General features: G+C 50.1%; 4 protein-coding genes across 11 annotated transcripts; all 4 read left to right on the top strand.

Annotated features, from left to right (window-relative positions):
• Positions 1–30,639: 30,639 nt before the first annotated feature.
• GRINA (glutamate ionotropic receptor NMDA type subunit associated protein 1) lies at positions 30,640–47,019 on the top strand. 2 transcript variants are annotated; one of them, XM_032974558.2, is made up of 8 exons: positions 30,640–31,314; positions 34,116–34,162; positions 34,607–35,073; positions 35,661–35,761; positions 36,269–36,469; positions 37,965–38,093; positions 44,344–44,487; positions 44,941–47,019. In XM_032974558.2, the coding sequence occupies exons 3-8, from the start codon at positions 34,617–34,619 to the stop codon at positions 45,085–45,087; spliced, it is 1,179 nt and encodes a 392-aa protein (XP_032830449.2). In that variant the 5' UTR covers positions 30,640–31,314; positions 34,116–34,162; positions 34,607–34,616; the 3' UTR covers positions 45,088–47,019. The 2 variants fall into 2 exon arrangements, with proteins under 2 accessions (XP_032830449.2, XP_032830450.2); XM_032974559.2 differs by having other exon boundaries at positions 30,640–31,343.
• Positions 47,020–54,275: 7,256 nt separating this feature from the next.
• LOC116954121 (uncharacterized) lies at positions 54,276–65,339 on the top strand. 2 transcript variants are annotated; one of them, XM_076052082.1, is made up of 6 exons: positions 54,276–54,514; positions 57,765–58,708; positions 59,892–60,104; positions 61,122–61,268; positions 62,343–62,552; positions 63,065–65,339. In XM_076052082.1, the coding sequence occupies exons 2-6, from the start codon at positions 57,830–57,832 to the stop codon at positions 63,401–63,403; spliced, it is 1,788 nt and encodes a 595-aa protein (XP_075908197.1). In that variant the 5' UTR covers positions 54,276–54,514; positions 57,765–57,829; the 3' UTR covers positions 63,404–65,339. The 2 variants fall into 2 exon arrangements, with proteins under 2 accessions (XP_075908197.1, XP_075908198.1); XM_076052083.1 differs by having other exon boundaries at positions 54,276–54,868.
• A 175-nt stretch (positions 65,340–65,514) lies between these two features.
• On the top strand, positions 65,515–72,795 carry LOC116954126 (dynein light chain Tctex-type protein 2-like). Of its 5 annotated transcripts, none has more exons than XM_076052080.1 (5): positions 65,515–65,646; positions 66,259–66,400; positions 68,434–68,622; positions 69,406–69,564; positions 72,006–72,795. In XM_076052080.1, the coding sequence occupies exons 2-5, from the start codon at positions 66,320–66,322 to the stop codon at positions 72,114–72,116; spliced, it is 540 nt and encodes a 179-aa protein (XP_075908195.1). In that variant the 5' UTR covers positions 65,515–65,646; positions 66,259–66,319; the 3' UTR covers positions 72,117–72,795. The 5 variants fall into 5 exon arrangements, with proteins under 5 accessions (XP_075908195.1, XP_075908192.1, XP_075908196.1 ...); XM_076052077.1 differs by having other exon boundaries at positions 65,517–65,646; positions 66,292–66,400; XM_076052081.1 differs by lacking the exon at positions 65,515–65,646 and adding an exon at positions 65,918–66,129 and having other exon boundaries at positions 66,292–66,400.
• A 2,533-nt stretch (positions 72,796–75,328) lies between these two features.
• CPSF1 (cleavage and polyadenylation specific factor 1) lies at positions 75,329–138,606 on the top strand. Of its 2 annotated transcripts, XM_032974509.2 has the most exons (39): positions 75,329–75,521; positions 76,821–76,987; positions 77,663–77,690; positions 77,947–78,080; positions 78,977–79,057; positions 79,253–79,404; positions 79,907–80,053; positions 80,517–80,656; positions 81,344–81,454; positions 82,487–82,580; positions 83,478–83,565; positions 84,205–84,324; positions 86,759–86,807; positions 87,804–87,898; positions 88,031–88,105; positions 89,940–90,020; positions 90,316–90,417; positions 91,019–91,030; positions 91,233–91,349; positions 92,269–92,410; positions 96,246–96,421; positions 97,989–98,128; positions 99,203–99,395; positions 100,635–100,844; positions 101,253–101,342; positions 101,921–102,085; positions 102,930–103,082; positions 104,796–104,912; positions 105,709–105,799; positions 106,688–106,772; positions 107,527–107,668; positions 108,517–108,669; positions 111,349–111,525; positions 112,168–112,234; positions 117,278–117,325; positions 120,815–120,973; positions 124,385–124,514; positions 125,094–125,232; positions 136,409–138,606. In XM_032974509.2, the coding sequence occupies exons 2-39, from the start codon at positions 76,844–76,846 to the stop codon at positions 136,454–136,456; spliced, it is 4,395 nt and encodes a 1,464-aa protein (XP_032830400.1). In that variant the 5' UTR covers positions 75,329–75,521; positions 76,821–76,843; the 3' UTR covers positions 136,457–138,606. The 2 variants fall into 2 exon arrangements, with proteins under 2 accessions (XP_032830400.1, XP_032830401.1); XM_032974510.2 differs by lacking the exon at positions 91,019–91,030.
• The last annotated feature ends 4,494 nt before the right edge of the window (positions 138,607–143,100 follow it).

Below are 143,100 nucleotides of genomic sequence, written 5' to 3'. Positions count from 1 at the left end.
GTTTACCATGGAAGTCCAATTTACCATGGGGGTCCAGTTTACCATGGAAGTCCAGTTTACCATGAGAGTCCAGTTTACCATGGAAGTCCAGTTTACCATGAGTGTCCAGTTTACCATGGAAGTCCAGTTTACCATGGGAGTCCAGTTTACCATGAGAGTCCAGTTCACCATGAGTGTCCAGTTTACCATGCAAGTCCAGTTTACCATGGAAGTCCAGTTTACCATTAGAGTCCAGTTTACCATTTGAGTCCAGTTTTCCATTAGAGTCCAGTTTGCCATGAGGGTCCAGTTCTCCATGAGAGTCCAGTTTACCTTGAGAGTCCAGTTTACCATGAAATTCCAGTTCACCATGATGGTCCAGTTCACCATGAGAGTCCAGTTTACCATGGGAGTCCAGTTTACCATAGAAGTCCAGTTTACCATGAGAGTCCAGTTTACCATGACAGTCCAGTTTACCATGAGAGTCCAGTTTACCATAGAAGTCCAGTTTACCATGAAAGTCCAGTTTACCATGGGAGTCCAGTTTACCATGAGAGTCCAGTTCACCATGAGAGTCCAGTGCCCCATGGGAGACCAGTTTACCATGAGAGTCCAGTTTACCATGGAAGTCCAGTTTGCAATGGGAGTCCAGTTTACCATGAGAGTCCAGTTTACCATGGAAGTCCAGTTTACCATAGAAGTCCAGTTTACCATTAGAGTCCAGTTTACTATTAGAGTCCAGTTTACCATGAGGGTCCAGTTCACCATGAGAGTCTAGTTTACCATGAGAGTCCAGTTTACCATGAAAGTCCAGTTCACCATGATGGTCCAGTTCACCATGAGAGTCCAGTTTACCATGGGAGTCCAGTTTACCATAGAAGTCCAGTTTACCATGGGAGTCCAGTTTACCATGGAAGTCCAGTTTACCATTGGAGTCCAGTTTACCATGGAAGTCCAGTTCACCATGAGAGTCCAGTTTACCATGGGAGTCCAGTTTACCATGGGAGTCCAGTTCACCATGAGAGTCCAGTTCACCATGAGAGTCCAGTTTACCATGGAAGACCAGTTTACCATGGAAGTCCAGTTTACCATAAGGGTCCAGTTCACCATGAGAGTCCAGTTTACCATGAGAGTCCAGTTTACCATGAGAGTCAATTTACCATGGAAGTCCAGTTCACCATGGAAGTCCAGTTTACCATGAGAGTCCAGTTTCCCATGAGGGTCCAGTTCACATTGAGAGTCCAGTTTACCATGGGAGTCCAGTTTACCATGGGAGTCCAGTTTACTATGGAAGTCCAATTTACCATGGGGGTCCAGTTTACCATGGAAGTCCAGTTTACCATGAGAGTCCAGTTTACCATGGAAGTCCAGTTTACCATGAGTGTCCAGTTTACCATGGAAGTCCAGTTTACCATGGGAGTCCAGTTTACCATGGGAGTCCAGTTTACCAAGGAAGTCCAGTTTACCATGGGAGTCCAGTTTACCATGACAGTCCAGTTCACCATGAGAGTCCAGTTCACCATGAGAGTCCAGTTCACCATGAGAGTCCAGTTTACCATGGGAGTCCAGTTTACCATGTAAGTCCTGTTTACCATAGAAGTCCAGTTTACCATGAGAGTCCAGTTTACCATGAGAGTCCAGTTTACCATTGGAGTCCAGTTTACCATGGAAGTCCAGTTTACCATGAAAGTCCAGTTCACCATGAGGGTCCAGTTCACCATGAGAGTCCAGTTTACCATAGAAGTCCAGTTTACCATGAAAGTCCAGTTTACCATGGGAGTCCAGTTTACCATAGAAGTCCAGTTTATCATGGGGGTCCAGTTTACCATGACAGTCCAGTTCACCATGAGAGTCCAGTTCACCATGAGAGTCCAGTTTACCATGGAAGTCCAGTTTACCATGGAAGTCCAGTTTACCATAGAAGTCCAGTTTACCATGGAAGTCCAGTTTACCATGGGAGTCCAGATGACCATGACAGTCCAGTTCACCATGAGAGTCCAGTTTACCATGGAAGTCCAGTTTACCATGGAAGTCCAGTTTACCATAGAAGTCCAGTTTACCATGGGAGTCCAGTTTACCATGAAAGTCCAGTTTACCGTCGAAGTCCAGTTTACAATGGAAGTTCAGTTTACCATGGGAGTTCAGTTTACCATGGAATTCCAGTTTACCATGAGAGTCCAGTTTACCATGGAAGTCCAGTTTGCCATGAGAGTCCAGTTTACCATGGAAGTCCAATTTACCATGGAAGTCCAGTTTACCATGGGAGTCCAGTTCACCATGAGAGTCCAGTTTACTATTAGAGTCCAGTTTACCATGAGGGTCCAGTTCACCATGAGAGTCTAGTTTACCATGAGAGTCCAGTTTACCATAGAAGTCCAGTTTACCATGGGAGTTCAGTTTACCATGGAATTCCAGTTTACCATGAGAGTCCAGTTTACCATGGAAGTCCAGTTTGCCATGAGAGTCCAGTTTACCATGGAAGTCCAATTTACCATGGAAGTCCAGTTTGCCATGAGAGTCCAGTTTACCATGAGGGTCCAGTTCACCATGAGAGTCTAGTTTACCATGAGAGTCCAGTTTACCATGAAAGTCCAGTTCACCATGATGGTCCAGTTCACCATGAGAGTCCAGTTTACCATGGGAGTCCAGTTTACCATAGAAGTCCAGTTTACCATGGGAGTCCAGTTTACCATGGAAGTCCAGTTTACCATTGGAGTCCAGTTTACCATGGAAGTCCAGTTCACCATGAGAGTCCAGTTTACCATGGGAGTCCAGTTTACCATGGGAGTCCAGTTCACCATGAGAGTCCAGTTCACCATGAGAGTCCAGTTTACCATGGAAGACCAGTTTACCATGGAAGTCCAGTTTACCATAAGGGTCCAGTTCACCATGAGAGTCCAGTTTACCATGAGAGTCCAGTTTACCATGAGAGTCAATTTACCATGGAAGTCCAGTTCACCATGGAAGTCCAGTTTACCATGAGAGTCCAGTTTCCCATGAGGGTCCAGTTCACATTGAGAGTCCAGTTTACCATGGGAGTCCAGTTTACCATGGGAGTCCAGTTTACTATGGAAGTCCAATTTACCATGGGGGTCCAGTTTACCATGGAAGTCCAGTTTACCATGAGAGTCCAGTTTACCATGGAAGTCCAGTTTACCATGAGTGTCCAGTTTACCATGGAAGTCCAGTTTACCATGGGAGTCCAGTTTACCATGGGAGTCCAGTTTACCAAGGAAGTCCAGTTTACCATGGGAGTCCAGTTTACCATGACAGTCCAGTTCACCATGAGAGTCCAGTTCACCATGAGAGTCCAGTTCACCATGAGAGTCCAGTTTACCATGGGAGTCCAGTTTACCATGTAAGTCCTGTTTACCATAGAAGTCCAGTTTACCATGAGAGTCCAGTTTACCATGAGAGTCCAGTTTACCATTGGAGTCCAGTTTACCATGGAAGTCCAGTTTACCATGAAAGTCCAGTTCACCATGAGGGTCCAGTTCACCATGAGAGTCCAGTTTACCATAGAAGTCCAGTTTACCATGAAAGTCCAGTTTACCATGGGAGTCCAGTTTACCATAGAAGTCCAGTTTATCATGGGGGTCCAGTTTACCATGACAGTCCAGTTCACCATGAGAGTCCAGTTCACCATGAGAGTCCAGTTTACCATGGAAGTCCAGTTTACCATGGAAGTCCAGTTTACCATAGAAGTCCAGTTTACCATGGAAGTCCAGTTTACCATGGGAGTCCAGATTACCATGACAGTCCAGTTCACCATGAGAGTCCAGTTTACCATGGAAGTCCAGTTTACCATGGAAGTCCAGTTTACCATAGAAGTCCAGTTTACCATGGGAGTCCAGTTTACCATGAAAGTCCAGTTTACCGTCGAAGTCCAGTTTACAATGGAAGTTCAGTTTACCATGGGAGTTCAGTTTACCATGGAATTCCAGTTTACCATGAGAGTCCAGTTTACCATGGAAGTCCAGTTTGCCATGAGAGTCCAGTTTACCATGGAAGTCCAATTTACCATGGAAGTCCAGTTTACCATGGGAGTCCAGTTCACCATGAGAGTCCAGTTTACTATTAGAGTCCAGTTTACCATGAGGGTCCAGTTCACCATGAGAGTCTAGTTTACCATGAGAGTCCAGTTTACCATAGAAGTCCAGTTTACCATGGGAGTTCAGTTTACCATGGAATTCCAGTTTACCATGAGAGTCCAGTTTACCATGGAAGTCCAGTTTGCCATGAGAGTCCAGTTTACCATGGAAGTCCAATTTACCATGGAAGTCCAGTTTACCATGGGAGTCCAGTTCACCATGAGAGTCCAGTTCACCATGACAGTCCAGTTTACCATGGGAGTTCAGTTTACCATGGAATTCCAGTTTACCATGAGAGTCCAGTTTACCATGGAAGTCCAGTTTGCCATGAGAGTCCAGTTTACCATGGAAGTCCAATTTACCATGGAAGTCCAGTTTACCATGGGAGTCCAGTTCACCATGAGAGTCCAGTTCACCATGAGAGTCCAGTTTACCATGGAAGTCCAGTTTACCATAGAAGTCCAGTTTACCATGGAAGTCCAGTTTACCATGGAAGTCCATTTTACCAGAGAAGTCCAGTTTACCATTGGAGTCCAGTTTACCATGACAGTCCAGTTCACCATGAGAGTCCAGTTTACTATGGCAGTCCAGTTTAACACGGGAGTCCAGTTTACCATGGAAGTCCAGTTCACCATAGAAGTCCAGTTTACCATGAGAGTCCATTTAACCATGGGAGAACAGTTTACCATGGAAGTCCAGTTTACCATAGAAGTCCAGTTTAACATGGGAGTCCAGTTTACCATGAAAGTCCAGTTCACCATGATGGTCCAGTTCACCATGAGAGTCCAGTTTACCATGGGAGTCCAGTTTACCATAGAAGTCCAGTTTACCATGAGAGTCCAGTTTACCATGACAGTCCAGTTTACCATGAGAGTCCAGTTTACCATAGAAGTCCAGTTTACCATGAAAGTCCAGTTTACCATGGAGTCCAGTTTACCATGAGAGTCCAGTTCAACATGAGAGTCCAGTTCCCCATGGGAGACCAGTTTACCATGAGAGTCCAGTTTACCATGGAAGTCCAGTTTGCAATGGGAGTCCAGTTTACCATGAGAGTCCAGTTTACCATGGAAGTCCAGTTTACCATAGAAGTCCAGTTTACCATTAGAGTCCAGTTTACTATTAGAGTCCAGTTTACCATGAGGGTCCAGTTCACCATGAGAGTCTAGTTTACCATGAGAGTCCAGTTTACCATGAAAGTCCAGTTCACCATGATGGTCCAGTTCACCATGAGAGTCCAGTTTACCATGGGAGTCCAGTTTACCATAGAAGTCCAGTTTACCATGGGAGTCCAGTTTACCATGGAAGTCCAGTTTACCATTGGAGTCCAGTTTACCATGGAAGTCCAGTTCACCATGAGAGTCCAGTTTACCATGGAAATCCAGTTCACCATGAGAGTCCAGTTTACCATGGGAGTCCAGTTTACCATGGGAGTCCAGTTCACCATGAGAGTCCAGTTCACCATGAGAGTCCAGTTTACCATGGAAGACCAGTTTACCATGGAAGTCCAGTTTACCATAAGGGTCCAGTTCACCATGAGAGTCCAGTTTACCATGAGAGTCCAGTTTACCATGAGAGTCAATTTACCATGGAAGTCCAGTTCACCATGGAAGTCCAGTTTACCATGAGAGTCCAGTTTCCCATGAGGGTCCAGTTCACATTGAGAGTCCAGTTTACCATGGGAGTCCAGTTTACCATGGGAGTCCAGTTTACCATGGAAGTCCAATTTACCATGGGGGTCCAGTTTACCATGGAAGTCCAGTTTACCATGAGAATCCAGTTTACCATGGAAGTCCAGTTTACCATGAGTGTCCAGTTTACCATGGAAGTCCAGTTTACCATGGGAGTCCAGTTTACCATGAGAGTCCAGTTCACCATGAGTGTCCAGTTTACCATGCAAGTCCAGTTTACCATGGAAGTCCAGTTTACCATTAGAGTCCAGTTTACCATTTGAGTCCAGTTTTCCATTAGAGTCCAGTTTGCCATGAGGGTCCAGTTCTCCATGAGAGTCCAGTTTACCTTGAGAGTCCAGTTTACCATGAAATTCCAGTTCACCATGATGGTCCAGTTCACCATGAGAGTCCAGTTTACCATGGGAGTCCAGTTTACCATAGAAGTCCAGTTTACCATGAGAGTCCAGTTTACCATGACAGTCCAGTTTACCATGAGAGTCCAGTTTACCATAGAAGTCCAGTTTACCATGAAAGTCCAGTTTACCATGGGAGTCCAGTTTACCATGAGAGTCCAGTTCACCATGAGAGTCCAGTTCCCCATGGGAGACCAGTTTACCATGAGAGTCCAGTTTACCATGGAAGTCCAGTTTGCAATGGGAGTCCAGTTTACCATGAGAGTCCAGTTTACCATGGAAGTCCAGTTTACCATAGAAGTCCAGTTTACCATTAGAGTCCAGTTTACTATTAGAGTCCAGTTTACCATGAGGGTCCAGTTCACCATGAGAGTCCAGTTTACCATGGGAGTCCAGTTTACCATAGAAGTCCAGTTTACCATGAGAGTCCAGTTTACCATGACAGTCCAGTTTACCATGAGAGTCCAGTTTACCTTAGAAGTCCAGTTTACCATGATAGTCCAGTTTACCATAGAAGTCCAGTTTACCATGAAAGTCCAGTTTTCCAATGGGAGTCCAGTTTACCATGAGAGTCCAGTTCAACTTGATAGTCCAGTTCCCCATGGGAGACCAGTTTACCATGAGAATCCAGTTTACCATGGAAGTCCAGTTTGCAATGGGAGTCCAGTTTACCATGAGAGTCCAGTTTACCATGGAAGTCCAGTTTACCATAGAAGTCCAGTTTACTATTAGAGTCCAGTTTACTATTAGAGTCCAGTTTACCATGAGGGTCCAGTTCACCATGAGAGTCTAGTTTACCATGAGAGTCCAGTTTACCATGAAAGTCCAGTTCACCATGATGGTCCAGTTCACCATGAGAGTCCAGTTTACCATGGGAGTCCAGTTTACCATAGAAGTCCAGTTTACCATGGGAGTCCAGTTTACCATGGAAGTCCAGTTTACCATTGGAGTCCAGTTTACCATGGAAGTCCAGTTCACCATGAGAGTCCAGTTTACCATGGAAATCCAGTTCACCATGAGAGTCCAGTTTACCATGGGAGTCCAGTTTACCATGGGAGTCCAGTTCACCATGAGAGTCCAGTTCACCATGAGAGTCCAGTTTACCATGGAAGACCAGTTTACCATGGAAGTCCAGTTTACCATAAGGGTCCAGTTCACCATGAGAGTCCAGTTTACCATGAGAGTCCAGTTTACCATGAGAGTCAATTTACCATGGAAGTCCAGTTCACCATGGAAGTCCAGTTTACCATGAGAGTCCAGTTTCCCATGAGGGTCCAGTTCACATTGAGAGTCCAGTTTACCATGGGAGTCCAGTTTACCATGGGAGTCCAGTTTACCATGGAAGTCCAATTTACCATGGGGGTCCAGTTTACCATGGAAGTCCAGTTTACCATGAGAGTCCAGTTTACCATGGAAGTCCAGTTTACCATGAGTGTCCAGTTTACCATGGAAGTCCAGTTTACCATGGGAGTCCAGTTTACCATGAGAGTCCAGTTCACCATGAGTGTCCAGTTTACCATGCAAGTCCAGTTTACCATGGAAATCCAGTTTACCATTAGAGTCCAGTTTACCATTTGAGTCCAGTTTACCATTAGAGTCCAGTTTGCTATGAGGGTCCAGTTCTCCATGAGAGTCCAGTTTACCTTGAGAGTCCAGTTTACCATGAAATTCCAGTTCACCATGATGGTCCAGTTCACCATGAGAGTCCAGTTTACCATGGGAGTCCAGTTTACCATAGAAGTCCAGTTTACCATGAGAGTCCAGTTTACCATGACAGTCCAGTTTACCATGAGAGTCCAGTTTACCATAGAAGTCCAGTTTACCATGAAAGTCCAGTTTACCATGGGAGTCCAGTTTACCATGAGAGTCCAGTTCACCATGAGAGTCCAGTTCCTCATGGGAGACCAGTTTACCATGAGAGTCCAGTTTACCATGGAAGTCCAGTTTGCAATGGGAGTCCAGATTACCATGAGAGTCCAGTTTACCATGGAAGTCCAGTTTACCATAGAAGTCCAGTTTACTATTAGAGTCCAGTTTACCATGAGGGTCCAGTTCACCATGAGAGTCCAGTTTACCATGGGAGTCCAGTTTACCGTAGAAGTCCAGTTTACCATGAGAGTCCAGTTTACCATGACAGTCCAGTTTACCATGAGAGTCCAGTTTACCATAGAAGTCCAGTTTACCATGAGAGTCCAGTTCACCATGGGAGACCAGTTTACCATGGAAGTCCAGTTTACCATGGAAGTCCAGTTTGCTATGGGAGTCCAGTTTACCATGAGAGTCCAGTTTACCATGATAGTCCAGTTTACCATAGAAGTCCAGTTTACCATGAGAGTCCAGTTTACCATGGGAGTCCAGTTTACAATAGAAGTCCAGTTTACCATGGAAGTCCAGTTTACCATGGAAGTCCAGTTTACCATGAGAGTCCAGTTTACCATGGAAGTCCAGTTCACTATGGAAGTCCAGTTTACCATGGAAGTCCAGTTTACCATGAGGGTCCAGTTCACCATGAGAGTCCAGTTTACCATGGAAGTCCAGTTTACCATGGAAGTCCAGTTCACCATGGAAGTCCAGTTTACCATGAGAGTCCAGTCTACCATGAGAGTCCAGTTTACCATTGAAGTCCAGTTTACCATGAGAGTCCAATTTACCATGGAAGTCCAGTTTACCATGGAAGTCCAGTTCACCATGAGAGTCCAGTTTACCATGAGAATCCAGTTTACCATGAAAGTGCAGTTCACCATGATGGTCCAGTTCACCATGAGAGTCCAGTTTACCATAGAAGTCCAGTTTACCATGAAAGTCCAGTTCACCATGAGGGTCCAGTTCACCATGAGAGTCCAGTTTACCATAGAAGTCCAGTTTACCATGAAAGTCCAGTTTACCATGGGAGTCCAGTTTACCATGAGAGTCCAGTTCACCATGAGAGTCCAGTTCACCATGGGAGTCCAGTTTACCATGGAAGTCCAGTTTACCATGGAAGTCCCGTTTGCTATGGGAGTCCAGTTTACCATGAGAATCCAGTTTACCATGGGAGTCCAGTTTACTATGAGAGTCTAGTTTACCATGGAAGTCCAGTTTACCATGGGAGTCCAGTTTACCATGGAAGTCCAGTTCACCATGGAAGTCCAGTTTACCATGCGAGTCCTGTTTACCATGGGAGTCCAGTTTACCATAGAAGTCCAGTTTACTATGAGAGTCCAGTTTACCATGGGAGTCCAGTTTACCATAGAAGTCCAGTTTACCATGGGAGTCCAGTTTACCATAGAAGTCCAGTTTACCATGGGAGTCCAGTTTACCATGAGGGTCCAGTTCACCATGAGAGTCCAGTTCACCATGAGAGTCCAGTTTACCATGAGAGTCCAGTTTACCATGGAAGTCCAGTTCACCATGGAAGTCCAGTTTACCATGAGAGTCCAGTCTACCATGAGAGTCCAGTTTACCATTGAAGTCCAGTTTACCATGAGAGTCCAATTTACCATGGAAGTCCAGTTTACCATGGAAGTCCAGTTCACCATGAGAGTCCAGTTTACCATGAGAATCCAGTTTACCATGAAAGTGCAGTTCACCATGATGGTCCAGTTCACCATGAGAGTCCAGTTTACCATGGGAGTCCAGTTTACAATGTAAGTCCTGTTTACCATAGAAGTCCAGTTTACCATGAGAGTCCAGTTTACCATGACAGTCCAGTTTACCATTGGAGTCCAGTTTACCATGGAAGTTCAGTTTACCATGAAAGTCCAGTTCACCATGAGGGTCCAGTTCACCATGAGAGTCCAGTTTACCATAGAAGTCCAGTTTACCATGAAAGTCCAGTTTACCATGGGAGTCCAGTTTACCATGAAAGTCCAGTTCACCATGAGAGTCCAGTTCACCATGGGAGTCCAGTTTACCATGGAAGTCCAGTTTACCATGGAAGTCCCGTTTGCTATGGGAGTCCAGTTTACCATGAGAATCCAGTTTACCATGGGAGTCCAGTTTACTATGAGAGTCTAGTTTACCATGGAAGTCCAGTTTACTATGAGAGTCCAGTTTACCATGGGAGTCCAGTTTACCATGGGAGTCCAGTTTACCATGAGGGTCCAGTTCACCATGAGAGTCCAGTTCACCATGAGAGTCCAGTTTACCATGAGAGTCCAGTTTACCATGGAAGTCCAGTTCACCATGGAAGTCCAGTTTACCATGAGAGTCCAGTCTACCATGAGAGTCCAGTTTACCATTGAAGTCCAGTTTACCATGAGAGTCCAATTTACCATGGAAGTCCAGTTTACCATGGAAGTCCAGTTCACCATGAGAGTCCAGTTTACCATGATAATCCAGTTTACCATGAAAGTGCAGTTCACCATGATGGTCCAGTTCACCATGAGAGTCCAGTTTACCATGGGAGTCCAGTTTACCATGTAAGTCCTGTTTACCATAGAAGTCCAGTTTACCATGAGAGTCCAGTTTACCATGACAGTCCAGTTTACCATTGGAGTCCAGTTTACCATGGAAGTCCAGTTTACCATAGAAGTCCAGTTTACCATGAAAGTCCAGTTCACCATGAGGGTCCAGTTCACCATGAGAGTCCAGTTTACCATAGAAGTCCAGTTTACCATGAAAGTCCAGTTTACCATGGGAGTCCAGTTTACCATGAAAGTCCAGTTCACCATGAGAGTCCAGTTCACCATGGGAGTCCAGTTTACCATGGAAGTCCAGTTTACCATGGAAGTCCCGTTTGCTATGGGAGTCCAGTTTACCATGAGAATCCAGTTTACCATGGGAGTCCAGTTTACTATGAGAGTCTAGTTTACCATGGAAGTCCAGTTTACCATGGGAGTCCAGTTTACCATGGAAGTCCAGTTCACCATGGAAGTCCAGTTTACCATGCGAGTCCTGTTTACCATGGGAGTCCAGTTTACCATAGAAGTCCAGTTTACTATGAGAGTCCAGTTTACCATGGGAGTCCAGTTTACCATAGAAGTCCAGTTTACCATGGGAGTCCAGTTTACCATAGAAGTCCAGTTTACCATGGGAGTCCAGTTTACCATGAGGGTCCAGTTCACCATGAGAGTCCAGTTCACCATGAGAGTCCAGTTTACCATGAGAGTCCAGTTCACCATGAGAGTCCAGTTTACCATGGAAGTCCAGTTTACCATGGAAGTCCAGTTCACCATGGAAGTCCAGTTCACCATGAGAGTCCAGTTTACCTTGAGAGTCCAGTTCACCATGAGAGTCCAGTTTACCATGGAAGTCCAGTTCACCATGAAAGTACAGTTCACCATGGACCGGGGCCAGCAACCTGCGGTTCTGTAGCCGCATGCGTCTCTTCAAGGACTGCTTCGTGACATTGTTCACGTGCATTGCGGCTCTTGAAATATCATTTTTTATTTGACCGAATTCGACAAACAAATCCCTTCTTTATATTTTGGTTACCGACCCCTAGTATATTCTAAGCCATTATCGGTCTCTTTACAGAGATAAAGATTCCCCGTATAGCCTTTTTACACTGTTGGGGCAAGTGATGTTAGCGATACCTATGAGGGCCGGGACGGCACACGAGGGGGATGGGCGGTCAACACCACGCCCGGCCGCCTTTGTCTCCCCAGTGGCGATGCTTACATACCGCACCAGTTACTTATTTGAGGCTGAGTCGACCTCGGACAGGCCCAAGGCCGGTGCGGATAATCGTCAGTGGTGTTGACCGTGAGCGGGAATCGAACCCGGGTTCGTAGCTTAGCGCGCTAACCACCCCACTACCGCTTCGCATGATTACCTCGGATCCTCCTTTACACACGCGCGCACATATACACACGCGCGCATACAAAGATAAAGACAAAGATCCCCCATATAGCCTTAACAGACTGTAGGGGCCAAGTGCTGTTAGCGAGCACCTATGAAGGCCGGAACGGTACACGAGGGGGTGGGTGGCCAGCACCACGCCCGACCGCCTTTGTCTCCCTAGTGGCAATGTTTACACACCGCACCAGGTACTCATTTGAGGCTGAGTCGACCTAGGGGAGGCCCGGGACCGGTTCAGATAATCGTCACTGGTGTTGGCCGTGAGCGGGAATCGAACCCGGGTCGCCAGGTTCATAGCGCAGCGCGCTAACCGCTACACACACGCACACATACACACACGCACACATACACACACGCGCACATACATACACACGCACATACATACACACGCGCGCATACGCGTACACGCACGCGCACATACGTCCGTGCGTGTGCGCGCGCTGTTTGTTTCTGACCTAGTTCTGCACAGTTTTATTTAGCCCAACAAACATCAACAACATTCCCCACAAGTGTTATCTGCAGGGCCCGTCCGCGGCGCTGCTGCTGCTAGCTATCACTCGGTCTCTTTCGCAGAGGCCAGGCGCGTTGTTTGTGGGTCACGCTGGTGGTGACAGGGCACAGACTGCGTCCGTCGATGGCTGTCGCGCCGCGGAAATTTCGCGGGGTCACGCAGGGCGAGAGAGCGCGCGGTAACTCCACGCGCCCGGCACAGTAAGTATGTGGCGTACCTTGAACTTCGTTCGCACCGTACGGAGTCAACCGTGCTCATCAGTAGCGGGGAGGGGGGCATGCTGCTATGTATAATCCCAAATTAATTATTTGCGGGTATTTTTTTTATTTAAACAATGGATTATTTGTCCAATACCATTTACAATGTGTGTTTGGTTTTTTCCCCCCATTGGAGGAAACCACCATGGCGAAACAGGGGGAGTGAACACAGAAACTCCACACAGAAAGCCGCCCAGGTTTGGGAGTTGAACCCAAGCCCCTTCAGTGCGTGAGGCACGAGTGCCACCTTGCCACCCTATGCGCTCACTCTCTGCGCCACAGCTCCAACCCCACCAGCTGTTGACTCACAACCACCTTCCCCATCCCCCACAAAGCGGTACCAGTATTTGTTTTATCGGCCCTTTGGGGACGGTAGGCCGAGTAGATGGCCGGTGTCACCTTCAATGCCACGCATGAGCTTGCAACCCCATCACGTCATTGTTGGAATATTTTGCACCAAAAAATACATGCTCAATGTGTATATGTCACTCCGCACTGTGACAAGGGGACACTTGATTTAAGAGGCCGGTGGGGGGTTATTTTGCGTGTTGCAAACGATTGTGCGGTGAGCAGATAAAATTGGCCGCACGTGCAATTGAATGAGCTCAGTCAAGTGTGGGTTCACGGCCGCTATTTTTTGCGTTTATTATCAAAGCGCGTGAGAGGTCTGAGAATGCGTGGAGCCATTAACCACCACACGCGGTTGGCGTTCGTTGTAAAAGCGGTGGGTCGTGTTTGCAGTGGCTTTGCCGCGATATGGATATTCCTACGATATGTCATTGGCACTGCCCGGGCACGGTTTGGTTATGAGATACCAGATTTCCATTCCTATTTTTTGGTTCCACCTTCTCAGAGATCCCTGAGTTTTGATCTTCGACGAAGCTCACGGCCCACCCTGAACGGCATCCACTGCACAAACCATGGCAGCAGATGTGTTGTTAAACCCGCCACCATCGGACACCAATTAGTAAGGTTTGTCACCTAAACAGAACGTGCCAATTCTTACTAGTACAGCACACCGGTGTGTTGGAGAGCAAATCCACAACATTTTAAATCTGAGTATATTTACACGATCTAACCCAAAACACCTATAACGTGTTAAACAGACGCGGATACCCTGATGCAAAATGGGAAATAAAAAAAAAACTCCAGTCGGGTGCGACTGTGGTCGTCCAGAACAGACGGTACAATATGGAACGAGGCAACGCTCGATCCACACTTGCAAAGGAGGCATCACGGCGATGACACACCACCACTCCGCTGCTCCTGACGCGATTGTCTGGGCTTCACCACCTGGATGTGAATTTTCAGCCGTTGCTCTGCATGGACATCAGCAGCCGTACAACAAGAAGAGGAAGAGGGAGGAGTGGAGTCCACGGAAAGCTGATGTGGTTCCATTTGTTCCCCCTGGTGGGGCAGTTATTGAAACAATGGGCCAAATTTCTGCAATCTCTCCCGCATCGCCTCTGTTACACCCAGCAGTATAAACAGTTGCGTGTGATGGGGTAAAGTGTGGGAAATTCCCGAATCTTCAAAGGTGTCTGGCCCACGTGGAAGAGTAGGCCAAATGCCCTCGAGAAGAAGTTTCTCTAAAGTTCCCTATAGCAATTGACCATACTTCACCTTCCCGGTCAGTGTCGGTTGGTGCAATGGGAAGACCCAGGACCAGTTCGGATATCACTCGTCATTGATGATAGCCGTGGTTGAGAATCGAACTCGGGTGGCAGGGGTTCACAGGGCAGTGCGCTAACCACTGCGTCACTGCTTCCTCGTGTTTCCCTGAGCCTGCTGTCCACTGTGGAAGTGTGTGTGAGCGCAGGCCTGACTCTTCCACTTAATATACCCACAAAGTTGCTCGACTGGCTTGCAGTAGGAATTATCGGTGTAAGGCACTACCACTAGATTACAAGGGAGACATACATAACGCTATGAATGTACCCCCCGTATGCCTATAAACATATCAGAAATTGTATCCGAATATATGGCACAACGAGGACAACTTTAGGCTACATGGATGCGGCATTCCAAAAATATCTAGGCTCAAATTAAGCGCTGTGTTAAGAGCCCCGACGCGCAGCAGTGGATTTTTCTGCACTGCCCTCTCCCTCGCTTGCCTGCATCGTAGCCCAGCAGCACAACTTGAGCTACGCCTGTGAACCTCAGCGGTCCACTCGTGCACGCAGCCAGAAAGCCCCTCGCATTTGAACTCCCAACCCCACGGTCCGCTTGCCCCGTTCGCCGGGCAGCGTAGCCTCCGTTGCACCCCTCCCCCCTGCCCCCCACACTACCGGGGGCTATTTTCTGCAAATAGAGGCTGCTATTAAAATTCCAGAAAGGGGCCAACCGCGGCTCACCCGTCCATTCCAACGGAGGGGGGGGGGGGGTGCGCCCCTTTGAAAATTTCACGGGCTGGGATGGCCGTGCCATGAACGCGCGCCGCTGCGTGAGCACGTGTCGACGGCGCGCGCGCGCGTGTGTGTGTGTGTGACACGCGCGTCTTTCCACACCACGCCAATTAACAGTGCCAATTATATCACCCAGGAAAGGCGAGCCTCGAGGTAAAGGCGCAGCCCTGCAATTGCTTGCTCAATAAAGGCCACTGCTGGTGGAAAGGGCTTCTTCCTCTGGAGAGAGCTCTTGGAAGGGCCCCACTCAGGCGGACTTGGAAGAGGTGGGGAGTAGCCACATTTTGCCATCCCACGCAACAATGAGATGAGTGTCAAGTGACTATGTGTGTTTGTTTATTTCCACATAGCCAACACTCAACAACTATATGCAGCCTGTCGTAGCACATTTTCTGAGTTTGCGTGAGATCACATCTCACGATACGATCCAACATAAATGTTTCACCATGTGAAGATCAACCCGGTATTGTTTCCTCACAGCTGTGTAATAGTATTTGTCGTTTTTATGTTGATTTTTGAGCTTTGCTCTACCCTCCGGTAAGAATGAGAATGACTGGAGTTAGATTTGAGTGTTTTCGCAGCCTTGATTCAAGTCAAGGAAGCAGCGCACGCAGTCAAACGAAGTTTAAACCTCAATGTTTATTTAACTTGAGTTGTTCGGCTGCAGTTCACCCAACGTAACGGAATACATTTCGCAAGGCATCCAGTGACTGTGCAATAGCTATTTAAAGCTATCGTGACTGCAAGGATTCATCTTCTTTAGTTCTTTCGGTAAAGTCACCTGAAGAAGGCCACTTGTGTTGTGGCCGAAACGTCGTGAGAATTTTATTGTGTTATTTTATTTTATTATTTTATTCTCATTCTACGTGACTTTACCGAAAGAACCAAAGAAAATGCGCAATAGCTATTTCTTTTTAACACTCAATATTGTACGCGCCATTTCATATTTTCCCAGGTAACAAAATACAGCAGATATAATAACTACGTTATTGTGGTGGGACCTTTTTTCCCAGTATACAAGCATGACAATAAAAATAGGGTTGTACCCTTTCTGGCAATACATCTGTTAAGATGTTCAAATACCAAAATAGATGCCTTTTGCAAGGAATGAAGTCTGCAATAACCACACACAATATTTGTGGTGAACATGCAAACAAACATTCTCTGATAATAATTTATGCACGGTCTTTGAAACTGATTGGCCTACACCAGAGACAGCCTGCTTCATGTCCTCGCCTCAGCAGTGTCAGGCCAGAGAACAACGCCACAAGTCGAACAGTACAAAGACAATGCCACACGTATCAGAGCATTCATAGCTCGGAGTGAACAGCGATATCATGGAATACCTTTTGGCCAGTTATTGTCAACAACCACTTGCGGACCCAGAATACATTTCTTCTTCATCAGACACCTTGGAAGACGCGCTCCGCGTTATAACGGCGCGCGTTCCACGTTGTGCGAGGAAACGTATTCCCGAATGTAAGAACCACCACATTATCGCGAAAACTCGTGATAGTTTGCACGCCGCGCGTTAAGCGAGGACTTACCTTGAACTGCATTGGGGGGGGAACAAACATTGAAAGAGCGGGGAGGGTGTGCACAGGTTGGAGGTAGGGGGGGTCACGTGCGAAGGTGGGGGGCACTCAGGTGGGGGGAGGTGAGGAGGCACTTATGTGGGGGGAGGTGGGGGGGCACTCAGGTGGGGGAGGTGGGGGGGGCGTCCAGGTGGGGGGAGGTGGGGGGCACCCAGGTGGGGGGAGGTGGGGGGCACCCAGGTGGGGGGAGGTGGGGGGGGCGTCCAGGTGGGGGGAGGTGGGGGGGGCACCCAGGTGGGGGGAGGTGGGGGGGGCACCCAGGTGGGGGGAGGTGGGGGGGCACTCAGGTGGGGGAGGTGGGGGGGCACCCAGGTGGGGGAGGTGGGGGGGGCACCCAGGTGGGGGGAGGTGGGGGGGGGGGCACCCAGGTGGGGATGCTGGGGGTGGGGCAGCGTCGCGTCCTCCACGGCTCCTTCCACTTGGCTCTGTGCTCTTTAACATTCACTGCAGCCTTGCACCCCTTTGGTTGTCAATAGTTAAAATATTTATAATGTTAATACATACATCGGGGTTTGATTAAACAAATTAGTTGTACCTCCATGCCCGCGCTTAACTTGTGTTTCTGATTATTCATACTTCTAACCGCACCCCCCAGAAAGGGCATCTCAGGTTAAGAACCACCGACTGAGTCCATATTTAAAACTACCGTATTACAATTATATTTTATTACAGTCCAATTACTTAATCCATTGCATGAACAAATAAAGTAATAAAAACGTGCCTACATTTAAGTTGGAAAATAAAAAAAACTAATCTAAAACTTGGGCCGAACAGTGCTAACATCCGATATCCATAACAATTGAATAAAAAAAGAAAATCGTGTTCTCCGTGGAATCCCTGTGGATTCACGAACCTCGCGTGGGCGAGCCGCATGTCCCGGCTTTCCCCGAATCGCCCTCTATTGAGATATCGGTGTCGGGAAGTCTTCCGAGGCTTTCAGGAGCATTAAAAGTCCCAGGTTTTATTGTTTTGTTGTCAGATGCGCTACAATAGACAATGAGGCTAATGGTTATTCGACTACACAATCCGCAAAGCTATCACTCCAACCATGAAGAATGACCCTCTTGAGGAGCCTTTCAAAACCATCACTTTACCCTACATTGCGGGGATCACAAAAAAGATCTCCAAAATCTTGAATAAACACAAGATCCAGGTCCGATTCAACACATTACATAAAATCCGTGATCTGGTGCCGTCTATAAAAGATGTGATTCCGGACATACAGTATCCTGGCGTCTACAAACTAAGTTGCCTCTGTGGTAGTATAGTTACATTGGAGAAACCAAACGACATATCTCAGACCGCATTCGTGAACACAAAGCAGACCTAAAACACGGTAGGACCAACACCTCGGCTGTGGCAGATCACTGTTATAATTCAGTAGGCTCACATGACATTGACTTCTCCAAGACAGAGGTTCTTTGCAAGCCATCTGGCTACCATGAGAGATTCTTTCATGAGGCTATCCACATATACAAACACAGAGACAATTTCAACCGAGAAGATGGATTCTGGCTTAGCAATCATTGGAAGGATTTGATAAACCATTTCGGGTCTTAATTGATTGTTCACGCTTACGGTGGCTTTCAGACCGCATCCATTATTTTCGTCTCCCCCCTCCTCTTTTCCGAACATAGATGGACTCGTCCACCTGAATAACTGCCAAATCGCTCTCCGTGGTGCTAACGTTAAAAAAACCGAAACTTTTTTCAAATTTACTTGCTGTGGTTTCACACCTGATGATGATTGCTTGTGTTGCAGTCGAAACGTCGTGAGAATTTTATTGTTTTACATTTTTATTATTTTATTGTTTCCCTTCTACGTGACTTTACCGAAAGATCCAAGAATATTAATCCCTGCAGTCACGAAAGCTTTAAATCAAAATAGACAATGAATTCACCTTTAGATATTGTCAGATATCCGTATTGCTGTGCCATGATACCTCCCGGTTTTTGCTTAAGGACCGTCCATAAATGACGTCACGCACCTAGGGGGGAGGGGGTCAGACATATAAATAAATATAGACAACACGTTCTACTTAATTAAATAGACTTTCTAATAAATGTTTTCTCCTACAACATCGGAGTGCAGCGCCGCATTAAATACGCACTACAATAACAATAGTTTAAAGCGATTTGAAGCATGTTTTATTTTTTCTGGGAGGGGGGGCATGGCTTTGTGACGTCATATTTTCGGGGGGGGGTCTCACTCTTTGTGACGCCGTGTGACGAGGGGGGGGGGGTAAAAAAATCGTCCAAAATCGCGTGACGTCATTTATGGACGGCCCCCTACCTTAGAGGTGGCCAATCGTAGACACAAGCGAGCTTGGCTGGATATTTGATTATTATTAACGCAAAAATGATAACAACATTTACAACAGAAATTATAACAAAAAAACAACGCGTTACATGCAGTGGTTGACGGATGATGTCAGGAGATGGCTCTGTCCTGTCCACACGAACAATACAACGAAAAAGTCAAAGTGGTTTCCTGCGCCGAATGAGGCCGCAAATGCTGCTCATATCCTGCTGACAGATGCCAGTCAGTGGCACAGAAGTTTGCACGTTCAGTACATTTCCTTTTGCCACAATAGATAATGATAATTAAGATTCCCTGTATCGCATTAACAGACTATAGGGGCAAGTTGCTATTCGCGAGCACCTGGAGAAAGCTGGAACGGCACACGAGGGGGTGGGTGGCCAGCACCACGCCCGGCCGCCTTTGTCTCCCCAGTGGCGATGTTTACACACCGCACCAGGTACTCATTTGAGGCTGAGTCGACCTAGGGGAGGCCCAGGACCGGTTCAGATAATCGTCACCGGTGTTGGCCGTGAGCGGGAATCGAACCCGGGTCGCAGGCGTTCGTAGCGAAGCGTAGCGCTAACCGCTGCGCCACCGCTCCCACACAAACACACACATGTACACACAAACAAACACACACAGACGCACTCTCACACACACACTCTCACACACTCACAGACACACTCTCACACACACACAAACACTCTCACACACTCACAGACACACTCTCACACAGACACTCTCACACAGACACTCTCACACACAACAACAACAACAACCGCCATTCGCCACTAAGTGGCGGTGACGTCACCACGACGCTTGTGCCAGGCTATGTGCACCCTGAGGCCACGTGAAGTGTCGAACGCCCGCTGGCAGGAGGTCACGGGGCAGACCCAGGTGCCACGGGTCGACTGACTGAGATGACTGGCTGATGCACCACCTGTGCCCCCTACTGTGCCAACCTGCTGTGCTTTAGCCACCCGGCGCTCCGCTCGCTGTTGTGAGCGTCGCTCCTCCGCCCTCTGTTGTTGTTGGAGGGCGACTGCCTCCAACTGCCCAGTAGCATCCTTCACGAGCCTCCTCCACAGAGGCCGATCTTGACACCGCTGGTACCAGTCATCGGCAAGTCCACTCAGCTCCACGTCCTCCTGTACCACATCACTCCATCTCCTCTCTAGCCCGTGCCGCGCCCGCTTAGCCCCCTCAAATCGGCCAAACAAAAGCTGTTTCGGCATGCGGTGGCTGGGCATGCGGGCTACATGACCCAGCCAACGCAGCCTTGCCCGCCGGAGGAGCTCACCGATGGGACCCTGCCCAGATCTTTCAAGGATTTGTGAGCTCCTCACACAATCCAGTCTGGTTAAACCCAGGATGGATCGTAGGCAGGCCAGCCTAAATGTTTCTAACCGGCGAAGATGTTCCATTAGGGGGGTCCACGTTTCGCAAGCGAAACACACACTCTCACACACACTCTCACACACACTCACACACACTCTCACACACAACAACAACAACCGCCATTCGCCACAAAGTGGCGGTGACGTCACCACGACGCTTGTGCCAGGCCATGTGCACCTTGAGGCTACGTGAAGTGTCGAACGCCCGCGGGCAGGAGGTCACGGGGCAGACCCAAATGCCACGGGTCGACTAACTAAGATGACTGAGATGACTGGCTGATGCACCACCTGTGCCCCATACTGTGCCAACCTGCTGTGCTTTAGCCACCCGGCCCTCCGCTCGTTGTTGTGAGCATCGCTTCTCCGCCCTCCGTTGTTGTTGCAGGGCGACAACCTCCAACTGCCCAGTAGCGTCCTTCACGAGCCTCCTCCACAGAGGCCGATCTTGACACCGCTGGTACCAGTCATCGGCAAGTCCACTCAGCTCCACGTCCTCCTGTACCACATCGCTCCATCTCTTCTCTAGCCCGTGCCGCGCCCATTTAGCCCCCTCGATCCGGGCGAACAAAAGCTGTTTCGGCATGCGGTGGCTGGGCATGCGGGCTACATGACCCAGCCAACGCAGCCTTGCCTGCCGGAGGAGCTCACCGATGGGACCTTGCCCAGATCTTTCAAAGATTTGTGAGATCCACACACAATCCAGCCTGGATAAACCCAGGATGGATCGTAGGCAGGCCAGCCTAAATGTTTCTAACCGGCGAAGATGTTCCATTAGGGAGGTCCACGTTTCGCAAGCGTAGAGAAGGGAGGAAATGACCGTGGCCGAGAAGACCTGAAGCTTAGTGTGGAGCGACAGACCAGTTAGCTTCCACACAGCGTTACGCAACCGATGAAAAGATAATGCCGCTCGACTGATTCGGAGTGAGACCTCTGCTGTTAAACTGGAGCCGGTCATAAGCACACTGCCCAGGTATGGGAAACTCTCCACTCTCTCCACAACTGCCCCATCACCGATTGGGAGTTGTGGGGGTGGAGTGTCCGATGGTACAAAATACCCAGGCAGGTGCTTAGTTTTGGTGGGGCTGATGGTAAGGCCCCACCTCTTAGTGGCACGCTCTAGTCTCAGCAGCAGCGTCTCCAACTCCTTCTCTGAATGAGCAGCTATTATCAAATCATCAGCATACATAACGTGGTTGAGCAATAAGGAGCCATCCCTTGACCGCACCCGGGCATCGATCAACCTCCCATTATATCTGTACAAAATGGAGATTCCCCCGGTACAGCTATTGAAGGCTTCACGAACTACGTGGTCAAAATAGATGGTAAATAATGTGGGAGCCAGAGGACATCCCTGTCGCACCCCAAGGTGTACAGGGAATGGCTCTGACTCCCGGCCACGTAGTTTTGCCCGGGCCCGCTCACCATCATGAAGGTCCTTAATGATCGTGAGCAGAGGGTCAGGTACTCCAAAAGCACGAAGAACAACCCAGAGCCCAGGCCTACTGATGGTATCATAGGCCTTGACCAGGTCAATAAAGCAGAGATGTAGGTCTTGCTGGAATTCCCTACACCTCTGCTGTATCAGATGGACAGAAAATATGGCATCTGTGCAGGACCGCCCTTTCCCGAAACCACATTAGGGCTCCGCAAGCCTCTCCTCAGCGTGCCTGGCAGGGCGATGTTGAATAATCCTTGCCAGGACCTTTCCCGGCACACTGAGGAGTGAGATGCCCCTGTAGTTGTTACAGTCTGTGCGGTCCCCCTTCTTAAAGAGGGGGACCACCAGGGTATCCTTCCAATCCTGCGGAACCCGTCCAGTGGTCCAGACTGTTGTTATGATGTCATATAGGGCAGGCTGTGCACAAACGCCACCCTCCCTTAGCATTTCGCTTGAGAGATCATCTCTGCCCGCTGCCTTTTCTGGTCTCAGACTCCGGATCGCCTTCAGTACTTTCTCAACAGATGGCACTTCAGCCAGCCACTCACAGGGGGTGACTTCTTCCAATATTTGAGGCACTGCAGCCTAAGCAGGGTCATCCTCACTTTGTGCCACTTTTTTTTCTGGCTGAGGGATTTTCCCTCCCCCAGGACCTCACAGAAATGCTCAGCAAATCTGCAAACCTGTTCCTGGGGGTCGGCGATTGGATCACCGTTTTTTCCCCTAATGATGGTAATAGGTGTGGCGCTGCAGGTTACTTTTTTGATGGAGTTAAATAGAGATTTGTGATCGCGGGCCACTGAGGCAGACTCCATCTCCTCAGCAACCCGCGACCACCACCCATCCTTGCAGCGCCTCACGGCTCTCCGAACCTCCGAGCGAAGGCTGCGGTAAGCCTCCTCATTCTCTGACGTGGGATTCTGTAGCCGATGACAGTGGGCCTGTCGCTTTTTATCAACCATCCTGAACACCTCATCTGTCAGCCAGGGTCTCTGGGGAGGTCTGGACCGCGTACCCAAAGCAGCCATTGCAGCTGCATGAGTCACAGTCCTAAACCTCGCCCGTTTACCCTCGACATCAGGAGGAGTCGGGGACGATGCCAATCCCAGCCGCAAGCGATGATGAAATTCTCGCTAGCAACTTTCATCAGATAACTGAGACCAGGCCACTTTAGGTTGGAATGGGGTCCTGGGTGGAAGAATGGTAGGCGCATCTTACAGATGACTAGTCAATGGTCAGAGGGCAGATCAGCTCCACGGTAGGTCCTGGTGTCAAGGACATGGGCTCGCATCCGCTGGTCCATCACTATGTAATCCAGCAGATGTTCTTGCTTGGACCCGGCATGCATCCATGATGTTGTGTGGATGCGCCGATGCCGGAACAGCGTATTGGTAATTACAAGCCCGTGGGCTGCACACAAATCTAGCAGCCTCCTCTCACACACAGACACTCTCACACACACACACACACTCTTACACACACAACAACAACAACAACCGCCATTCGCCACTAAGTGGCGGTGACATCACCACGATGCGTGTGCCAGGCTATGTGCACCCTGAGGCCACGTGAAGTGTCGAACGCCCGCTGGCAGGTCACGGGGCAGACCCAGGTGCCACGGGTCGACTGACTGAGATGACTGGCTGATGCACCACCTGTGCCCCCTACTGTGCCAACCTGCTGTGCTTTAGCCACCCGGCGCTCCGCTCGTTGTTGTGAGCGTCGCTCCTCCGCCCTCCGTTGTTGTTGGAGGGCGACTACCTCCAACTGCCCAGTAGCATCCTTCACGAGCCTCCTCCACAGAGGTCGATCTTGACACCGCTGGTACCAGTCATCGGCAAGTCCACTCAGCTCCACGTCCTCCCGTACCACATCACTCCATCTCTTCTCTAGCCCGTGCCGCGCCCGCTTAGCCCCCCCAATCCGGCCGAACAAAAGCTGTTTCGGCATGCGTTGGCTGGGCATGCGGGCTACATGACCCAGCCATCGCAGCCTTGCCCGCCGGAGGAGCTCACCGATGGGACCTTGCCCAGATCTTTCAAGGATTTGTGAGCTCCTCACACAATCCAGTCTGGTTAAACCCAGGATGGATCGTAGGCAGGCCAGCCTAAATGTTTCTAACCGGCGAAGATGTTCCATTAGGGGGGTCCACGTTTCGCAAGCGTAGAGAAGGGAGGGAATGACCGTGGCCGAGAAGACCTGAAGCTTAGTGCGGAGCGACAGACCAGGTAGCTTCCACACAGCGTTACGCAACCGATGAAAAGATATTGCCGCTCGACTGATTCGGAGTGAGACCTCTGCTGTTAAACTGGAGCCAGTCATAAGCACACTACCCAGGTATGGGAAACTCTCCACTCTCTCCACAACTGCCCCATCACCGATTGGGAGTTGTGGGGGTGGAGTGTCCGATGGTACAAAATACCCAGGCAGGTGCTTAGTTTTGATGGGGCTGATGGTAAGGCCCCACCTCTTAGTTGCACGCTCTAGTCTCAGCAGCAGCGTCTCCAACTCCTCCTCTGAATGAGCAGCTATTACCAAATCATCAGCATACATAACGTGGTTGACCAATAGGGAGCCATCCCTTGACCACACCCGGGCATCGATCAGCCTCCCATTATATCTGTACCATATGGAGATTCCCCCGGTACAGCGATTGAAGGCTTCACGAACTACGTGGTCAAAATAAATGTTAAATAATGTGGGAGCCAGAGGACATCCCTGTCGCACCCCAAGGTGTACAGGGAATGGCTCTGACTCCCGGCCACGTAGTTTTACCCGGGCCCGCTCACCATCATGAAGGTCCTTAATGATCGTGAGCAGAGGGTCAGGTACTCCAAAAGCACGAAGAACGACCCAGAGCCCAGGCCTACTGATGGTATCATAGGCCTTGACCAGGTCAATAAAGCAGAGATGTAGGTCTTGTTGGAATTCCCTACACCTCTGCTGTAGCAGACGGACAGAAAATATGGCATCTGTGCAGGACCACCCTTTCCTGAAACCGCATTGGGGCTCCGCAAGCCTCTCCTCAGCGTGCCTGGCAAGGCGATCCTGAATAATCCTTGCCAGGACCTTTCCCGGCACACTGAGGAGTGAGATGCCCCTGTAGTTGTTACAGTCTGTGCGGTCCCCCTTCTTAAAAAGGGGGACCACCAGGGCATCCTTCCAATCCTGCGGAACCCGTCCAGTGGTCCAGACTGTTGTTATGATGTCATATAGGGCAGTCTGTGCACAAACGCCACCCTCCCTCAGCATTTCGCTTGGGAGATCATCTCTGCCCGCTGCCTTTCCTGGTCTCAGACTCCGGATCGCCTTCAATACTTCCTCAGCAGATGGCACCTCAGCCAGCCACTCACAGGGGGTGACTTCATCCAATATTTGAGGCACCGCAGCCTCAGCAGGGTCATCCTCACTTTGTGCCACGATGTTTTCCTGGCTGAGGGATTTTCCCTCCCCCAGGACCTCACAGAAATGCTCAGCAAATCTGCGAACCTGTTCCTGGGGGTCGGAAATTGGATCACCGTTTTTTCCCCTAATGATGGTAATAGGTGTGGCGCTGCAGGTTACTTTTTTGATGGAGTTAAATAGAGATTTGTGATCACGGGCCACTGAGGCAGACTCCATCTCCTCAGCAACCCGCGACCACCACCCATCCTTGCAGCGCCTCACGGCTCTCCGAACCTCCGAGCGAAGGCTGCGGTAAGCCTCCTCATTCTCTGACGTGGGATTCTGTAGCCGATGACAGTGGGCCTGTCGCTTTTTCTCAACCATCCTGAACAACTCCTCTGTCATCCAGGGTGTCTGGGGAGGTCTGGACCGCGTACCCAAAGCAGCCATTGCGGCTGCATGAGTCACAGTCCTAAACCTCGCCCATTTACCCTCGACATCAGGAGGAGTCGGGGACGATGCCAATCCCAGCCGCAAGCGATGATGAAATTCTCGCTTGCAACTTTCATCAGATAACTGAGACCAGGCCACTTTAGGTTGGAATGGGGTCCTGGGTGTACACCCACCACCGGAGTGGAAGAATGGCAGGCGCATCTTACAGATGACTAGTCGATGGTCAGACGGCAGATCAGCTCCACGGTAGGTCCTGGTGTCAAGGACATGGGCTCGCATTCGCTGGTCCGTCACTATGTAGTCCAGCAGATGTTCTTGCTTGGACCCGGCATGCATCCATGATGTTGTGTGGATGCGCCGATGCCGGAACAGCGTGTTGGTAATTACAAGCCCATGGGCTGCACAAAAATCTAGCAGCCTCCTACCGTTGTTATGGAGCTGATCTGGCCCATGCCCTCCAATCACTCCAGACCAAGTGCCAGTATCATGACCAACTCGGGCATTGAAGTCACCCAACATGATGACTCTATCCCGAGGGGCCACTTTAGCCAGCACCTGTGACAGGAGGTCATAGAAGGCATCTGACTCATCGGCTTTGCCTGCATCCCTCCACGGATGTTCATCTTCGGTGGGGGCATAAGTAACCACGACCACCATTCCTCGTCTCCGGTTGATGGGAAGGCGAGCCCAAAGTAGCCTGGGGCTTACAGCTTCCCACACCTCACCGCCACGCTCCCACGCCCCCTTCATTCTTTTGTTCAAAAGAAGACCCACACCCTGTTGTTTGGCAGTCTGCTGCCCCGAGTAGAGGACTGTCCACCCCTCATGGTGGCAGGAGCCAGAGCCGGTCCACCGGACCTCCTGAATGCCGCATAGATCCAGGCGGTACCGGTCCAGCTCCCGACAGAGGAGTGGCAGCCTCTCCTCTGCAGTGAGCGTTCAAACATTCCACGTGGCCACCCGTAGTGGCTTTTCGTTGTTTCTGGAGTAGCCCCGAGGGTAGGTATTCAATCTCCTGGCTCCGCCAATTGGGGTTTGGCCAGGAGACGTCATAGACGCCTGGCCCCCCGGGGCCTCCGGCACAAGCTTAGTTGTTACATATTTCAGTTTAATTCGTGGTTTTGTGGTAATTAATTGAAGGTGGAGGGGTTACCAGCCCCTCGCACCCGTTCAGAGCCCCCGTTTAGCCCCTGTGGTGGACACATATGCCATGAGGGGAGGAGCCAATCAAAATTGGAACTCCCCCCACAGCGCTGTCCACGACAGAGTTGCCCGTCCGGCACCGCGAGGAGGTAGGGGGTTGTTTTGCCGGACTCTCACACAACAACAACCGCCATTCGCCACTAAGTGGCGGTGACGTCACCACGACGCTTGTGCCAGGCTATGTGCACCCTGAGGCCACGTGAAGTGTCGAACGCCCGCTGGCAGGAGGTCACGGGGCAGACCCAGGTGCCACGGGTCGACTGACTGAGATGACTGGCTGATGCACCACCTGTGCCCCCTACTGTGCCAACCTGCTGTGCTTTAGCCACCCGGCGCTCCGCTCGCTGTTGTGAGCGTCGCTCCTCCGCCCTCCGTTGTTGTTGGAGGGCGACTGCCTCCAACTGCCCAGTAGCATCCTTCACGAGCCTCCTCCACAGAGGCCGATCTTGACACCGCTGGTACCAGTCATCGGCAAGTCCACTCCGCTCCACGTCCTCCTGTACCACATCACTCCATCTCTTCTCTAGCCCGTGCCGCGCCCGCTTAGCCCCCTCAATCCGGCCAAACAAAAGCTGTTTCGGCATGCGGTGGCTGGGCATGCGGGCTACATGACCCAGCCATCGCAGCCTTGCCTGCCGGAGGAGCTCACCGATGGGACCCTGCCCAGATCTTTCAAGGATTTGTGAGCTCCTCACACAATCCAGTCTGGTTAAACCCAGGATGGATCGTAGGCAGGTCAGCCTAAATGTTTCTAACCGGCGAAGATGTTCCATTAGGGGGGTCCACGTTTCGCAAGCATAGAGAAGGGAGGGAATGACCGTGGCCGAGAAGACCTGAAGCTTAGTGCGGAGCGACAGACCAGGTAGCTTCCACACAGCGTTACGTAACCGATGAAAAGATATTGCCGCTCGACTGATTCGGAGTGAGACCTCTGCTGTTAAACTGGAGCCAGTCATAAGCACACTGCCCAGGTATGGGAAACTCTCCACTCTCTCCACAACTGCCCCATCACCGATTGGGAGTTGTGGGGGTGGAGTGTCCGATGGTACAAAATACCCAGGCAGGTGCTTAGTTTTGGTGGGGCTGATGGTAAGGCCCCACCTCTTAGTGGCACGCTCCAGTCTCATCAGCAGCGTTTCCAACTCCTCCTCTGACTGAGCAGCTATTACCAAGTCATCAGCATACATAACGTGGTTGAGCAATAGGGAGCCATCCCTTGACCGCACCCGGGCATCGATTAGCCTCCCATTATATCTGTACCATATGGAGATTCCCCCGGTACAGCTATTGAAGGCTTCACGAACTACGTGGTCAAAATAGATGTTAAATAATGTGGGAGCCAGAGGACATCCCTGTCGCACCCCAAGGTGTACAGGGAATGGCTCTGACTCCCGGCCACGTAGTTTTACCCGGGCCCGCTCACCATCATGAAGGTCCTTAATGATCGTGAGCAGAGGGTCAGGTACTCCAAAAGCACGAAGAACGACCCAGAGCCCAGGCCTACTGATGGTATCATAGGCCTTGACCAGGTCAATAAAGCAGAGATGTAGGTCTTGTTGGAATTCCCTACACCTCTGCTGTAGCAGACGGACAGAAAATATGGCATCTGTGCAGGACCGCCCTTTCCTGAAACCGCATTGGGGCTCCGCAAGCCTCTCCTCAGCGTGCCTGGCAAGGCGATGCTGAATAATCCTTGCCAGGACCTTTCCCGGCACACTGAGGAGTGAGATGCCCCTGTAGTTGTTACAGTCTGTGCGGTCCCCCTTCTTAAAAAGGGGGACCACCAGGGCATCCTTCCAATCCTGCGGAACCCGTCCAGTGGTCCAGACTGTTGTTATGATGTCATATAGGGCAGTCTGTGCACAAACGCCACCCTCCCTCAGCATTTCGCTCGGGAGATCATCTCTGCCCGCTGCCTTTCCTGGTCTCAGACTCCGTATCGCCTTCAATACTTCCTCAGCAGATGGCACCTCAGCCAGCCACTCACAGGGGGTGACTTCATCCAATATTTGAGGCACCGCAGCCTCAGCAGGGTCATCCTCACTTTGTGCTACGATGTTTTCCTGGCTGTGGGATTTTCCCTCCCCCAGGACCTCACAGAAATGCTCAGCAAATCTGCGAACCTGTTCCTGGGGGTCGGAAATTGGATCACCGTTTTTTCCCCTAATGATGGTAATAGGTGTGGCGCTGCAGGTTACTTTTTTGATGGAGTTAAATAGCGATTTGTGATCACGGGCCACTGAGGCAGACTCCATCTCCTCAGCAACCCGCGACCACCACCCATCCTTGCAGCGCCTCACGGCTCTCCGAACCTCCGAGCGAAGGCTGCGGTAAGCCTCCTCATTCTCTGACGTGGGATTCTGTAGCCGATGACAGTGGGCCTGTCGCTTTTTCTCAACCATCCTGAACAACTCCTCTGTCATCCAGGGTGTCTGGGGAGGTCTGGACCGCGTACCCAAAGCAGCCATTGCAGCTGCATGAGTCACAGTCCTAAACCTCGCCCATTTACCCTCGACATCAGGAGGAGTCGGGGACGATGCCAATCCCAGCCGCAAGCGATGATGAAATTCTCGCTTGCAACTTTCATCAGATAACTGAGACCAGGCCACTTTAGGTTGGAATGGGGTCCTGGGTGTACACCCACCACCGGAGTGGAAGAATGGCAGGCGCATCTTACAGATGACTAGTCGATGGTCAGAGGGCAGATCAGCTCCACGGTAGGTCCTGGTGTCAAGGACATGGGCTCGCATTCGCTGGTCCGTCACTATGTAGTCCAGCAGATGTTCTTGCTTGGACCCGGCATGCATCCATGATGTTGTGTGGATGCGCCGATGCCGGAACAGCGTGTTGGTAATTACAAGCCCATGGGCTGCACAAAAATCTAGCAGCCTCCTACCGTTGTTATTGAGCTGATCTGGCCCATGCCCTCCAATCACTCCAGACCAGGTGCCAGTATCATGACCAACTCGGGCATTGAAGTCACCCAACATGATGACTCTATCCCGAGGGGCCACTTTAGCCAGCACCTGTGACAGGAGGTCATAGAAGGCATCTGACTCATCGGCTTTGCCTGCATCCCTCCACGGATGTTCATCTTCGGTGGGGGCATAAGTAACCACGACCACCATTCCTCGCCTCCGGTTGATGGGAAGGCGAGCCCAAAGTAGCCTGGGGCTTACAGCTTCCCACACCTCACCGCCACGCTCCCACGCCCCCTTCATTCTTTTGTTCAAAAGAAGACCCACACCCTGTTGTTTGGCAGTCTGCTGCCCCGAGTAGAGGACTGTCCACCCCTCATGGTGGCAGGAGCCAGAGCCGGTCCACCGGACCTCCTGAATGCCGCATAGATCCAGGCGGTACCGGTCCAGCTCCCGACAGAGGAGTGGCAGCCTCTCCTCTGCAGTGAGCGTTCGAACATTCCACGTGGCCACCCGTAGTGGCTTTTCGTTGTTTCTGGAGTAGCCCCGAGGGTAGGTATTCAATCTCCTGGCTCCGCCAATTGGGGTTTGGCCAGGAGACGTCATAGACGCCTGGCCCCCCGGGGCCTCCGGCACAAGCTTAGTTGTTACATATTTCACTTTAATTCGTGGTTTTGTGGTAATTAATTGAAGGTGGAGGGGTTACCAGCCCCTCGCACCCGTCCAGAGCCCCCGTTTAGCCCCTGTGGTGGACACATATGCCATGAGGGGAGGAGCCAATCAAAATTGGAACTCCCCCCACAGCACTGTCCACGACAGAGTTGCCCGTCCGGCACCGCGAGGAGGTAGGGGGTTGTTTTGCCGGACTCTCACACACACACTCTCACACACACACACTCTCACACAGACACTCTCACACACACACTCTCACTCACTCTCTCACACACTCACACAGACACACTCTCACACAGACACTCTCACACACACACTCACACAGACACACTCTCACACAGACACTCTCACACACACACACTCTCACACAGACACTTTCACACACACACACTCTCACTCTCTCACACACTCTCACTCTCTCACACACACACTCTCACAGACACTCTCACACACACACTCTAACTCTCTCACACACTCTCACACACACGGACACACACACCCACACACAGACACTCTCACACACACACACAGACACACACAGATCCTGGAATTGACCCGGAGGCGATTTTTTTATTGCAAAATCTCAAGAATAAAAGCCACCACCACCACCACCGACCGTGACACACGCGATACATCCGGTAACACCCATCCCAGCTGGGTGGACTTAACCACCCCCCCTTGTCGACGACAGTGGCTGTAGCGATAACACACAAAAAAAATGTTTTTACCCGAGAATCATTAACACATAAAAGCCACAACAGCAGTAGTAGCGCCAGTGCCATCTTCGTCTCGTGTAAAGCGACGACTGCGCATTTGGACGTCGGCAGGAGGACGACTGCAGGACACGTGAGGGCAGACGCGGGAGACGCGTGCGGGTGTGTTAGTGTGTGTGTTAGTGTGTGTGTTAATGTGTGTTAGTGTGTGTTAGTGTGTGTGTTTGTTATTACGAGCAGTTACCTAAAGAGAAGTGACTAAAGAGTTGAGTTATACTAGAAGAGACGAAATGGTGTCGGAGTGAAGCGCACGGGCTTGGATAAGTAGGCCTTGTACTGTACGTGTGTGTGTGTGGGTGGTTGGGTGGGGGAGCGGTGGCGCAGCGGTTAGCGCGCTGCGCTACGAACCCGGGAACCCCGAGTTCGATTTTTTTTTAGCTCGGAGCCAACCAACACCGGCGATGATTTATCAGAAGCGATCCTTGCCCATCCCCCATCCCCACACACGCCTAGGTCGACTCGGCCTCAAATGTAGCCTGGTGCGGTTGTGTAAACAACGCCGCGAGAGAGACAAAGGGGGCCGTGGGTGTTTGCCGGCCACGCCAACCCGCAGCCCTCCACGTGCGCCTTGCCGTGCAACTTCACGGGCTGCTTCCACTCGCCAACGCCACTTGCCAAATATAATTACATTAAAGCTTACACCTTACACGTGGGGAGGGGGGGGAGAGAGTCCTTTGTAAGTGAAACTTTTATTTACCTCCGTCATTGAGACGCGTGGCCTCGTGGTGCGAAAGTAAAGTTACCTTCCGTCGTGCAATGTTTAAGTGACGTGTTTGTACCAGGCACTGTGCACCTGTACTGTAATTATTAGTGAGGCCCATTTGAGCTGCAGCTATTTTTTTTCGAGAAGGGACCTGGCCACAAATGATAGCTCAACGAAGCGGATCGTCGGCATCGTCCACGTGTGGAACATTTATGGGCGGCCAAATAACTCCAAAACGCGCGATGTTGATTCTAAATGTGGACGGGGAAAACCGGAGGACCCGGAGAAAAATCCACGCGACCACGGGCAGAGAGAGACACGCAAACTCCAAATATACAGCAGCAGGTGTCAGGGTCGTGATCGAACCCACGACCTCCTGTATACCAGGCGAGGTAGTTAACATCTCCTAGACACCGTGATGATGAGAGAGAGAGACACGCAAACTCCAAATATACAGCAGCAGTCATCAGGGTCGTGATCGAATCCACGACCTCCTGTAGACCAGGCGAGGTAGTTAACATCTCCTAGACACCGTGATAATGATGAGAGAGAGACACGCAAACTCCAAATATACAGCAGCAGCAGCAGGCGTCAGGGTCGTGATCGAACCCACGACCTCCTGCACACCAGGCGAGGTAGTTAACATCTCCTAGACACCGTGAAGATGAGAGAGAGACACGCAAACTCCAAATATACAGCAGCAGGTGTCAGGGTCGTGATCGAACCCACGACCTCCTGCACACCAGGCGAGGTAGTTAACATCTCCTAGACACCGTGATGATGAGAGAGAGAGACACGCAAACTCCAAATATACAGCAGCAGGTGTCAGGGTCGTGATCGAACCCACGACCTCCTGCACACCAGGCGAGGTAGTTAACATCTCTTAGACACCGTGATGATGATGAGAGAGAGAGACACGCAAACTCCAAATATACAGCAGCAGGTGTCAGGGTCGTGATCGAACCCACGACCTCCTGTACACCAGGCGAGGTAGTTAACATCTAGCCACCGTGATGATGATGAGAGAGACACGCAAACTCCAAATATACAGCAGCAGCAGGCGTCAGGGTCGTGATCGAACTCACGACCTCCTGTAGACCAGGCGATGGAGTTAACATCTCCTAGCCACCGTGATGATGATGAGAGAGAAACACGCAAACTCCAAATATACTGCAGCAGGTGTCAGGGTCGGGATCGAACCCACGACCTCCTGCACACCAGGCGAGGTAGTTAACATCTAGCCACCGTGATGATATAGCGAGGCAAGAATATTGTAGTGCAAGAATATTGTAGTGCAAGAATATTGTAGTGCTAAGCTGTGGGAAAAGACGAATTGCACGGCACATCATGGCCATGTCTCAAACGGACACCTTAGGGCAGTGTTCTCCACTAATTTTCAGAGGTTGGGGGGGGGTGCACTTTCGCCGATAATACCTCATTAGTGTGAGGGCCGCTGTGTTAGAAGCCACTGGGGCCATACATTCAAAGGCACTGGTTGGACTGCCTAAGATTAAACAGGTTCTCAAATGTAGCCTGGTCACCAATGACTGCAGGGGCATTGCCTAAAACGTCGCCTTATTGTTACATATACATACCTGTAAACCCCCTTACATTATTACAGACAAACTCAGACCTTATTGATCCACCCCGTGCCCTTATACATCGCAACGTTCATCCCACAAAGGGGAGTAACACAAACAAATAGACTTTTTTTTTAAACTTAATTTCCTTGTTCAAGAATACGGGTAAACCGTATGTGTTGACAGGTATGTATATATATATGTTACTAGGCCACAGTGTTAATGAAGAATGCGTTGAGTTTTTATTGCTGTTTGTTTCTGTACTTAATTCTTTATTATAAATTCGAGCTCTGGGAATTAAAATACAATTCCCCTTGTCGTTTTTTGACGAAGGAAGCTGCTCTTGGACACGCCAGAGCGGGTGGCAAAGTGCTGTCCCCTCTTCTTGTGTGTGGATCGGGGGACGCCTGAAACCGCTTTTCACTGGGAAGTGTTGCTGCCGGGAAATGTGTTTGTTTTACACGTCGGTTTGAGTTTTATAAGGTGTCTTCGTTGCATTCCACTGCCGCTTTGATGCATCGTTAAGACGTCGTTCTGTTGTGCCATTCCTGTACCCCCCCCCCCTTCCCATGTGACTCCTCCCCCTTAAAGAAAAGCCTGTGAACCCGATACACCTTTCCAAGGGATACCAACAACAGGTAAAGTTCAATTAATTATTTAACTGAAGGATTGAATCGCGTTAAGTCGGAATTTTTGAGCACTGGTATTTCGAAATTTTTGAGAGCATTTCTCAATGAAATACGGGAAATAAAACGCATACAAAGATATTCGCCAGCACAAACAAAGACAAAGATCCTCCCCACCCCCCCCCCCGGTATAGCTGTGCTGTTAGCGAGCACCGATGAAGTCTGCCCAGTGGCGATATCTACACGGCACCAGATACTAATTTGTGGCCGAGTCGACCTACGGAGAGGCCCAGAACTGATAATCATCACTGGTGTTGGCCGTGAGGTGGGAATCGAACTCTGGGTTTGTACGGCTCCCCACAAAAACAAACACACGTACCACCAACGCACACGTGCAAACAAATGCACCCACACAGGAAAGTTTCGCTTCCTCCTTCCCTCTGCTTTATATTTCAGGATTGGCAAGATGTCAACAGGCGATAAGTTAGAGCTGCTGCTGGAGGAGTATGAACCCAACGTAGATACCCCAACCTTTCCCCAAGTCGCCCACCTCTCCTTGAGCCACCATCAAACCCCACCTGAGTTTCAGCCCCGACGATCCGGAATGTCTACGACCGCAGCCGACGAGCAACGAGGCTCCCTCTTCAAGCAGGACTGCCCTCCCGGTGAATTCCTGCCTTACGCGGGCCCTCGGGAATTCGGCACCGGCGAGTCTGCTCCGCCGGGGACCTACGAGGTGGGGATCTTGTACCCCAAGACTCCCTGCAATATAGGACTGCTGCCCCCCGGGGTCCCGCAGCCAGCCGGCAAACCCGAACGGCCACCCCAGGGCGAGGGGGAGGAGGGGGAGGAGGACTTGCGGGGCTCTGGCCCCACCGTGCCTATGGGGCCACCGGCGTACCCGTGGCCGACCACTCAAGAAGGTGAGTTTACAACAACAAAAAAGACCCCCCCCCCCTCATTATCATTGTTGTCATCATCAGCATCAGTAGCGGTAGTTGGGCGGTGGTGGCGCACGCCCTGTAATCCAGCGCCTGTGGAAGCGAGGGGTTGGTGGATCACCCGCGCAGACATTGCGAGCCAGTGCCCGCACCCTGGCTCGCCGATGCAGTAAATGTGGATCGCCGCCTCTCCCATCTGTATGGGATCGAGCGTTGCCCCTTCGCACGCGTGGCTTTTCTCTGGCTTCTCCGGTTTTCTCCCACAGCCAATTGGTACGGTTTTTGTGTATATATGTTGAACTTATTTCGCAACCGTACGTAGCCAACCATGCTAATTGGAGGTGTGGGGGAAGGATAACAAACTGAACACAAAAAAGCAGTTCTAAAGAAATTAGTTTTCAATCACGTGACCGGAAAGTGCCAACTTATTACGACTTCAGCACCACAGAATTGTGCCTTCGGGAGCAAACCCGCAGCGTGTGACAATCTGGTACGCTGATGATTGCAAGCAGCAGCATTGTCATCATCACGGGGCGTTTTTTTTCTTCTTGTGTGAATGTGTTCAACAGTTGTGGAATGCGAAGACCGCCCTCCCGACTATGAAGCGGCTCCCGAGATGTTGGCGGTGTCCTCGTGGGAGAAGGCCATACGGAAGGCCTTCATCAGGAAGGTAGGAGAGGAGTCTCCGACTTTTCTGATGTGCCATGGGGTGAGAGTGGGGGTGACCAGGAAGAAGAAACTCTCTTTGTTTATTTTTGGTCACGGTTTCATATTCATGGTCGTGTCGTGGTCGTGTCATCGTGAGGCAGAGGATGCTTTCGGAACTCTTGCGTCCTCGGCATCGTATTCTCCACCACCATCACCATCGTCGTTATCGTCGTCATTTTACTTCCTCTGCTACCACCACCATCGTCGCTGCCACCACCACCACAATAATCATATTCACCCCTTTCACTATTATTGCCATTGTCATCATCATCATTTTTTACACAACCACCACTATCATTTTATTCACTACTACCACCACCACTATCATTACCACCATCATCAGATTATCACCGCCATCACCATCATCATCTCCTCCAGCACCTCCATTGCCACTACTACGACCACCGCCATCACCACCACCACCGCCATCCTGATCGACGCCTCTCCCTCTTCCGCCACCCCACATCAGGTCTTCCTGGTGCTCACGGCGCAAATGCTGGTGACCCTGACGGTGGTGGCCGTGTTCACCTTCGTGGAGCCGGTGATGCAGTTCGTGCAGGACTACCCCCTGCTCTACTACGCCTCCTTCGTGATCTATATTGTCAGCGCCGTGGCACTCATCTGCTGCGGCGATTTGAGGCGCACCTTCCCCTGCAACATCATAACTCTGGTGAGCTAGCAGTCGCTAGCAGCAGCGAATACAACGATGGTATGAAGGCCGCAGGCCCTGCGACCGCCCGGTCACGCCACCGCTGGCGTTTGAGGCGTCTGCGAGAGCGAACTCGAGGGGTCTTTTGGTTCAACCGTTCTTCGTTGACCGGACGTGCTAAAAACGATCTTGAAAATTTTAATAACCGAAATGTTTAAGGTTTCGATCTGAAACTCACCCATTGACGCATGACAACTTTCACCTATGTTTAAGCTCTTGAGTTTGGGAATTATTAAAACCACGATGTCCGCACCACCATGAGGTCCTGACTGTACTCCTCACAGTAAAAGCTAAAGGTGCAGCCGTGCAATGTCTTGTTCACACCACTGCCAGCGGAAGGGCCTTCACCACTACAGGGAGCTCGGATGAACTATTTCACCAGAGAGTATTCACACTTTAACCTACCACACGTGGCGGCTGATGATGAAGGACTGTGAGGTAGGCAGGTATGGAATGGCGGGACAATGCATGGGTTCATGAATGCATCTGTTCATATCCTAGAGTGCTGTTCCCTTTCCTCCCACATGAAACAAAACTCTCCCTCAGGAGAATTGACCAAACATCTGTAATGCAGGACCCTCCTGAAAAATGTTCCTGAGATTCATTGATGCCCTCCGTAAAATGACACCGTTCACATCATTTGTACAACCCACGGGCAAATCTGTAAAAACACAGGGTCATGACCATAGCACATACCACGGCGTGTGAAATTCCTCCACTTTCTCACCGCTTTATCTCAAAATGCATATGGTGTAAAAAAAAATGTGACTGTTATCTCCGGGGGTTTACGTAAGCCATGTGTTAAGATTGTACTTTGATATACTTTGTGCGGTTTGCAAATTACAGAATTCTCGTAGGAGTTTTGCTTCCGGCACCGTAGATTGGACTGATATTACTCGGTTCGTAAAGGTTGGGGCTACGGTAGATGCCGGGTGAGTTGCGTGGGTGAGTTGCCTATGGAATCCGTATGAAGGAAGCTGCGCACATTGCAGTTAAATATAACAAAACGAAAGCTGTCAGGTTGAAAGTATAAAAGTAGTAGCAATGGATTGTGAGTTCTCTCTCTGTTACAATGCATTTCCATCCAGCTACACGCCCACCTTCAACCACCCACGCCAACCCACCCACACACCTACCCCAGTCCACCCACCCACTTACGCCCACCCACTTACGCCCACCCACGCACCTACCCCAGTCCACCCACCTACGCCCACCCACGCAACTACCCCAGCCCACCTACCCCAGTCCACCCACCCACCTATGCTCACCCACGCACCTACCCCAGCCCACCCACCCACCTACGCCCACCCACGCACCTACCCCAGCCCACCTACGCCAGTCCACCTACCCCAGCCCACCTACCCCAGCCCACCCACCCACCTGCTACCACCGACCCACCCGTGCCTACCCACCCACCTTGTATGTGCAAATTGTAAATCCATATTGTCCCTCCCAGGGCATCATCACCTTGGCGGTCTCCTACATGGTGGGCAACATCGCCAGTCGCTACACCACCAGGTCTGTGTTCACGGCTGCGGGCATCACCCTGGCGGTCTGTTTCGTCATTGTCCTCTTCTCCATGCAGGTAAGCGACCACGTGCGTCGTCATTGCCGTTCGCCGTGTCCCCCGGCATCTCGTCACAGCTTGCAGCGTCCTCGCAATAGACATTTTTCCGAGATGCGATTGCGGGTTGCTGCCGCGGTGTTGTGTCGGTTGGCACGCGGGACCTGCAATCCAGGTCGCTGGGTTCGAACTCCCAAAGCGGTATCTGCAACGATGAGAGCAAACTTGATTCCATTCCAATTGCCCTCTTGTCTACCTTTTGTTATGGCTGTTGTGGATGCAGAGCAACAGCTACAATTGCATCACATTTCAGGTGGTCAAGCGAGATGACCGCGTCAGGAGGGGCGAGAGTGTATCATTGCCGTGACGTCTCCTTCCTATTTGTGGATGTCGGCATTGCGTCGCTACACGTTGCACGGTCTGTTCTGGATGACCATAGTTGCACACCCCTACGGTGTTACCCACTGTTCACGTGGCAGTGGATACACCACAGTTAGTTGATTGGCAGCTTGCATGTGGCGGGGGGGTATGAAGTGTGGGCGACTCCCACTGCTACCAAGGTATCTGGCTAGCATGGAGGAGGGCTCTCTGTATGTTTAGATTTTTGTGTTTAGTTTTATTGTCATTCCCCCCCGCACCTTCGGTAAGTGCGGTTGGCTACGTACCGTGCGAAAGAAGTTCAACATATGTACAGATATAGAGTTCCCTCTAGTGGAGGCCCTTACACCAGCAGTGGTGTGAGTGAGAGATTTTAGGGTAGCTCCTTTACCTTGAAATTTATAAAAATGTATCGGTTGTAAAAAAAATATTCTTGGATTCAAGGCTGTGAGCTGTTTAGGCTAAGGCCCCCGTGTCAAGGCCAGTGCAGGCCGATGCCTGGTGAGCCAAGTCCTGGGACCAAGCCCCTTCTAGGTATTAAAATATATCTTCTCCATAGGTGAACTTGGGCATTGTGATAAGTCGGCCCAAGTTTACGGGACCCTCACTCGAGCACGCTCGATGAGGTCTCTAATCGAAACCGCACCTTCCCGGGGTCGACAGCCCCTTTGGACCACAATGGCAGAAGTGGGAATCCTCCTCTTTACGGTGCCTTCGTAACCGCGTGTGCGCCGGATCGATGCCCATCGATGGCGACGGGCGCCGCATCGCCGCGTCGTTTGGCGTCTCCGTGGCTGCGCATAAAACACAACGGGCAGATGGGCCGCCCCGCCGCGGTTTTGCATTGCTGGAACGTCAACGCCGCCGTGGACGCAAAATGCCGACCCGATTTACGCGTGCTCCCCCCTTCCCCCCGGGGCAATCTGACGATGTCAACTGTGGCATTGTAATAATGATACTAACGATTTCAACTTGTGACGCATGACCGCCGCCGCTCGGTGTTCGCTCGCTCTCCACGGGAGAGAGAGAAGAGAGGCGTAAGGAGGAGCCATGGTCAGCTGGAATCAACAATTTACCAAGCTCTGTGGGCCTCTATATATGAAGGTGTTATCGGCCAAATGAAAGTGTTCTTCGCAGTAGGAGTCCACGTTTTGCTGTACCGCTTTCTCCTGGCGAGTCAGGGTATGGGCACCTCCTCAACGCCCACGTTATACTGGACACGTGTGATGAAGAGCTTCGTAGCTCATCAGATTCCTCCAGTCTAAAAATATAGATTCCGATTCTGATGGGAATTTTGCAACGTGTGTGCAGTGATCCGCCAACTCTCGCGCTCACAGGGCCGGATTACGGGTGGTGTACAAAGCCACCGCCCGGCTGGAAATGTTTCTGGAAGAGGTCTTGGTGCGAGTCCTTCGCTATGACCGTGAACACACCGTGACGCTGGGCACCCTGCCATAGTGTGTAAGTCCCTTGCCAAGCCACCGTGTAGCACAACGAATTTATTCGGCAGCAATGCCCAGAGGGGTATTGTTACAAGACGGGAGCAAATCTGACACTGCCGCCACAGTCGACATCTATAATTAATTTAATTGCTACTTAAGTTTCAGACTCGGACTTTATTATTTCACCTGGTAAGGCCCATTGAGTTTAGCTTTTTATTTACGTTGACAACCACAGCCGAAGGCTTTCGGCAGTGTTGGCAGTTGCAGGACATCGCGGTGACATGGAGTTATTGAGAGATCCGTAGAGTTACGCGGATATCTATAGAGCTACATGCAGCTTCGTAGAGTTACAAAGAGCTCTATGGAGCTACACGGAGATTAATAGATATAATAGAGGTTTTTTTGGGTTAGATCACGTAAATATATGAATGTCGTTACATCCGCCACCACCCGACAAAGCCAATCAGTAAGGTTTGTCATGTAAACGGAACATGCCAATTCGGCACTAGTACAGCACACCGGTGTGTCGGAGAGCAAAGCCGCAACATTTACTATCAGAGTACGACGTTTCGCCAGTAATTACAACTAGCTTCATCAGGCGACAGCCAGATTTCTGGAGAAATCTTCTGTTTCTTTCCTTAAATAGAGGGGTCGATGTGGTTGTCTGTGTGGGGTGGTGGCGGGTTTAACGACACATTTATATATTTACGCGATCTAACCCAAAAAAACCTGTACTATGGATGATATTGGTCGCGAAAGGCCTACGTGTTAAACTGACATTCATAGAGATCCATAGAGTTGCGCAGAGATAATAGAGTTACATAGAGACCGTCGGCAGTGGCGGCAGTTCCAGGAGAGGGTTGCACCGCTGTGCGAGAGATCTGAATGGATACCTCATCGCGTGACATGATGCCTATTTTGGAAAATGTCGATGAAATCCCACCGATATGAGATGAGGACACTGGACATCAGTCGGTCTGCAACCGACTTGCCATTGTGCACTTGTTGCCTCGGAAAGTGGGTGTCTTGCATAAACGTAACAGCAATAACAATCACGTATTTATCCAGGAAAGCTACGCTTGAGTCCGATGACTCATTTTCAGGAGGGTCCTGCCGCTGCTACATTGGCGTTTTTATTTCTGAAGACGTTTTCAGCCAGTTTGTGCGTTATATTCTTGGTTCTTTCGGTAAAGTCACGTAGAAGGGAAACCAAAAAATAATAAAAAATATAAAACAAGAAAATTCTCACGATGTTTTGACTGCAACACAAGCAATCATCATCAGGTGTGAAAAACAAAGAATTTTTTTTCAAATTGTTTTATATATATATTTTTTATATTATTTTATTGTATCCCTTCTACGTGATTTGCCGAAAGAACCAAGAATATAAATCCCTGCAGTCACGAAAGCTTTAAATCAAAAGTTTGTGCGTTGTTTATACATTTGTGGTTGGGGGGGGGAGGAAACCGGAGCACCCGGAGAAAACAAATGTGTGCGAGGGAGCAACGCTTTATCCCCGTACACAGATGGCGATCAATCCACTCGCTGTACTGCCGTCTGCTCACGAGCTCGGGGTATGGCGCCTTCCTCAACACCCACCCACGGGAAGGGAATTTGACAACATCTGCCTTTTGCGGTGATCCACCAACCCCAGCTGCTGCCTCCACAGCGCTAGATCACAGGCAACGCCACGACCAGCAGCGTAGCCACCACCACCGCCTGACTTTAATGATCGCGCTTGCAGAATGATCCACCCCGGCACGGTCGCTGTATATCAAGGACAAAATTTGGCCATCGCGCCCGACAGCCCGATTTGGATTTTATCTCTGCGGCATCTGCACCTTGACCCCGTTTGTTCAGTGTCGCCAACTTGAAGTGCGGGCACAATAGCAGAGGGACAAAGACGGCAGGGCCTCGTCGTATCATTTGCCCCGGACAATGGTTCACCTTCAGGACACACGCTCGGCAGAACTTTCTGGGTTTACAAATTCCCCCATTTAGGAGTGCGCCCCGCACGCGTATCTGTGCTAGGAGCTCATTACAACAACAAAAAAGATCTAACAATAACACTAGTGTTTACTAACCTTGGATTAAGGTGAGACAGTCAATGTGGAATCGTCAATGTGGGCGGCGGTGGGTGTTATGACTGAGGAGGGGCTAAAAGTAGCACGCAGCAAGCATTGCCGCCGGGTATGTGTTTGCATTATATATTTTTTCCCCGCCTTAACCAGTGAGGTCATATGTTACGGTCACCCCCCCCCCTCCACGCACTTATGAAAAGTGAACCGAGCCAGCCCACTTTGGTTCCAGGAATGGCCCGAGTGTCCGGTCCGTCCTGAAAGAGGGATCGCACCAAGACAACCCCGGCGCAACCATTGTTTTCATGAGAATAGAGTTTTCCCCTTAACCACAATACTTGTGGTCAGAATGCAAACAAAAAACACACACTGATAATATATGCATTGCCCTTGAAACTGATTGGTCCACACCAGAGACGGCTTTCTTTTGAGCCTCGTCTCATACGGTGTTAAACCAGAGGACGCCAAATGGCGTACATTGTTTTCATGTTGGGCAATACGACTCAAGTCCCCCACGGCCAATAGGCAATCGATGGTGGTTAGAGGGAGTAATGGGTCGGAGGCTGCAGTGTGTAAGATTAGCTAATCCGAACGTGTTTGAATGTTTTAAGTATATACATTTCAAAGAACACGCTGAACCGGTTGGGTCTCAGCCATGGGGTGGGGAACCTTTCCGGCACCGAGAAACGAATTTGACTTTCAAATATCCTGGGTGGGTCACGCTTTCGGGAAACCGACCGTTCGCTCGCGTATTGATTTTGGGACACGGTGGTATGACGCTCGTGCCTCCAGCAAGAAGGGTCCTGGGTTCGATTTGTGCCTCAACACCTTTCTGTCTGCTTTTGTGTGTTCTTCCCATGTTCCTGCCATGGGTTTTTTTATTTCTCTTTGGGCTCTTTGGCTTCCTTCCAGAGCAAAAAAAACCCCGAAATTCATACAATGTAACCGTTATTGGATAAAACCATCCCAATGCTGAGAAATTTAGCACCTGCAAGTCGCTCAACTGGGATGACACACAGCGGCAACATCCCTCCCTCCCTACTGCAAAAAACGTGGCATGAACCTCCTTAAAATAAATCTTGAGACTCAGCGGCGAAGTTTACCTGGGTAAAGAAGCAGAATGAAAAATAATAAAAACGTAATCTGACAATCTGTCATTGCCTCATTCTCTACTGCAGCTATTTAGGCTGAAAAGTGAAACCTGTTGTTCAAGATTCCCCCCCCCCCCAGATATAGGGTGAGGCACATGTTTGTTTTGGGAGTACAAGGGCACATTTGCAAGCAGTAGAGTGTCGACTCAGCTCATCATCCCTCCAGGATGAAATAATAAATTATCCACGGGTGTTGGCCAAACATCCCAATGCAAGACCCTCCCACGTGGCTTCCCTGGGGTAACATGTTACCGTTATTATCATTATTACTATCATGAAGGATGCTGGGCTGATGGCGAAGTGCACGTTTTGCCGACTTCTTCCCAAAGGTGGAGAGACATTGAACGGTCACTGTCGATGGATTGTATAAGCATCTCGCCGCTGCGCACCTGGCCTGTTTTTGTGTTTGCCTTAACAACATCCTGTTGCATCTGACGACCTCATAGCCACGCTTGAATACCCCGTGCGTGATGCTGCTTATTGGACTAAAGCCACGGGCAAAGGACATGTTGCAGAGCCTTGCTCAAGAATCGGCGAATAGAATAATTGGCTATTCCAATACCGGTTTCCCTCGCTCTACGCGGGCTAGGTTTGTGCGATTTCATGCTGTTAAATGCAGCTAACCGATTTCTACCTAGAATTCGCTTTACTATGCGGTTTGAATTAACTCTCTATGCAGCTACATGGTTGGACGTGGGAAAACGTTGTGTCCTGTGTATGTACTGTGTGTGTACTGTGTGTGTACTGTGTATGAAATGCTACTCTGCAGGAACCTGTCTCCTCGTGCGGTTTCGCTTTGTGTACCATTTTCATGGAATGCATCTACTACTACCGCATAAAGCGAGGGAAACCTGTATATATATTTTTTTGTCTTCCTAGATTATTCCAGAAGCCAGTTTTGACCGTAACACACAGCACGCTAAAATTAGAAACATTTTTTGCCACTGTTCCCCCTCTGGTAGCCGATGAGCATGACGAGGATAGCTTGCTGTGACAGATTATAAACATCTTTTGTGGGGCTGTTTTCAAAGTGGCAAGCCTCGCGTGGCCATAAGCCGTGTGACAGAATCCGTAGGTCGCTCGCCTGCCTCTGCTGTAACTTGATAACAACTGCCCCCGCAATTGCTTGACCAGAAAACCTCACTTTTGAATTAAATATCAGCTGTCAAATGACGCTTGTGATTTTTCTGAAACGACATTTTTTTGTCTCTTGCATTTTCAGACCAAGTATGACTTCACCTGCTGCGTCTGGCTGCTACTGCCCTTGGTGACATGCCTCTTCTTCTCCACAATCCTGGCCATCGTCTACCGCAATGACATAATGTTCGTCGTCTGGGGCTCCTTGGGAGCCGTGGTCTTCTCCTTGGTGAGAGCTTACGGAGTGTCCAAACGAAGTTGCTCCAAGATTGGCGATTTTAGTAATCTCGTGGATTCCAGACGGCACGCGGTGCCAACGTTCCAGGGACCATGCTTGGCTCCTGTCACGTGGAATTCCATACCTAGTCAGATAAGGGACTGCCTGACCATCACAAGTAAAGAAAACGTACCTGTTCAGCCTATCTTTGACAGCTGATAGCTAAATAATTTGTGACTAAATGTATGGTTGCAGATCAATCTAAGTGCAATTTTAATTGCATGTAATTAGCTTTGTAATGGAGGATCATTTTTTGTACAGAGGGCTTTAAAAAGGTGCCTTTTAAAGAAGTGGCATGGCAAGCCAGAGTATGGCATCTCGTGAACAGCTCTTCCCCCGACAGTCCGTTAGAATGATAACTGGTGGATCTTTGTCTTTTGTGTGTCCTGTTTACCTGGTGTGTAGTTTCTGGCAGTGGATGTGCAACTGATCATTGGGAACAAGCAGTACAAACTGAGTCCGGAGGAGTACATCTACGCAGCCCTCTGCTTGTACCTGGACGTGGTGAAGATCTTCCTGTATATTCTCATGGCCATCGGTGGCAGAAAATGATGGCGATGACTGCCCAAGTGTGATTATGATGATTACGATGATGATGTAGACGATGATGATGATGATGCAGGTTTAATTTCTCATGGAATATTTTCCAGGCCCCTCCTTCCCACCACAAAAGCAGAGGAGGAGAGACACGGAAATATATTTTCTGGAGCTGAGCCACGGACAGTTCCAGCTGAAATTAAGCCCTGATGATGATGGATGTTGATGACAGTCCTGTAGTGTGTTTAATTAGTGTCTCGTTAGTTTAAGCATGTCAACATTCACTGCAAAGTGTATGCTTATTTTTTTTATTAATGTTTCGTGCTTGTGAATAATTCATTTGTCAATGCTGACTAAAGTAAAATTACAATCTGGCGTTTGCAATGCAGCACTCCATAAGCATTTGCCTCAACAACGCAGTGTCAAAATAAGATTAACAATCAGTCATTTGCAGATCTTTCTCAGTCCACCGCTGGATCAAGTACTCTCCCAACCGTGTCGGGTCACGAGGGTTGTTTAACTATACTTCACTACGCTGGTCAGTGCGTTTATTAGCGAAGGGGTAGGGAGCCGGGGCCAGTTCGGATTTTACTCGCCACCGACATTGGCCACTGCGGCTGGGAATTGAACTCAGGCTATCGGGCTCACGGAGATGGGACACGATGGAGTTCAAAGTGCAGTGCACTAACCACTGCCACCGCTTCCCCCACAGCAAGGTCATTGTCGTGGCGTAGGCAATTAGCGCGAATGGTATTCTCTCGTTATTCACGAACTTGCTATCCGCAACTGTGGTTATTCGCTAATCGCGTTTGGAACTCTACACGACTGCATCGAGAGAGAGAGGGAAAGTGATGAGAGAGAGAGCGAGAGAACTTCTCAGACGGTAATTGATAAAAATAAAACTATAGGTTATCGTCGGCCAATATTAACCACTACATTTTATATTCATGACCACCTCCGGAATGTATCCCTTTGCAAATAACGAGGGAATACTGTACGTCCCGAGTTTACCACCACCACGGAGATGGAACAGTGGCACCGGCTCCTGCACAGAATGCAGACGAGTGGCATTCCAGGGCCTCGAGGGACAGCGACAGCATGGGGGAGGCCTTCATCCAGCAGTGGATAGATCGTGGACGACGACAATGATGATTATAGTAGCAAGTGTATTCAAACATAGAAAATATTTGGACACTGGTTCAAGAGTAGCCTAAGGAATCGACCAATTTCCATGGTGGCTTTTCAATTCCGGGTCCAACACTGTAATAATGGTTTACATTTGAAGCACCGACGCAGGAATACAGGTAAAAATATATTTGTGGGAAACATATACACCATTTCTACTCGTATATCCAAACCATGTCACGGCACCAGGTGGGTTTCCACTGTCTCTCTTTGCCGAACCGCGCCGGTACCAATCCACGATACGCTCCTGGCTTCACCAAACATCCAAATCTGTTTCGGGACCAAAGCTGGCCGGAGGCGGCGGGGATGCCGTATGTACGTATGTGGAACGTCGTTGGCGCACCGTACCTAAGCCAGCCGTGCTAATCGGAGGCGCGTGATGACGCGTTTGGTCGCGCACGATTTGAGCCCACGTACGCTGCGAGGGCACGCGGCGTCGCGGTGCCATCTACGAGCGTCTCTGCTCGTCCGTTGCGCGTGGTGACGTCGGTGACGTCGGCGGCGAGGATCGCCTGCAGTGGAAAAAAAAACGACCTGGGGTCTCCTGAGCCCACGCAGTGCTGATGTGGCAGCAGGGCCTCGACGCAAGCTCGGTTGTGCAGTGGAAAAAGTTGACAGCCTTCGTAAGCCAGGCCCAGTCTGCTTCTCCCCCCCCCCTCCCCAAAGGCTTGGATGATGTGAAACGTCTTTTCACGTAAACCGCGTTTGTTAATAATTAGTTGGTATTGATGTTAAAAGAGATTAAACGTATTTTCTACAATGCTTTCATTCCCATCTTTCGATTATCTTTGGGACTGGATTTGAGGCAAGTGGAATATTGTTTAATCACCTCACTGTTTTTGTTAGTTTTGTAGGGGTTTTGGAGGGGCTAATGCCCCCCTCCCCACTCCCCATTAGGTGGGGGCTGATCTCCCCCTCTCTCACCATGAGCGGGGGGGGCGCCACGTCTACTTGGTGGGGGCTGATGCCCCCTCCCTTCACTCCCCATTAGGTGGGGGCCGATGCCCTCCCCCCCGCCCGCCATTGGGGGGGGGGGGGGTCAATCACCTCCCCCTCCTCGCGAGCGGGCGGGGTGTGACGTCTGCCCCCTCCACCCCCACTCGTGCGTCCTAACCTCGCGGATTACGTCATGTTGTTTGACTCGCCGCTCGCGGCTGTTCAGAGTTAATTAATTATTTCCACTAAGCCGTTGTGTCAAGCCAACGGTGCTCGGAATCAATCTCTGCGCGCGAAATATTTAATTAATTATTTGTATGTGCGCGCACGTCGTGCATATACTGATTTAAGTCCTCCACACACCGTCGCGCGCCGATCACTGTCCCACCGCTCTTCACACACACATGCACCACGCGTCACAACGTCAGTCTGTGCTAAGGGTTTATTCCCAGGGCGAATAGTGAACCCCTGTTTATGGCCCCCTCCAGCCAGCACCCTTCGGACAGCGCCTAACCTATCACCTGGCCGTCGCAGAGTGCGTCTATCCCCCAAGCCCGAGCTGACTGCGAGCTGGGCTGAATTGGCCCCCTCCCCCCGTACTGACCCACCTTTCCAGCTGCACGATGGGGTTTGGGGAAGATGCCCGCCTCGGAGACTTTGCCTGGGCAATCGTTTTCAGCTGCACGCTGCAGGCGTCCCACGGACGCTGAGGGCGGCTGGTATTCTCCGCCACTCCAGAAGAACTCTTGATTCAATCCGCCCCTCCGGCCCCCTTATGTCCCAAAAACCCCTTAACCCCCGGGTCATATGACGTGATCCTGCGCATCCAATGGAATCCTCTTTGCGACCGTTTTGAGCGCTTTGGCCGTTGGGGGGGGGGGGTCGCGTCATCCCCCCCTTCCCATTGTCTCTGTACCTGCATTCCTCGCCGTTGACTCATCGATAATCCCCTCGCTCCCTCCAACTTAAATCAACTCTTATCTGCCTAGGGGCTTTTCCCTCCCACCCCACTGTTTACCCTGAAGCTGGGTGCTGGCTGAAGGCCCCATCCCCCCGTGTTGTGTATGCTTCATCGCGGCCGGCCTGTAAAGCTCTATGCCCCTTGTTTTTTGGGGGGGCCGCCATGTAATCCGTCCCTGCTAGTGGGGTCCTCGGGTGAAAACCCATCGTACCAGTACCAGGTGATCCCTCCTCGAGACCCTACGGGGGTGCATGTGAGTGTTTAGTGGAGCTTGCGTGCGTTCGTGGGGGGGGGGGGGGTGCAAGGAGAGGGTAGCGCCGGCCGAGCTGCTCCGCTGCGGTGGCACCACATAGCCCCCGAGGTGTCCGTCCCCGTCCTGGGTTGACTGGAGCACCTCGCTTGGGCCACCCCCATGAGGTAGCGCCGTGGAGTCCGCAAGACTCACCCAGCCCTTGTTGCCGGTCTCGGGGGTGGCGGCTCTGTTCTTTGGGGCTCCCGCGGCGGTCTCCTCCACTCTAGAGGCTCCTTCTGTCCCTCGGCATCTGCGGGCTGGGGAACAAACTCAGAGGCAGAGGGGTTTAGGGGCCGCCGTCCCCACCGCCTCCTGGCCAGGCCGGGGCCTCCCGGGGGTTGGGGTCCCTCGGGGCCCATGTACGGGGCGAAACCCCCGAGTATGGGGGGCGCGGGGATCCCGGGGTTTCTGGGTACTCGACTGGCGGGGGTCTCTCCCGCCGGGGCTGCCCTCTATGGTTTTAATCGGCGGACGTTGACCACCACCTTTCGGCACCTCTCCCCGCCCTGGATCAGAACCATCCAGGGGAGATCTGCCGCACCACGGTCCAGGGTCCACGCCAGTAGGTGGTCAGTTTCCCCACCTGTCCAGCCCCTACGCGCGGGGTGTGCAGCCACACCTTAGAGCCCGCTGAGTAGAGGGGGGGTTCCATGTGGGGCCGGATGCCCTGCTCTTGCCGCTGATGTGCGGCCTCCCGCTGTTGGTAGGCCCGGCCGCGGGCCCCTCCGGTTGCGGCGGGGGAACACCGAACAACAGATCTGCTGGGAGACGAGACTCATGACCAAACATCATTAGGAACGGGGTCTGTCCCGTAGATGTGTGTACCGTGGTAGCGTAGGCGAACAGGGCATAGGGCAGGTGTTCGTCCCAATTCTGTTGATTGGCGGCCACCATACGTTTGAGCTTCCCAGCTTTGGTCTGGTTTATATGCTCCACCATCCCATTCGCCTGGGGGTGATACGCCGTAGTTCGGTCCTTCTGGATTCCGAACTCCTGGCACAGCGCCTGCAATAGCTCCGCCTCGAACTCACTATCCTGGTCAGTAATGACTCGTTCGGGGATCCCATGTTTAAGCACGTAATGTTCCACAAATGCCCGGGCGACCACAAGGGCCGTTTTATCTGGGATGGCCACCGCCATGGGGTAACGCGTGAAATACTCCACCGCCACGAGGATGTACTGGTTGCCTCGGGATCGTGAGAATGGTCCTTGTAAGTCGATCCCGACTTGCTGGTTCGCCCGGCTGACGTGTAACGGCCTCAGGGGCACCTGGTACCGCACCAGTTTCTGCCCACACTGCTGACAAGCGTGGCAGCCCTGTACCCAGGCGGCCACATCTTGTGCCAATTTGGGCCAGAGATACTGGCGACGCAGAATCTCCCGAGTGCGCCGTTCCCCATCATGGCCCCCAAGCGGGTGGTCGTGCACCAGTCGTAGCAGCTGGGGCCGCACCTGGGCGGGAACACAGATGCACCTCGGCTGCCTAGCTTCGGTTAGATCCCGCACCACTCCGTTCTCTACACACAACCGGGCATACAAACCACTCCAGGGTCCCGGTAGGGTGACCTTTTCCTCCCGTAGGGCTGCCTCCACCGCCGCCAGGTCCGGATCCCGCTGCTGGGTCTGTCTCAGCTGCTCGTCATCGAGGCCAGGAACGGAATCCGCTCCCCGCTGCCCTCCACGGTGGCGCATCGCTGGCGGGGCTGCACGTTGAGCCCCAGCTTTTCCAGGAGGTCTGTACCTGCGATACATTCGTGGCACAACACACTCGAGACGTAGAATTCCTGGGTGCACACCTGGTATCCGAGACGGACTTCCAGGGTGACCCTCCCCAGCAGCCCCATCCTGGCTCCACTCGCCATGTGCAGCGCGCGATCCGGGCCCTGCAGGCGGCCCACGTCAACCCCGAGCACGCTGCAGTGCGTGGCGCTCACGAGTGAGGCCACCGCCCCCGTGTCCAGCAGTATCCGGGTGCCCCGCCCGTTCACCTGCCCTTCTACCAGCGACGTGGCCCCGTGATTCCCGCCACCAGCTCCCGCAGCCAGTCGCCAGAAGTCACCGCGTTCTTGGGTGTTGTTGCCGGAATCTGTGTGGAGGTAACTCGCTCGCCATTATTATTATCGTCTTTTTGTGTTGGGACCGTGTCGATTGCACCCCTAGTTGGTCCACTCCCTAGGGGGCGTTGGAGTTTAACCCTGGTGCGTGTCTAGCGCGGGTGATCTGAGGACAGTCTCTCACGAGATGCCCTCGACGGTCGCACAGATAACACGCTCGGGGAAGGGCGGCGGCCCCGTAGGAGCCTCTCTGCCCCCTCCCTACTTCCCCTCAAGTACGCCGCTGTCCAGATTCTGCCTCTAGTCGGGCCACCCTCCCAGTTAGCCCTCTTACCGTGGAGCATAGTTCGCCCATGTCCTACTGGATCGTCTCCACGGTAGACTGCAGTTTGGTGATATGGCCGCCCACTTGGGTCACCTTGTTGTCTATCCCCCCGATGCACGTCTGTATCCCCGCTACCCAGCCCGGGGTTTCTCGCGGGGTCCCGGGGGCTCCCTTGCCCGCCTCCTTACTGTCCTGGCGAGCTCCTCCTCTGGGAGCAGGCTCGCGATGGCGTGCTCTCGTCCCAGCCCCCGAAGCTGTGGCACTTGTTTACCTTTTGAAATTGTTTGTTTCCTACCAGCACCCCTCCCTCCTCCGCGCCGGAGGTGGGGGTTGGTAACATGCTAATCCAACTTTGCTAATCCAACTCTGCCCATACAGCTTTAAAAAGACTCGGTCCTTGCGTGACAGCGTCCATTCAAGCTCTGTCTCCTGGATAGACCTGTTTCTTCACCTGAAGAATGCCACTTGTGTTGTGACCGAAACGTCGTAAGAATTTTATTGTCTTATTTTGTTTTATTGTTTTATTCTCATTCTACGTGACTTTACCGAAAGATTTCGATTTAAAGCTTTCGTGACTGCAAGGATTCATCTTCTTTGGTTCTTTCGGTAAAGTCATGTAGAATGAGAATAAAATAATAAATTAATAAAATAATATAACACAATAAAATTCTCACGACGTTTCGGCCACAACACAAGTGGCCTTCTTCAGGTGAAAGGAACACACCTGTCGGGACGACAGAGCTTCAATGAACGTTTTTAAGATTCGTAGCGTCTTTTAAGTTGGTTTAGAGAGGTGAGGCACCCTGACAAAGGGGTTTACATATAAAACAGGAGAATTTAGCATTGAAATAGCTTAGTGATTAGCTTGTGACTGGTCGTAGAAATAGCTATGTTAAAGTCAAAGCTTACACATCCACAGAGGCACCTAGTACAAATCAAACAGGATAATTTAGCATTGAAATAGCTGAGTGATTAGCTTGTGACTGGTCACAGAAATGGCTATGTTAAAGTCAAAGCCTACACATCCACAGAGGCACCTAGTACAAATCAAACAGGAGAATTTAGCATTGAAGTAACTGAGTGATTAGCTTGTGACTGGTCATAGAAATAGCTATGTTAAAGTCAAAGCCTACACATCCACAGAGGCACCTAGTATAAATCAAACAGGAGAATTTAGCATTGAAATAACTGAGGGATTAGCTTGTGACTGGTCATAGAAATAGCTATGTTAAAGTCAAAGCCTACACATCCACAGAGGCACCTAGTACAAATCAAACAGGAGAATTTAGCATTAAAATAACTGAAGGATTAGCTTGTGACTGGTCATAGAAATAGCTATGTTAAAGTCAAAGCCTACACTCCTCAAACAGGAGAATTTAGCATTGAAATAGCTGAGTGATTAGCTTGTGACTGGTCACAGAAATGGCTATGTTAAAGTCAAAGCCTACACATCCACAGATGCACCTAGTACAAATCAAACAGGAGAATTTAGCATTGAAGTAATTGAGTGATTAGCTTGTGACTGGGCATAGAAATAGCTACGTTAAAGTCAAAGCCTACACATCCACAGAGGCACCTAGTACAAATCGAACAGGAGAATTTAGCATTGAAATAGCTGAGTGATTAGCTTGTGAATGGTCACAGAAATGGCTATGTTAAAGTCAAAGCCTACACATCCACAGAGGCACCTAGTACAAATCAAACAGGAGAATTTAGCATTAAAATAACTGAGGGATTAGCTTGTGACTGGTCACAGAAATGGCTATGTTAAAGTCAAAGCCTACACATCCACAGAGGCACCTAGTATAAATCAAACAGGAGAATTTAGCATTGAAATAACTGAGGGATTAGCTTGTGACTGGTCATAGAAATAGCTATGTTAAAGTCAAAGCCTACACATCCACAGAGGCACCTAGTACAAATCGAACAGGAGAATTTAGCATTGAAATAGCTGAGTGATTAGCTTGTGAATGGTCACAGAAATGGCTATGTTAAAGTCAAAGCCTACACATCCACAGAGGCACCTAGTACAAATCAAACAGGAGAATTTAGCATTGAAATAACTGAGGGATTAGCTTGTGACTGGTCATAGAAATAGCGATGTTAAAGTCAAAGCCTACACATCTACAGAGGCACCTAGTACATGGACGCCAAAGGGGCTGCAACAACTCGACTATCATATAGTAAACCGATGTGAAATATAATAAATGTACTCAATATATTCTTCAATAAGCTGAGCTATTAACAGTAACTGGGTATACACTAAAATATATAATGAATACCATATATTAAACCAATAAAAACTAAAATATAAACTACCTCAATGTTATCAATAAACTCTATATTCTCCAATCAGCTAAGCTACCAACAATAAGTCGTTATATATCACAATGCTATATGGCAAAAAATGGGTGGATTCTTACCCTCAACTTCAGCACCACGGATAGCTACGAGCCACGTTCAGACGGACGAAAGCTTTAAATCGAAACTCAAATATTTACTTGCTTTAATTCTTTGGAGCATAAGCAAGATCAAATGTTAATTTCTATTCAACAAGGAGTACACGTGCTTTTATACTGTTTGTTGAAACGTTCTTACCCCGCCCTTACTGGACATCTGTAAAAAATAGCTTTATAGCTCATCGGATTCCTTCAGTATAAATACATCTTCTGATCTGTCAACCACTGTTGACTTACCCCGCACAATGTGGTACCGATATTATCGACCCCGGAGGGATGATGTGCTGAGTCAACCCCCAACCCAGGAATTGAACTCGCAACCTTAAGATTGATCTATACTTCAGTTGATAACGCAAAATAATCGTTAGCATCGTTGATAATGTGACCATCGTCAACGGATAAGTAACGTCTCCATATATTTGTCGCTCTAAAATATTAAAGACTAGCTGTACTACCCAGCTTCGCCCGGAACTTGGATTCACCACACCCGGCCGTCTTTGTCTCCCCAGTGGCGATGTTGACACACCACAGCAGTTACTCATTTGAGGCTGAGTCGAACCTAGGGGAGGCCCAGGACCGGTTAAAATAATCGTCACTGGTGGTGGCCGTGAGCGGGAATCGAACTCGGGTCGCCGGGTTCGTAGCGCGGCGCACTAACCACTACACTACAATGCGTTACGCTTCCACATGCGAGGGTCACGTGACAGATTTAACGTCACAGCTCACTTGCTGTGCAAAAAAGATATGCATTATTGAGCTCCCCCCCCACTAAAAAAGTTTATTTTTTTATAATTTTTGCATGGTGTACAGTCTGGAAAGTATCCACACGGCAAATTTCAAGTTTGTTGCATGTCGGAAAGTACGCTAAACATTTTGAACAGACACACATTCCCAACTTTGCGGTGGAAGGATAGGGGTATGACGTCAGAACGCTTTTGGCATGTGGATGACGTCATCACGCAGCGGGGGGGCGCCGTTTGGCGTCATACGCACACAAACGCGGCGATGTCACGAGCCGCGCATGCGCACTTGGCCGAGAGCGAGCGAGTCAAGCCAGGAGTCCAGGCGTGACTCCAGCCGGCAAACTTTGTTTCTATAAAGTTGGACACGAAAACTTCATAGTGCACGTCGACAAGGAGGCGAGATGCGTTTTGTTTGGGTCCTTTAAAGACGCCACTAGTTGCGCCCTCACAAGAAGACGCTCAAAATAACTTAAAATAGTCAGCGCAGGTGGGCACCAGATGTCTTGCGACCCCCGTTTAATGCTCTAAAACTTTACATATTTTAAATGGGGTTCATTTAAAATAAAATTGAATGTTAAAATAAATCAATGTTAACGGTTAATTAACAGTATATTGTATTCTTAATACATAAATACATTGTCTTACAATAGTTATTTTTTATGGTTAATTAGTAATGTCCACAGCCCAGCAAACAGTAATTTGGTGAATTTAATTAAAACTGCTTGCAAGATGACAACTCTCTGAATGCTAAATACGCAACGCAATATTCATTGACTTTTAACATTTATTTGCCGAGTACAGTAACTATGACGAGCGGTGGTGCATGAGGCGCGTTGTGTTGGTGAGCGACATCAAAATCTCAATAATCTCAGTTTAACACGTAGTAGTAAGTAGGCTTTCGCGACCAATATTATCCATTATAGATGCTTTTTTTGGGTTAGATCGCGTAAATCTATAAATGTTGTGTCGTTAAACCCGCCACCACCCGACAGCCAACTAGTAAGGGTTGTCACGTAAACAGAACGTGGCCAATTCGTCACTAGTACAGCACTAGTGTGTAGTGTATAGTGTAGTATACTAGTACAGCACTAGTGTGTAGTGTAGTATACTAGTACAGCACTATTGTGTAGTGTATAGTGTAGTGTATAGTGTAGTATACTAGTACAGCACTAGTGTATAGTGTAGTATACTAGTACAGCACTAGTGTATAGTGTAATGTATAGTGTAGTATACTAGTACAGCACTAGTGTATAGTGTAGTATACTAGTACAGCACTAGTGTATAGTGTAGTGTATAGTGCAGTATACTAGTACAGCACTAGTGTATAGTGTAGTATACTAGTACAGCACTAGTGTATAGTGTAGCATACTAGTACAGCACTAGTGTATATTGTAGTGTATAGTGTAGTGTACTAGTACAGTACTAGTGTAGAGTATAGTGTAGTGTACTAGTACAACACTAGTAGTGTACTAGTACAACACTAGTGTATAGTGTAGTATACTAGTACAGCACTAGTGTATAGTGTAGTATACTAGTACAGCACTAGTGTATAGTGTAGTGTATAGTGTAGTATACTAGTACAGCACTAGTGTATAGTGTAGTATACTAGTACAGCACTAGTGTATAGTGTAGTGTATAGTGTAGTATACTAGTACAGCACTAGTGTATAGTGTGTATAGTGTAGTATACTAGTACAGCACTAGTGTATAGTGTAGTATACTAGTACAGCACTAGTGTATAGTGTGTATAGTGTAGTATACTAGTACAGCACTAGTGTATAGTGTAGTATACTAGTACAGCACTAGTGTATAGTGTAGTGTATAGTGTAGTATACTAGTACAGCACTAGTGTATAGTGTAGTGTATAGTGTAGTATACTAGTACAGCACTAGTGTATAGTGTAGTATACTAGTACAGCACTAGTGTATAGTGTGTATAGTGTAGTATACTAATACAGCACTAGTGTATAGTGTAGTGTATAGTGTAGTATACTAGTACAGCACTAGTGTATAGTGTAGTATACTAGTACAGCACTAGTGTATAGTGTAGTATACTAGTACAGCACTAGTGTATAGTGTAGTATACTAGTACAGCACTAGTGTATAGTGTAGTATACTAGTACAGCACTAGTGTATAGTGTAGTGTATAGTGTAGTATACTAGTACAGCACTAGTGTAGTGTATAGTGTAGTATACTAGTACAGCACTAGTGTATAGTGTAGTGTATAGTGTAGTATACGAGTGCAGCACGACACCGGTTGTGTGTTGGAGAGCCAAGCCACAACATTTACATTGGAAGATATCATTTCACGACATAGCGATTTTGCACAACTGTGTAAAAAAAACCCATCGTGATCCAGTAATTTGGACGGTGCTAGGGAATGTGTAGGAGTCGGACCATGAGAGTAGGAGGCAGACAAGATAAGACTCAAACTAAACTTGTTATTTGACCAGGTAAGGCCCCACTGAGCCTTGTAGCTCTCTTGATCAGAAGCGACCTGGCAACCACAAACGATAGCTCAACGGAGTGAGCTCTTTGTGTCTGTGTTGTCTCTCTCTGTGTGTCTATGTTGTGTCTCTGTGTCTCTGTGTTGTCTCTGTGTGTGTATGTTGTGTGTCTCTCTCTGTGTCTGTGTTGTCTCTCTCTGTGTGTCTGTGTTGTCTCTCTATGCGTCTATGTTGTGTGTCTCTCTCTGTCTGTGTTGTCTCTGTGTGTCTATGTTGTGTGTCTCTGTGTTGTCTCTCTCTGTGTGTCTATGTTGTGTGTCTCTGTGTTGTCTCTCTGTGTCTTTTGTGTGTCTCTCTCTGTGTTGTCTCTCTCAGCATGTGTGTCTGTGTGTCTCCGTGTCTGTGTTTTGTCTCTCTCTCAAATTTAGTTCTACCTGATGACGGTTGTTTGTGTTGCAATAGAAACGTCGTATTCTATTATTTAATTACATTTCTTTCTACGTGACTTTACCGAAAGAACCAAAGAGTAATCCAAATATACAGCAGGCGCCAGGGTCGGGATCGAACCACACGACCAGTTGCATTGTAGGCGAGGTAGTTAACATCTCCTAACCACCACGGCGCCCCTAAAAATAAGCAAGGGAGGATAACGTTTTCTTCCTGAGGGCCAAATAGGCTTAGCACAGCCCTGGCACGGTTTGGTTAGAGTGGAAAGGAGGAATGAGGTACCAGAGTCCCGTTCCTATTTTTTATAAAACCACCTTTTCAGAGATCCCTGAGTTTTAATCTTCCACGAAGCGCACGGTCCACCCTAAACCGCATCCACTGCACAAACCGTGGCAGCAGATGCCGATACCCTGATGGTGCACAGAACAAGACCGATAACGACGCAATACCCGATCCACAAATGCGAGGGAGATATTTACAGCGATACACTCCGCTGCTCCTGGCACCGTTGCCTCGGCTGACCACCTGATTGTGACATTGCAGTTGTTGCTCTGCATGTCAGGCTGTCAGGGTGCAAAAAAAGAAGTTCAAACATAGGAAGAGAAATGGGAAGTCAGATTTCACAGTGCGTAGGGCGGGGGATATCTTTTGCGGAATTTAACCGAGGAGGGTCCAGTGAAGGCTCGTTGCGATCACAGTAATCTATGGATCTATGGCATTGGTTGCCAAATCGTGGCTCCCGGGCAGTACAAGTGTTGCTTGATTGAGACTCGGCAAAAAAGTTGTCTACTTTTCATTACTCATTGTCCTGCATTTCCATGAACTCACAGTGCTGTATTTTCAGACTCTCAACTCAATCGTCCACCAAGGTTGATCTCGCGGTGCAGCTACGCAGGACCACGAGTGCCAATGAGGCCTCGGTGTACCAAGTCCCACCACTCCTCCACTCCGCAAGTCTGTTGGCCATCGCTGCGCCGAGACTCTTCGACGCCCTCGGATGGCCACCACCACTCAGGTTTCACCCACAGCGGAAAGTCCAGCGCGGGGATTGCGTCCGAGAGGGGAAGGTTACCTCCGCCGCCGGAAGGCAGTGTGGTGCGCACCTCTCTCGCTTCCAGCGCGCCCCAGGCGCTCGACTCGTTCCTGCGCCGTTCGCGTCGCGTCAGCGGACATGAGTGCGCGGCGTCTTCGACGAGCACGAATGTGCAAGAGCGAGCGTGCGCAGAGACGTACGGTAGATCGGCATCCCAGGACGTCGACGAGGATCTCTACGAGGAGGTGCAGCTCGCACCGTTGATCAGCCGCAGCAGCTCCTTCGTGATGAGGGATACGTCGCCATCTATTGCCCGGTCGCAGTCGCTGGAGAGACTGCGCGAGATGATGGACTCCTTCGACAACGTCGGCAAGATGAAGAGGTACTTTGAGCGGCGGAGCGAGAGCGTCGCCAATGCAGAACGCCGGCAACACCAGTGTGATGACCGTGACCTACATCGTGATCGCCACCGCCGCCACCACTACGGATGTCATCAACATCAATTGGATGATGATTGCAGTGGCGGAGTTCCCTCCGCTTCTGCGGACTCATCCAGCCTATCATCATTCAGCGACGTTTATGGAAAAGGCTCAACGCGTAGCGAGCAGCGCCGCCGCAGCAGGGGCGTCGCAGGGGCCGACTCGCCCGTGGAGGAGAGGTCGTTGAAGTCACCGTACTTCCTGGGGGGTGAGGACAACTCTCCTGCACGATGGGACCCTGAACTAGAGGGCAGGTTCACCTGGAACGCGAGAGAGGTAGTCACCGCAGTGGAAACGTCACCGCTGTTGCTTCCATGAGTTTTATCTCTGTGCATTACAATGCACTCAACACACATATACAGTCATCTCGCGATTATCCTGAGTATTGGGTTGGGAGGGTTGTCCCAGATAAAACAATCGTTTTTATTCTTGGTTCTTTCGGTAAAGTCACGAAAGAACCAATAATATGAATCCCTGCAGTCACGAAAGCTTTAAATCAAAATTTACAATCGTTTTTGTTTAAGTAATTGGTTTAATTGCCAACATATCTGCGGTCACGTCAGCACTGAGTCACTGACCCTCGATGAGTGAGGAGCAGCTAAGTATGGGTTAATCTGCAACCTGGATAATCTGCCTATGAACGGATAATCCAGAATCAACTATATCCAGAATTATTCTCTTAATAATGACAGTGATCAATCAGGAGTAAAAGAAAGCTCTTCGTTACTGAACGTGCAATGCATTCATTCACTTATTTTTATGCTTTCATTCACCTCCCCCCTTGATTCTCCACTCCCCCACTCTATGCACGACTCTGTTCAACCACAGCCCATCTGTTAATGAAAACAATTAGTTTCATTCACTCGTCTGCAAGCGCTTGATTCCTCAAATGGAAATACCTAGATGCCTATCGGAGCGAAGTACGTGTACATTTTGCCGAGATATATTGCAAGTAGGTTGGGTGCTTATTGGTAAAGACAATAACATAGATGGTGCAAAATTTGTGTGTGTGCAAATGTTAAAGTTCTTTGACAGTTGAAATGGACCCCAAGCGCGATTCTTAATCCCATGCTTTGTGGACAGTTACACGATTTGGGACGCACATTGCAGACACTTTGAGGGTGTGTGTGATCACGAGAGCTCATTACGAAGTGTCTATTCGCTTGTGCATAGTGCATCAACAAATTGGGACTGTGTCCACTTTTCTTGATAAACGGAGGAATGCCCATAAAATATTCGCGGTGGTGTCGGGCGTATTCATATGAACTCTGGGGTGGCGATGGTGCAATGTATTTTCTTGTATCTGTTAAACCACTGATGCATTACATACGTAAGCCATATTTTCAAAAAACTATAGATAATTACCTTTAATATGCCACCCTATATGTATCTTTATGATGATTTAAAATTTTTACAATGAGGTCGACTAATTTACATGCTTGGTTAATTACATTTACAGACATCCCCAGATGAATTCCTGCAGTTCAGGCCCCATGACCCTGTCTCTTCTGGGCCGAAAGGGTCGAAGGGCAATCGCTGTTCAACCTTGCAAGACAGCGGGCCGCACAGAGACAGCTCACCGGCTCGCTACTCCCCCAGGAGAGGCAGAAGTTCGAGCAGACGAGATGAGCGTCACGGCTGCTCAAGCAAGAAATTTGACATCAGATCTGAGGTTGGCACTTTTACTTTGATTGTTTGCTTAGGAAAAGCCACGCTGAGTCTCAAGACTCGTTTCCAGGAGAGTCCACTCCAGTATTTTTTTTTAGTCGGGGGCGATGATTGCTATGTATAATCCCAATTGAAATTTTTTACAGGTAATTTTGCAAATTTGCACCATGACACCGGCACACAATGGCCTGCCCTCACGAATGGCATCACGGCATCATTAACTTCCGCTGTGCAGCAGACAGCGTGTGTTGTCTATGGTTAGCACACATCGCAATAGTAACAACCAATACTAGCCGCTGGATCCGAACGGTGAACCTCTGCAACGAGCGCTGAAAATCCTAGCACCCGGCCATGTTACCGCCCAAGGTGCGAGATGCGAGCAGGGGACACAGCAGCAGTGGCCGTGGGGGAGTTGCAGCCAAGTCAAGACAGCTATAGATAACGCATTACAGTAAAACCTTGGATTGCGAGCATAATTCGTTCCGGAAACGTGTTTGTAATCCAAAGCACTCGTATATCAAAGCATTCGTATATCAATTGTGATCACGTGACGCTCGGCAGACAAAGCTAATACCTACTACTTGTATTGCAAGACCTCGCTCGTTTATCAAATTAATATTTATTTACAATTTTTGCTCGTCTTGCAAAACACTCGCAGACCAAGTTACTCGCAATCCAAGGTTTTACTGTATTGGCAATAACATATGTAAGCAGACTTACCTTCTGTGTCTGCACTGCAAGATGTGTCAGTACGTCAGCCTATCAGGTTTTCAGACCAATATTATCCAGCAGCATTTATTTAAGCAGGCAAACTCTAGAACTGGTATCAACTTCTCTGGGTCTCCTCATCAGAGTCAAGCTTGTGAAACAAATGCTGCTGCTTAATATTGGTCTGGAATGCCAGTAGGCCAATGACTGCAAACGTTGCATTTGTATGTGGAGGCACGGAACATGAGTTATGCTTATACTGTACAGTACATGGAATAGCTCCTGTTTGTCGTGTACTTGGTTACATTTTCAGACCTCACTGGAGGAACCGGTGCGACTGAACCGTACAACCAGCATGGGAAGGAAGGGATGTCTCCGTGTAACCCTGCAGCGTAGCGAGTCGGAGGACAACATCGTTTCAGCTCAGAGCTTAAACCAAAAACTGGGCAGTTTATCGGAGGTAAGCATCACAGTCAACTCCTGATTATCCGTAAAACAGAGGCGGGTCGGGGCGGATGGTCTGGATAAAAGTAAAACGCGGATAATGCAAATCGTATGGAAAATACGCTTGAAAACGCATTTATTGTTTACTTGAGGGATGTTGCCATATTGGGGTAATGGTCAGCACACTGGACTTGCAATCCAGAGGTCATTGGTTTGACCTCCCGGCATGGCGGTTGAAACAATAGGGAAAGTTTCTCATATACCCCCGACTCTGGCCATCGAGCAGTATAAATGTGTACACCACAGTCGATTGGCAGACTGCGTGTGGTAGGGCAAAGTGTGGTATTCCCACCTCTTCCAAGACATTTGGTCAGCATGGAAGAGGAGGCCAAAAGTACCCTCCAGAGGGGCTTTCTAGGACTCCCTCTAGTGGAGACCCTTCCTCTAGCAGTCGCGTGAGCAAGCAATTGCAGGGCTGCATCTTTATATTTTAATAATATAATTGAACCAGTTTGCACGTAGTCAATCCGCGGATAATCGAGAGTCAACTGTACTGTGATTGCGGGAACCAAGCAAGGGCAGCAGCAGTAGCAGCGAGGCGCTGGGCTGTGTTTTAAGTTCTTAGAGAGGACTGAGAAGCAGCAACCCTTGATGCAGCCCTATTGTGGGTGGTACACAACATGGTCAAAGTTAAACTGCTAACCAAATGCTAAACATAATTAGTAATGCTACGATCTGCCCGTGTCTTCTATCGCGCTTTCTGCTCTAGTTCTCACTCCCTGTGTGTATGAGGAGACCCTAGACACTATTTGGTTATGGGATACTGATGGATTTTGACGAAAATTCGCCACTGGCGTTAAATATTGCATCAATATTGTTTGACGTGACAATAAGAATTTAGACGGCGGGGGGGGGGGGGGTATATGCTGAACTTCTTTTGCACCATACATAGCCAACCGTGGTAATCCGAAGTGTGGTGTGAGCGGTAGAGCCATGAGTGTGGAGGGGGGGGCCCTCAGCCCTCTCCAGCCCTCCCCCCAACGGGGCTGGCGGGCTGAGTCCTAATCGCTTTCTTGATTCTGTTTAACAGGTGTTCCTACAGGAACACAGGAAGTTCAGGCCTCTTCGAGCTACGTCCAGGATGAAAGAGTATCTCTCCTCAACCTCGCAAGACAGCGAGTCAGACCATAACGCTCGACTGGCTCGCCGCTCTCCCAGGATGGGACAAGGTTTCACGAGGCACACCGAGACCCACGGGCATGGAGCGAAACGCTCAAGGAAGCTCGAGAGTGGATCTGAAGTACGGGGTGGAGGCTGTTGAGTAGCGGGTTTTTGCAGTGGTGGTGAGACACTGCTGGTTCCCATTGTCGTCAAGTGCTTAACGTTCTTCCGTATAATGAATGTTAGGTCGGGTATACGAATATATAAAATGACAGTTTACACCATGCACAATTCATTGCTAGTCATGTCAGTAGAGTTGTCACCTGGGAGGCATTAAAAGGCAGGACATGTATGTATGTTGAACTTCTTTCGTACCGTACATAACCAACCGTGCTAATCAGAGGTGTGACATGTCATGGTAATAGGAATATCTCACAATACTCGGAGCGGGGAGATCTAAATGTAAATGTATTATCTTGAGTGGTGTATTATTACGCAACTGACTAATTGATTCATGTTACCAGAACAGCCACTTCAAAGAGAGGATGATCATGGGAACACTAGGAGAGGTGGTAACCCTACAAGGCAGATATGTGATGCGTGGATATGTGATATTGTAGCACAGACACATCTGTATTTACTGTTCCCCAGGCTAGGGCTTCCTCACTGGAGAGACTCACCTCTCGGCTGAAATTACGGGACAGGGTGAACCGACTTGCCACCACGGCATTCGACGGAAAAATCCAAACCGAGGAGGCTGACGTTTCCTGGCAGCGTCCGTGGGAGCGGTACAAGCAGAAGCACCAGCAGGGCCAACAGGAGCATCAGCGGCGCAAGCAGGAAGAGCGTGTCTCGCGGCATCTTTCCCGGGACACACCATGGATGTCCGTTGCCTCTCTGCCCCGTGATCAGCACCTGGCTTCCAGGCGTATAGGCCATGGTCAGGCGAAGGACCTCGTCTTGGGCCGGAGACACAGGGATCATTACTAGGGCTAGTGATACCAGAAAACGAGTCTAGGCGAAGGTTCAAAGCCGAGTTATTGGCGATTGTGAGGTGGCGAGACCGACCGTTGTGTTGGAGAGTTCTCAGTTCATCTCAGTGGCGGGAAAAGTGTTAATATGTTATTGGTGATTCAAATTGGTGATAAAGTTTGTTTGCATCATCAAAATTGCTTGATCTCATCAGATATCTGAAGCTTTGCACAGTGGAACCTGGATATTGTTTGGAAGGGTGACTTCCATATGTACAACAGGTTATTAATGGCTGCTGCAGAGCTATGTGGTGGGCAATGCTATAAAATATATTGTAATACTGTATGTCTATGTTCCCATATCTATCCTTCCCACCTTCACCAACCCGTACTGACCAGCGTGAAGTATGCTTAAATAACCCCCATTACCTACACGGCATGGGGTGGCCCTCATGCAACACGTGATTAATGCGGTCAAGTGAAAACCATCAGGCACGTGTCACCGATGACTGCCCGCGCATTCTGGTGGGAGAAGTGGTCTCCACTCAAATGCCACAAGGAATATTTTTTTTTTCATAAAACCTAGAATGGTGCGTAAGTGGAAAATAATGCCACGTTAGTGATTGGTTTCCAACAAATGTCGGCCGGTGTATTGTATCATCACCTCGTATTGACACAACACCTTCCCATGCGGTACCGTAGACCACGTGGTGCCCTGTGACAGGGGACGCCCAGTGGCAGCTGTCCCTGTGAGGTGAAAGCAGCACTGGTCAGCGAGTGTGCATTTTGCCTACGAGTGTGGGGCGATGTTGTCGCGTGGCTTCCCAATTAACCACAACAATTTTGGAGTGTATTATGAAATCAGTCAAAATTGGTCCTTGACGCCGGCACACATCGCCAATCTTTGTTGAATAACGTCCAGAGGACGTTGCACTGAAGCACACAATAAACCGGCAGTATATTCTTAGCTCTTTCGGTAAAGTCACGTTGAAGGGAAACAATAAAATAATAAAATATATATAAAACAATAAAAAAAATTCTCACGACGTTTCCCTTCAACGTGACTTTGCCGAAAGAGCTAAGAATATGAATTACTGCAGTCACGAAAGCTTTAAATCAAAATTTAAACCGGCAGTATTAACTAGGGATGGGGGCCGCTGGCCGCGAACAGCAAACCTCTGCATCAAGCGGGGAAATGCGGCCCCTGCTGGTCAATGGCAAGAAATATACTATTTTAACCACACTACTAAAAGCCGTACTTCAATAAACCACGGCTTACAATGTTAAAGCCACCTGTCTGGAGTAACGAGTTACGCGTTAACATTGTTCACACAATTAAGCAATTCATCCCGCGTGTAATGTCAAGTTGAACCCCGTTTTAATTGTACGTGCCAACAATGCCCTTTTGTCAATCCACCTTTGTGCGAGTGCCTCCCGCGTGAACTTGCGGGTGGCCACGCTTCTGCACCACGTTGACACGTTGCGGGTTGAATGCAAGGAAGCAAATAGACGTGGGGGTTGGGGGGGCATAGTAGGGTACAATGGACTACCCTCTACTGCAGTACTATAGAGTGACTCTCGTGTCCCGTCTGGAATACTGCTGCCGATGCCGTGGTGCAGTCGGCGCGCTGGACTTGCAACACCGGTTCGATTCGATCTCCAGGCGCGGCGGCAGTCGACGTCACTGCTGCACGTGACCTACACACGCACGCGGCTCCGGTCTCTGTCCACCCAGCGGTGTCAAGGGGCCGTCCATAAATGACGTCACGCACCGGGGGGGGGAAGGGGTTTGAGAAATTTGACGTCACATCAAAATGCGCAACTTTAAATAAATATAGACAGCACGTTCTACTTAATTAAAAAAATACTTTTTAATAAAAAAAATTTCTACAACATCAGAGTGCAGCGCCACATTAAATACGCACTACAATGACAATAGTTTAAAGCGATTTGAAGCATGTTTTATTTTGGGGGGGGGGTCTGACTTTTTGTGACGAGAGTAGGGGGGGGTCAAAAATCGCGTGACGTCATTTATGGACGGCCCCCAATGGGGGGGGGGGGAGGCGCTTGTCAGGGCAATGCGTGTGTTGGGGGTAGAGTGTGGTGGGTACCCCCCCCCCTTCGCCGCCCACATCTTACAAGTTACTTGACCAACGTGGAAGAGTGGGGGGCAGATATCCCCCGCTTCAGAGGCCTATCTCTAAAACGCCATTGCAGGGCTGCGCCTTTACCTCTCGCACTGTAGACCATTATAATATTACCGTAAGTATTATTCTTGTTGTTGTTATCTATATAATTACTCGGCTAATGTGTTACGGTGGAAGTTTGACCGTGACGACCTTGTTCAATGTTCGTTTTTTAAAACCGTTGGAAGCTTAAATTTTTATTTAAAGCTTTCGTGACTGCAGTAATTCATATTCTTAGCTCTTTCGGTAAAGTCACGTTGAAGGGAAATAATAAAATATATTGTTTTATATAAACAATAAAATATATTGTTTTATATATATTTTATTGTTTTATATATATATTTTATTATTTTATTGTTTCCCTTCAACGTGACTTTACCGAAAGAGCTAAGAATACGTTAGAAGCTTCTCTCGCAAACCACGCAGTTTGAGGCGTTTTAATTTAAGATCGTGAAGCTTTGGTGACCGCAGGGAATCCGTACACTTTGTTTATTTTCGGTAAAAGTCACGGTAGTTAGAAATAAAATTAATAGAGAAACACGAAGCAACCCGTCTTCAGGTGCGAAACGAACAGCGGAGTTTTAATTTTGGTACGATACAAATAAACGCCACCGTTCATTGCCGCGTTGAACAATCGTATTAAATACAGGTGCGGGCATTCTTGTTGTTGTTAAAAAATAAACGACAGCTTTCGATGTCTTTCGTGAGCGGACTGTTAAAGGGATAAGCGATCTGAGGAAGAGCGATCCATGGCCGCTTCGTTAAAGTCCTCGAAGCGCGGCAACGTTAAAGACCCGGCTGGAAGACAAAGGAAGTTTGTTACGAACCAGGTAAACAACTCTTGTTGTTATTATTGTTGATGTATGTTAATTCTTACCAAGTTTGTGTTTCAAATGTAACGCGGCAAGGACACACGCCGTATTTTTTTTAACACGTAGGCTTTCGCGAACTAATAATATCCATAATACTGTATAAGGTTTGAGGTTTTTCGTGACTGCAGTGATCCATCATACTCTTTCGGTAAAGTCACGTAGATAAAAAAAAGTAAAGTTAATCAAATCACAACGTTTCGAAGGCATCAGGTGTAACACAGCAAAATTACTATATCTTGCTGCGTAATTACTTTATTTTGCTGTGTAATTACTTTATTTTGCTGTGTAATGACTTTATTTTGCTGTGTAATTACTTTATTTTTCTGAGTAATTACTTTATTTTGCTGTGTAATTACTTTATTTTGCTGTGTAATTACTTTATTTTGCTGTGTAATTACTTTATTTTGCTGTGTAATTACTTTATTTAGCTGTGTAATTTATTTTTGCTGTGCAATTACTTTATTTTGCTGTGCAATTACTTTGTTTTGCTGTGTAATTACTTTATTTTGCTGTGTAATTAATTTTGCTGTGTAATTACATTATTTTGCTGTATAATTACTTTATTTTGCTGTGTAATTACTTTATTTTGCTGTGTAATTACTTTGTTTTGCTGTGTAATTACTTTGTTTTACTGTGTAATTACTTTATTTTGCTGTGTAATTACTTTATTTTGCTGTGTAATTACTTTATTTTGCTGTGTAATTACTTTATTTTGCTGTGTAATTACTTTGTTTTGCTGTGTAATTACTTTATATTGCTGTGTAATTACTTTATTTTGCTGTGTAATTACTTTATTTTGCTGTGTAATTACTTTATTTTGCTGTGTAATTACTTTATTTTGCTGTGTAATTACTTTATTTTGCTGTGTAATTACTTTATTTTGCTGTGTAATTACTTTATATTGCTGTGTAATTACTTTATTTTGCTGTGTAATTACTTTATTTTGCTGTGTAATGACTTTAATTTGCTGTGTAATTTATTTTGCTGTGTAATTACTTTGTTTTGCTGTGTAATTACTTTATATTGCTGTGTAATTACTTTATTTTGCTGTGTAATGACTTTATTTTGCTGTGTAATTACTTTATTTTGCTGTGTAATTTATTTAGCTGTGTAATTTATTTTGCTGTGTAATTACTTTCTTTTGCTGTGTAATTACTTTATTTTGCTGTGTAATTACTTTATTTTGCTGTGTAATTACTTTATTTTGCTGTGTAATTACTTTATTTTGCTGTGTAATTACTTTATTTTGCTGTGTAATTACTTTATTTTGCTGTGTAATTTTGTTGTGCTAGTTACACCTGATGACGGAAGTTTGTGTTGCCTCCGAAACGTCGTGATTTTAATAACTTTCTTTTTTATTTCTACCTATGTGACTTTACCGAAAGAACCAACGAGTATACTGTATAGGTGTTTTGGGTTCCATCGCGTGTATATAAAGTGTCCTTAAACCATCGTCCTCAAGATGTAACTGTGTATTTACTCTCCAACACACCGGTTAGTGCTGTACTAGTAACAAATTGACACGTGTTGGTTACGTTACAAACCTTACTAATTGGCTGTGTCGGGTGGTGGCGGGTTTAACGACACACATTTACGCGATCTCACCCCCCCCCCCCCAAAACCCCTATATTATGAATGCCGTCTTTATAATAGTACTGTTCATTGCCTTTGCGATGCAACCATCAGTCGAGCTTCGGCACACGGAGCTGATTGATTTAATCAATTCGTCCTCTGGTGCTGCAAGCCCATTGGGACAGCTCCCGATTAATTATCTCAAACAGTCGATTTGATGTCTCTAGCCTACGATCTCGAATCAATGTGTTGCTCTTCTTGTCTCAGCGTAAATGTTTACTTTTTGGCACACGTATCTACTGTTCTATGTTTATGATCATGTCTCTTACGGTTCTTTATAAATGCAAATTGCATTGTGTAGCGCACGGACTCTCTGGGCTGATTTTTAAAAAAAAATTTTAACACGTGTGCATTTCAAGGCGAACAAGCAGAGCGAGGAGGCGTTAACGCACACCGCGGACGCAGCGGCGGTGAAACGCAAAGTGACCAAGAAAGCCGAATGTGCCGTGAATCCGACAATCGTGGAACCCACATCCAGCTATCAGCTGGAATCTCTCCGGCGTTTCAGAGAAGACCCTGTCACAAGTAGAATCGATAGCATCCTGTCGGTGTGTGTGTATGAGTGGGGGGCTGTGTGTGTATATGTGACATGGATCGTTGCGAAATGCATAGCGGTGGTTTACTGAAAGTGGTCACAGTGTTCGTGTCACAATTCTGGCTGTCGCCTGATGAGGCTGGTTGCTGTAACCACCAGCGAAACTTCGTACTCAGATTGTAAATGTTCCGGGTTTACTCTCCCAACACACCGGTGTGCTGTACTCGTAACTAATTGGCATGTTTTGTTTACGTGACAAACCATACTAATTGGTTGTGTCGGGTGGTGGTTGGTTTTACGATACATTAATATTTCCGAGATCTAACCCAAAACACCTCTTATGGATTGTTTAGAGTGTTGTATGAAAATTGTGGGTTTAAAAACATATACTGTATAAGAATTTAATTGGCGGTCATCATCCTCATGAGCTAAGATACTAGGATGAGGTTGCTGCTCTGCTTTTCTGTTGTAGTTTTTCAGTGAGGCAAATGTCCTTGCCTTGTAGATACATTTTGGATAACAGAAAGACTATAACCCTGCAGGTTATAGGAATATTCTCGGATTGGGCCAGGCCAACGATTAAAATGAGTTTCACCGTGTACAATGTTTGAACACAATCGCACCTCACGATGCTTTAAAGAGTGTGGGAAAACTAACAGGGAATGGTAAGGTTTGAGATCGGTGGCATGGGTTACATCATGTGATTTATAAGTAACTAGTTGACATGAATATACTGCAGCTGTTCAGCCTTTGCTTTGGCACTGCTCACGCTTGCATATGATCCACTCTGTTTCAGAATAAGTTGGCTGACGTAGAGTATGATTCAGACGTGTGTCGCTCCCTCATTGTGACACTGACGGATGACATCTTGGCGATGGTTAAACAGTTTGAGTTTGACCGCTACAAGTTCATTGTCAGTATGTATATTGGTGAGAAGAAAAAACAGGATGTTCTGGTAAGGACCCTCGTTGTTTTTTAAATAAGTGAATGATGAATGAGCTGAACGTTAAGAAATATAACATGTAAATTAACGAGTGATGTATTTTTCAGATGCTCATTCTTTCAATGTTGACCTTCCTGTGAACGTCCTAGGATCACAATGAATACGTAACACACGGTACCACTAACACTGCTGTACTCTGGAGGTTTTTCCATTTTTGCTGTGCGGCTGTGATGGGTTTTTGGGGTTGTTCCAAATACTGGGAATAGGTTTTCCTATTATATTTTGGTACTGGCAAACGATGTCCCATGATGTACCAAATACTGTTCAGTACGGTATCCGACGTTTCTCACCACGTGCTGAGAGCTCCTTCAGAGGGACAAAATTGGGCAGCTCACTGATTTGCCAGCATCAAGAATTGACAATAGAAAGATCCTCAAATCAGTTCCTGAAGAAGCTCCCAGACCATGGAGAGAAACGTCCGACACCATATTGAACAACACGCGGTAAAGCCCGAATACACATCGCAGAGCTAAACATACTCATTAAACTACAATTTAACGTATATGTTTTGTTAAGATTAATCCGAGTACTTGGAACTGTAATAAAATATGGTACAACAGTCAACTGGGAATTTTGGTATTTTGGAAAGATGAATCATCCTAGAAATGCATATGACTCATCCAGTAATGTTAGTAATGTAACTTGATTTTATGAGTCAATTTAATTCGAGTACAAAGATGAAAATTATATTTTTTTAAATGTGATATCGCTGTAGGCTTAACATAATTATTTATGAGCGTCTTATTCCCTTGAAAATTTTTACCTTTATTAAAAAAGAATTGGTCGTCACTCCTGGTACTGAACAGTATTATACATACTAGATAACATTTAAAGAGGAAAATTACACAGTTTGTTTTTAAATGCAATGCTTTAATCTTTGGTTTCAGTGTTTAAATCATCAATATGACTGTTGAGGCAGCGTAGAGGTCAGAGCGCTTGTCAGGCCACCTTGGAGATTCGAGGTTTGAATCCAGGGACCAGCCTGTGATTAGAACTGACGTCTTGGGTATATATATATTCTTGGTTCTTTCGGTAAAGTCACATAGAAGGGAAACAATAAAATAATAAAAATATAAAACAATAAAATTCTCACGACGTTTCGATTGCAACACAAGCAATCATCATCAGGTGTGAAAACCACAACGAGAAAATGTTCACACCTGATGATGATTGCTTGTGTTGCAGTCGAAACGTCGTGAGAATTTTATTGTTTTATATTTTTATTATTTTGTTTCCCTTCTACGTGACTTTACCGAAAGAACCAAGAATATGAATCCCTGCAGTCACGAAAGCTTTAAATCAAAGTCTTGGGTATAGTTACAGTGAAACCTTGGATTGCGAGCATAATTCGTTCCGGAAATGTGCTCGTAATCCAAAGCACCCGTATATCAAAGTGAATTTCCCCATAAGAAATAATGGAAACTCAGATGATTCGTTCCACAACCCAAAAATACTATATTCATATAAAAATGATTAATACAAAATACCTTTTTATATTTTTATTTAATATAAAGTAATCAAATTTATTAATTACATTTAATCGTGGCTGGTGTAAGGGAGACGAGAGAGGAGGGTTATTGTGTAGGACGACTTTCACTTGCAGTACAGTTACTAAAGAAGTCACTACACTTGGACACAAAATAAAAAAAATGCTTTACACACACACACGTGGTCACAACACTATAGTACTATAGTAAACAGTATACACTCGAACGGATGTTGACTATACGAGTGAGGCACGCCGACTGAGACCGAGCATGGGAGGTGATTACCCACAATCCCGCAGAGAGAGAGAGAGAAGAACCATTGGCTCAGTTGTGATCACGTGACGCTCGGCAGACAAAGTGTATCTATACACGTACTGCTCGTATTGCAAGACATAGCTCGTTTATCAAATTAATATTTAAAAATGCTGCTCGTCTTGCAAAACACTCGCAGACCAAGTTACTCACAATCCAAGGTTTCACTGTACTTAGTTGATGGTTTCAGCCAGGTCACCAATGACTCCTAAAAAAAACCAGTCACATTAAATTGTATTCTTCACTTAATTTGGATACTTTCCAGGTCGGAGAATAAAATATTGGTTTTACTGTTGTGCATCAAGCATTACTCTCATATGCAGAATGGGTGGAAAAGTCATATTTTCTACTGTATGGATCAACCCTAACTTCCATGCGCCAAACATTCTTCTCATATGCAGAGTGGGTGGGAAAGGCTTGTTTTCGCCTGTGGATGAAAAGATCACTTGGAGGGATCTCAGATTCAGTTCTGTGATATCCACATCCGTAGGCCGTTCGCTGACACAATAATCATTGGGATAGGTCTGAGGGAAAAATGACAATAAAATTATATTAACGTGCCTTTACTTATTAACGCTCGTCTTTTTTTTGCAGATTGTAAGCCAAGGGCTGTGGGACATTGAAAGAGATGGCTGGGCCTCGGCCTCGTTTGAGAACTACAGCGTCTATGCCACTGCATCCGTATACGCCTTATATGTTGCGTAGCATAAACATAGTCTGACAATTTAAAACATTAACTTCATTAGCTTTCCGCAGGTGTTATTAACCGTTACTAAAATGCGTCTTATCTGCAAGTAAAAGCTAACATTCACGAATTTCAAGAATTGTATTTTAAATTTGTTGTTCATGGTATGACGGTACTCTGCAGAGTTTAATGGCAGTTCCTTATCTCTGAGATGATTTCTGGTTGTATCACAGTTTGTTCGCCATGATGTCAGATCTTCGCTCTCCCATGTGCTAGGAGCTTCTTGGATGCCTCAAGTTCATTCACAGGACGCCCGTGAAATAGAGCCTAGCAGCTTGCGCCCTTGCCGCTGAAATAAATCAAACCTAAAATCGCAGCAAACGCAGAGCGAAATATCTGGTATCACGGGGTACATTAAGCGGTACATACAGAAAACAAATCGGAGAGCGATTGTTTTTTGTAGTCATTAAAATGCATTACTTGACCACGTTGCTGTAATAAGTATCATACATCATTTTAATTCACAGTTTTGGCCATGAGCCTTCATTGTCAAGTGAACAATTATATATCTCTCTCGCAGCCAGGACATAACGTAATTGTATATCTCTCGCAGCCAGAGAGAACTACAGTACGACTGTCAATGTAGGAATTATAGGCGCAATTCACACGGTCATTTACAAATAAAATGTTTTTTTCTGACTCGGGCGTCTGTCTGCATGGGGTTTGTACGTTCTCCCCCTATTCTGCATGGGGTTTGTCAGGTTTCTCTGGTTTCCTCCGATTGACCAAACAAAAATACAATGGGATTGATATTGGCCACACATTCTAATGCGTAAACTTTTCCTGCAGATGTCTCAGTTGGTATTACACGTAGCAAGATCGCCCCGTACTCAGGATATTTTTCAGGACCCTCCTGATAAGGAGCATTGAGACTCGGTGAGGCTTTCCTGGGTCGACGAGCTTAATGTAGCAATAATAATGAAAGGTGTCCAGGGGTTCTTGGTTGTAAGTTAGGGCATCTGTAACCAGGTCAATCTGGCTGTTTAGCAGCAGCGGGCAGGGTGAGACTCGGTGTGTGAGGCTTTAGTTTGTGACAGGACAGAACACACGAGAGTGTGCACACACAACACAGCGAGGACACAGCCAGAGAACGCAGACCAGAGGACAAGCAGAGAAGAAGAGACAGACCTGGAGATAGAGACTAAGACCCCCCTCGGATAGCCTTCACAGACTGTGGGTGCAAGTGCTGTTAGCGAGCACATATCAAGGCCGACACGAGGGCGTGGATGGCAACACCGCTCCCAACAACAAAGTGTGCTCTGAATATGAATGTATGCTATGAAGAAGAGCCATTGCCCGAAACGTCGGATATTATATATATGTATTTTACATTTGAAGCTACATAGTGTGATTGACAGAACGATGTCAACCCATACGGTTTACCTGTATTCTTGTACAGGGAAATTGAGTTTTCAGGTCCATATGGCGTACAGCCGTTTCAATACGTGCAACACATTTTTTTGTCTATTTGTGTTTCTCCCTTGTGATGGGACTTTGTAGGATGAACGTTGAGATTTAGAAAGGCACGGGGTGACCACTAAGGTCTGAATTGGTCTGTAATAAGGTAGGGCACTGATAAGGGGTTGACAGATATGTATATGAACAAGATCAGGGTGCTATCGTCACGTTCAGATCTTTGTGATGCCACCACCTCTCGCCCTTAAAAAATAGCTTCTTAGCTCTACGGGCTTTGCTCGGTGGGGAATTAAATCTCGCTTCGGATTCTGTTATATTCTTGTTTCGCTGCAGTCACGGCCAGGCGTTGTCATTCAAGTGACATGACGTCACGCCTCTACCGTTAAGACTCGCCGCATTAGCCATTAACACTGCGATGGCTTTAAAAAATAAAATGGAACAGGCGACGTTTCGGGCAATGCCGCCTTCTTCACAGCACATGAGAGAAGCCAGGAAAAAAGTTGGAGACACCACTTTATATACCATGGGGGTCTGATACGAATTAAATTGTATATGTAAAATAAAATCCTGCCTCACCGTATTTACAGGAGGGCCTTTACCCGAAACGTCGCCTATTCTACCACCTGCATTCATTTTTTAAAAAATATTTTCACATTCTAGATTTGAAGCTTTCGTGACTGCAAGGAATCATACTCTTTGTTTTTTTTGTTTCGGTAAAGTCACGTAGGTAAAAAAATAAAATTAAAATAAATGAAAAACAACAAAATTAAATCACGACGTTTCGGGGGCAACACAAGCTTCCTTCATCAGGTGTAAAAAAAGCACAGCAAAATAACTAGAGAGAGAGAGAGAGCTATTTGTGATGATAGACTCTTACTGGTAGGAACAAAGTTGTAAACTGAGTGTACCAGCCTGCAATAGATTAATGTGTCCGTCCGTCCGTCCCCTTTCAATACTTTAACGAAGTGAAATCTCGTGCTGTTGGGTGTAAAATCAGCAACAGACAGGGCAGAGCCTTGAAAAATTCCAATGTTCCTACCAGCCCACCCTGCAGGGACCTGTTATATAGGGTAAGAGGAGGGGGAGGAGCCAGGCAGGACGGGCGCAGCATGGGGGGGTGGGGTGGGGGGGTTTGTGGGAGGAGCCAGGAGGGTGAAGCTCCTGCTTGGTGAACATCGGAGACACGGATGGGGGGGGGACGCGGGGGGGAGTAGCGGTCGAGGTTGAACATGGTCAATCACATCTTTCCAATGATTGCTCAATTTGAAACCATCTGCTCGGTTGAAGTTATGTCTATGTTTGTATATCTGTACGGCTTCATGGACAAATCTTTGGTGGTATCCAGACGGCTTGCAGAGTACCTTGTGTAATTGTGTAATTTTGCTGTGTAATTTTACTGTGCTAAATTTTGATTTGAAGCTTTCGTGACTGCAGTAATTAATATTCTTAGCTCTTTCGGTAAAGTCACGTTGAAGGGAAACAATAAAATAATATATATAAATAATATATATTATTTAAGAATATGATTTACTGTGCCAGTTACACCTGATGAAGGAAGCTTGTGTTGCCCCCGAAACGTCGTGAATTAATTTAGTTGTTTTTATTTTATTTTATTTTTCTACCTACGTGACTTTACCGAAAAAAACAAAGAGTATAATATTTTCACAGTCTAATTGCCTCTGCGCCATCAATAAAGTTAGTGAGAGGGGGGGGGGCGTGCGACGTCACCTCGCGAGCCCTGGGATTTGGCCGCCTCAGTGCTGTCGATAAAGTTGTTGAGGCGTGACGTCACGCGCTGCGCGTGCACCCCCCCCACAGTGCACAGGAGCGATGTCGCGTGGGGCGAGCGATTGAATGGTCATTTGTGTGCGTTGTAAACTTTATTCCTTTATGTACAAGGGAACAACAACAACGACAACAGCTCATTGAAAACAAGGCTGATTGCTAAGGTGAGGCAACGGGCTTGTGGATTACTCGCGTGAGCGGATTTGCGACGGATCGAACTGGTAAACGTCAAAGCCCCCCATTAGTTTCTGTGCACCAGCCCGGCTCGACTTGTTTAGGCCTCGAGCGCCTTCATTCGGCTGCGAGGGATTTCCCCGATTGAAAAAAAAGCGCTTCAGCTAAGATTAAGAAGCGTCCCCACGAACCCGTGCCCCGTGTCAGCGCGCCCGTACCAATCCGATCGCACGCAGCCGCTCCGGTGTTACAAGACGCGCTCGCAACTCGTTGCCCTACAACGTAGCCGGCGAGAGAGGCGAGCGCGTCTTGTGATACGGCGCATTCGGCACTGCCACGGCCGTCTTGATTATAATACGTGGCTTTTTTTTAAGACGCCCGAGAGGATGCCCACTGCGGAGATGGAGCGATGAGATCGACTCGTTGCGCGAGCAGGTTCTAGGCGGGTAGCGTGAGAGATGGAAGCGGCTCGAGGAGGTCTTCATTCAGCAGTGGATAGAGCAAATGCTATCCATGGCTCGATGATGCTTATGATGTAGGGTGCGTGGCAGTCCTATTTGTGGTTCCACTGCTGGATGAGGCCCCTTCCCACGCAGCCGTGGGGCTCGCTTGATTTGGTCCGAGTAGATCCGTTTCATGAGTGGGAGACACAAACATACCTCCATTCTATGTTATGCTTTAATCATGAGCCCAGCAGTATGTGTTCAAGCAAGTAAACTTTAGACCAGCTTGATTAGCATTGTTGCATACGTACGGTGCGAAAGAAGTTCAACATGCATACATACATACATCAGAGTCGGGTAATACCGTATATATGCTGCTGTGGTTCATCATGGGCAACGGCATATATGAATTACACGAGTGTATCGGTATTTTCTTTGGAAAGCGCCTAATCAAGTTTTAACATAGCTATTTCTGTGACCAGTCGCAAGCTAATCCCTCAACTGTTTCAATGCTAAATTCTCCTGTTTGATATGTAAACCCCTTTGTCAAAGTGCCTCACTTCTCTCAACCAGCTTAAAAGACGCTGCGAATCTTAGCAGCGTTCATTGTAGATCTGTCGTCCCGACAGGTTTGTTCCTTTCACCTGAAGAAGGCCACTTGTGTTGTGGCCGAAACGTCGTGAGAATTTTATTGTTTTATTTTATTGTTTTATTCGCATTCTACGTGACTTTACCGAAAGAACCAAAGAAGATGAATCCTTGCAGTCACGAAAGCTTTAAATCGAAATTTGGATCGGTATTGTGATGCCTCTGAAGCTGTGCGGCGTGGTGTGTTGTGTGTTGCAGGTTCTTGGCTGCTGCAGGCCGCAATGTACTCTGTGCACAGGAAGGTGCACCCGCCCACAGGGCTGGAGCACGCCGTCTATTGCCACTTCTTCTCGAGCCAAGAACGTAACCTGGTGGTGGCCGGTGGCTCTCAGCTGCAGATCTACCGCCTCATCCATGACACCGAGGTAGCCTCCACTGTGTTTCGTACGGTCACGAATAATTGGCACGGCAGGTTGTCGGGCACACCTGGTGATTGAACATTGCCAGCATATCATAAACTAAATTCACACCTGGTGATCGGACCAAGGCTGGCATGCCCGGCAATTGAACATTGCCAGCATATCATAAACTAAACGTCTTTGTTTTTTAAACTATTAAACGATCAAATCTATAAGGTGAAGTCACGGCTGGCAGAAGGGCCACCACTCCAGGGAGTTGTAGAGGAGAGGCCTTTTTAGTTGGCAAGATGGCTTGGAAGAAGTATGAGTAACCCATACTTTACCCAACAATTTGCTCGATGTTAACGTTGGTTGACGTAATTTACTTGGATAATTACTTTCACACAAATTGCTTGTGTATTGCTCGTCTGGTATGACGATTAAAATAACTTGGGACATGATTTCTACGTGCTGTCAAAATTATTTCTGGCAGTGCATAGTGCTTGTATACCGATTTTTGCTACCTATTATATATTCTTTATGCATTTATTGAATTTTTTAAGATACATAGACAAAACCAAACATGCAAAATGACATTCTCTTGTCTTAAAGTCAAAGCTGTCTTCACGTTAAAACAAGCACATGGTAACTTAAGTCATATTGCATTCCGATAACTAACATTGTTGATTAATGTCTTTGCAGTCCGTATCAAAAGGAGACAAGCCAACAGGTAAACTCTTCTGAATTATGCACTGCAACCTATCCGTTCCATTCCATCTGCAAGCAATTATTGTGCTTGTACCCGTATGATTTATCTGTTCAAAATTATCTCTAGGAAGATATTTAACTGTACTTTGTCACGCTGGTGAGTGCAGGTTGTTGGAGATACTTGAATGACTGGGTGGAATGAACTACTTGTGTTCAGGTAACCCCATCCAGCAGTGGATTGATCGTGACTTATGACGGTGATGAAATGTGCGCTGCAGATGGAAAGCCTCGCAAGGACAAGCTGGAGTTCATGTCATCCTTCTCACTCTTCGGGAACATCATGTCCATGGCGAGCGTGCGGCTCAGCGGTTCTTCGCGCGACGCGCTCCTGCTGGCCTTCATGGACGCGAAGGTCTCGAGCACCCACGGACATGTTCGCCCTGCTTCGCCTTGTAGGCCAGGAGTGGGGAACCTACCGCCCGCGAGCAATTAGTTGGCAATTAGCCGGCCCGCAACTTAACTTCATACGTCCCGTAGCCACACGAGGCCTACCACTTTTAAACGGAACACAAACGATATTCCATCTCTGATGCGACGTGGTTTTGAGTTGCACCACGTTCTGCGTGATGATGTCCGTGTTAATATAACGGCAGTGCTTATCCTGTGGACAACAGCGTAGGTTTCAGCACATGTTGGGGGGAGGGGACATGATTCTGAGCAGTAGAGGGCAATGCAAATAAAATCCATCGTGCTGTACTTCTATTCTCCTGCGTCTTTGCTCCCTGCCGTCATCAACCTTCACTGGTGAAGTTTGGTCACATATCCCCAATGACCGATACTGCATGGAGGGGGGCCCTCATCCAGCAGGGGATTGTCAAAAGGATTAACTTATTACTATTTAAAGCTTTTATGACTGCAGGGATTCATATTTTTGGTTCTTTCGGTAAAGTCACGTAGAAGGGAAATAATAAAATAATAAAAAGAAAACAATAAAGTGACATTTCATTAAATAATAAAAATAAAACGTATTATAATTAAATTTAATTAAATTATGTTTTATTTTTTTAATTTTATTATTTCCCTTCTACGTGACTTTACCGAAAGAACCAAGAATATAAGCTTATTACTATTACACTTTCAATATTTGCGCACACCTATTCTATCTTTTGCACAGATTATGTAGCCTGTTTCATTGCTTTTGTGTACTTCAGCTCAAAATAGGCTTGCTGATCCAACGAGCTCTTACCTGGTGGTACACATTAAGAATGAATGGATTGACCAATGCAATTGTGTTGTGATTGCGTGCAGCTGTCGGTGGTGGAGTACGATCCAGCAACCCACGATCTGAAAACCCTCTCCCTACATTACTTTGAGGAAGATGAAATCAAGGTAAGATGGGACAAACACCAACCCTTCTGTGTGTGACACCCAGGTTCTTTGCTCAGAGTTGTGTGCCCTCCGTGTGTGACGGCCTGTTTTTTTTAATTCGAATTGTTTGCTGTCGTGTATGCGACGCCGCGGTCGTTATGGTCGGACTGTGCTCCCGCTCCGTGTGTGACGCTGCGGTTGTGCCGTTGTGTGCAGGATGGGTTCCACGGGAACGTGCACGTGCCGGTGGTGCGCGTGGACCCGGACGCGCGCTGTGCCGCCATGCTGGTGTACGGCACGCGGCTCGTTGTGCTGCCCTTCCGCCGTGAGACGCTCGCCGATGAGGCCGAGGGGGGCGTCTCTGAGGGGTGCGAGCCGTGCACCACCACTTTATAGGGCACCAGTCCAATGCACTCACTCGTACACTACACCAGTACACTACTGCAGAGTGCTGTGGGATTGTAGCAGTACGCTACTTCACAGTGCCGTGTGAATGTACGAGTACACTACACCAGTACACTACTGCAGTGTGCTGCAGCAACATGTAATTGTTGGTTGAACTTGAACACTTGGTGAATTAACATGTCCATGATATAATTAGCATAGTTAACCAACTCTCAAAATTCCAATACGCTTACCAACTTGGAAGATTAAAACAGAGCCATTCTACATTCATGTGTCTCCTTTGTTGTGCATGTGGTTTACATTCGGAGTGACCTGCCACCCTGAAGGAGCCTTCCCGTTGGCTGGGTCACGAGCCGCGTCTTGCTTTCGGACGCGACTCGTTACCCCGTGTGCTCGTCGTTGCTCGCTAACTTTGCCACCCCCACCCGCCGCCGTGACCCCCGTTGCGCTCTTCCCCGCGTGCAGGCAGAAGCCGAGCCTGCTGCCCAGCTACGTGATCGACCTGCGGGGCCTGGACGAGAAGCTCCTCAACGTCCTCGACATGCAGTTCCTGCACGGCTACTACGAGCCCACCCTTCTCATCCTCTTCGAGCCCAACCAGACGTGGCCCGGGTGAGTGTCCGGCCTCGGCACAGCCATTGCGTTTCTCGCTCGCGCCCGGCCTATTCCACAGCTCGCTCTCGTGGTTATCCGCCGCGTTGAGGTTTGAGCGTGCTTGAGGAAAGGATGAATAGGAGGTCTTTATGCGTGCGCGATGGTTTCATTATCGGCTGTTCCGTACTCGTAGGGTGTCAACGACGGGTAATTTTAGAATGCGACGCTTAACGCCTGCACACAATGGCCTACTCTTGCGGGTGACGTGACTGCGTATGTATTCATTACGGTTCTTGCATGCGCGATAATAATCCGGGCGGCCGCTGGAACCGAGCCGCGAACTTCTGCAACGAGCAGCAAAGGCACGGCCACTGGGCCCGCGCCCCATACGTGTTGCGCACGCCTGCGATGAATGTACCACGTTGTCGGTTGTCGAGGGAGTGGTGTTTACGCACCTCACTGATGCATTCATCGCCTGCAGCCGAGTGGCAGTCCGGCAAGACACGTGTGGGATCGTGGCCATCTCGCTCAACATCGCCCAGAGGGTGCACCCCATCATCTGGTCGCTCAGCAGCCTTCCCTTCGACTGCACGCAAGCCCTGGCCGTCCCCAAGCCGATCGGTTCGCACGGATAATCTCACAGCCGCACACCTCCTTTGTAGACGGAGGCTGTACACGTCACTTCCTGTCTTCTTGGGGCTAGACGATATCGAGGGGTGCAGCGGTCTGCGCAGCGGGTTGACGCGCCGCACCGTACAGCACCGTAGACCCGGTGATATGAATTAGATTCCCGGCCATTGTTAACATCGGTGGCGAGCAATAGCTTAACCGGCGTTGGATTATTTTTCCTTAATAGTTCACGCTGCTCAGCATGGTGAAGTATGGTCAATCACAGCGTGGGGAGGCCCTCATCCACCAGTAAATTGACAAAGAATCAATGATTATTTTCATAGTGTTATCATATTTCTTTAGTATAGGAATTACTCGCAAGTCAATCAAGGACTGCAGTATAATCTGAGCAGATGAATTAGAATTTATTCTAAAAATATAAGAATAACTCTCCAGCAAAATAATGACCAAAAACTCATTTGTCAATAACACTGCCGTGACACGAAGAAGGGTCATTGACCAAAGATCGTCACCTATTTTATGTTTTAGTGACTCTTTAGCACGGTGTTATTGACGAATGCGTTGGGCTAAAATACCTTGAGCTTGAGCTGCACAACACATGTGTATTGACATCCCATGAGAGCGGTCGGCTGAGTGGACGTTGCGACTGCTCCGGTCGGGGTCGGTGTCTCTCGACAGGTGGCGTGGTCATCTTCGCGGTCAACTCCCTTCTGTACATGAACCAGAGCGTCCCACCGTACGGCGCCTCCCTCAACAGCATCACGCACGGCTCCACCGCCTTCCCACTGCGTGAGCTCCCTGCCCCGAATGTGCATTTAAAAACATGTCTATGTGTTTACGGCATTTTTTGCTGTGCACAAGAACAAAGGTCTGCTGCAGAACATTGGGCACCAAAAAACAACCGCACGTGAATATCCGCCAGGCCCATGTACCCGACGCGTCCTGTTTAATGGTGGGGGGTTGGGGGGGGGGCAGACAACCCAGGGACCGAATGTGCACTTTTAATGTCACGGTGGCTGGACGTTGATGCGTGTAATAATTATATTGAGCAGCTGTTTGTCGTACATATGTATGTATGTATGTTGAACTTCATTCGCACCGTATGTAGCCAACCGCTAATCACACGAAAGTTGTTTTAAATAAATTCCTTTTTAATCTTGATCTTGATTTTAAAGTGCATAGCTCCAGTGGCTTCCTAATATTGGAAAGGAAGATGGTTCCAGACGGCCGCAGCGTGTTCTCAAAATACCGGGCTCATCCAGGGCTGTAGTTCTTCCGGTCTATATGCTTTCTCAATAAAACCCCATGCAATAGAGACTAAATTGAACCCGATTTAAAGCTTTCGTGACTGCAAGGATTCATCTTCTTTGATTCTTTCGGTAAAATCACGTAGAATGAGAATAAAATAATACATTGATAAAATAAAATAACACAATAATATTCTCACGACGTTTCGGCCACAACACAAGCGGCCTTCATCAGGTGAAGGGGACGAGACTGTCTGGAGGACAGACAGCTCCAGCGCTGTCCTCCAGACAGTCTGCCCTCCAGACAGTCTCGTCCCCTTCACCTGATGAAGGCCGCTTGTGTTGTGGCCGAAACGTCGTGAGAATATTATTGTGTTATTTTATTTTATCAATTTATTATTTTATTCTCATTCTACGTGACTTTACCGAAAGAACCAAAGAAGATAAATTGAACCCATTTACAATTTTATTGCTCAACGATTTTTGTTCAATTATATTCTTATTACTATTTCGACAACAACTACAGTTAAGTGCACATGAACTGGAGCACGGCCATCGTGTTTGCGCGCGACAGGTATTCAAGATGGCGTGAAGATGACGCTGGACTGCGCGCAGGCCACGTTTGTTTCCTACGACAAGATCGTCATCTCCCTCAAGGGAGGAGAAATGTGAGTCGTGAAACTCGTCGCGTTGGCGTGCTTCGCGTCCGAAAATGGCTCCACTGACGGTCTCGTGGCGTGCGCTCATGACCATGGCCGTATGTATGTTGAACTTCTTTTGCACCATACATAGCCAACCGCGCTAATCGGAGGTGCGAGGGGAAGGACAACAAACTAAACACAAAAAGCAGTTCTAAATAATAGATTTTTCAATGTATATTTAAAAGTGCAGAGCTCCAGTGGCTACTTAATATTGGAAGGAAAAGCATTCCAGGCTGCCGCGGAAGCGCATCTAAAAGTGCGCGATGCGGTGACCATCTTTGTTCAGTGGCTAGCCAAAAGCAGCTGCTGCGAGGACGACCGGAGTTCGCGTGATGATTTATGATCCTTGACAAGACGCGGGAGTGGAAATCTCTCTCTCCCTTTCCTGCGCTGGTCGCACTTGTAGCTTGACGTTTTGAAGGAAGGTGATTGCCTGCCCAGAATGAAATTGAAGTTGGCTTGCGTTAAAATTTACTCCCAATTCTGTGAAGTGATTGCTCATTTAGGGGAGCACGTTATCCAAAACGCAGTTTCACACTTCAGTCGGACCGGATGGCATCCTGCCAAATGCTTTTAAATTAGCACGAGGTGAGGTTCTGCCATGGTTTATTGTAAATCTTCTTTTTAACTTGTAAATTACGTCCAATACAGTGCCTGATGATTGGAAATTGTCTTCTATCCATCTGCTTGATAAGTACAGAGCAGTCAACGATACAAATAACTAAAGACTGTCATTCAATTTTTGCTCACTGTCAAAGGTCCAGGAAGAGTTAGTGAAAAAAGATCTCGTGTCTTTTTTAGAGGCAGGACTTTGTGACGTGAATCATGACGGCCTGGTTCGTGTGTGTTTGGTTTCTTCGTCAGTTACGTTCTGACGTTGATCATCGATGGTATGAGGAGTGTGCGGAGCTTCCACTTTGACAAGGCGGCCGCCAGCGTTCTCACCACGTGTGTAAGTGCGCCCCACAAATCCGCACGTGCCCTTCACATTTACTTCCACTTTCTCCACCGGTGCCCATGTTTCTGATACCCATATCATCGGTACATCATCCCTTTGTCGCAGGTTGCATAGCACAGTGTTTGTGAAGCAATCAGCTTCTGAAAAGTGGTCGTTAAACCAACTCCTAATTCCTTATGGCTTATTCATATTCTTAGCTCTTTCGGTAAAGTCATGTTGAAGGGAAACAAAATAATAATATATATATAAAACAATAAAAATTCTCACGACGTTTCGACCATAACACAAACGGTCATCATCAGATGTGAAAAACCATGGCTTGCGAATATAACACGTTTGGTCGTATTCATATGCCAAGCTTTATAACGCTAGATATTGTGGTCAAGCCATGCATTGGAATTGATGATTGACTGAAACCATCTTGATATATAGAGGAGTGCAGAGCTTGGGCGGGTGGAATTTGGCACCTGCTCCGCCACCTGGCCTCCTTTCCGATGTGCCCGCGGTTCCTCCTTGAGCCTCTTTGAGTCGGGAGCGAACCCTGCGGGGGCGGTGGTAGTGGCGACGTGTTCCAAAGTCGGTGTTAATTTTGCGCTGGTGCCACGGCCCTTGGCGCCGGTGGTTGGTCCACAGATGCTGACGATGGAACCCGGCTACCTGTTCCTGGGCTCCCGGCTGGGGAACTCGCTGCTCTTGAAGTACACGGAGAAGCTGACCGAGTCGGCCGCCGAAACGATGAGCAAAGACAAACCGGTGAGCCGAGCAGCGCCTTTGTTTACTTATTAGCACTTTACAGCTTAGGTGGAAAGTGTAACAGGGCAGGTGGGCGGGAGGTTGTGGTGGGGGGGCGGAGTACAATAACTCTCATTAAGACGATCCAATGTGAACAAAATTCGGTATAAATTGCCATTCCTATTCAGGAATAATGTAGCAGGTTAAAACCCTCCCAAATGATTTTAAAGCGTTGCTTGCGTCTTCCCTGGAAGAACTGCTTTGCAAGCCCTGTTGCCTTGTTTCCTACGCCCCTGGCGTGAGCCACTACTGATATTATCGCGGATTTAATACGTTTGAGGATAAACGCATGTTGGAAGGTGCTGCAGGAATCCATACACGTCCCTATTTGAACTTACGTTGCCATTTTCGCCCAACGTTATCCCGTTAGGGCTATCAGTGTGTCACGCCATGAAACGAAGAATCCAGTCAGATCGCTTCACAAAGCAGTGCAATCCTTCGTGTTTGGAGAACGGCCCGTGGAAGCGGATATCACTGAACTACCTGTGAGATCTCTTTAAGCGTCCTGTAGTCCACACAGTGGAGGGTAGTACTTTCACACCTGCTCTGCACGTGAGTGTAATTGCTGAGCCAGGCGGTCACGTCCTTGGTGGCCATGTCTAGTCGTCATAGAGCACTGCTGAATTCAGTCAGTGCACGGCCATAAAATTACGTGACACTGCATAGGGCCACAGCTGTGGTGTGGGTTGTCACGAAGACCCCCAACGGCGGAGGTTTGGCTGCACAGCGACCTCGCCCTTTGTCCGGAACCTGTCCAGCAAGGGCCTACTGAAGGCTTGGCAGGGTAAAACCAGCTGGACAAGACTGTAGGGTCCGCGATAAGAGACTGAATTCTCAGAACTTAAATATAGCCATATTAATCGCTGAACAAAAGTTCGTGTGCGATGTTTTATTTGTATGCGGTCCTTGGTAGCTGAGGCTGAGACCGTCAACTCAACTACGCCTGGAGGACCAGGACCTCAGCGGTGTCGGCTCAGCGCTCCGACCTCTGAGCCATCCGGCCGCCTATAGAGCAGTGCCCTCTACAATGACCGCCGATCATGAATACGGCCGCGCCGATGCCATTGACGTGACAGTAGCACGCTCGTCCATGGGAGCTACTACCCACCTTGTTAACGTTGTGTGTAGCTGCGAGTTTTTAATCGTTGTTGGCAATAGTCCAATTGCTTTGTGGTGAATAGGCTTTATTTTTCCTTTAACGATCTAGATATATTTATCTCTCTGCAGTGTCTGTATAGCGTAACATTTGTGTTGATCAAGAGGAAATTTAAAAAAGTGCACCCTGTGTTGTCATTACGGCAAGATGATCTCATAAGTCTGAACATTTGTTATCGCGAACTCTTTACGACTCCAGTCCATCATGAATGCGTGCTCATCGCATGCAGCAAGCTCTTTGGAATAACACTTTGGAAAACTGTTCAGGCTCACTGTGATCAGTCCAAACAATGCTCAAGTAGTTTTGCAAAAACAGCTTGGGTAATGTTAAAACCAGAGCTGATCGTTTATAGGCTCATTGATGTCCTCTTGCTTAATCAGGTGAGATAACTCATCAGCGTTCGATAGCTCATTCGCCGATCACTAAAGCTTATAACGCGGCCCTTTGTAACTGGGCTTTCGCCAACGCAGCTCAATTCCAGGCCTCTGAGCCCGCTTGGTAGGCTGCGATTGTGAGCTCGCTTCCCACTAGTGGGCTGTTAAATCATCATTCCCATTATCTACTCAATGCCAACGTGTTGCTCCTATCTGTCTCGCCTGTTATTGATTGAGGTGAGACGTGATTGAATAAATCTGCTCAAACTATGGAGAGAGGGAGCCCTGCGTACCGTTTGAATTCCCCGGCGTTCAGTTCTTCCTTAGGAATAGAGACGTGCGGCCCTTGGTCAATCCACTGCTGGATGAGGACCTCCCCCACACCTTGTGGTTCCTAGGGGTTATTTGACCACGCTTCACCACCCTGGTCAGCGCGGGTTGTTGCAGGTGGCGGAACACAGAGACAGGGTTCGCGAGGTACACCGCAGGGCACGGGTTTTTGCTGCGCTGTCCTCTGCTGCTCACCACGTAGCCCCCCACGGCCTGTACCAACTTGCGTGTGCATGGCGGTTGCTCGTTCAATCACTCATCCAGGCTCACACCCTGCTTGGCTCTTGAGAGAGATGCGAGGAGATTGGGTGCGCATTCTGGGTGATTTGGTCATACAAAAAAAGTACGTCTCATCAGGGCCCCCCCCCCTCCCGTGTTAGAAAGTGACATTTCTATTTTTCGTGCCACGAAGATGTTCCATTGCACCAACATGTCGCCATGCCGTATATTTCTCATTTGAAGGCTGCGGTTTTGCTGACGAATGTGTCGAGTTTGTTCGTTATTCGACTTTAAACTTGTGAACGTGTTCCATTAGGAGGAGCCGCCCAACAAAAGGAAACGCACCGAGGCCGGAGACTGGATGGGTAAGAGAGAGCGCAGTACAGTACGACACCACGGATAGAAATGCGCATTAAGAGAATTTGGCTGCTATAAATTTCCACACGATAAGCCACTTCGTCGAGCTATCATTTGTGGCCAGGCCACTTCTGAAAAATAGCTATTATAGCTCAGTGGGCCCTACCTGGTAAAATAAACGTGGTGTAAGAGTTTAACAATATCAATCAGACTGTCCGAGGTCTGAGGTATCAGCGCATGGGTCGAAAGGTCACTTATTTGAACACCGGTAGAAAATGGCAGCTATGCCGTGCAGAAATATGGTCCCGGAAAAATCATGAAGCGCAAACTTTTTTGAACATCGGGGCAAAATTATTTGCTGTGCCTTAGATGTAAGCGACTGTACGCGAGATTAAGATCGCACGACTGTGTTTAACGGTCGGATTTGTGGCCATCTCTTGAACGAGACAAAAATAAACATTTGTCAGTAACACTGCCTTCAAAGAAAACAATATAAATAGGCGACGTTTCAGGCAGTCGCCCTTCTGTCCTCTCTCTTTATGTGCCGTGAAGAAGGGCCATTGCCTGAAACGTCACCCACCTTGTTATTTTCTTCTCAAGGCCACAGCGTGATTGACAGATGTGTCGAGTTTTTTGTTAATTTCATCAGGTCTCTCCTCTGTGTTTTACCTAGAATGTTTTATCAGCAGTAAGTTGTCTGCGCGCGTGTGCGGGAGTTAGCGCACTGCGCTACAAACCTGGCAACCCAATTTCGATTCCAGCTCACGGCCACCACCAATACTTTTGACGATTATCTGGGCCTCAGCCTCAAATGAGTACCTCGTGTGGTGTGTCGTAAACATCGCGACTGGGGAGACAAAGGCGTCGGGGCGTGGTGCTGGCCACCCACCCGCCCTCGTGTGCCGTGCCAGCCTTTATTGGTGCTACTCGCAAACTTGCAGTGTGTTAAGGCTGTACGGCGGATTTTTGTTCTTGTTTACGCTTATTTATTTGTTCGTCGTTAGCCAAGAATGTGGCGCTTCTCGACGACATGGATGAAATCGAGGTGTACGGGAGCGAGGCGCAGTCTGGCACTCAGCTGGCCACCTACTCCTTCGAGGTAGCGTCAACGCACGGCCACAACGAACGCACGGATGGCACAAACGCGCGTGTACAGCGCCGAGTGTGCTTCAATGACTCGGCGTACTTTAAAACCGTTTCGCGACCCACGTGTGTGCCCTTTATCACCCAGGTGTGCGACAGCATCCTCAACATCGGGCCCTGCGCCAATGTAGCCATGGGGGAGCCGGCCTTTCTATCCGAGGAGGTCAGTGTTTGCATGTATCCAGGGACATCAAATTGTTCATGAGTTTATATAGACTTCACGGTGAGCAGCGAATTGATGTGTGATGAGTAGCGCATGCTGGAGTATGCGATCCAGAGGTCGCCGGCTCTGTTTGGTCTCCCGGCGCGGCCGTTGAAATGATGGACAAGATTCTTAAATCTCCCCCACGCCCCCCCCACCGCCTCTGCCCACTCAGCAGGGTGAATTGCTGCACCGCAGCCGATCGGCAGCTCGCCGTGTGGTGATGTAAATTGTGAGCACTCTCTAGGTCAAATAGTTATCCTGAGCTCGCTGTAATGGTGGAAGGCCCTTACGCTGGCAGTGGCGTGAACAAGACATTGCACGGCTGCACCTTCAGCTTTCACTACGAGGAGTACAGTGAGACCTCATGGTGGAGCGGACAGCACAGTCTTAATAATTTCCCAACCCAAGAACCTGAACATATGTGGAAATCGTTTCGTCGTGTGTCCAGGAGTGAGTTTCGGATTGATACATTAAACATTTTGGTTAATAGAATTTTAAAGATAGTTTTGGATCTTTGTCAGATATTTGGATAGTTGATATTTTGTATGAATGTAAAATGTCTTCCTGTTAACAATAATGTTTATTTGTATGTATGTTTGTAAGTCTGTCACACCTGTCAAGCCCTTATCAGTGCCTACCTTATTTCAGACCAATCCAGACCTTACTGGTCACCCCATGCCCTTCTTATTCTCAACGCTCATCCTACACAGTCCCATCAAAAGGGAGAAACACAAAAACATTTTTTTTTTACTCAATTTCCCTGTAAAAGAATACGGGTAAACCGTATGGGTTGACAGGTATGGTATAGTATGTTTGTATGTGTGTATTTTGAACTGCTTTCGTACCGCATGCAGCCAACCGTGCTAATTGGAGATACTGCGTGACACCATTTTTGGTGGGAAATGTGTGGGAGCGACGTCATATCAGTGACATTTCGGTTCTATCACGGTTTTTCTACGTACTGTGCAAAAGAAGTTCAACATACATTATACATGCATCCAAAATGTCGTATCTACTCCTGATTTGTTTTTGGAGGATTTTGTCGGATAAGTAAAACAACTGGAGCCAATTCCTCGGAGAGACAGAATGTGCAACCACACGTGCAGACAAACGTATAGGAGATTAGTTGTGGTGTGGAAAATGTCACATTGCTTCAATTCAGAATTGAAGCTGAAAGCAAGACGGTTAATGCGGCAAAAGGCAAGAAACGGAACAGTAATGATGAGGTCTCACCGTGTTACCATCCATTCACTCATGTCTCATTAGCAACATGGTGTAAAATTACACCAGACCTCTGGGGTCAATTACAGCTGTAATTGTGCCGTTGGTAATGAATTTGCTTTTCACAACGTAATTGTAATTTCAGTGACAATGCTGCTGCAGTTGTAATTATATTTGACCCCAGGTCTCAAATACATAGACACTCAAATTAACTTTATTTATAACCAGGTGAGGGCCGATTGAGAACAAATGTGATAAGCAGACAAATTTCCTCGTCATTTATCTGTTGATCCACGTTAAAAAAGTACACTTCACTCCCAGAATACAGTGAAGGCCGATGCGTTGTGACATTTTTTTGTATGGGGAGAGACGGAAACAGGATGGAGTCATTGTGTGCTTTTCCTTTTTGTTACTTATATATTCTACACAATGACGTGAGCGATTACATTTAGACAAAGAAAAGTGTCTATATTACACACCATCGTCTATGTGGTAATTAGTATTAATCCACTGCTTAAAACTTTGTGAGTTAATATGTGACGATAATGTTTGATTGTTTCATGTGCGAAAGTTTCAAAACAGACCAGAACCGGACTTGGAATTGGTTTGCTGCTCCGGCTATGGGAAAAATGGAGCTCTGTCCGTGGTGCAGGTGAGGTCGTGTTCATGAGTTTTAATAATAATCATTGTCTTTCTGATATTTCATTTAGCATCATCCAAGAAAATCACATCTTTAAAATTCTGCAGCATTTGTAATTCTCCTAGCCTTCACCAACCCGCCCTGACCAGTGGGGTGAAGTATGGTCAAACAACCCCCCCCAATAGCCCGCACGGGGAGACCCTCATCCAGCAGTGGATTGACCAAAGGGCTGTAACCTGCACACCTGCGCCTACCGTGTCCTCCCGTATAATTCCGAGCGATGCGTGCATTGCGTTTTGTCTGGCAGAGGAGCATTCGGCCGCAGGTGGTGACGACGTTTGAGCTGCCGGGATGTTACGACATGTGGACGGTCATCTCTCCCGTCAGCGAAAAGCGAGAAGAGGGCAAGGTACAGCATGTGGGGGTGCGGCTATAACCCCCTTCGCCTCTTTTACACTGAACGGCTGACCTGCGCCAAGGCCATGCCGAAGCCAGCCTGGCTCGGATCAGCAGGAGCCTGGGTTGTTATTTTCCACCGCGATAGCCGCGCAGTGCCAGCTGATGCCACCTGCAATGACTGAGTCGAGACGTGCGTTGGGGACGCCGTGTCCTCGCTGTGTACCGACCGATGTCACAGGAACTGAACGGTTGATTAGTCCCAACCCTGGCCCTGCTTGGCCCCGAGCCATATTCAGGTGTCTTGGGAAGCCGACATATCACAGTTCCGGTCAGGGCTCGGCAGCACGGCAGACGGCCGATGGAAAGCTACCACTGTCATGAGTGCCCCGTGCTGGCCCAGTTGTGGCAATGGAAAAGGGGTAACACGGACTCACGCACACACACAAAGATAAAGAACCCCCTATATAAATATGGGCCATGCCTTTGTTTTTAAGTTTGGAGTTTGTTCGCACGTAAGGCAATTTAAGAGAATGAAATTGCTTGCCGCTGATTTTTCTTTTTACGTACGTAAATCTGCTTTGCTGTTTTTCTCCCTTTGCTTGCTGTCCAAGAGATCAAGACATGTGAGTTCACGGGTTAAATTCTGAATAATCATCCTGAACCACGGCAAACACCGAATGAACTTTACCCATCTCCGAATTATAAATGTGATCCACGTTCAGCGGCGACACCACAGCATCGAATCAAGTCACGATCAAGTGCATTCGGTGGTTAATCTTCATTCTTTATTCTCCTCCTTCCTGTTTTTTTTCCCCCACGGAACAGAGCAAGGAGTCCGAGTCGGAAGCGGAGCCCGAGAAGGAGGAGCAGAAGGAGGCGCCGCTGGAAGACGAGAAGAAGAAGCACGGCTTCCTCATCCTGAGCCGCGACGACTCCACCATGGTGCCGTGGGCCTTTGCTCCCCCCCTCTCTTATGCTGCTCCCCACTTGTCGCTCGGATCGCTGGCGTACACGAGGGTGTTACTGGCTGGCCGGTGGGTGGGGGGCTGGGTGCTTTCCACGCGTGTTCCCAGACGCAGCCGAGCTGCCATTGCGCAATCGCCCTGTGCGGTATTGCGCAATCGCAGCTTTGGAGCCCCGGGGGTAGGTAGTAGCGGTGCTCATGGCGGTAGTGGGCGACGGTGGTGCTGGTGGTGGCGGTGGCGGTGATTCGGCAACTTCACGTGGCGTCAAAATAGGCCAGGTTCTGGCCACGTGAGCTGCGGTGAGCTCGCCGACACTGCTGAATGGCAGTTGGTGATGTTTGTGGGTAACTGTGCCATACACGAGCATATTGTCACTGCACGTTTTTTAAAAACTTCATTACCCCTCTCTATAGATTTGGACACTGCGTAATTTTGTGGGGTGGTGGGGGGGGTTGTTTCAGCTCTCCCATATCGCTCCTTAAGTTCGACACTGCCAAGAACGACGTAGCCTTTGCCACGAGGGGAGATGGAAAAGTACGTGGCCCTGACGGAGAAAGGGGCGACGAGTGACCTTGATGGAAGGGTGCGTTATTATGCCGTGTGGGCCGCTTTGTTGAGCAACGCTCATCCTCCATCGATGTCCCAAGGCTTTTGTCTTTACCCAGAAGAACTCTTTGTATCTGTTTTCTTTCTTCTTCTTTTCTCCCACCGCACGTTCGCAGAATCCATTGTTTTTATTGTCACGAGAAAAATGCTCTCCCCACAATTGATTCCTCAACTCTGGAATAAAGTCAGACCACAGACTATTTATTCACACCCCCCCCCCCTCCCCCACACATACATCGTTATATTTTGGATAATAATGATAACAGCCTCTGGTCTGTGTGACCTCCCAGATCCTGCAGACAGGCCAGGAGATCATGGAGCTGGACCACAGCGGCTTCAACACGCAGGGCCCCACGGTGTTCGCGGGGAACCTCGGAGGCAACCGCTATATCCTGCAGGTCTCACCCATGGGCGTGCGGCTCATGGAGGGAAGTAAGTGGCAGAAGGGGAGACGTGCGTCTTGAGTTCTACGCGATGATCCCTTTCCGCCCACTGGCTCATCCCGAGCCGAGCCAGCGCAGTGCTCCCACCCCCCCCCCCCCCCCTTCCCACGGTACGGGTGGTATCCCACTAAACTATTCAATATTTTTTTTTATTTTGCCAGGAAAGGCCCACTGAGCTATACAGCTCTCTTTCAGAAGTTACGTGGCCGCAAATGATAGCTCAACGAAGTGGCTTATGTGGGAATTTCTAGCAGCCAAATACTCTCAACTGATAATTTCTTAATGTGGAGGGAAAAACCGGAGCACCTGGAGAAAAATCCATGCGACCTCGCGGAGAGAGAGACACCGCAAACTCCAAATATACGACTAGTGTCATGGTCGGGATCGAACCCATGACCTCCTGTACAGCAGGCGAGATAGTTAACATCTCGCCACCGCGGCTCCCCACTGCGTACGCTGCTCACCTCACAAGAAATTCGCATTGGGCTCAGTGCCAAACAGGGCCGGGGGGCGCTCGTGCGAGGCCGACGACACGTAGATCACGCGCGCGACGCTGGCTCAGTACGCCGCTCGGACACGGCGTCACCGCACGACGCACTCGTGCATCGGCTCGCTAGCCGTGGGTGTCGTCGGTGGCGCACGCCGCTCTGCTTCTGTGGTGGAAAAACTTCCCGGATCCTCCTGAGCAGCGCCGGGCTAGCTTGGCACGGCTCGGCTGTGGAGTGTGCAAAAGAGGCGTACGTGCACGTATACAGCTATTTTGGCATAATCCACTGCTGGATGAGGGCTTCCCCACACACTCCAATAACCCCCACGACCCCCCACAGTGCAGGCTCTTGGGGGTTATTGGGGCACGCTTCGCCACGCTGCTCAGCGCGGCTCTGTGAAGGCGAGGAGTGCAGATATTGGTGCGTGGTTCTTTGCGACAATGGATTTGCCAACCCTGCCCTATGACCACCCCCCTGTTGTGCCTAGCGGTCACTGAGACCTCATGATATCTGGCATATTCCGGGTAATTTGGTCAGAAGTAATGTTGTGCAATACATCACGATAATGGGAGGGAGCGACGGTGCAGTGGTTGGCGTGCTTATGCTATGAACTCGTCAGCTAGAGTTTGATTCCCAGCTACGACTAACATCAGGGGAGAGTGATTTTTCCTAACCAGTCCTGGGCCTCCCAGGACATCCCGCACCGATCGGCGTGGTGAAGTATGTTTAAAAAAAAAAACTAAAGCTCACTCACCGACACGGCAAACGATGAGAACTTCATCCAGCATTGAATGAACAGAGGCTGGAATTAATAATTACTATAACAGTATCCGTCCGCTAAATATTGTTCTTGGACGGCATAGTCCTATTTATTATAATGATAGTCATCCTCGGCCACAATCCGTCCGCTGCTTGTGGAAAGCCCTTGCTGTAACGTCACCATTCTTCGTGATCCTGCGGTAGCCGAAATCCGTTGTGTGTCTGTTCAGGACTTGGAAGTGCAATGCTTGGAATTCCGCTGTGAGGAAGATAGAAAGAAGAACTCATGCAGCAGGGAACAAATGGTTGACAATTAAGACAAGTAAGAAGGCTTGGGCTGGACTTGTCATTAGAGGGGCTGATTTCCGGTGGTCAAAGATTAGCGACGGAGTGGCCGCCAATAGAGGGAACGTATCCAAAGGGATGTCGGCTGCGGAGGCGGTGTTACGGGCACCACGGTGGCGAGATGTTAACTACCTCGCAAGGTATGCAGGAGGTCGCGGGTTTGATCTCCACCACGACGCCTCCTGTATATTTGGAGTTCGCATATTCTCCCCCTGGTCATGTGGATTTTTCTTCGGGTCCTCTTTGATTTTTCCCTCCGCATTTAGACTCAACATCCGTTTACAATATTTGGCTGCTATAAATCTCCACGTTGATAAGCCGCTGTGTAGAGCTATAATTTGTGGCCAGTGACGCTTCTGAAAAAGAGCTCGGTGGGCCTTGCCTGGTCAAATAAAAAATATCACGCTTAGAAGCTAGATGAATTGTTGAATCACAGTAACAAGAGTGATGGCTTGGGGAAGGCCTTCGTCCGGTCACGGTTCATTTGAAGCTGATGATGACGACAGTCGTGGTTGGCAGTATCAACTTCACATTCACTTACTTGATTCACGTTTTATGCCAAGTGCAAGGAAATCGCTAATTAAACGCTTGGCAGGCAATAGTCACTTTTGTCCTCGGAGGTTATCTTCGGTACGGTTTGTAATCTCGATTGGAACCCCAAGGTTCTATAATGGAAGGGCTTGTGTGTTCTTATAGAATCGTGGGGGGGGGGGGATCAATGAGAATGATCACACTTTCGTCCATTGATCGTGAGAAATTGATAGTCGGGGGAAACAAATTAAAGGAAAAAAAAAGTCATTAGCGTTCACAGTCGTTTTTTGTTGATTTTGCTGATGGTCGCTTGTTTTTGCACCAAGTACTTGCCTTTTCGGGCACGGAAGGACCCGTGGTTGTCTCGGGTTCGGGCTTCCCAGCCGATGTATCAAATCAACAAATTCGTTCTCTCGTTTGTTTAGCGCACTTCACGGCAATCATAAAGGCATCTCAGGTGCACTTTACCTAAAATTATTATATACTATATCCAAGACATTTAGTCAACAAAGCAACACACAATAGAAAACATAAATAGCGAACAAAAGCTTAAATTGTAATGAGGATCAGTTGCCGAAATCAAAGGAATGCCACGGTAAAAGCAGACACGCAGGAGGTGTTAAGATGTAACGCCTGTATTAACTGCTCAACCCAAGCTATAAATAAGTTGGCATTTGGATTGTCCTTGTCCCGCTCGTCTTTTGGAGCTCTGCTTTATGGCACCGGTGAGACAAAGTCTCATAAAAGGGGCTGTCTCGTGAAGGCCAATCACTTTCAAGGACAATGCATAAATTATCAAAGAATACTTGTTTACATGTTTTGCCACAAGTATGTGGAATAAATGTTTTTCCCCGTGACATACACGGTGCCCTGACGCAAAGTTGGAATACAATCGGTGGGGTGAGTGTGAGGTGTGTGGGGGGGGGGGCAGCAGAGAACACAAAGTTAACAGTTTCGTGTCCGATAAGAGGAGTTATTTTCATGGCAATCAAGCGTTACACTGTGATGTTGGCTTGTGGTGTCCACAGTGGTACAAAGTAGCCTGCACACAAACTAATGACTTCTGTTAAATTGTTCGTGCCGGCGCAACTTCTGTCTTGTATTTTGCGCCGCGTATCGCTAAACTCGGAAACTCGTTAACCGCCGCTGTTTTCCGACCTAATTACACATTTGCGGTGGCTTTTCGTTGTTTAAGCCTACGCATTGCCAACTGTCATTCAGTTCAAATTATGTCGAGATCTTTATTCGGCAACTTTCAGTTTAAAATATTTAACAGGCGTTCAGGATAGGGGTTTAGGTTACATAATGCTTGTGACCAACTTTGTGTCACTGGGAACTCTCCACCACCCGACACAGCCAATCAAATAAAATCGTCACACGGTGCGCAAGCATCTCACAACGTGCCGATTATTATTGTTTTGGCTCGTTCATCGGTAGGGTTGAATAAGAGTGCGTGGAGGGGAGTAGAGTGAGCTGAGAGGGGAGAGATAGGAGAGTCTGTTGAGGGGAATACAGTGAGATGAGAGGGGAGTGTGGGCAGTCAGGGATGAGTCCAGCGAGGATTTGGAAGACGGTGCCATCTTAACATCGATCTGAGATTGGATCGTGAGCCAGTGGAAGGAATGGGAGTACTGGGGTGGTCGAAGTAATTGTGAAGCTCTCAATTAAACAAACTCACGCGCGCACTTTTTCTCCCACCAGCCAAGCAACTGCAGCACATCCCGCTGGACCTGGGCTCGCCGATCGTGCACTGCTCCGCGGCCGACCCCTACGCCATCATCCTGAGCGAAGAGGGGCAGATCATGCAGCTGCTGCTCAAGGAGGACAAAGTGAACGGCTCCTGCTGGCTGGCTGCCGCGAAGCAGCCGGTCCACTCGGTGAGCTTTCACCTCCCCAAACTCTCCCTCGCCCCAGCCATTGGGTGACGTGACGATCGCCCTTTCAGGCGGATCACGCACCACCACGGTCGGTTCTGGTTCGACCGATGCGACCGCGGTCGATGCATTCCAAAAAAAACGAAGGGCGCACAAAACCGAAACAGCTGCCTGTCGAGTAGCGCACACAGTACACACACAGTTCACACACAGTACACACAGTGCTCGCAGTACGCAACTTTGTCCCGTGTGACACCACATAGCTGCATGTAGAGTGAATGCAAACCGCTTAACACGGAGAATTTTGGGTAGAAATAGGTTTGCCGCGTATGCAGCGCAAAATCGCACAAACCGAACGAGCGTAGGGCGAGGGGAACCTGTGGAGAAATCGGTGGCGTCGCATTCTGCTGGGGTGACTTCTGCCGCACGAGGTGACGTCACGACTGCTAGCTTGTGAGAGTTCCGACAATCGCGAAACTTTAAAAGAACAAACTGCGATTTACGATGCTCGTGCGCGGCATCGGGCTTCGCCCCGTCGTCTGGGTGTTGATTTTTGGAACGATTTGTGGGTGTAGGGAGAACTGTTGACGCGCGTCCTTATTAGATGTGCACGTCTCTGCGCAGAATTATTACCTTTTTTTTTTTAGATTAAGAGCCACGTTAACACAATTTGACTGCGGAGCATTCCCACAGGAGGCATTCGGCACGCTCGAAGTGCACGCTCGGTTCAGCGCGAGAGGCTCAAAGTGTTTACGTATGGGGCTTGCGGCCGCTAATGTGGATGCATAAGCATTCTTGTGTGCGCGTGCTCTATGCTTGCGTGTGCGTCTGGGTCGGCTCGGCCACAAATGAGTACCTGCTGCGGTGTGTAGTAAACATCGCCACCGGGGAGACAAAGGCAGTCGGGCGTGGTGCTGGACACCCACCCCCTTGTGTACCGTGCCGGCCTTCATAGGTGCTACTCACTCACAGCACTTGCCCCAACAGTCCGTTAAGGCTGGGTTTAACTCCTGGCTGTGGGTGGATTGCATCAGCTGCACATGGTTATTAGAGCTAATCTCAGCCTTAAATGAGTCCCCCATAGCAAATCCTAATATTGCCGGGAGCGGTCGCAGTCGTGGTTGTACTACGATCCTGGCAAGCAGAGTTTGATTCTCGACCATGGCTAACATCTAAGTATTCGAGTGTTTGGCTGCTATACATTTCTACATGATAAGCCACTTCGTTGAGCTGCTATTTGTGGCCTCTGAAAAAGAGCTATTTAGCCCAGTGGGCCTTAGCTGGTAAAATAAAAAAATTGTTTCGTTTTTAGTTTAACTTCAGTGGCGGCTGATATCTGAACCTGCCTGGTCAAACAACCCCCCACAGCCTCCACAGCTTGAAAGGAGGCTTTCATCCAGCAGTGGAGTGACAAAAGGTTTGTAAAACGACAATTACAGCCATAACACAAACCTCATCACGACGACGATGAGGACGATCGTGACGACGAAGATGGCGATCTCGATGTTGACGATCGGCATACGGACGTGCGTCCAACCTTGTGTGTCGATCCCCCGCGGTTGTTGTTCAGCAATCCAAGGTGCTGGCGCTGTGCGTGTACCGCGATGTGAGCGGCATGTTCACCATGGAGAGCCTGGCCACCCTGGTGCGGGAGACGCCCGTCACGCGGTGCAGCCAGGCGGAGGAGGATGCCCCCGTGGCGGAGCTCAGGTACGATGACTGCCCGCTGTAGGGCCACAGGACAACCCTCCGCAGGCGCTCGCCAGAGATTGTTGAGGTTCTTTTGCCGCTGTGAATTTTTCCGCACGATAAACCACTTTGTCGAGCTGTCGCTTGCAGCCAGGTAGCTGCTGAAAAAAAGCGAATTGCTCTGTGGGCTTTGCCTTGCAGGATGGGGATGGTTTAGTTTCATTTGTATGTTTTTTTTAGGTGATTTATTTGCCTCTCCTGTACTTTGCACAACTGCCATGTTTTTTGTATTTTTTGTTGTTGTAAAGTTCTTACCCGTCCCTACAGATTCTTCCAGTGTAAATAAATATTCTGATTATTTTTTCGAGTGGAGCCCCCCTCTGCCAGTGTCACGATGTGTAATGACGCAATGCCCGATCAACAAATGCAAAGGAGACATTATACAGCGATACACTACGCTGCTCCTGACTCGGTTATCTGGGCTTGACCACCTGGATGTGACGTTGTAGTTTTTTGCTCTGCATCTACATCAGCAGCTGTAGGAAAAAATAAGAAGGTGGTGTGTCCGAGCGATTGCAAGAGCTGCTGCTCGTTTTGTGGTTGACTTGGCCTATCACCTTCTTCGGGTCAATAAAATGATTACCGCTTTGTGGGAGTCAGCGTTCGCGCTGTCTGGAGACTGGTTCACGTCAATGGAATTCACAATTTCCACGGGCAAGTTGAGATAATGAGCACACAGTGATCATGGAGCTGGAACACATGCAGGTTGTTTTTTTATTAGCCTGTTGATTTTATTGTTTATTTGACTTTCCTCTCACCCTGTTTGCCTCCCTGTCTGCCTGTCTATGTGCTGACCTCCCTCTCTGGTCTCATCCCTCTCTCCCTTCTATCCTACCTTCAACTAAATCTACCTTGTGAATGTACCTACCTACATCCTACTCACCCATCTTTCTTCCTCGGCTCCCTTCATTCCCTCCCCTCCCCTATCCATCCACATCTCATCTTCTCTACGCACGTCTCTACCACCTATTTTCCGCTCAACCTCCCTCGTCCTCCCCTCCGCCTGCGGCGTTCGCCCCGTCGTGACCCCCGCAGCTCCGCGGATGACGAGGAGGAGATGCTGTACGGGGAGTCGAACGCCTCCGTCTTCGGGCAGAGCAAGCGCGACGAGGCCAACCGCCCTGAGGAGGTGGCGGCTGCCAGCGCCAGGGCGCACGCGAAGGCGGCGCGGGGCCACGCGGAGCCCACGTTCTGGAGCGCGCTGGTGCGCGATAGCGGCGTCCTGGAGGTGAGCGACGGCCCGGCGCCGCCACGGCCGTCGTCGCAGGCCCACACAGCTCCCACACAGCTCCCACACAGCTCCCGCACAGCTCCTTCACCGATCCTCCACTGATCTTCCACCGATCTTCCACCAGTCATCCGCCGATCAGCGACCGATCCTCCACCAATCCTCGATGGATCATCCACTGATCATCCACCCATCCTCCATCTTCCTTAAACAAGTTTTATTTCCTCTTGAGCAGCCAAATTCCAATATTTGCTTCGTCCGATGTATATATATTTTGTTCTATCCAATATTTGTACAAAAGGTCACAGCAAAAGTCAAAATACAAAATAACAACTTTCAGATCGAATGGATGTGGCCCATCTGTGGACAAAGTTGACATTTGTAATATTTTTCTTCGTTTTTTTTTAATCGTCAGCACATTTGTTTGGACGAAGCCGCCGCGTGACCCCACGGCACACGCAAACGCCTGGTGGGCCCCAGCGCCTCCTGTCACTCACGTCAGGGTTATGGTGGATCTCCCTTGACAGCGGGTCAAGATTCCGCTGCTCATATTTAATTTGCGGAGCCCTGACATGACCACCGTTATTGCTGTGTCCGCCGTCTCATCCGAGGGTTCTTATATAGTCGTAGCGCAGCCCAAACCACCAGCGTAACTCACAGTTTCTTGACTCCGTCACCAACCCCCCCCACCCCATCATCACTCACCCCACGACTATTATTTGTTCATGGAATCTGCAATGAGAACAACATGAGTCTGACCGAACTCGAACAGAACTGTTACCAATGGTTGAACCTAGGACACGAGAACGGAATGTGGGAACCTTATCGAGTGGTGTCGGTCGCTATGCGGAGGCGAGTTTAACTTGAACCAACTCGAATAACTATGCATTGACAAATCTTAACAAACTGTCTTACAGTCGATTGATGTTAGGCTTATCTTTGGCCTGTGGACACCCGCACAGGTGGTGCATGAAGAGCTCCTGTAAGCTCTGGCCACCTCCGATTAGCACGGTTGGCTACGAACGGTGCCAAAGACGTTCAACATACATACTTTGTCCCAGCGATCTAGAGCACTAGAACGGACTCAACTTCTGGCACTAGGACTGAAATCACGCTTGCATTGAACTGAGCGAGATTATGTTCACATCCCTAACATCCGAACATCCACCCAGCCACGGCACCCATGCGTCCTTACTTCCCGCCTGCCCCCCCCCCACCCACCCGCCCTCTGTGCCGCAGATTTACCAGCTGCCCGAGTGGCGGCTCGTGTTCCTGGTGAAGAACTTCCCCGTGGGTCAGCGCGTCCTCGTGGACAGTTCCTCGGGGCAGGCCGCCGCCGTCGAGGCCAAGAAGGAGGAGGGGGCGGCGGCGCGGCAGGGGGAGATGCCGGTGGTGCACGAGCTGCTCCTCGCCGGCCTGGGGCACCGCCAATCCAAGCCCTTCCTCTTCGTGAGTCCCGCGCCGTCCAACGACGCGCCTTTTAAAGGGGGCAGGGGGCAGCCCCCTCGCGTAGGTGGTTACGCGTTGGACCGTAACTTTAAAGCCGGCGTGTTGACGTTCGGTTTCGGTCCGGTGACAAGGAACCTCAAAATGCACGGCCACGCGCGGGCTCTTGTTTCGTGTGGTATTTATGTATGTGTGGAACTTTTTTTTGCACCGTACGTAGCCAACTGTACGAATGGTGTGGAGAGGTGCGGGGTTGGAAGGTGACGTTTGTACGTTGGTGTCGACGTTGGCGAGTGAGCCGGTTTGGACGGCTTCAGGAAACGCTGCCGACAATCGATCGCGGCAAACCGTGGCGTTACTGCGTAGTCAGTGTCTTGGGATGGTTTATCTGTGTGTGTGTGATACCTGCAGGTGTATGTGGACCAGGAGCTGCTCATATACGAGGCTTTTCCCTACGACTCGCTGCTCACCATCAACAACCTAAAAGTGCGCTTTAAAAAGGTAGGAGGGAGGTGCCCCCCCGTTAGTTTCATCGCAGAGCAGTCGCATTATGAAGTGACGACATTTTATGATGACAACGAGCATAAACCATCATCACTCGAACTCCGGTCATCCTCGTGGCAGCTTTTGCCGAGCCATCGAACCGAGACGGTCACAGCATCGCGCTCGTTCAGATGGGCTTCTGGAGCTGTCTGGAACTCCCTTCTGCACTGTTAAATCCAAATTGACAAGCTCATTTCTTTAGAACTGCTTTTTGTATTTAGTTGCTTGTCCTTCCCCCCGCCCGCACCTGCTCTTAGCACGTTTGGTTACGTACGGCACAAAAAAAGTACAATGTACACACATACGTACAATGTGCCATTCATGGAGAGCGGCGTCTGCAGTGGCGGGGGAGCTCATTGACCGAGGTCCAGCGCCACAAGACTCCCACGAGCCCCCTCATATCTGGGCTTCGAAGGCCTCAACTCCGGAGGTCTCCTGCCCAGTTCCCTGTTCACGTCGCCCAGCCGCCCCCCTTTTTGGCCCAAGAGCCGCGCGCGGGCGTTTATCGGAGCGACGCCCCTACGCGGTCTCCGCAGGTGCAGCACGCCATCACGTTCCGCGAGCGGAAGGCTCGCCCCTCCTCCCGGAAGGTCGACGGGGAGCCGGCCGGCGGTGCCGACGGCGCACAGGACGAGACGGCGGCGGTGAGGGGCCGCGTCGTCCGCTTCCGCACCTTCGACGACGTTTCGGGATACTCGGGGGTGAGGTCCGCTCCGGTGTTTTTTTTTCTTCTCCGCGGTGGCTAGGAGATGTTAATTACCTCGCCCGGTATACAGGAGGCCGTGGGTTCCATCCCGACCCTGATGCCTGCTGCTGTATATTTGGAGTTTGCGGTGTACCTCTCTCTCTCCCCCCGTGGTCGCGTGGATTTTTCTCCGGGTCCTACGGTTTTTCCCTCCACATTCAGATATGTGCTTTTAGAGTTTTTGGCTGCTGTAAATTTCCACGTGATAAGCCATTTTTGTTGAGCTATCACTTGTGGGCAGGTCGCTTCTGAAAAAGAGCTACATAGCTCAGTGGGCCTTACCTGGTAAAATAAAAATAGTTTAGTTTTATAAAGTTTTAGTTTCATAGTTTCATCTTTTTTTTTCGACACTTGGGGTTGAAAACGTCGATGCGCCATCTCTCTGCAATGCAGGGGCACGATAACTGCCGTAAAGGCGATCCAATATATTTGCTTCCCAAACCCACATTATCCAGCAGTGTGTGTGTGTTTAAGCAACTAAACTCTGGACCGGTATTTTACTTTCTGGGTCTTATCAGCAGAGCCAAGCTCTTTGAACAAATGCTGCTGGGTACCTAGATGTTACTGGTGCCCTGTGCAGTTTAACCGAAATATTAGTATAAAGCTGTGTTGCCATTCCGGGACTTGATCTAATGGTCCTTGTCATCAATAATTAAATAATTCCGGGTACAGATGCACGCTAGAAAGCGCGACAGAAATTCCTGCGCGCGTGATTTTTCATCCTTGCCTAAGGCGAGGAATACACAAAAAAAACATGACTTGACCCTCGCGTTCGCCCGTTGCTGCTGCGCTTTGGGCAGGTGTTCATCTGTGGGCCCTTCCCCCACTGGGTGTTCATGACGTCGCGAGGAGCCCTCCGCATGCACCCCATGCACATCGACGGACCCATCGAGTCCTTCGCCGCTTTCCACAACGTCAACTGCCCCAGAGGATTCCTCTACTTCAACAAGCGGGTGAGCTGCTTGCCTGCTGATGCTGCTGGTGGGTTCTGCTGGTGCTGCTGGTGTTGCTGTTGCTGCTGGTGCTGCTGGTGTTGCTGGTGTTGCTGTTGCTGCTGGTGGTGCTGCTGGTGTTGCTGCTGGTGTTGCTGGTGCTGCTGGTGTTGCTGGTGCTGCTGGTGCTGCTGGTGCTGCTGGTGTTGCTGCTGGTGCTGCTGGTGTTGCTGGTGCTGCTGGTGCTACTGGTGCTGCTGCTGGTGTTGCTGGTGCTGCTGGTGCTGCTGGTGCCGCCACCACTTGTTAATTTCTGGTTCATCATCGCGCAAAGGTGTTGTGCTGCTCACGCACAGCAGCACAACACCTTGAACTAAGTTGCTTTATTATCAATATAAAGTAAGCTAAGGTAGCCGGAACTCCCCAATCGCATTGGATTAGGCTGAGAATATTGCGATCACATTACACTCATGCAAGGTGTGATGGGAGTCGTACCTTCCCGCTGTTTGCAAGCAACATGCTTTTCTTTATTGTTGTTCTTTAACCTATTTTTTTTCACGTTGCGATGAGTGACAGTGTCACTAAGGCAGTTCCCAAAGTTGCTTTTCAGTTCATTGTCATTCTCAGTTCACACCCGCTATCCAATCAACGGTGTCGCCAAGGCAAAGACAAGGCAAAGATCTACAATATTAACTCGCTGGAACACACTGTGCTTATTAGAACGATCCCCATTCTCTCATGCCGACTTCTACCTCTGTACGGCGATTCCGTTACTTCGGCAAACCCCGCGTGTAACGGTCGTACGCGCAGCCAGACATCCAATCATCGTTCGTGTTTTTACAGTGCGCACTACACACAGTACGTGTGTATGCGCCATGCAGTACATTGTACTGTTTATTGAGTACATAGGTACCCGTGCGTAATGTTTTAATTTTGCGTTGTGACCGAGAGACATGTACATATACTGTAACTAGCTGTACTACCCGGCTTCACCCGGGACTTGGATCCACCACGCGCGGCCGCCTTTGTCTCCCCAGTGGCGATGTTCACACACCACACCAGTTACTCGTTTGAGGCCGAGTCGACCTAGGGGAGGCCCAGGAGCGGTTGAAATAATCGTCACCGGTGGTAGCCGTGAGCGGGAATCGAACTCGGGTCGCCGGGTTCGTTGCACGGCACGCTAGCCACTACACTACAATGCGTTACGCTTCCACATGCGCGGGTCACATGACAGATTGGACGTCACAGCTCACAGTCTGTTGAGGCTATACGGGGGATCTTTGTCTTGTCTTTGAAATGTATATGTACAAATGTATGCATGTTGAACTTCTTCCGCACAGTACTTAGCCAGCCGTGCAACTGCATTATTACATACAATAATATGGTTCATTCCATTATTTTATGCATAATGCACCTCATCCATTACGCATCAAATGATATGGTTCATTCAAGAACGATAATTCGAAAGGCCTCTTTGGCTCTGCACGTTGTCTTACTTCGGGAGGAAAAGGCCGTGCCGTTTTGCTGGTTTGGGACGCGCGGCTTTGTGCACTGCTCCTCTCGGCTTTGCACCGCGCGCTGCCACGGCGTCTCCTGCCGTCGAGCTGCGCCGCCGTCTCTGGTATAATAAAACCTGCGGCCTCGCTCGCTCGCTCGCTCGCTCGCTCGGTGGTCGGTCGGCCGTGCCGTGCCACGCAGCGCTTGAGTCACGTGGCCGGCGCCCTGCGTTCGCAGGGAGACTTGCGAATCAGCGTCCTGCCGACGCACCTCTCCTACGACTCGTCGTGGCCGCTGCGCAAGATCCCGCTGCGCTGCACGCCGCACCACATCGTCTACCACGTCGAGTCCAAGGTGCGCGACGCTGATCTTTTGCGCCGGTTTCTCTTCGCTTCGTTGCCGTGCTCTTGATTCGGTTTGTTTTTGCTTTCATCAATTTTGGTGATCCAGGTCACGCTTTCAAATGAGACTGCTCCTGGTCTCGTGACTTCTCACCCTACCTGGTGAATCTAAACTTAACTACACTTGGCAAGGCAGTGGATTGACAATGGGCTGTACGTTATTATTATTAACCACAAACATTGCTTAGGTGTCTTTTCCCAAACAGTGCGGATAACGGAGCACACTGCTCTAAGGTTACTGGAGTAGTGTAGCAATCTGTAACAGGTGATTTTTTTAAAACAGTGCTTTTAACACTGCACTCGGGAGTTGGCGTGAGTTGCCCACGACTCCTTTGTGATTTCCTGCCCCCATGTCACTCATACGGTGACGACCAAGTCGCCTGAAATGCAACCCTGAAGCTAAGCAGTGTTGAGCCTGGCTAGCGCTTGCGTGGGTGTGACGCCAATGCACAAACTCGCTGCCGTAAGGTGGCGACCGTGAGGATGTGCCACGATGTGAGCGGCGAAGGGCGGCACTGCTGCCAAATCCGTCGTCGTATCAGGCGGTTCGGTGCTCCCCCATGTCGACGCGCCCTGGGCCTCCCAGCCAACTCCGCGCCAACCAACGCCGGCCGAGTGTTGTCGGTCGAACATCTGCCACGACCCGCGCGTCTGGGGCGGCCGTCATCCAGCAGCGGATCGATCGATGACAAAGGCTTGCTCGCGTTGCTGTCGCTGTCCTCCTGGATGTTGTGTGCCGGCGTGCGAAGGTGTTCGCCGTGACCACGAGCGTTTTGGAAATTTGCAACCGCATCCCGAGGATGAGCGGCGAGGAGAAGGAGTTTGAGATGGTGGACAGAGGTGCGTGCGTCTGCATGCGTGTGTGCGTGCACTGGAGTGGTCTTGGGAAGCGATAGTGTAGCGGTTAGCGCGCTGCGCTGCGAACCCGACTACCCCAGTTCGATTCTCTCTCACGGCCAACATCAGTGACGATTATCTGAACCGGCCCTGGGCCTCAGCAGATAATGTCCACTTGACACAAACAAATTTAAGGTTTTTATTTACGCTTTGCATCATCCACAAGGCCTTGTGGGATTGCATAATTTCAGTAGCATTGGTTCAGTACAGGTAAACTCTGGACCAGTGTCGGCATGCAATTTATCATCGGCAGAGTCGGGCTTGCTTGAACCAATGCTGGTGAGCTTCCAGATGTTATAGGCAAGGACCCTGTCGTAAAGATATATGGTGTTATTTTGTTACGCAAATTTGTAATACATGACAACATATATTCTCCCCAAAGATGCTCATGATTGTTTTGCTATCAGATCTAGAAAGGCAAATGGGGTTACACGTGCAATAGCTAACCATCGAACAAAGACGGGCAATGCATCGCGATCTTAGGAAGCCATTGGATCCATGCACTTTTGAATACTCTAGATTGAAAACCCATTTCTTTACAACTGCTTTTTGTGTTTAGTTTGTCGTCCTTCCCCTGCACCTCCGATTAGCACGTTTCCCTACGTACGGTGCGAAACAAGCTCGACATACATGCATATGACCACCGTGTGTAACAGGTGTTATAATGATGGGGGGGGGGGGTGCTATGTTGTGGGCAGCAAAGGGCAGCGCAGCAACATCCTACGCTCCCACGTCTGTGCCTCCACGCCTTGACCGAGGCCCTACAGACTTGGGAACACACGCGCTGGCGCCGATTACGATTTCGGCGAGTGGTTTTCCTCCCTTGCGCAGACGAGCGGTTCATCTACCCTACCCAGGAGAAGTTCTCCATTCAGCTCATTTCGCCCGTCAGCTGGGAGACCATCCCTAACACCAGGTGTGTAGCGTAGCGTGCTGCTCGGCACATGAAAGCCGCCTTCTGTCTCTTCGTTCGCGTGGTTCCCACGGATCGGTGCTGCCCAGCGATTAGGAGCTAGTGGTCTGGGAGTGAGTGTGTGTATGTGTATGTACGTACGTATGTATGTTGAACTTCTTTCGCACAGAGTGCAGCCGACTGTGCTAATCGGAGGTGCGGGGTTGTGTTCCCATGGATTCCAAGAGCAACACTGAACCATTGAGAATCTCGCTATAGTGATAATAATTTAGTTTGTTTTGGATTTGCGTCATTCGTTTAAAATAAAACTTAACAATTGTTTTACTTTTTCTTTTTATTCTACTAGGTAAAGCCCACTGAGCTATACAGCTCTTTTTCAGAAGTGACCTGGCCACAAATGATAGCCCAACAAAGTGGCTTTTCGTGTGGAAATGTATCGCAGCTAAATGCTCGAAACGCATGTTTTCTAAATGCGGAGGGAAAAACGGAGGACCCGGAGAAAAATCAACACGTAGCAATCTGTCTAGCAATCGATAAAACATGTTATAGCCCAGGCGCTCTATATGGAAGGTGACGGGACAGCGGGGCAGAGTGACATCAACACCAGCTGCTTTGTGCTCGTGGTCACGGGCCGCAATCGGTTTCCCGGAGTTGCCATCGTTTCCAAAGGGACCCCGAGGCCTAACCAACCCCAAAAAGAGCGGTCGATTACAATTATTTTTGTTATATTAACGAATCGACTCGCCTCGCCTTCCAGAATCGACCTGGAGGACTGGGAGCATGTGACGTGCCTCAAGAACATCTCCCTGAAGAGCGAGGAGACCGTGTCGGGAGTCAAGGGGTACCTGGCGGCCGGGACGTGCCTGGTTCATGGCGAGGAGGTCACCTGCCGAGGCAGGGTACGTGCGGGACGGCGGAGGCCCCTGCGCGTTTCTAAAGCGCAAGGGGCCTCCCATGGTCTGCCAGCACGAGGTGGGGTCACAAAGACAAAGATCCCCCGGATAGCCTTAACAGACTGTTGGGGCAAGTGCTGTTAGCGAGCACCTATGAAGGCCGGAACGGCACACGAGGGGTTGGGTGGCCAGCACCACGCCCGTCCGCCATTGTCTCCCTCGTGTTTGTACACATCGCACCAAGTACTCAATTAAGGCTTAGTCGACCTAGGGGAGGAGGCCCAGGGCAGGTTCAGATGATTGTCACTGGTGTTGGCCATGAGCGGGAATCGAACTCGGGTCGCCGCGCACGCGTGCATGCACGATAAAACACGCTGCACTTCAGTCGGGACAATACACATTAACTCCCGGAGCACGTGGAAAAATGTTCAAACGCCGGGGTACTCATTAACGGGCGACTGAATACATCGTCTCGACATCGCCAAGCACCTACAAAGATTGTTTAATATTCTCTCTCTCTCAGTTGGTTAGGTAAGGGTCATTGCCTCCGTCCGTACCCACCCCCTCTCCCCACCCCATCGACCGATACACCGCCAAACGTCTTGCCGCTTTGGGGGCCACCGAGCGCAAGATGAGGGTTTAAGGATTACGATTTTTCTTTTACAGTTCGCCTTTCGTCTCACCTCATCCGTTCCAGTGCCCTGCTGCGATGTAGCAAAGTTCGGGACCCCCAGTGGGCAAGCTCGTCTCTGTGCGGCGCAAATTGCCCACGGCACCGGCCTGCACGCGGGCACTGAGGCTGCCAGGGTGTGCGCAACTCAGCGGCCCCGTATCGTCCTCCTCCTTCGCCGTAGATTCTCATCATGGACGTGATCGAGGTGGTGCCGGAGCCCGGGCAGCCCATCACCAAGAACAAGTTCAAGGTCCTGTACGAGAAGGAACAGAAGGGGCCCGTGACCGCCCTCTGCCACTGCAATGGGTTTCTCGTCTCGGCCATCGGGCAGAAGGTGGGGGACGCTTCTCTTCCACCGCACAAACCAGGCCGGGCTGTGCCGGGATCGTGCCGGGCTGGCTCGGCACGGCTCGGGGGAGTGCCGGGTTGTCGTTGTCGTCATTGTTGTCGTCATCGTTGTCGTTGGTTTTTCCGTGGCAGAACCCGAACTGTACCGCCCCGTTATCGCCGAAAGTTAACGAATGGAGCTGCGCGTAGGCGACGCGGTGACGCCCCGTGCTGGCTGATGTCACGTCACGCGCGATGAGCGCCCCGTTCACGCCTGGCCCTGGCCCTGGCCCTGGCCCCGTTCACGCCTGGCCCTGGCCCTGCTGTGCCCCCGAGACAGTTTTTGTTTCTCTATCTGCCTGTCGAGTTTTTTTTTATCACGGGAATGTCTTCCCATACAATGAAACCAATCAATGGCAGCTGACCTCATGCACCAAGCAGGATACTAGAAATAGCACCTGGAGACCCGAAGTGCAGGTTTCCTGCGTAAATAATGAACAAGAATGATTTAACATCCCCCTTGCCAATCCACTCGCTGCGGGACGAAGGCCTTCCCGACACCTCAACGGCAATTGCGGCGCTTCTCTGACGTTACTTTGCTACCCTGGTCGGTGCAAGCCTTAATCCAGCAGTGGGTAGATCATGGCGGATGATGATGATGACGATGAACAATAAGGTATTGTTTAATTAGTTATACATTGGTCTGCACGGCTCTCCTCTTGGTCTTCCGAGGAAGCCTGTCCGTTTACTAATTCTTTTGCACGACATATTACCGCAGCATTTCCATCAATATTTACACCGTCGAGAGAACATATCGACTGCCTTCTAAAGTAAAACCTCGAAAACTTACAATGGGAAAAAAAAACCACGGCACCGCTCGAGCACGCAGCATTTTCGCCTGCAAGTATTCCGTACCACCCACCTGCCCCGCTGCCAACACATTAATCATTTGACTTTTGTGTGCATTGCGGAGTCTGCTTAGCGCCAAATAAACAATGAGGCTGGCAGATCCCCAATATCGTTGGGCCGCGCCGCGTACGGCCAAGCGCGGCAATGCCACCGCCAAGCTCGCGGTGGGGGGGGGCGGTGGGGGCTTCGCTCGAGCTCCGCCGCTCCTTATTTTGTTTATCGCGACCGGCCGGACGACAGTTGCGAGCCTGTACAAGCCCGTGCGCGGTTGCTCGCGTTTTGCGTGGGAACGCAACGACGGTGCGCCGCTGTAGGGTGCGGACAATGAGCCGCGACTACCCCGGCTAGCGCGGGCTCCGGAAACAAAGTGGAAGGTTGAGAGGTGCTGGCACCCGCACGGAGTGATTTTAATTATTAATTTATTTCAAAATTACACTTCGCACGGAGCCCTGCGTGTGTATGTGTGTATATGTTCCGTGTGTATGGTGGGGAGCGGTAGTGTAGCGGTTATCGCGCTGCGTTACGAACCCTGTGACCCGAGTTCGATTCCCGCTCATGGCCAACGGCAGTGATGATGATCCCACCGGTCCAGAGCCTCCCGTACTTGAGTACCAGGTACTCACGTACGGGAAGACAAAGATGGTCAGGCACCCCCTCGTGTGCCGTGCCGACTTTAATAGGTGCTCAGCACTTGCCACAACAGTCTGTTTAAGGGTATTTGGGGGACCTTTAGACCATAATGCCCCACGTTGCCCAGTGTGGGTTGGGATATCACACGCGACTGATTGTAACTGTGGCACGGAGCCATCAGTGGTAATGGTTACACACCGCACCAGATACTCATTTAATGCCGAGTCGACTTGGGGGAGTCCCAAGACAAGTTCAAATATTCGCCACTGTTATTGGCCGTGAGCGGTATCGAACTTGGGTAGCGCGGTTCATAGCGCAGTCCGCGAATTCGCCACTGCGCATAATTTGTGTAAATTGTAAATATTCTTAGACATCATGATTGGGTGAATGTATCGTAAACACAAGAAGTGATTTATAATTGATAAATCAATGACTTAAGTTCTCATTGCTTTCTTCCCTGCCATATTAAATCCTTTTTAATGCAGACATGATTGTGGCCAGTCTGTGTTTTCACCTGAACATGTACCCCTCCCTCCCTCCCTCCCTCCCTCCCTCCCTCCCTCCCTCCCTCCCTCCCTCCCTCCCTCCCTCCCTCCCTCCCTCCCTCCCTCCCTCCCTCCCTCCCTCCCTCCCTCCCTCCCTCCCTCCCTCCCTCCCAGACAATGTTTTTCCCCCAGGACTGTGCACAGAAATAGCCCTCTCCCTTCTTTCTCCCCCCCCCCCATCTATATTTTTCCCCAACCAATAATTTCCCCTTGGTTCAGTTTATTAAGGGAAGTGGCCTTGGTGTAACGGTAAGCGCGCTCGACGTAACAATTCAGAGGTCGCCGGTTCATCCTCTTGGCGCAGCAGTTAAAATAATGGGCAAGTTTCTTAACACCCCCCCCCCCCCCGCACACCGCCTCACCCCTCCCCACCTGCCCCCACTTTCCCCCCCTTTCTTTCCTCCAGAGGACGTCCACCGATGAGACAGATCGATGAAATCGTCCTGCGCGTGGGTGCAAGGCAAACAATTGCGTCGCTGGATGGAAAAATGTGGCAATCGGCTTGGGGGAGGTTTCCTTCATCCAACAGTGGATTGATCATGGCTGATGACGACGATGACGGCGATGTTGACGTTTTAGCTGTTGTTGCTACTCGTTGACAGATCTTCCTGTGGAGCCTCAAGAACAACGAGCTGCAGGGCATGGCCTTTATCGACACGCAGCTCTACATCCACCAGATGATCAGCATCAAGAACTTCATCCTCGCCGCCGACATCATGAAGAGTGTCTCGCTGCTGCGCTACCAGGAGGACAGCAAGACGCTCTCCCTCGTCAGCCGGGTAAGGTCTCCGCGCTAGTATCGTCAACATCATTGTCATCGTCATAATATCATAATCTTAATCATGTTTAGTTTAATACGGCGTCGTTCATGCAAATCACATCTCACATTTGCTGCGGAAGCATAGTAACGAGCTGCAAGGCAGCCCAGGTGGTGAGCCGTTGCTGCCGACAATATCCCGTTCTCGAGTCGTATATGTTGTTAAAGCATTATAATAGTAATTTTTGCATTTCTATGCGTTACTTTGTTTAACAAAGTGACAACTGGGGACTGGATGAGTCTCATTTGCAAAAGTGACCTGGGGCATTAGTCTGCTAGTAGCGGGCGATAATTGCGTATCAATTCAGTCATTTGTTGCGTATCAATTTTAACAGGAAATGACATCACGGATTGCCATGGTAAATGAACAACCGTCTTCTGGACCGACTATATCAGCTGAGGAACAGTCTAACAAAAAAATAAATCGTTAATATCAAAAGTAGAAAAATAAAATGCAACATACTCCGTATATATATTTTTTTCAATTTAAATTAACATGCCATCTAAATAAACAGATGCGGGTTTTTAAAGACATTGACAGGATTGAGTGTTCGATGCAGACGAATGAGAATTGATGAGCCCTACTCTGGCTGTTGCCTTCCAGGATGTGAAGCCACTGGAAGTGTACGGGATTGAATTCATGGTGGACAGCTCTCAGATGGGCTTCTTAGGTGAGTGACGCGCACACGGTCAGTCGCGGGCGTACTTAGCCTCCCCGGCTCCGTACTGTCGTGGCCAATCTTTTCTACTCCGTCCTTCACAGGTGCTGCTCGCCAACAGCACTTGCCCCGGCAGTCTGTTGAGGCTATACAGGGGATCTTTGTCTTTGTGTGTGTGTGAACGAACACACGCACACTGCTGTTGCCCCCGGTTCCGTTTCGTCCGCACGTCGTTGCTGTTGCGGCTGAATGAACGCTTCCCACCGCCTCCCTGCTCCTGAATCGTGACTCGTCGCTTCTGATGACTCCCAGACTTCTTATTTTGTTTCAAATTATTTGGTGATGTCGCTGCTGCTGCTGCTGCTGCGTTGGCAGTGTTGCGCGAGCACCAATAACAGAACGACTCGCGCGTTCGTCAGTAGCAACACCGTAGCCTTGCAAGAAAAATATTATGATGGGCGACGTTTCTCTGGCTCTCTTTGTGCTATGAACAAGGGTCATCAACGCCCGACCACCTTTGTCTCTCCAGTGGCGATGTTTACATCCCGCACCAGGTACTCATTTGAGGCTGAGGCGACCTAGAGAATGCTCATGGTGTTGTCCATGAGTGGGAATCGAATTCGAGCTACCGGGTTTGTAGCACAGGCCGCTAACCGCTGCACCACCGCTCCCTGTATGACATACACTGCGCACTTAGCTGCTGCATTGAATGTGGAATGAACACTTGGAACGTATTGATGTGCGTTAACAACCTCGTGCCAAAACCATCCCCAAAGAGAGTGGGATTGGCCAAACGTGCCGAAAAGTACATTTTACGGAAGTGAGTTAATTCTAAGACCCGGCGAGTCGCTCATCGGTAATGCACTTTAACGATTACAAAAGTATCAACAATAGAATATCACAATAGGATGCGGGACTATTATAGCCACCACCGTGCAATGTGGATATGGGGGAGCCTGCAGTGCGTTAAGTAATATACCGAGGCTGTAATAAATCACGGAAAGTTCAGCTCCCCGGTGATTTTGGTCGGCAGTCAGGTGGTCGTGCGGTAGCTCGCTCGCCGCCAAGACGAACCCCCGCGCCTGCTTTCCCGCGGCCCTCGCGAGCCACTGCGGTGATGGATGATGCCGCAGCAGCAGCAGCAGCAGCGTTGGGTATCGCAGAGCGCGCGTCCCGCTCGCAGAGGGATGTTGAGCCGGCGGCTCCCGTCTCTCCGCGTGCGCGCATTGAAGCCGAAGGAATATAAAACCCTGCTCCGAAATGAGCTCTCCGGCCACGTCTGCCGCCGTCTTTTTTTGCGGCGGTTTTTTTTTTTTTTAGAAAACTCGGGCAATTAAAACCCTACGGTCAAGGTTCCTCGCACGGGGGAGGAGGCAAGGTGGGGGGGGGGGGTAGCCGGTTGGGGGGGGGGAGCGGCGCAGCCGGGCAGGGTGTGGGGGCCGGTTCCGTGAGCCTGCACTAATGCACCTTATTGGCGCGTTCGCTGCCCGCGCGCGATTTTTGTTTTGCCAGTCTACCGACTGCGCAAATAGACCGCTGCTCCTTTTGGCAACAAATTGCTTACTTGCCCACCCTCACGGATTTAACGCCGGTCAGGTCTGCGTGCCGCTGTTGCCTGGTGAGAAGCGGCGGGAGTTCTGGGCCGCGATTGGCGGGGCGGGGAGCGGGGGGAGACTGTGTGGCGGCGGGGGATGCGGGATGCGGGGTGGGGGTGGTGTGGGGTTGTTCGTCTGCGGCAGCGTCGCGCTGCAGCAGCAGTAGCAGCAGCAGCAGCGTCAGCTGGTGTGAATTTTTCAAATTCCTCGCGGCGGCAGGTAGGGATGCGGGGCCGTAATGAGACTCGGCACCGTGCATAGCCAGCCGTGGCCACTGCAGAAAATATAATAATCGCTCGTGCGCGAAGTGGCACGGGGTAGGCGAGGGAGCCGGGTGGGCGGGGCGGGGGGTGAATGAAGGCTTTATCACCGGACGGGGGTCCCAGCCTCCTCCTCGCGGCCGTCGGACCGCGACAGGCGTTTGAGGTTTGGAGCAAAGCGGGTCGCGCTTGAGCTGAATCTCGGACTAATGAGACGGCAAAATAAAGCGCGCGAGTCTCGTCGCGGCGTAATCCCGCACCGCGGAGGCCCGGCGGCGATGGCTTTAATTTACACTCGCGCTCTTTCTCGCGCAGTTCCTCGGGAAAAAAGCGTGAGTTTGCGGGAGACGTATCTCATAGCCGCTAGAAGTTTGCTTGATTCCCCCCCCCCCCCCTCCGTGAGCATTTTTTGTCGTACTCTTTCCTATGCCGCAGAGTGTGTGGGCTACGCTCGTTATAGGCACTTAGTTTCTGTTGTGTATTCCTAAGGAACCCTTTGTTCCCTGCGTGGATTATTAAAAGAGCAATTAGTAACGATGTGCTACGTGCTGTAAATGTTGCCGCTCCCCACGTGTGCGTTGTTTACCGAGAGATCCAAGCGCAACACAAATTGGCCGGCAAAATAAATGTGGAAGCCAAAATAGACGCAGATATACAATTCGAAACATTTCACACGCACCTACTAACCTACCGACCTATCTACCTGCATATTTTCCTGCCTATCTACCCACCTACCTACCTAGCTACGTATGTACCTACCTACCTGCCTACCTACTTGCCTACCCACTACCTACCTGCCTTTCTTACCTACCTACCCACCTACCTACCTAATTCCCTCCCCACCTACCTACCCACCTAATAATAATGATAAACTCAGTTTGAAAAAAGTGCCTTTCAAATTGCTACTTACTTACTTTCCTGTCCTACCTAATTACTCACCTAACAATAAACCAACTTACAGTGAGGGAAAAAAAAAGTATTTGATCCCCTGCTGATTCTGTACGTTTGCCCACTGACAAAGAAATGATCAGTCTATAATTCTAATGGCAGGTTTATTTGAACAGTGAGAGACAGAATAACAACAACAAAATCCAGAAAAACGCATGTCAAAAATGTTATAAATTGATTTGCATTTTAATGAGGGAAATAAGTATTTGACCCCTCTGCAAAACATGACTTAGTACTTGGTGGCAAAACCCTTGTTGGCAATCACAGAGGTCAGACGTTTCTTGTAGTTGGCCACCAGGTTTGCACACATCTCAGGAGGGATTTTGTCCCACTCCTCTTTGCAGATCTTCTCCAAGTCATTAATGTTTCGAGGCTGACGTTTGGCAACTCGAACCTTCAGCTCCCTCCACAGATTTTCTATGGGATTAAGGTCTGGAGACTGGCTAGGCCACTCCAGGACCTTAATGTGCTTCTTCTTGAGCCACTCCTTTGTTGCCTTGGCCCTGTGTTTTGGGTCATTGTCATGTTGGAATATCCATCCACGACCCATTTTCAATGCCCTGGCTGGTTCTCACCCAAGATTTGACGGTACATGGCCCCGTCCATCGTCCCTTTGATGCGGTGAAGTTGTCCTGTCGCCTGAGCAGAAAAACACCCCCAAAGCATAATGTTTCCACCTCCATGTTTGACGGTGGGGATGGTGTTCTTGGGGTCATAGGCAGCATTCCTCCTCCTCCAAACACGGCGAGTTGAGTTGATGCCAAAGAGCTCCATTTTGGTCTCATCTGACCACAACACTTTCACCCAGTTATCGTCTGAATCATTCAGATGTTCATTGACAAACTTCAGACGGGCATGTATATGTGCTTTCTTGAGCAGAGGGACCTTAGGTGCACTGCAGGATTTCAGTCCTTCACGGCATAGTGTGTTACCAATTGTTTTCTTGGTGACTATGGTCCCAGCTGCCTTGAGGTCATTGACAAGATCCTCCCGTGTACTTCTGGGCTGATTCCTCACCGTTCTCGTGATCATTGCAACTCCACGAGGTGAGATCTTGCATGGAGCCCCAGGCTGAGGGAGATTGACAGTTCTTTTGTGTTTCTTCCATTTGCGAATAATCGCACCAACTGTTGTCACCTTCTCACCAAGCTGCTTGGCAATGGTCTTGTAGCCCATTCCAGCCTTGTATAGGTCTACAATCTTGTCCCTGACATCCTTGGAGAGCTCTTTGGTCTTGGCCATGGTGGAGAGTTTGGAATCTGATTGATTGATTGCTTCTGTGGACAGGTATCCTTTATACAGGTAACAATCTGAGCTTAGAATCACTCCCTTTCAGGGTGTGCTCCTAATCTCAGCTCGTTACCTGTATAAAAGACACCTGGAAACCAGAAATCTTTCTGATTGAGAGAGGGTCAAATACTTATTTCCCTCATTAAAATGCAAATAAATTTATAACATTTTTGACATGCGTTTTTCTGGATGTTTTTGTTGTTATTCTGTCTCTCACTGTTCAAATAAACCTACAATTAAATTTATAGACTGATCATTTCTTTGTCAGTGGGCAAACGTATAAAATCAGCAGGGGATCAAATACTTTTTTCCCTCACTGTACCTACCCATCCACCTACCTGCCTGTTTACTTACCCACTTACCTTCCTACCCGCCTACTTACCCATTCACCTACCTGCCTACTTTTTACCGACCCACCTACCTATCCATCTACCTACCTAACCACCCACCTATCTACCTGCCTACTTGCCCACCGAGCTACCTACATACCTATCTACCTGCTTATCTACTCTTGCGAGTTAAGCTCAGGGGATCTTTAACACCCACGGTAATAGAGGCAGACGGTGTGCGGTGTCGTCATGGTGATTGCGCACCGCAGACATGACCAGGGCAGCCGATGGATTCAAATCGCGAACCTCTGCAACAAACTCCGAGCTGACAGGCCACGCCACCCTTAACCCTATTATTATCCTCCAGCGCAAATCCTTTGAACAGCAACAACAAACGACAGCAGCAGCAGCAGCAACAACAACAACAAAGCCAATGTGTCACTGACACCACCTGGGCCCGTTGTGAGCCCTTCCCTTAACCGTGCTACATATACACGTGGGTGTTTTGTTCTGACCGTAATGGTATGTGAAATTAAATGAACAAAAACCACCACTGCAAGTGTTGACATTAAAATAAAATGCGATGTTTCTCACCTGAAGCCTGTCTCACCCCATTTCTCCTCTCCGTTTCAGTGTCCGACCGAGAGAAGAATCTGATAATCTACACGTATCAACCCGAGGGTGAGTTGTAATCGATGCTGAGTTGCTTTTTAAGCACTTTTAACTATAACAGGGGCAACGGAGCGGATTCTTTAAATGCGCTGTGCAGTGGGGGGCGGGGTGGGGGGAACCAGTGGTGGTGGGGGGGGGGGGTGGTTAGGCGGGGTGTGGGGGTGGTGGTGCGCGTCGGTTGTGGCGCGGAGGCAGCTTCAGGTAAAAATAACGGGGAAATAAAAATAAAAACGCAAAACAAACTCGGCCGCACGCGGAGCATCGACTGGCACGTGTGGCTCCCTGCGTGCGTGCCTGCCTGCCTCCTCGCTGTTGATAGAGGGGAGGGAGGCGGCGGTTGGAAATACTGCTGACGCGGGCGCTACGTCGCGGCGGCGCGTCTCGTTTGATGCTCCGCGCTGGGCGCGTAGCGGCGACGCCGCTGCGGTTTGGTGGAGGGTGGGGGCGGGGGGAGGGTGGGAGGTGGTGGGCGGGGGGGTTTGTGGTTTCGACGCCGTGCGTTATAATGACCCGGGTCGTGACGCACGCCAGACGCAACACTCCGCCGCTCCGCTGCCCTGGGCCGTGCTTTGCCGCTCTCCGACGCGCGTTCTCCCCCCACCCCCACCCCCGCCCTCCCTTATCGGCGCGCGGATTTTCCGCGCGAGGGCGACGAGGGTTTTTTTTTGCGGGCCAATGCTGCGGCTGAAGCGATGGGACAGATGCTGGGAGTGCGCGGGTGAGGAGGGAGGAGCCGCGAGGGAGAGCTAAGGGCGTGGGGTGTGCAGTGGCTCCTGATCACAATGACGATGATGATTGTGGTGATGACGAAGATGACAAGACGATCATGACCACGATGATTGAAGATGATGATGATGATGTCATTTTTTACACTGCAGTCACACCGTTTTGTACACTACACACTCCACATCCGCCTATTAACTGTGCACCTTCACAGATGAACAGAGTTGATTGGAAAATTCATCCTGTTATCATTTACTTGTAATGGTTGACCAACTGGAATTACAAATGCAGAGGTCACCGGTTCCATTCAATCTCCCGGAGTGGCAGCTGAAACAATGTTGTAAATGTATTAAATCCACCCCTCACTGCCTCTTTCCACCCAGCAGTGTCAATGAGTTCACCACAGTTAGTCGATGAAAATAAAGGTTTTTGGATTAGATCGTGTAAATATAAATGTGTTGTTAAACCCGCCACCAGCAGACACAGCCAATTAGTAAGGTTTGTCACGTAAACAAAACATGCCAATTCGTCACTTGTACAGCACCGCAACATTTACCGTTCGAGTACGACGTTTCACCGGTAATTGCAACCAGCCCATCAGGCGGCAGCTCTATTATGGATAATATTTGGTCGCGAAAGCCGACAGTCGATCAGCAGGTCGTGTGTTGTGGGCTGAAGTGCGGGGTACTCCCACCTCTTACAAACGTTGTCAGAAAGGGCAGCATCTTGCGATGCAATCACACGCAGAGACGCTCTGTGAGTCCAAATTAGATTTGATTAATACGCAAAGCTTCCTACGGCACCGCAATGCAAGAAACCCCATTCAATGAAATACAAAATACCCTCTGGAGGGGCTCTTCCAGCAGCAGTGGCATGGGAAAGACTATTAACTCTTTTATTTCACAAGGTACCGCCCACTGAGCTATATAGCTCTTTTTCAGAAGCGACCTGGCCACGAATGATGTTTATCATCATGTGGAAATTTATAGAAGCCAAATGCTCGCAACGCACGTTGTTTCAGAATTTCTAGGGATAAACCGAAGGACGCAGAGAGAAAAAAAACACGCGACCACAGGGAGAGAGAGAGAGACACGCAAACTCCAAATATATAGGTGTGGTTGTCGGGATTGAACCCACGACCTCCTGTATACCGGGCGAGCTAGTTAACATCTCACCACCGTGGAGCCAATGATCATCGGGAAGTCGGCAGGATTTGTGGGGCCGTGGGGGCTGCAGCTTTACCTTCGCCGCAGCGCCCGAGATTTTGTGCTGCCAAGATAGCGCAAATGGGCACTGTTAAAAACGCAATGCAAGGGACGCCCGGCTTTTTTCCCTGTGCCACTCGGCAAAGCGCCGCACGCGAGCCCGGCGCATCACCAAAAGGTTTGATTGCTTTCGTTTGGTGGTGGCCTTATTTTGTTGCTGTTGTTGATGATTTGCGGCCTGGCAGGCCGTGAGAGCGGCTGCTGTCTTAAGGGTAAGGGGGTGGAGGGGGGGGGCGCTGCTGACTTGAGCACATTTTTATCCCAGGCGCGTGCGCCCTACAATTAATTGAGATTTGAAGATGTCGCAGCCGAAGCGCTGTTGTGTGAGTGTGGGGGTGGGGTGTGGGGGGTTGGTTTGAGAGTGGTGGTGGGGGGGGGGATGGGTGGTGAGATGTTGACTCATTAGACTAAGATAAATTACTCTCTGCCATTTGAAGCTGGGGAGAAAAAAAAGATCCGTGCACGGCTGCGACACCCATTTTTTTTTTTTAAAGCTGCGCTAGTTTGAGATACTGATCGCCCCTTCCCGTTCGTGTGTTAATAACCGCACAGTGTGTTCCAAGATATTGTTGTTTATACGCTTTGTAATGCTGTAATGTGCTATTAAATGTACACTATATGGTATGCGACTTTGATGCACACTCATTCATTTGGGGGCAACTGGGGTCAGCACAGATCCATCATAATCATCATCATCGTCACCACTACCCACAGCCAGAGCCGTCCCTGGAGTATGGTGAATCAGAGTGACTGCCCCGGGCCCCGCGCTCTGGGGGGCCCCGCGCTTCAACGTCACGCTATCAGATGCAATAATTCCAGTTGAGTTTTAACTCTGTCCCCCGCATCCCCCCCCCCTCCTCCATGGACGGGTCTGCCCACAGCTTGGCCACCACCACAACCACCATCATCATCATGTTCATCGATAGCACAAGCGTCATCGTCGTCATCATCCTCTTCCTTGCATCCGCCGTCGGTAGACTTAGCATCGCCCGGCGAGGCTGCCTGTGACCAAATGACCCGGGGCGTGCCCGATCCCCATCAGACCTCGCATGCTAAGTGGGGTTGAGCCAGGATAGCATTTGCAGGACGGGCGACCCACCATGCGCAAGAGACGGGTGCGGGAGGCGTAGTGCTCAGCAGAGTGCCGTGCAGCAAAATCAATTGCTGTTCCGCACTTCCTCCCAGCGTCACCAACCCGCACTGACCGGCGTGGTGAAGTATGGTCAAATATCCCCCCACGAACCCGCGCAACATGGGGAGGCCCTCGTCCAGAAGTGGACTGACAGACGGGCGGCTGTAAATGTACACGATTAGTTCTGCACCGCTTGCTTAGCTTGTGGTACGAACTGGTCCCGTCCATTGTCACCCTCATTCACCATCGTCAGCAGTCCCCGGTCTTGTCACTGCTGGATATGCAAGACCGTGCCGCGGGAAAGTCACTGCCACCTAGCGGTCGCTGACCGCCGTCGTTATTGTCGACGACATCGTTTGCCGTTGTCGATGTGCGCAGCTCGCGAGAGCTACGGGGGCACGAGGCTCCTGCGCAGGGCCGACTTCAACGTGGGCGCGCACGTGAACACGCTGTGGCGCACCGCGTGCCGCTCGCAGCCCACCGACAGCAGCCGCCGCGGCGCCTCCTCGTGGGACACCAAGCAGGTCACGTGGTTCGGTGAGCGCCTCCATCACACGCCGCCAGGGTTCATTTTTGGCCGATATCGCCTGCCGTGTATAAAGGACCGCGGAGCTTTGAGGGGCGGGGAATTGTGCACCGGCTCGCTCACCGCCCGGTCGCTGCCTTTCTTCATTCGCGTCCGTGGGTCGTCGTGCCTTTTGAGTCGTCTTCTCTTGTGAGCGAGTGAACGATGTGCCTTTGGCGCCTTTACAAATTTTTACTATTATTACAATTTTGTTAATGGATTCATCGGCGATAGAGTTAAGGGCACGAACGTTTCCGTTAATAAATCCCCGGCAGTTTGTCGATTATGAAAAGTGGCGTGCCCGTTGGGGGCCACAAAGCCAAGCGGTTATTTTTGGGCCCTCTCGGCCAAGTTCCAGTGAGGCAGTGCAGTTCATCTCGACGCAGCCCGGTTCCACCCGGTTTGTTAGACGTTTGGCACGATCGGTGCCAATTTTTGGCATCGTAATTTAGCGGCGAAACACTCTTCGGCAACAAAGTGTGGATTTTTTGTCAACGATGCATGATGGTAAAGGTCAAGGTGCAGCGCTGCAATTGCTTGTCAGTGAGTTGACAAAGTTTATCAAGCAGTGACGATGATTTCGACTGTCCTCCAGCCCAAGCTCTACAGGTCCTCTATATATAAGATGTTGAATCAATTGGCATTGAATATGTTAAGCAAGCGACGTACTATTTTACGACGTATCACGAATTATCATTTGCAACCCTTTGCCAAACACCTGCTGGTCATGGAGATTGACCAGCAGATTGAGATTTCACGGTTGGCTACGTACAGTGTGAAAGAAGTTCAACATACGTACACACAACAGAGCAAAGCACGTCGGACCGTGACGAGACGAACTGAATGAAGACGTTAACAGAGGCCGCAGTGCACCGACGAGCTCCAAAGATGTGACTTGGCTATTTATGATGAATAAAAGTATTTTTGCAGTTGAATGATTGGATGGCCTAACCATATATGGGGTGGGAGAGGGAGAGGGGCGTGGAGGAATTGCCTACGGCTCACCCCAACGTTTAATCACTTTGTGTTGGATTAACGCCCGACCGCTTTTTTTTTTTTAAATCGACGACGCGACTAACGGAAAGACGACATAAAATCCACACGCGACAACGCTTGTCCATCATTCTGCAGGTTGTCATCGGCGAGACCTAAGGCTGTGGTTGAGATGAACCGTTCCGACTCTGTGGACGCTCGTGGTGGCACCTACCGCGGTTCCAGCCTTACGCGCACACACACAGACGCTCTGCCGATGTGCAGCAAGGCGTTATTTATTTTTTAAAACGTGCTGTGGATCTGTCACTGCTTTTGTCCTAATTGTGCTATTGCAGTGAAATGTCTCCTCTTTTTATATATTTGTGGTGTTATATTTGATGTTGTTTTTACCGCCACCAATTTTATCCCGATGGCGCTATCGGCGTCCCGTCACAAGGCAAATAATCCATTCGGATCTGGCGCAATGCAGCGCGCAACCCCTTTCACGTTAAAGGCACGCGCAAGCGGATATCACAGAGCTACATCTTAAGATCCACCGTAAAGTGCCCCTTGACTGTGACGGTCGTTGGGGTTGGCGAGGGGGGTGGGGAGGGGGCTGTGGGGTGAGACCCCCTTTGCCGAAGAGCAGTCTTGTGGAGTCTACATCCTGTTTCATCTTGATTCGACTCCTCGCTTGCGCGTCTTCATTTCCGCTAAAAAAGCATTGGCAGTATGGTGAATTTGCCAATCAACTCCGGTCGTCTGCGATAGTTGACGGTGAATATGCGGATGTGTAAGTGTTGTAGGGAGCTCCCGAGAGCCCCTCTGGTGGACGGTATTTTGGCCCACTTCCACGCTGTTTCGTGACAAACGTAGGAGTACCCACGCTTTACCCCACCACACACGAAATGGCGATACTACAGGCGACATTTACGTGCGTTTTGCAAATTGCACGACTGACGAGACATTCTGCGGGAGTTCAGCGGTTGGATGTACAGGTGACATTTTATTTGATGTTTATTCGCGAGAGCTCGAGCGGCCGATGCGCCGCACAAATCCGGACGCGAGGCTTCGTCATCAATTTTCCCGACTGGCTTTGCGCGGCAGTCATTTGTTTGCGATGGTAACGTTTCGAAAGTTTGCGCGTACGTTGAGACCGTTCCGGCATTGCGTGGTGGCCAACGTTCCACGTCAACCCCGGCGCGGCTCGGTCGCCGGATTAGCGACGCACGCGGGAATAAGCTGCTTTATGAATGCAACAGCAAATATTGTTTATTGCGTTGGTAAATCTAGCGTTTTGGCAGTTGCGTAATTGGATGGCTGAGACAATTGCGTATAATGGGGTTTTTTGTCCTCTTTTTTCCCCTCCCTCCGCACTCTCCCTTTCAGCCAAAAGGAATAGTTGCCGGGAAAAGTATTTTGCGACGTTTCAGAGTGTGCCGGGCGGTCGGGATCGATCACAAGCCATCCCCGCTCTGTCTTTTTAATGGCTCACCTCAACCGCGCCACCGCCGCGTTTAAGCCTGGCCCGGTTTATCATGCAGCCGTGTTGCTCTGCACGCCCGTGTTGTTTACTGCCTGGTGCACGACACACACACACACTCGATCCGCTCCTGGCTTTTCAAGTTTTTTTTCAGGCTCACCTGTGCTTACTAATGTGTGTAAAAAAAAAAACATTTTCAGCAGGAATTTTTCCCACGATTTTATCCCGGATTTCGCTTTTTTCGGATCGGCGTGGCCCAACAACCGGGCTAGCTCACTTCAAAGTGCCCGTGAAAATACAGCACGTATCGGCACCCGGTTAATTTATTTCCATTCATTTCATTGTCCGTCGCTCCTTCCCTCGTGAATGTGACGAGCGTTTTGAATGTACGCTGCACGGCAGGTAAAGAGGCTTTAGTCATTAGCTGCGTAAACATTTCATTGTAATCATAGATCGCCCTTTGTCAATCCACTGTTGAATTAAGGCCTTCAAATGCCATTACGGTCATGGGAGCTGTTTGACCATACTTCACCACTCCGGTCAACGTGGGTCGGTTCGGCTATCGTCGTATCTGCAATCTAGCCAGCCCAACGGGACGGCTCAGGAGGTGCCAGATTGTTAGCCCACTGCTGAGGGTGAAGTGAGATGCGGACGTCGCACATCAAATAATTTTCGTCCAACAAAACAAAAATCTTATTAACCCCACCGATTCCAGATTCGGGTGTCTCGTGAGGCCCAGCACATCGTAGTTTGGTTACAGCCAGCGTTAAAAACCACCCGTGCCGCTCCGCCTTCCGGCCTTCCGCGTTTCGGTCCCGGCTCGTGTGTGTGTGTGTGTGCCCAGCGGAAAATTGGGGTGCAGTAGCGGCCTCCGCGAGCCGTCCTCCTCCTCTGCCATCACCGTCGTGCCTCTCCTGTTGTCTCGCAGCCTCGCTGGACGGGGGCATGGGGCTGCTGCTGCCCATGGCGGAGAAGACGTACCGCCGGCTGCTCATGCTGCAGAACGCCCTCGTCACGCTCGTGCCCCACCTCGCCGGACTCAACCCCAAGGCCTTCCGGTACGGCGCCGCCCACCGTCGCCCAGGCCACCGAGCTACGTAGCTCTTTTTCAGAAGCGACCTGGCCATCACAAATGATAGCTCAACGAAGTGGCTTATCACGTGGTAATCAATAGCAGCCAATTACTCTGGACGCCTGATTCTAAATGTGGAGGGAAAAACCCGGAGAACCCGGAGAAAATTCTACGCGACCACGGAGAGTACATGCGAACTCCTAATACACAGGCGTCAGGGGTCGGGATCGAACCCACGACCTCCTGCATACCAGGCGAGGGAGTTAACATCTCCCCACCGTGGCTCATTTAATTTGTCTCGCACGGTCGCACCTAGAGGCTGTCATATATCACGGCTCCTCTTGCCTAATCGCATCGTTACGCTCCTGGTCTCGAAAATGTAACGCTGTAGGGGCGCTCCCCACAACAGCTCTCACAGTGGTTGTCAAGTGGCGCCCCAACTCGTTGGTTTGGCCACGGAGGGGGTTGGGGGCAAGGCACCCTTTGCCCCCCCCCACGCTCGTCACGCTGCTGGCACGCACGGCCCCTTCACCGCGTGCCGTGCCGGCGCCGGCCGCCCCTGCAGGATGCTGCACTCGGACCGGCGGACGCTGCAGAACACTGTGCGCAACGTCCTGGACGGGGAGCTCCTCTTCAAGTACCTGCACCTGAGCACGATGGAGCGCAGCGAACTGGCCAAGAAGATCGGCACCACCCCCGACACGGTGAGGCCCGCCTCGTCTCTGCGGCGGACACGGCCCCCCAGCCCCCCGCCCCCACGTCTCCCTCCCCCCGCGTCTCCAGGGTGAACGTTAATTAGGGGGACGTAACGATTCATTGATTGAAATTGACGAACATGCTCACAATACCGTGCATTGAATCATGCATGTGATTCATTTATTATAATTTTTTGTTGCTTCGTGTTTCAACTGAATTATGCCTTTGTTGGGGTGTGTAGGGGCAGGGGGGAGGGGGTGCAGTGGATCGCACACTACGCTATGAACTCATATACCTGAGTTCAATTCCCTGCCATAACCAACATGAATGGGCGAGTGATAATTGAAATTATCATACCTTCTCGTTCTTCATCGAGGTATCCTGACTAAGTTTGGTTAAACAAAACCAAAAAAACTCTGACCAACACAGGACTTCATCTAGCAGGGGAATGACAAAAAGGCTATACAGTAAAACCTTGGATTGCGAGCATAATTTGTTCCGGAAACATGTTTGTCATCCAAAGCACTCGTATATCAAAGCACTTGTATATCAGTTGTGATCACGTGACGCTCGGCAGACAAAGCGTGTACGTACACTGCTCGTATTGCAAGAACTCGCTCGTTTATCAAATTAATATTTAAAAAATTTCCTCATCTTGCAAAACACTCGCAGACCAAGTTACAACCCAAGGTTTTACTGTATATATTTTTGTATATTATATAGATTTAAACCACTATAGATTCTCCATGCGCCACAATATTCAGAAACTCTGTTGATGAGTCCCTTCTCGACGTGCGTTCGGGTTGGTACCGCGCGTTGTTCGGCACTATGTCCGACGTTTCGCGCCACGCGCCGAGAGCTTCTGCAAGGAACCGAATGGGCATTGTGCCGATGGACACGCGGTACAATCCGAACAGCACGACGAAGAGCCATGCAGCAGCACAGCCACGAAAATGTAACGCAGCAGGTTATGAATCGATGCGTGACCTTTATTGAAATTCATGAAATTGTGTCAGGAATGACTCATTACAAGGCTAACGTTAATGGCCTTGCGGGGATGATAGTAACGGCCAGGTCAAAGTGTCTTCATGCACAAATAAACTTTTTCAATTCCATTTCTTATCAAAACCGGATAAGAGCCCATTGAGTAAAATTAAATACAACATTCGGTCAACTGTCGATTGTCTGTGGTTATCTGGGTGCAGATTAACCATACTTGCAGAAAAAAAAACACATTTGCCCAGTATATTGCTGTCATGCGCAAAAAATAGAACCCAAGGTCATTGTCGGTAAATCATAAATACATTTACGTGTGATTAGCATAATTTATGTTTTGGTCTCATCTGGGCCACCCTACACCCCCTCCCTCTACTAATTACCCCGGATTTTTGAGAACTGACAGTAACAGAAAAGTGTTATTTTTCACTAAATAAAAATACAGAATTAACCGTCATAATTAGCAGGCATCGTAACTGCAAACAGCTGCAAGTTCAGCAAATTAAAGCGCACTTAAACGTCAAATTCGCTCGATTAAAATGTAGAGTTATACTAATTAAAACAGAACCGAGTAATAATAATTATAGGAGTACACCGAGTAGAGGAACAGCATGGTCTACAGTGCAACGCATAATGTGACATTGAGCCTTTAGCTGCACTAAGAATCAGAATGAAGTAACGTATTATTTTACGGTTGGGGCAAGTGCTGTTAATGAGTAAGTCCCTATGAAGGCCGGCACGACACGAGGAGGCGGGTGGCCGGCACCACGCCAGGCCGCCTTTGTCTCCCCAGTGGCGGTGCTTACACACCTTCCAATGTAATCATTTGAGGCTGAGTCGATCTAGGGTAGGTTCGGGACCGATTCAAATAATCGTCATTGGTATTGGTGGCCGTGAACGTGAATCGAACTCGGGTGGCCGGGTCCCACTGCGCAGCGTGCTAACTAACCGCTACACTACCAACCCCCCCCACAGCTACTCACCCGCACTCGAAACAATCACACCCACTCACGCCACCCGCCCCACTCCCTAACGATGGTTTTCTTCATATGGACCTGGCTGAATACTTAGGTGGTGGAGGGGGGGGGGGGTGTACTGTACACATCCGAACAAGATAAACATTTCATCTGTGCGGCTTCTCGGCCGGGTACAGGGCAGTGAGCCGATGTGCCGCAAGTGTCACAGATTGCACTTTGGACTGCACCGTTTCCTCCAACGGTCGCATCGGTGCCGCCGTAACGAAGCGCCGAATGTGCGCAAAGAAGACCGACGGAGCTCACGGCAGCTCCGCGCATTGGAGGCCTCGCTGACTCGCGCAGCGTTTGTTTTAACGCCCCTACGTCCTCGCCTCCTCTCGGGTTTGACGCGTGGCGGGATTTACGCGACGACGCTTAAGCGGTGCACGTCGCTGGTGTGGAGACGCCGAAAGATCTTCTCCTCCACCCCACACTCCCCCTACCCACTCCACCTTGCCGCCCGCCCCCACTACAGCCCCTAGCATTGCCTTGCTGTGGGCGGGTGACGTGTGTGGGTGTGATTGTGTGAGTGTGTGTGTTGAGGAGCGGTGGTGTCGCGGTTAGCGCGCTGCGCTACGAACCCAGCGACCCGAGTCCGATCCCCACTCACGGCCAACACCGGTGACGAATATCTGAACCGGTCCTGGGCCTCCCCTAGGTACGGTGTGTAAACGTCGCCATTGAGGACACAAAGGCGTCTGGGAGTGGTGTTGGCCACCCACCCCCTTCGTGTGCCGTGCCGGCCTTCATAGGTGCTCACTAACAGCACTTGCCCTAACAGTCTGTTACAGGCTATACGGGGGATCTTTGTCTGTGTGTGTGAATGTTGGTGATTGAATGTTGCGTGTTATGTGTGCGTGTGGGATTTAGTGGGGAGCTCTAGTGTAGTGGTTGTCGGGCTGCACTGCAAACCCGGCAACCCGAGTTCCATTCCTGCTCAGGGCCAACATCGGTGACGAATATTTGTACCGGTCCTGGACCGCTTACCTAGATGAACTCGGACGTAAATTAGGACCTGGTGCAGTGTGTAAAGATCAGCCACCGGGGAGACAAAGGCGGCTGAGTGTGGTGCTCACGACCCATCCTCTCGTGTGCAATGCATGCCTTAATAGGTGCTCGCTAACAGCACTTTCCCCAACAGTGTTAAAAGGCCATATAGGGGATCTTTGTCATTGTTGTGTGGGATTGAGAATGTGCATGTGGTGCAACTGAGTGTGAGCATTTGTGTGGATGCCTGTATTTGAGTGCGTGACTGTGTGTGCATGTGTGCATGTGTTTGAGTGCGTGTTTTTGAGTGCGTGTGTTTGAGTGCATGTGTTTAAGTGCGTGTATGCGAGTGCGTGTGTGCATGTCTGCGTGTGTTTGAGTGCGTGTGTGCATGTCTGCGTGTGTTTGAGTGCGTGTGTTTGAGTGCATGTGTTTAAGTGCGTGTATGCGAGTGCGTGTGTGCATGTCTGCGTGTGTTTGAGTGCGTGTGTGCATGTCTGCGTGTGTTTGAGTGCGTGTGTTTGAGTGCGTGTGTTTGAGTGCGTGTGTTTGAGTGCATGTGTTTAAGTGCGTGTATGCGAGTGCGTGTGTGCATGTCTGCGTGTGTTTGAGTGCGTGTATGTCTGCGTGTGTTTGAGTGCGTGTGTTTGAGTGCGTGTGTTTGAGTGCATGTGTTTAAGTGCGTGTATGCGAGTGCGTGTGTGCATGTCTGCGTGTGTTTGAGTGCGTGTGTGCATGTCTGCGTGTGTTTGAGTGCGTGTGTTTGAGTGCGTGTGTTTGAGTGCGTGTGTTTGAGTGCATGTGTTTAAGTGCGTGTATGCGAGTGCGTGTGTGCATGTCTGCGTGTGTTTGAGTGCGTGTGTGCATGTCTGCGTGTGTTTGAGTGCGTGTGTGCATGTCTGCGTGTGTTTGAGTGCGTGTGTTTGAGTGCGTGTGTTTGAGTGCATGTGTTTAAGTACGTGTATGCGAGTGCGTGTGTGCATGTCTGCGTGTGTGCATGTCTGCGTGTGTTTGAGTGCGTGTGTGCATGTCTGCGTGTGTTTGAGTGCGTGTGTGCTTGTCTGCGTGTGTTTGAGTGCGTGTGTTTGAGTGCGTGTGTGCATGTCTACGTGTGTTTGAGTGCGTGTGTGCACGGCCGTCTGCAAGGGAGCGACGCCGCGGTGGCTGCCGCTACCCAAGCAACCGAAGCGCAATTCCTCCCGGTACCAATTACCATCAGCGCCAAATTGGTGTCTGTGCCCAAAGCGGGCCTTCCCCCTAGGTCAATTCGGCCTATCAATTGAACACCAGGTGCAGGTATTTCAACAACACCGGCACTGGGGAGACAAAGGCAGCCGAGCGTGTGAAGTCCTGGCTCCACGCCCCCTCTACCCCCCCCCACCGCACATCGAGCCGTGACTGACCCTAATAGATGTCGGTTCAGGCGCTTGCCTCAACAGGCCAACCGGTGGGAGATCCATACCTCTGCCTGTGCGTGGGTGTGCGTGCGTGCATCCGTGCACCTGTGCGTGCGTGGGTGTGCGCTTGGAGGCTTCACCGCCTGGGAATTTAACGCACGCTCGCGAGCCGGTGACAGACACAATTGCACAAAGTTGGCAAATTGCCCTGGCTACGTTATCGATCGGCCAGGCCCCTGGTTCGGGTTTTTTTCCCCTCCTGCAGTCCGATTCATTTTCCCCGACGCGGATAACGGCGAAAACCCTCGCAACCCGCGTCTGCCTCCTTTCCCCGTCTGCTCTTTTAATTACGAGTCAATTATTTATTGCAGCCCAATTAAACCGCGCGTTAAACCGACGCGCACTTGTACGCGAACCTTCTTAATTACACATTAAAGTTTATGTAATCAGGAGAGGCTGTTTATTTTTCTGCTTTACACTTTTCACGTGGAAACGCGTAAAGTTTTATCGCCGAATACCTCTCGGCCATTAGAACACCTGGCCACGTCGATTATTGCGTCCCCCCAGGAAGCGTTCTTAAATTACGCGCTTAAACTCTTACATAAACAGCTTCCATTAATTTTCTCAGCCCCATCTCTGCGAAGGAGGGGGGGGGGGGGTTGATGGGAAATACATCTTTTTATTAAGATTAACCCTTCCGCCTTCAGAAGTGTCGACCGCTGCACTCTCGCGCCGCGCGGTGAACGCACCGGCGATCCTTTCCGCGGATTCATTTGCTTATTTAATTAACCGCCATCCCCGGATGTGTCCGCGCCCGCCTTTCGCACACGCAAAGGGTCACGCCGCGTCCGCACAGGAAAAACAAGTGTCGCGTTGGCCTCGGCGCAGTCAAATCGCCCCCACCCACCCACCCACCAATACACCACGCAGCGTCCTAGGCGAAATGGTTAATGTCGTTACAAACCGCATTTTTGCGGTGCTCAATGAGTCCCAGAAGACTCGTCCAAAAGACACATTTCGTCAAAGCCCAATTCCCGCAGCAGAGCAGCGGAGGTGTTTGCTGAAGTGACCTTGCGAGCAGCATAAGCACACCGTGCACACGCACGCAAACACACACGCTCGAGCGCACACACACATACGCGCGCACACATACACGCACACACATACGCGCACACACATACGCGCACACACACATACACGCGCACACATACGCGCACACATACGCGCACACATACGCGCACACACATACGCGCACACATACGCGCACACACATACGCGCGCACACATACGCGCACGCGCGCTGCAGCAGTCCCATCGCCTGCGTTCGTACCGCCGGCGTTCATTGATTTTGTTATTTTATTTATTTCCCGTGAAACGAATCGCGCAAACTGCCGCGCTGCACACTCCACGTAAAGGCCCCCCAGTTAGGCGCTTTTATGGCTCTCACAAATGAATTCAGCCGAAACCTGCGCTCTGACGAACTTCTGAATATGTGGGGGGGGAGAAGCCATCGAAGCCATCGAAGCCATCATCCATTCGTGTTCGATGTGGAACGCACTCCTCCGTGTTGCGTGGGTGGGGTGGGGGGGAGGTCAGCGTGGCAATTGTCCCCGCACGCCTGGTGACTTTGCGAGAGAGACGGAAGACACCGTGAGGACGAGAGGTTGTGACCCCCTCTCCCCCGCCGATCGTCGCGCAAGTCGAGCCAAACAAATATTCTGAATGCGTCCTCCCGTAATTCCCCCCAACCCACCCACCCACCCCCCCACCCCCCGAACGATAATTCAGTGCGTCTCGACATAATTGACAAACGAATTTGCGCCTGATTAACATACGAATTGATGCTCTCTTTCCACACGCACGTGGGCCCATTTGCATACGAAATGCGGCGATTGACCGTCATGCAGGCCGTGCTGAGTAAGGGGGGGGGCACAGTGCGGTCTCTGAGCAGAACACTCTGACAACTCTGCAGCCACCCCCTTCCATTGAAGGGAGGGGGTCAGGGCAGGGTTCAGGGTTAAGAGCACAGCGGCAATTACAGGTTTCCCTCGCTCTGCGCGGCTCGCCTATTTCTACCCAGAAATTCTCTATACCGCGTGGTTGAAATGCACTCTACATGTGGCTATGCGGTCGGACGTGGGACAACGTTGTGTACTGTGTGTATACTGCGTGTGTACTGTGTCTACTGCATGTACTGTGTGTGTACCGTGGGTGCACTGTGTGTTCCGTCTGTACTGTGTGTGTGTGTGTGTGCTGCGTGTAGTGTGTGTGTGCTGCGTGTAGTGTGTGTGTGCTGCGTGTAGTGTGTGTGTGCTGCGTGTAGTGTGTGTGTAATGCGTGTAGTGTGTGTGTAATGCGTGTAGTGTGTGTGTGCTGCGTGTAGTGTGTGTGTGCTGCGTGTAGTGTGTGTGTAATGCGTGTAGTGTGTGTGTGCTGCGTGTAGTGTGTGTGTGCTGCGTGTAGTGTGTGTGTGCTGCGTGTAGTGTGTGTGTGCTGCGTGTAGTGTGTGTGTGCTGCGTGTAGTGTGTGTGTGTGCTGCGTGTAGTGTGTGTGTGCTGCGTGTAGTGTGTGTGTAATGCGTGCGCTGTTCGACATGCAGCTGTCTCCTCGCGCGGTGCATTGTGGGTCGGGTGAACGTGCAGTCCACTCCACGCGATTTCGCTTTGCGCCCATCTGCTACTAATACACTACTACGAACGCACGGAGCGAGGGGCACCTCGATTCGCATTGGTCACCGGATCCAAGATGTGACCGTCATCGGAACAGTTGCTCACTAATGTCACGACCAGGCGCGGGTGCACAATAAACACAGAGCCACCTCGCAGGTTTCCCCACGGTGGAGCCGCTGCGTCCGTCTCCCGTGCGGCGTTGGGGTCGTTCCGCGTGTCGGTTGGCGCGACGACGTCCCAACGTTTCAGCTCCACGTGCCCCGGGGCAGCCTCTCCAGAAACACGCACGGCACGCTCGGGACGACACCACCTTGCGTTACCAGTCCCATGGAGCGCGTGCTCAGTCGAGCGTCGACTCGATGGCTTATTCAGCAACACTGCTAATTGCACGATGGTCTAAATAATAACGTAATAGTTTACATCCCTCTGCCCCCCTACCCCTCCCCCCCACCCCTCCCTCACCACTCCCCGCCAACCCGACAGCCCATAGCTTTGCCTTGCTGCTGGGGAGTGGGTGGGTGGCGTGTGTGATCGTGTGATGCCGAGTGGGATTTAGTGGGGAGCGGTAGTGTAGCGGTTGTCGCACTGCACTACGAAACCGGCAAACCCCCTTACAATCCACTGCTGGACGAAGGCTCCCCACTCCCGCCTGCCCCCCCCCCCCCCACTTGCCTTGTGAGTAGTGCGGGTTTATTTGACCATGCTTCACCACATTGGTCAGTGCGGTTTGGTGGAGAGTGGGGGGCTGGGTGATGGTTCACCTAGGACCGAGTTTAGTTGTCAGTGGCCACTGACGTTAACTGTAGCCGGGGAGTGAACCTCAAAGGCGCGAAGTTCGTGGTGCAGTGCGCGTGATCTATCGAAACCGCAGTTCCGCCTCTTGGGAGCTTCCTTGGTCAAACAAAAACATTCTATTGACTTTTAGAAGCTGTCTGGTGATGTCACCAGAGTGTGCCACCAAAAAAAAATGTCTCGTGAACGAAGCTTCCCTTATTCGAGTTCGACAGCCTGAGGCACACGGCTTCGGACGCCGAAGGTAAAAAGGTCAAGGTGCTTCCCTGCAATTGTTTGCTCTTACCATACTTCACCGCGCTGGACAGTGGCGGGTTGATGGAGGGGGGACCTGTTCAGTTTACCGCTGATGGCATCTGGTGAGCCACGGCCTAGGAATTGGACCAAGGTCACCGGGTCCCCGGTGCCCTCCACTTCTGCCACCCACCGCCCCTCCGCGTGGGGCGAACCTGTTCACGGCGAACGAGCGGCCCGTCGCTAGGTGCGGCGTTTCATTTCCAACAGTGCCCGTAAGGTAAAATGCATGAGCGATAATCACCGTAGTCGAAACCCTCGCATGCTGATGTCAATCGGTTTCCATTTCACAATCAGCAGGCGGTTCGAGTTAAGTTTCTTTCTTATTTTTTCCCCATTTGCACTCTCGGCATCGTCTCGCGGGAGGTGAAACTCGTCTCCATTTGGAACACTCGCGGGAAAGCAGAACATCGCCTGGCCTCGGAGAAACGGCCCCAGAAGATGCCGTTGCTGAACTACGTGCGAAGCCTTTTCCCCCCTCCCTGCTTTGTGTTAATTTATCGAACTGCGTCCGTCTTTCGCTTCGATAGGTCACACTACTCGGGGGCCAGTAATTCCCGCCTGCTCTAGCACAACGTGATGTTCAGACCAGTATTGTTCCTTCTTAAGAGCTGGAATTTAGCCGGATTAATAAAAATATCATAACACAGTTTAAGTGCGTGCTTCGTGGTGACCAGGCAGAGAACACCGATTAACTTGTTACGCTCGAGAACCCAGTTTGACCTTGAGCTGCTGCCTGCATTCTAACGCCACGATCTCTGCACCAGGGCTGCCTGCATCCTAACCCCACGATCTCTGCACCAGGGCTGCCTGCATTCTAACCCCACGATCTCTGCACCAGGGCTGCCTGCATCCTAACCCCACGATCTCTGCACCAGTGCTGCCTGCATCCTAACCCCACGATCTCTGCACCAGTGTTGCCTGCATCCTAACCCCACGATCTCTGCACCAGTGTTGCCTGCATCCTAACTCCACGATCTCTGCACCAGTGCTGCCTGCATTCTGACTCCACGATCTCTGCACCAGTGCTGCCTGCATTCTATCCCCACGATCTCTGCACCAGGGCTGCCTGCATCCTAACCCCACGATCTCTGCACCAGTGTTGCCTGCATCCTAACCCCACGATCTCTGCACCAGTGTTGCCTGCATCCTAACTCCACGATCTCTGCACCAGTGCTGCCTGAGAATGAAGGGAGGAAGATGTCGGTACATTAACAAGGTAGATAGAGTTGGAGGTAGGATTTAAGGGAGGGAAGGATGAAACCGGAGAGGGAGGTAGGCACATAGGCAGACAGGCGGGGGGGGGGGGGGGGGGGGGCTCCTTCTCCATTTGTGCCGAGGTCTTCTGATGGCCACCCTCCACCCGTCAGCCTCCAGGCACCCCCTGGCGCTAACCCCCCCCCTCCCTCGGACACAGTACCCATCCATGATCGCACGACTCCCTCGCTCTCGAACCCTTTCGGTGTTGGAACCAAACCGATCATCTGCTTGCGTGGGTTACACGAGCCCCTCCCCACTGACGTGTTCGATAAATCGCCTCCAAGCACCACCTTCTAGCCACGCATTCGGAGGCTCTCGGCCCAGCTGACGAAGGATGGACGTCAGCCCCTGGCTGCCAGGCCGACACACGTGCGGAGGGCGACTCTTCGAAAGGATTTTTTCCCCGCCTCCGGCCGGCGTTTCCCTTGCCGCACCACAAGAAGGGGGGCGCGGCTCTCGTCACCCTCATCAGTTCTCAAGCCCTCGTAATTCACCACCACCTCCGCCGCTTATCGCGAGCGCAGATGAATCGCTCCACTTTGTCCGATATTGATTCGTCTCGGCCTGATGTTGGTGGGGATTGTAGGGCGGGGGTGGGGGGGGTGGTGGTGGGCATCCGGTTACATTCCCGGGACCTGCTCGGAGCTCGGCGGGGTTCGGGAGGGGGGGGGGCTAAGAGGTTTTTGGGGCGGGTGACGTCGAGTTGGGAGCGCGTTTTCCCAGCTTGTTGTCTCGGTGTGCGGTTCGAACCCGGCGGCCGCCCTGGTTAATGCTGCGCCGCCTGCTTTCACAGCAGACGTCAAAGCAAAAATACGGCAACGTTATTCGAAGCGGATCTTTGCCGGCGTCACGATCTGCATTTGCCAAATGTGATAAAAATTTCTCGGGAAAAAATACTTACTTTGGAAGCAACATTGCAAGCTCCGACTGATGGTACGTTGCACTTCTTTCGCACCAAACATAGCCAACTGTGCTAAGCGGTGGTGTGACCAGCACCACACCCGGCTGCCTTTGTCTCCGCCGTGCTGACTAACACTCGCTCGCGGGCCCGGCGCTGCTTCATTCACCTTGTGCCTCACAGGGACAGCTGCATGCGTATCCACGTTCTATAATCGTTAAGTGATAACGATGAAACGCGGGGTTTACGAAACAAAGAAAGGATTAATGAATTGCCCAGTGATTCACCTGTGCGTGTTTACCACTCACGAACGCAGATTGGCTTTCAGTAATTCACACGTGTACACATACATACATACACCGGACTGTTGGAGCAAGTGCTGTTAGCGAGCACCTATGAAGGCCGACACGGCAAATGAACGAGGTGATGGTGGGTGACCAGCACCATCCTCAGTGCTGCTGTTTACCTTACTCCACCGGGTACATGTTTAAGGTTGAGCCAACTTAGGGGAGGCTCGGGACCGGTTCAGATATTTGTCACTGATGTTGGCCATGAGCAGGAATCGAACTCGGGAGTCGACAGGGTTCGTAGCGCAGTGCGCTAACTGCTACGCCACTACTCCCCACACACACCACAGACAACTACATACACCACACACGGCACGCACCCACCCTCACATGCTCACTAACTGCACAACACACACGGGACAAATCAAGTGTCTGAGATCTTCGTCTTTCCCTCCCCTGCTCCTCCCCCCCCCCCCCCACAGAAGAGGAGTGGGGGTGGCAGGGTGTGCGGTGGAGTGGTGGGAGCGAGTCGGAAGATAATTGATTAATTGACGGAATTGATTAAACGCGTATTTTATTTCTCAACAGATAATTGAAGACATTTTGGACATCGACCGCGTGACGGCTCACTTCTAACCTGTGGCCGCCGCGGCGCAAGCGGACGGGCGGGAGGGCGGCAGTGGCAGCGGAGGATGGAGGGGGGCGCCGTGGGAGGCATGGTAATGAGCGGCGCGGTGACCGCTGCTGAGCCAGCGGTTTCTTTCGCCTCCCGCCGAGCCGCGCCTGGACACGCATCGCGCCTGGACACGCATCGCGCCCGACGACTTAACGGCGGGCGCGCGGACGCGGCAAAAGGGGCCTGGTGGGGGGGACGCTCGACTCCGGCCTCCTCGGACACGACGCGGCGTTTCATCCCGATTACGCCAACTGGACTCGGCACCAGAAACTAGCATCTGTCCGCGTGTTCGCGGTCGGCATCGCTCGTCGTCGTCATCGACATCGTTATCGGCAGCAGCAGCAGCAGCAGCGGGCGTGAGCAATGCGCTGCTGGATGAAGACCGCACCAAGTCGCCACCGTTGCCCTCCGCCCTCCCCACCCACGGTCGCGCAATCCAACTGACCAACCACAGCGCCCTGCGGCGCACGAGGCGATCCCGTCGTTCCGTCTCCGTGGTGGGATGTGCTCCATCTCTCGGGACGAGTTCTCTCTCCGTTGGGGGCGTACGCAATGGCTGTTGCGCTGTTGCGGTGGCCGTCGCAACTGGGGGGAGGGGAGGTTCATCCGGATTGCGTTTTCACATCGACCTGCGCGAGAGCCCGACCGCGGTGTGTGGGTGTGTGGGTGTCGTAGCGACATGCCCACACCGCGGTCGACGCCGGGACTTCAGCCGGTGACTTCGCAAATCGGCTTACACGCAAGGTCGCCGCTCGTGAATTAAACAAAAAACAAAGGCAATTTAGCGTCATTTTTTTTTACAGCCGTTTTTAATGAATTCACAGCTTGTGTGTGTGTATATATAAGGGTGCGTTCGCAGTGGCTTAATCGAATCTCTAATTCCTAAGCAAAGTGGAACAGCTGCTGCCGCAGTTCCTGCAAACGGTGGTTGTTGATTTTTTTTTTGCTGAGAGCAAAATAAAAACCCTTCCTGCTAGACAAACGTGTCGTGGCAGGGGAGAGTCTGTGGCTTTGCCATTGAACAGGATCACTCTGAAGTGAATGATTTCAATTTAGTTTCTCGCTGTAAAAAGAATAGGTGAAGGCGCAGCCCTACAATAGCCTGCTGACGCCGTTGCTGGCGATTAAAGCCTCCGCTGGAGGGAGCTCGAGAGAGAGAGAGAGAGAGCCCTCTCTGTCGATCGCACTTTGGCCTACCACAAGCACACCGGGCAGACAACTCGGTAGAACGAGGTGGGAGTTTCCCCACTCTTTTCCCCCATCGCCTACCGATGACCTCGACTGGTGCACCAACTTACATGGCTGGGTGGACAGAGGTGGTGGGAAGCCTCGCCCCCCACCCCCCGTTTCGACTATCGCGCGCCACGCTGGTCAAACGTGCAGACCTCTTCCACCGCAAGCCCCCCCCCCCCCTCCCCCCCGTGCCACCAGCAGTGGCACCTGCGGCAGCTCTATCCCACTGCTGGTCAACGTATTTGAGTAGCGCGTTGGCGCCAAGTGCCATGCGTGCGTCGTGTACATACGGATGTCGTGTGGCTCTTTTTGTGTATCGATAAAAAAAAACGGGTTGCCGTTTTCCGTCCCACCGCAGGGACCCCTGCGAGTCGCCGAGCTCGTGGTCTCCTCTGTTCGATGTCCCACAGCGAGCGAGCTGGGCGCAGCGCGTCCAGTTCCGCTCTGGCCAGGCGCACTGAATTCAATTGCGGGGAAATCCAAAACAAAGATTTAGAGACGTCGCCGGCGACTTGTGTCGTTTCTCTTTCTCTGTCTTTGAATGAATTCATTTTTCTCGCGCGCTGGGGGTTGGGGGTGGGTGGGGGGGAATTCGCTTGCCATCTGTGTTTTGAACGCACGGCTGTTTCCAGCTCTGCGATGAATCGCTGGAAGCAAAAGGGGGGTCCGAACAAAAGTGTAACCGCGAGAGCCATGATTGTTTTAGGGGGGGCAGCGTCAATATAAATGGCGGGCGCCGATACGTAGGCGGTCATTTGTGTTGCTTGTGAATGTTATATTCGCGAAAAAAATTTCTTGTGATTTTGATACCTTGTTTGTACGGCGGCCGTTCGGTGCTGAATGGATTAAAACTGTGTGGCTGAAACTTGCACCGATCTTTCCGTTCTTGTGCAGCTGGATTTATAAACATTTACAGATGTTTCTATCGAGATGAGTGAAGCCATCTCAGACCAGTCACCAGCCATTGTTTTTTTTTTCCATTGCTCGATGAAGGCCTCTCCATGTATTCAAGAGTATTTGGCTGCAAAATATTTCCACATGATCAGCCACTTCATTGGGTTATCGTTTGTGGACCAGGTCGCTTCTGAAAAAAAGCGACATCGCAGCTCAGTGGGGCTTACCCGGTAAAATAAAAAAAATAGTTCCGTTTTTTGTTGTTCATGCTGACACCATCTCTCACGGTCTCACAAAGCCATCTCACTCCTGCAGACGAGCTCATCACTTCACTCCGTGTCTATGATGGCTGTCCACTCATTCCTCATTCCGCTGGCATTCTTTCGCCAGTGTTGTCCATCGACCATCGCCCGGTCTAGCGACGTGTCGGTGCTGTCCTGCTGTCCTCAAGTCAATATCATTTCTCTGATTTGTTCCCCGCATCTGTCCTTCCCGTCGTCATTGTAATTCCGGGCGTGTAACCTCTCCACGCTTCTTCGCGCACGTTGTGGCACCCTTGACCAGTGCCGTGTGTTGAAGGCATTTTGTAAGCATGCGTCATTCAGCAGTTGCCAACGCACTGGAATCTAATCTCCATTTATATTTACTGAGCGCCTTCACTCGAGGCGCTTGACGTAGCTTACAAAGCGGTGACCGCATGTAATGATGTCGATGGCAGGGGCGTGCTACAAGGATTGAGGAATGAGTGACCGCGATAGGGGGGTGTACTTGGGGATCACGAAAGGGCTGTAAGGGAGGGACGGGAAGGAGTGGAGGGGCGAGGAGAGGGAAGAGGAAGCGAATGGCCAAGAAAAAAGGTGAGCTTTTTAAACATAAGTTATCGGTGGGGCAGGCAGGCGATGCTAGTCTTGTGTTAGTAAACTAAACTAAGCATTTATTTTATTTTGCCAGGTAAGACCCCCGAAGCTATATAACAATTTTTCAGAAGCGACCTGGCCACACGATAGCCCAACGCGGTGGCTTATCATCATCATCTGGGAATGTATAGCCGCCAATTACTCTAAAACGCATGTTTCTAAACCGGAGGATCCCGAGAAAAATCGACGTGACCACGGGGAGAGCAAGAAAACTCCCAATATACAGCAGGCGTCAGGGTCGGGATCAAGGCCATGACCTCCTGTATACCGGGCGAGGTAGTTAACATCTCGCCACTGTGGCACCCGATGGTACTGAGATATTAGTCTTGACCACTGGCTGTCATCGCGGTGATTGGGAGATGAAATCAACTCCCGTGCTGGCGCTGGAAGGGTTGTTGCATCGCGAGACCATGCGAGATGCCGGCGGCGGCGGCTCCTTGGGAGGCCTTTCATCCAGCAGTGGAATGATCACGAATGACGACGATGACGTTCAACTTGTAACACGCTGCACGGTGTCACGCTCGCTCTCGATGAGAGAACACGATTCGGAGGCGCGAGGAAGAATTGCAGCGGGAAAGGCAGCAACCACGCAAGCGAGCCGAGTTCGATCCCCACTCAATGCCATCAACACCAGTGGCTGTTGTCTGAACGGTCTTAGACCGTGGTGCTGGCGACCCACCTCGTGTGCCATTCCGGCTTTCGCAGCTGCTCGTCAACAGCACTTGCCCCAACAGTCTGTTTAAGGCTATACGGGGGATCTTTGCGTCCTTAGTTCGATATTCCAGGCGACTGCTGAGATTCCTCTCGACCAGGGAGGAAGCAGGAGGAGGAGAGAGGAGAGAGACGCCGCGCGTGTGACTCCCCGCCTGGGTGGGATTGTTGTTGCCAGCGTGAAGCAACAGAGGGAGTCGCGATGCGCTTCTCGAGATGACTCACGCCGTGGACTCGGAACGCGTGCCAGTGGTGTGCGGTGGCTGGAGCGATGAGATTGGCTTCGTGTGCAGCAGGTGACGGCCTGTGAGGTGGGAGGGGGGGGTGCGGTGGGGGGGGGGGCGGGAGGAGGCCTTCATCCAGCAGTAGATTGATCATGGCTCATGATGATGTAACCGAAGAGTGCGTGGGAGTACTGCATATCCATTCACAATTCCGATCGCAAAGGCCACCGGACAGCTGCAGAAGAGAAGAGAAAAAAAAACCGAAACAGTAACGTGTATAATTAAGTAAACGCTTTATTATTAATTGATTACTTGATTAACGTGAAGTGGAGCGTTCAGGAATAATGAACAGACGGGCTCCAATGGTAACCGTGGGAGGTGCCGCGTGCTCGGCGATCATTCGTCAGCGTGATGTACAATGCGGCCAGGCGACGTATTTGTTCACGGGCACGCACAGACAAAGGTCCACCGTGTAGCCCGCACGGGCTGTTGGGGGCAAGTGCTGTTAGCGAACGCGCAACGTTCGAGGGACCGACACGGGAGTGGCCAGCGATCGCGCCGGGGCCGCCTTTGCCTCTCCCGGGTGGCCGATGATGCGCGCGCACACCAAAGCAGACGCTCATTCAAAGGTTGACCTCGGGGAGGTGTCCGGGCACCGCTGCAGATATTCGCCACTGATGTTGGCCGTGAGCGAGAATTAATCGAGCTCGGGAACCCGTGCCGGGTTCGTAGCGCAGTGCACTATGACCAAACCGCTGCGCCACCGCTCCCCAGCGACACACGGCGACGCAGATCGCCCCCGTAGAGCCTCAACAGACTGGGTGGTGGTGGTGGCCACCACCACGCCCCATCGTCTCTGCCTCCCCGGTGGCGATGTTTCCACGCCGCACCAGGTACTAGGGGAAGGTCCAAGACAGTTCAGACAATCGTCACTTGGTGCTGACGGCCGCGAGCGTTCGGCGGAGGGCGCTGACCGCTCCACTGACCACGACGCAGACGTCACGCACAGCCAGCGTGAACTCGGCGCAACTGACTGCACCGGGAGTTCGGCCAGGACAGCCGTAAGTCACCAGAGTCCGTTTATTTAGAAGCCATCGTAATCCCACCACGTTTGTCATCAACGCTGCGTCGTTATAATAATCAGTTTAACACAAATCTGGCTGTCGCCTGATGAAGCTGGTTGTAATTACCGTCGAAACGTCGTGCTCGGATTGTAAATTATGTGGATTTGCTCTCCAACACACTGGTTAGTGCTGTACTAGTATACTACACTATATACTAGTGCTGTACTAGTATACTACACTATACACTACACTATACACTAGTGCTGTACTAGTATACTACACTATACACTACACACTAGTGCTGTACTAGTGACGAATTGGCCACGTTCTGTTTACGTGACAACCCTTGATAGTTGGCTGTGTCGGGTGGTGGCGGGTTTTAACGACACAGCATTTATATTTACGCGATCTAACCCAAGAACAACAAAAAAAACCCGCAAATAATAGGAATGTCTTCCTTCCAGCCCCTTTGCCAATCCACTGATGGGATGAAGGCCTCCCTCTTTAGGGGGTTGTCTGATTGCACATCACCGCGATGGTCGGGCTCGTGAATGGGACAAAGCTCCGCGCTTTGAAAACCCGACACCCGAGTTCGATTCCCGGCTGCGACGCGAGTTGCTGGGTGATCGTCTCGACTGGCTCTGGCGGGACCTCCGCCGCCAAAACAACCCGGCACCGACCAGCGTGGTGAAGTATGGTCAAGCAACGACGGACACCTATCCCGCGGTTGAGTAACATTCGCGATTAATGAAGGTGTCGCCGCTTGTCCAAACGAGATGCGGGTGTAAAAGATGGGAAAAAAAAGATGTCAACACGTGGGTACATCAGCCCCTTTCGTTGGCCTTTCGACATAAATTATTTTCAGCAGCAACTCGCAGCCAGGACGGCCTTTGGACGTGACTGTCCCTCCACCACCACCACCACGCACTGACCAGCGTGGTGATTGTGGTGGTGGTTGGGCCAGGTTTGGCCGCCACACTTTCCCCGTGAACCAAGCCATTGTTATTGACAGACCATGGTCTGTCAATAACAATGGCTTCTATTTGACCCTGTTGTTGTTATTGTTGTTGTGCTCGCTCTGTAAAGTGCAGGATCGGAGACCAGCGAGGAAGAAGGGGAGCGGAGGAGGAGCGCAATGTGAGTTGGTAACAATAATTTCGTTCCCGTAGCCCAGGGTGTCGAGACTCGTCACACAAAAGGTCCCCGACAGAAGGCCCCCGGTGAGCGCCGCGGGGCAGCCGCTCACGCAACTGGCTGGGTGGGGGAGAGAGGAGGACGAGGTGGTGGGGGAGGCTGAGCCACTCCCGCCACCCAACCCAAGGCTCACACCTCCACCCCTCGTCTACATTCTGACAGTCAAAGTCAAACGCGTGCGGTGTCAAACGGAACTCTGGTGAACGGTCAGTGCAGCCTCGGTCAGGGCGCACCGTCAAACTCACCCCCCCCGCTTCGCCTTCGTTATTCTGCTGACAGCTCAAATATCAGCTGAGCCCTGGGTCGCGCGCGTAGTTCGCGGTGTCTCTCTCTCCCCGCGGTCACGCGGATTTTTTTGTACCACCCC

The sequence above is a fragment of the Petromyzon marinus genome, chromosome 54, assembly GCF_048934315.1.
Source record: "Petromyzon marinus isolate PM22_M1 ecotype Great Lakes invasive population chromosome 54, UKy_Petmar_22M1.pri1.0, whole genome shotgun sequence".
NCBI lineage: Eukaryota > Metazoa > Chordata > Hyperoartia > Petromyzontiformes > Petromyzontidae > Petromyzon > Petromyzon marinus.
This window is presented reverse-complemented; position numbering and strand designations above follow the sequence as displayed.

Coding starts and splice junctions, on each gene's coding strand:
- CPSF1 (XM_032974509.2), top strand. CDS start 76,844: ATGTACTCTGTGCACAGGAAGGTGCACCCGCCCACAGGGCTGGAGCAC. Junction 78,081..78,976: donor TGGCCTTCATGGACGCGAAG/GTCTCGAGCACC, acceptor GATTGCGTGCAG/CTGTCGGTGGTGGAGTACGA. Junction 120,974..124,384: donor CAAGCAGGTCACGTGGTTCG/GTGAGCGCCTCC, acceptor GTTGTCTCGCAG/CCTCGCTGGACGGGGGCATG.
- GRINA (XM_032974558.2), top strand. CDS start 34,617: ATGTCAACAGGCGATAAGTTAGAGCTGCTGCTGGAGGAGTATGAACCC. Junction 38,094..44,343: donor TTGTCCTCTTCTCCATGCAG/GTAAGCGACCAC, acceptor TTGCATTTTCAG/ACCAAGTATGACTTCACCTG. Junction 44,488..44,940: donor GAGCCGTGGTCTTCTCCTTG/GTGAGAGCTTAC, acceptor CCTGGTGTGTAG/TTTCTGGCAGTGGATGTGCA.
- LOC116954126 (XM_076052080.1), top strand. CDS start 66,320: ATGGCCGCTTCGTTAAAGTCCTCGAAGCGCGGCAACGTTAAAGACCCG. Junction 66,401..68,433: donor GGAAGTTTGTTACGAACCAG/GTAAACAACTCT, acceptor GTGCATTTCAAG/GCGAACAAGCAGAGCGAGGA. Junction 69,565..72,005: donor AGAAAAAACAGGATGTTCTG/GTAAGGACCCTC, acceptor TTTTTTTTGCAG/ATTGTAAGCCAAGGGCTGTG.
- LOC116954121 (XM_076052082.1), top strand. CDS start 57,830: ATGAGGCCTCGGTGTACCAAGTCCCACCACTCCTCCACTCCGCAAGTC. Junction 60,105..61,121: donor AATTTGACATCAGATCTGAG/GTTGGCACTTTT, acceptor TTACATTTTCAG/ACCTCACTGGAGGAACCGGT. Junction 61,269..62,342: donor AACTGGGCAGTTTATCGGAG/GTAAGCATCACA, acceptor TCTGTTTAACAG/GTGTTCCTACAGGAACACAG.